The sequence below is a fragment of the Centropristis striata genome, chromosome 21 (assembly GCF_030273125.1).
Source record: "Centropristis striata isolate RG_2023a ecotype Rhode Island chromosome 21, C.striata_1.0, whole genome shotgun sequence".
In the NCBI taxonomy this organism is placed as follows: Eukaryota; Metazoa; Chordata; class Actinopteri; order Perciformes; family Serranidae; genus Centropristis; species Centropristis striata.
Window position 1 is genome coordinate 17,453,410 of NC_081537.1, and position 107,450 is coordinate 17,560,859.

At 37.9% G+C, this 107,450-nt stretch overlaps 9 protein-coding genes across 13 annotated transcripts; 4 read left to right on the forward strand and 5 right to left on the reverse strand.

The window, feature by feature from the left end:
* Positions 1–5,705: 5,705 nt before the first annotated feature.
* ascc1 (activating signal cointegrator 1 complex subunit 1) lies at positions 5,706–25,207 on the reverse strand. Of its 2 annotated transcripts, none has more exons than XM_059324861.1 (10): positions 24,483–25,207; positions 24,254–24,356; positions 24,048–24,145; positions 23,785–23,963; positions 23,542–23,675; positions 22,318–22,437; positions 22,116–22,240; positions 21,454–21,527; positions 18,586–18,720; positions 5,706–6,665 (listed from the first exon to the last, which is right to left on the reverse strand). In XM_059324861.1, the coding sequence occupies exons 1-9, from the start codon at positions 24,595–24,597 to the stop codon at positions 18,604–18,606; spliced, it is 1,065 nt and encodes a 354-aa protein (XP_059180844.1). In that variant the 5' UTR covers positions 24,598–25,207; the 3' UTR covers positions 5,706–6,665; positions 18,586–18,603. The 2 variants fall into 2 exon arrangements, with proteins under 2 accessions (XP_059180844.1, XP_059180845.1); XM_059324862.1 differs by lacking the exon at positions 5,706–6,665 and adding an exon at positions 13,066–13,362.
* On the forward strand, positions 24,869–28,851 carry anapc16 (anaphase promoting complex subunit 16). The gene is made up of 4 exons (XM_059324863.1): positions 24,869–25,024; positions 26,016–26,169; positions 28,060–28,134; positions 28,221–28,851. The coding sequence occupies exons 2-4, from the start codon at positions 26,028–26,030 to the stop codon at positions 28,328–28,330; spliced, it is 327 nt and encodes a 108-aa protein (XP_059180846.1). The 5' UTR covers positions 24,869–25,024; positions 26,016–26,027; the 3' UTR covers positions 28,331–28,851.
* Positions 28,852–30,249: 1,398 nt separating this feature from the next.
* On the forward strand, positions 30,250–32,054 carry ddit4 (DNA-damage-inducible transcript 4). Its single transcript, XM_059324771.1, has 3 exons — positions 30,250–30,386; positions 30,626–30,846; positions 30,946–32,054. The coding sequence occupies exons 2-3, from the start codon at positions 30,663–30,665 to the stop codon at positions 31,443–31,445; spliced, it is 684 nt and encodes a 227-aa protein (XP_059180754.1). The 5' UTR covers positions 30,250–30,386; positions 30,626–30,662; the 3' UTR covers positions 31,446–32,054.
* Positions 32,055–32,781: 727 nt separating this feature from the next.
* On the reverse strand, positions 32,782–39,262 carry dnajb12b (DnaJ heat shock protein family (Hsp40) member B12b). The gene is made up of 9 exons (XM_059325421.1): positions 39,081–39,262; positions 37,220–37,394; positions 36,958–37,103; positions 36,637–36,810; positions 36,480–36,550; positions 35,133–35,242; positions 34,439–34,611; positions 34,144–34,285; positions 32,782–34,050 (listed from the first exon to the last, which is right to left on the reverse strand). Exons 1-8 carry the CDS (start codon positions 39,211–39,213, stop codon positions 34,164–34,166), a joined length of 1,104 nt encoding a protein of 367 aa, XP_059181404.1. The 5' UTR covers positions 39,214–39,262; the 3' UTR covers positions 32,782–34,050; positions 34,144–34,163.
* A 2,875-nt stretch (positions 39,263–42,137) lies between these two features.
* On the forward strand, positions 42,138–49,831 carry scd (stearoyl-CoA desaturase (delta-9-desaturase)). Its single transcript, XM_059324835.1, has 6 exons — positions 42,138–42,296; positions 42,497–42,751; positions 44,043–44,173; positions 44,304–44,509; positions 44,920–45,152; positions 47,630–49,831. Exons 2-6 carry the CDS (start codon positions 42,520–42,522, stop codon positions 47,827–47,829), a joined length of 1,002 nt encoding a protein of 333 aa, XP_059180818.1. The 5' UTR covers positions 42,138–42,296; positions 42,497–42,519; the 3' UTR covers positions 47,830–49,831.
* Positions 49,832–54,786: 4,955 nt separating this feature from the next.
* sec31b (SEC31 homolog B, COPII coat complex component) lies at positions 54,787–74,740 on the reverse strand. Its single transcript, XM_059324590.1, has 25 exons — positions 74,575–74,740; positions 69,290–69,536; positions 68,597–68,792; positions 68,390–68,485; positions 67,732–67,872; positions 65,004–65,146; positions 64,813–64,912; positions 64,560–64,721; positions 63,583–63,735; positions 63,248–63,478; positions 63,023–63,097; positions 62,837–62,929; positions 62,620–62,737; positions 62,343–62,521; positions 62,136–62,262; positions 61,815–61,960; positions 61,251–61,424; positions 60,977–61,129; positions 60,706–60,892; positions 60,021–60,419; positions 59,184–59,242; positions 58,297–58,422; positions 58,094–58,213; positions 57,924–57,995; positions 54,787–56,147 (listed from the first exon to the last, which is right to left on the reverse strand). Exons 2-25 carry the CDS (start codon positions 69,490–69,492, stop codon positions 55,968–55,970), a joined length of 3,633 nt encoding a protein of 1,210 aa, XP_059180573.1. The 5' UTR covers positions 69,493–69,536; positions 74,575–74,740; the 3' UTR covers positions 54,787–55,967.
* A 562-nt stretch (positions 74,741–75,302) lies between these two features.
* ndufb8 (NADH:ubiquinone oxidoreductase subunit B8) lies at positions 75,303–78,939 on the reverse strand. Its single transcript, XM_059324790.1, has 5 exons — positions 78,786–78,939; positions 78,416–78,542; positions 76,808–76,907; positions 76,266–76,421; positions 75,303–75,468 (listed from the first exon to the last, which is right to left on the reverse strand). Exons 1-5 carry the CDS (start codon positions 78,874–78,876, stop codon positions 75,376–75,378), a joined length of 567 nt encoding a protein of 188 aa, XP_059180773.1. The 5' UTR covers positions 78,877–78,939; the 3' UTR covers positions 75,303–75,375.
* A 674-nt stretch (positions 78,940–79,613) lies between these two features.
* gpx9 (glutathione peroxidase 9) lies at positions 79,614–81,711 on the reverse strand. Its single transcript, XM_059325263.1, has 5 exons — positions 81,524–81,711; positions 81,336–81,429; positions 80,360–80,490; positions 80,106–80,236; positions 79,614–80,009 (listed from the first exon to the last, which is right to left on the reverse strand). The coding sequence occupies exons 1-5, from the start codon at positions 81,653–81,655 to the stop codon at positions 79,952–79,954; spliced, it is 546 nt and encodes a 181-aa protein (XP_059181246.1). The 5' UTR covers positions 81,656–81,711; the 3' UTR covers positions 79,614–79,951.
* A 1,280-nt stretch (positions 81,712–82,991) lies between these two features.
* On the forward strand, positions 82,992–86,976 carry fbxl15 (F-box and leucine-rich repeat protein 15). Of its 4 annotated transcripts, none has more exons than XM_059325261.1 (5): positions 82,992–83,182; positions 83,471–83,561; positions 84,673–85,175; positions 85,290–85,515; positions 85,983–86,976. In XM_059325261.1, the coding sequence occupies exons 1-4, from the start codon at positions 83,157–83,159 to the stop codon at positions 85,477–85,479; spliced, it is 810 nt and encodes a 269-aa protein (XP_059181244.1). In that variant the 5' UTR covers positions 82,992–83,156; the 3' UTR covers positions 85,480–85,515; positions 85,983–86,976. The 4 variants fall into 4 exon arrangements, with proteins under 4 accessions (XP_059181244.1, XP_059181242.1, XP_059181245.1 ...); XM_059325259.1 differs by having other exon boundaries at positions 82,993–83,182; positions 83,471–83,630; XM_059325262.1 differs by having other exon boundaries at positions 82,993–83,182; positions 83,474–83,561.
* The last annotated feature ends 20,474 nt before the right edge of the window (positions 86,977–107,450 follow it).

Sequence of the window (107,450 nt, forward strand, 5' to 3'; positions counted from 1 at the left end):
ACAATCGATCTGTTAATCCATGAAATGTCAAAAAAATGCTCTTCAAATCTTGTAATTTGAGTAAATTGAGGTCAGTCAGAGATTCAAACTGTTTGTCATTGGATAAATGAATTTACTGTGCATCTCTAGTGAATAGTCAGGGCTGAACAAAATAAACAAAGCTGTCCATTTGCAGCCCAGAATGAAGTCTGGACGACAAACACTAAGACCCACACAAGGATAAGAAATGTTTGTTCCCTTACACTTGATACTTGCGATTAGGGGAATACACAACCGATGTCTCGCTGTGTGGCTTCCTGAAAGCTCGAGAAGCCTAACTGTGAGCCGACTACATTTTATGTGCAATATGTCAGATCAATGAGCATTGATCAGTGAATACAGACACTGTGCGAAATATCACAGTTACTCAGAAAGAGCTTAGAAAGGTATAGGACAATGTGACAGATTTCCTTTAATTTTGTGTTTTATTCACTCTGACATAGGAAAATCAATTGATAGAAACGTCTCAATCCAACCATTATAAAATAGCAGCCTTAATTAATTAAAAAATATGAGAAAATAAGGCTCCTTGCCAAAAAAAAATGTTTCAGTTAATGAAGCACCCACATATGGTTATTCTCCACTATAGTATTTAATCTAGGGATGTCACGACATACTAGTATAGCCAATAACTGTGATATTTGCAAAAGGAAATATTGGTTTCATGAATACACACATGATAATATTGTGAAAACAGCCTTAAAAAAGAATTCCGTAGTTTCCGTTTGTTATGTATTTGTGGATAGCCTACAGACTCTCTCCATCTGCCTACACTTGTATTTTTTAGTAATTAATTTGCAGAAAACAGAAAAAATCCATAATAAACAAAGTTAAAGATGCATTTGACTGATTGCATTAAAAAAAATTTGCATTTCTATAAAAATCGCGATATATTGTTACCGCGACTTCTGATCAAATCTGATATCGCCTACGATCCTGCGTGATATTTCCATTTTCTGAAGTATTTCTGTCGCACAAACTGCTAATATTGCGTGCATATGTGCACTTCAGAGCGGCAGTCAACTGTGCACAAAATCACCTGAGAAAGCAAAGCATCTCAGGCAGCACGAGATAAGAAACGACTAACACGCCTGTATAATTAGACCAAAAACACAACTCACGTCTCTGAAGCGATTCCAGTGCTTGATCTTACGCCCGTACTGGGAGATGGTTGACAGCCATTGCTCATCTTCCATGAAATTCCCGGCTTTTCCTGCCTCTTTCCTACTTTTCACGTCCACCTGGAGCGAGAAGCTCACCAGCAGGCACAGGCAAGCGACGGTTCTCAACACGACCATGTTGCTCAGGCAGTTTGGTCTGGGATGTATCTCCTGCTGCTGTCCGCTTGCCAAGGATCCTCATACAAGACTGCTGCTGCTGCTGCTGCTGCTTCAACAGACTGAATGGAAATGAGAGAGAGAGCGAGAGAGGAGGAGAGGAGAGGGAGAGGGAGAGGAGGAGAGGGGAGGGAGAAAGAGTTAAAGGAGAGATTAGATCCTGCACTAATCATTTATTTCTGCTTACTTGCTTTCATTACTTCACTGTCTTTTTGTGTGTGTTTGCAAGCAGCCCACACACTTTGAAACAGTCACACTGCAAATGTATCATACAAGTGGAACAGATGTTTATTGTTGATCAATCAGACTTGTATTTATTGTATTAAAATTATTTTTGAGAGAGTGCCAATATGGCTCAATTAGTAACAGAACCAGGCAGAAATGATTCAATGACTCAATTAACAATAGAGCTAGGAGAGATTTCTGCCATGAGGCTATGGGGTTTAAACTGGGCTCAGTGGATTGCTGAGGGTCAATGAAGGACTCCCAACTGGTCTCAGGGCAAATGGGGTTAAAGTCATTTTAAAATGAGCTCCATTATGGTCTTAATTTGTTTAATCTCTTCGCACAGAGAGCATGTGTGAAGAGTAGCTCAGATCAGCAGTGTCTGTAAAGTGTCTTACTATAAAAAAGGGGGACAAGTAAGAACTTTATCAAAAATCTACTTTTTTTTGTTTTGTATTGATTTGTTTTAGGAACTGTGTTTAAACAGCTCCTACCAATTCAATTAGGCCAAGAATCTGGTGATTCAATACAAGTTATGATACTGTAAGCAAGGCGATATATTGTTATTTTAAAAATCTAGTTTAAGGAAACTGTCACACTATAAAGAACACAAACATAGGTAAAAATCTGAGTTAAATATGCAATCAGAACACCTGAGTTTGTATCATCACTGTCTGTTTAATCTCTAACATATTTGCACTTCTTTTTGGGCAATTTGTGTGCTATGAATATTTGCATAGAGACTATTATTTAAAAATTGATACAGTGCTGTATCACAAAACATAATATCACAATATGTAAAAAGAGAACAATATTTTCTTACAACCCTTAATTTGATATGGAAATGTTCCAACAATCTCCATAAATTTGTTTTAAAAGTAGTACTCGTTCCAGTATTTCACCAGTGACATCACAGTTGTGCAAAGTAAAATAATGAAATCCAACACAATTTCTATTTCATCCTTTTATTTGGAGGTTACACAGATCAAGAATATTTCCATTAGAAATGAAATAAATCTAAAATGAAGTTTAGTTTCTCCTGCCTTTTATTAAATTCAGAAAATCCAACATTTCTTGCTATAAAAAAAATATTAAAATCAACTCATATATATATTGTCAGCTGGAGTTCATCAAAGAAGTGATCATTAACAACCATTTAATCCCTCAATTATCTCCAAAAATAAGACCACATTCTGTATTACTTACAGCTGATGGAAAACTAGATGTATTTTGCAGGTCTTGTGCATTTACTAGGGTTGTCATGATACTAAAATTTTAACTCGATACTGATACTCAGGAAAATATTCGATACTTAATACCATTTTCGATACCACAAGGATAAAAACAAAGAACCCACATTTTTACGGAAATATTTTTATTAACAAGAAAAATGCTACATGTAAAATTAACAGAACCACAGGTTAAATATTTATAATAAAAAACAGGTGTGCAAAAAGAAACTGCAACTATGATAACAAGCTTCAGATACTCGATACTTTTGAAAATGAGTATCATATCCGGATACAACGTTTTAGTATCGATACTTTTTTGAGTATCGATACTTTTGACAACCCTAGCATTTACAATTGTAAAATCAAGGTAAGAGGGGCCTATTTGATATCAAAACCTTGAGCAAAGTTTTAATCAATATTCCATGGGTTTGATTGTCTGCACAACACTCATGTGAAAATGGATCTGGGTGACTGGAGAGGTGAAATGTGTGATACATGTTTGAGCTGTTATGTTACTTTTTCTTCAAGAAGACTTTTGCTGTACCTGCACATCATTTTAAGTCTGCTCACATCATTCCTGCTGCTCCCTCAACTCTCCATGCCCTCTATTTCAGCCCCATGAAGATAAACGTAATCCAGCACTCTGCTCAGATTCTTTGGAGTTTAAGGTTACCAATATTGGCCCAGGTGGAGTAGCCAGGGGCAGGATGGAGTTCCTGTGATGCTGATGAGCTGGCCAAACAGACTCACACACTGGCACCAAAACAGTTGATGTGGCAGGTGCAGGCTTTTCCTGAGTGTGCAGAGAGCTCCAGAACTGGGAAGCAAGGGCAGCAGGAGAAATGTCCTGCAGCGCCAGCCAGCTGTGCACATCCACAGCACGAGGTGCCGGACATGATGTGTTAATCAAGAGGTCGTCATCAGTCATGTCGTGATCAGGATGAATGTGCTGTAGATTAATGGTCACGCAGCTGAACTGCGAAGCATTTTTAAAGACTGTGTGCTGCTTTGCATTAGCTTCTAAAGATGGTTTTTGTGAGTCCCAGTGTCTGGTCTCCTGAGGGAAACTCTTCATGTGCAAGAACACCAACAGCAAATGGAAAACATGTTGACGAAAGCGGTGAGTGGTTCATCTCTTAAGATGATACATTTTAGGGATTAGAGGACTCAGAGGACCGGTTTTTAATTGCAGCCAGCTCTTATGAGCTCGCCTCTTCCGCTCCATCAATATCTGAAGTAGTAGCACAGTGACCAGGAACCCCGAAGGACTGGCGATCACAGCAAAGCATTTTTAAACTTACAGTACATTAGGTACAGGCAGAGAGGATTTTTGAGCATGTTCGTGCTTCACTGATCAGATTGAATTCACAGTCAGAGATCAATGTCTACCAGATTAAGATTTCAGCCGTGATGTGGTCCCTCCATCTCTCTAACTGCAGCAGTAACAACCTTATATCACGGTCTAAATGCCCAATTTAGATCATATCTGTTAACTGAGAAATCCCCTGACAAACAGATTCACTTTCCATAATTACTAAGTGGTCATTTGTGCCTCTCAATCTTTCTGACAGTGGTGGAAAAACTGCCAAAAAATAAAGTCCCATTTCAGCACTTTGACAGCCCTTCTGTGGCGTGATGTTTTTGTTGAATGCTGAAATAGTAATTTTGTTTGTTGAAATGACAAGGTGCTCAAATGTACCTGTCGAGAACAGCGAGGAAGACATATTCATCTTACAATATGGATAAAAAGTACCATACAAAGCTGATTTTATTAGCTTCTATCAGAGGATTTGACAATGGCAGGCGTGTCACTCTCTCGTTTACTACTGGTATATTTATTTACGCTGTTTTACGATGGTTATCATGGGCAGTTAAACACACAATATGTAATTTGCTATAACCATAAAAAAAGACCAAGTTTGATGATCACATGCCATCTTTGCAGTTTTTAGTTCAGTTTCTTCCAGTGAGGATTCCTTCAATGTTCATCGTTTTGAGCAATATCTGAATTATCCAGAGGTCTCTTCCTCTCCAAAACAAACAAACCAAGTGATTAAAACTAGTAAAACGCTGAATAAAGCAGATTTTACATTAGAAATCAGTGTTTGTTGGATGCTGTTCTGCAGAAGAAGTAGCCCTGCTGCTAATGTTTGCTCAGCTTGTTTCTCTGATTACTTAAGATCAAGACCACAGATGACAAATATATCATCCAGTTATAAGACATAGTTAAAAATTATCAAGATCTAAAACATGTGTTATAAAAATGTGGCTCAAAAATGGATAAAAAAGTCAATTTAGGACAACCACAATACTGATACAAGCACAAACGACGCCAATGACATGCGACCACATGAAATGGACCATAACCTTGTTTAAAATTACAGATTTTTCTGATTTCAAACTTATTTGAGACATTTGGGACAATGCAAGTACAAAACTAAACAACATATATAACTTAGGACTGTTTTTTCAGACATTTTAATGTGGAAACGTCACTTATTATACCTTTAATCTCTACTACACACAATGTAAAAGTAATTTCTGTAAGCCAACCTACAACAACTTGTTTAAAGTTCATCTCATCCACACTTGCCTGAATATTTAGAAATCTCTATTTGTCATGGGTGTATGAGTGTAATAAGGTGACTTAATATTCTTTATCCCACCTACAAAGCTCTGATTGAACATCTGTTGCTCCAACATCTCTACACCAGACCTCGAATCACTGAATAAATCAGACATGGGCGGATTAAGAGACATCGAGACAAGCAAAGGCCTCATCACCTCTCCCACATAGAAGCAAGACAGTTCTGTGATTGTTTTGTGTCACTTTTTAGAATTGTCTTTATCATTACACTTGTTTTTTTGTCTCTGTTAAGTCATTTTAAGTGTCTTTGTAGTTGCTTTCTGGGTTTCATAATCATTTGGTGTCTATTTGTAGTTGCTTTATGTTTCTTTGGGGTCATTTTGAGTCTCTTACTGGTTGTCTCTTGTACCAAGGTAGACCCGTTCAGTAATCCAGCTGTGAAATCAGAGGCTAGATTGAAAAGCCTGGCTTTATCATCTTCCTTAATCACTAAAACTAGTGTGTACATATTTTCACACAACATCCCCCTAATCTTTAAAAAAAAATGGAAGCAGCTCGATATAGCTAGTTAAACACGTTCTTCTACATATCAGAGTTACGCTGTGGAAGAGTGCCTTTAATTGTAAGAGGATTAACTGATGTCATCAGTTGGCTGTGTTCCTCTCCAGGCTGATGTTGATAAAACGCATCTATCCTGTTCACCAAGCATAGTCAGTTTACACAAAAGGATTTGACGGGAAGAGAAGCCTCATTTGAATAACATCAGACAAGACAGCAAACAGCAAAATTTGAAGAGTTGTTTATCTGTAAATATTTGCTGTCTACATATGTAAACACATCCCTTTTTTCTGTCTTACAAACGGCTCATAAGGCTCCGCCGCTTATCATGCCTGCACATATTCTCACATGATGAAACAACTCCGCCAGGATCGCTTCAGGAATTCCTGGTACACAGCAATTAATTTCTACAGGGCAAGGGTGAATGCTTTACACATTTATTTATTTATTCCTGCCAGATTTAAACAGAATGTTAAAATGTAGCACCTCCTGCCAGCACGAACGAAAACACAACCCAAGCAAATGTTCATTTTCCAACAGATTTTAGCAAAAGGTTCAGCAAAGAGAGTCTGTTGTAAATCCATTCATGTTCGTCATCTGATGTTTCTTTCACAGTGATTTACTGTCAACTGACAGTTTCTTCAACAGCCATCCACTTCCCATCCCGCTGCCTCGGTCATCCATGACCTGCAACACATAGGTAATGATCAGTATTTATACTTTAAAAAGGACCCTAGGGCCGATTATTTTAATCCGCAATGACTGTGTTGGTTATTTTTTTGATTGATAAATGTATTCAGTCCACAAAAGGTCAGAAAATAATGAAAAATGTCCCAGATGAAATCTTTATAATAACTTGTTTTGCATGACCAACAGTCCAAAACCAAAGATCTTTAATTTACAATGATATAAAACTAAATAAAGCAGCAAATCCTCAGATTTCAGAAGCGTAACATAGAAACGTGTTTGCTTGATAAAAAGCTTACTGACTAAATTTTTGTCTATCAACCGCTCGAAATAATCCACTAACTAATGATGTATATTTAAGATATTTTCGGGATATTAAGGCGAAGACAAACACAAAAATACTTAGTAAACATTATTTATGTTAGTGGGTTAGTGTGCTGAAAAACATCACATCACTGCCTTTATATTCTGTTTTGTAATGAACCCTTTTTAGGACTTTTTTTTACCTGTTTGGAAATACACAAAAGGAAAAGCATATAACAGAAGAACAATGATGCCAAAATGCATGTATGAGGCTTCAAATGAAAGGTAACTATCATACCTTCTCGTTTTTGAAAATGTTTTGTTATGTTTTGCATAAAACACAACCGTCACAACTACATCAGTTCAAATGTGAATCAAAGTAGTTTTACTTTTAATTACAATAACTAGGACATGCTCTAAGCCAAAACTATGCAAATCATTACATACATTCTACATCTCGTCAATCACACCTGTAGAAAAAATTTGAGACCTCTTCACCAAAACTTATGGGAGCTACAGAGGTTTTAATTTCTGATGTCACTAGGGTAACTATAGAATAACTTAAAGGGATAGCTTGGATTTTTCTGAAGTGGGGTTGTATGAGGTGCTCATTCATAGTCAGAGAATTAACTTCTTATTTTAGCCACCTAAAAAAAAAAATCTATCTCATTTCAGGTGCTCGCTATATTTAAAATATTTTCACCATTTTACCTTGCTGGGAATGAAGCCATTTTTCAACTGTTTAGTGTTTGTGTTATTGTGTTTTAAAAGGTAATTTTGGATTTAGTAAAGAATCACAATAACACAAACAACTGAGGCAGCAGTTACCCAGAAACTCCCGTTCTGCAAGTAAAATTACTCGTTTTGCCAATGAAGTCTGGTGGCTTTGAAGATAACATCAACAACAGCTTCAGTTCTGAAGAACTTGAGCAGGAAAATATTCTAATTACAATGTACACTTTAACTAATCTACATTTTTTAGGTTGGCTTTTTATGTGACTAAAACTGGTTTTGCTGCTGCTGCTGCCCCCATCCACAGCTTAGCTTCCATACTGGTACTCCTGCCTGCTTCTCCAAACTGGGTTTGTGCGGATCGCAATCTACTGTAATTATTACACTGAAAAATACTGAAAGATATGAACCTCTTACAACCCCTCTTCAAAAAAACTGAACTATCCCTCACCTCATCCCTGGTGAGAAGGTGAGTTTTGAGAAGTTAACTTGTGTAAGTTTCATCTGTATCTGCTGTTATTTTTTAAATGCAACCCAGCGCATTTCGGCATTAAATATTGATGACTCAATAAAACAAATAAATTCTGCTTCTGCATTTCTTCTCCTCCAGCCTGCACTGTTTGTTTGTGGAGCAGTTACTGCCTGTGATCGGTAGTGCCACTATAAAGTGTGCATGAAAAGAAAAAGAAGCCCGAGAGCGAGAGTTCCTGAATAGGAGAACCATCATGAAGTTATTTTGAAAGTTGAGGAGAGAATAAACCACATCGGGAGGCATTTAATAAGTAATCTCGAGTGACTTACAGCTGTAAGTGGAGCTGCTCTAAACGCGTATAGATCTAATTCAATTGGACTCAAACTGGGTCACACAGCTATTAAAAGTGCAAAGTTAGTTGAGAGCAGTCTGACAGCAGTTTGCATTTGCCAGGAAAGTACTGTAGCTGCTGTTTTTGCACTGCAGGCGGCTGCAGCAGGGGTAGAACTGAGTGCAGCACCTTTTTCAATTAAATGCACACAATAGACAGAAGCTGGCTAATATTCTGAACTCTTGACGTGCTCAGTCTCAGTAGATGATTTATATTTAGTCTGCGGCTTATACCGATGGCTATAAATGACAAATCCTCATCAGTTTCACTACTCTACATCGTACCAATAAGAAACAGCATTAAGAGCCGTGTGAAGGGATTTAACACTGCAGCACTTTGCAGTGGATGGATAAAACACTTAAGGAGAAGTCAGGAGGAGGATTTGTTTAACAGTTTATAGCTACAGATACAGAGAGAGTTTACAGAAGTGAATCTTTGCACCTCTGCATATTAAACCTGAATCAATCGTGGCGGTGGAGGCTTAGTATTTAGCAAAAGAGTCAGATATTTCCCACATGAGTTGGTGGAGATCAAAAACAGAGCTGAAAGTAGAGTGAATGTCTCATACTCGTCAGGTGGCCAGACATAAAATGACACCAAATGAATGCTAATGCTGCTCGCTGTCTGCCGTTTGTAGAAATAAGGGACTGTTGGCTAACACATTCTCCATAACAACATTGTACGGTGATAATATGTCAAAGTTGGGTTTACAGCTTGTTCTGCTGCCTCCGAGCAGACAGAAAATCAATTAATGCTGCTTTAATGTCCTGGCTGACTTCATTTGAAATTTAAATACAGACTCTTAGCCTACCTCTACGGTCCTTAAGTTGGCATTGCTATATAAACTGCTTTTAGGTCACTGAGAAGCAACCAAAGATTTTAATAAACAGCGCATCATTTAAGAAATGTATATAATAATAATATTTTAGTTATTTAAAATGAATTCCAGTTTCTCAAATGTGTTGCTTTTCTGTTTCTTTTGGTGGCATAGCTGCTCGGTTATGGCACAGATTATATTTATTCTGTTTATTTAAATTCATTTAAATTTCTATTTTATATATTGTATTATGTATTATTTAACATGATTATTTACTGACTCTTAAAAATGCATTTAATATTTTTTTAATATGATTCATCTGAAAAACAAATAAATTATTAAACGTTAAAAAAATATAAGTAAATACAATATATATTTAAAAATATATATATAAAATAATATTATTATTATTGTTATAAATAAAATATAAAATAAACATTTAAAATAAAACAGTAAATTATTATATATTAATATGAATAATATTATTATTATATTTCCATATATCAATATAAATTGAATCAAATGCTGCTGTAGTGCAGTGCAATATTATACTCAGCATATTCTGGCCAGTAACTCCGGCTAAAAATAAAAAGGGGCTATTGGAACAGAATGCAGCTCGTTTATCGTTTTATCTTGATTATCTTGTTTTCATAAATCAAAACTGTACTTAAAAATTATATTCCATTAATCACCCGGCCGTAGTTGGTCAGACAAAACAAGCAATTTCAAGACCTCACATTACATTCTGGTAAATGGTTATGGTGCATTTCTCAGGATTTTCTAACATTTCATACACCAAACAATTATCAAAACAATGTAATAGAGATGAAGCGACAATGGACATTTTTTTGCAGCCCTGTTTTAAACTCTCCTCGTGCAAATTGTACATAAAGTAAACAGCAGCTCAGAATGACTACCTGCTGTTCAAACACACTCAGCTTTGTGCCTCTCCTCCCTGTGTGAATGCCTCCAGCAGTAAACAGACGCGGACAGCTGCAGGCAGCCTCCAGACTCAGCACTCTGAATGATAAAGAGCTGCTGCAGGGATCACCTGCCTCCTCGCTGGAGACACACATTAGACATTTCAAATACTCTAGCCTTGGCTGTCCGTCAAGGCCGCTCATGCCCATTAGTGACAGCGTGATTAGTGTGACATTCAAATGGATGCGACACCCGGCTGGAGAGTCACATTTAACATGAGAGAACAATCAAAGGAAGGCGTGCTGTCATATTTCACCGCAACAGTATCCAATTTGAAATATTGTTGGCTTTGCCTCGCAGGTTCATTTATAGAACACCTTTGTAACTTCTCGTGGAAAGATGCGTTTGAATGATCAAAACAACCTCTTAAAATAAGCTTAGGATTCAAGCTTGTTAAGGGAGAAACATGACAACAGGAGCATGAGGCTTCTTATGGAAAATGTCATCCAAGTGCCTTCTTACTGTCAAGTTCACCCTTTTCAGTTAATTGGATTTGGATTAAAATAATCTATGAACCTGATCAACATTCGTGCTTTAAGGCACACGTGGGTAGAACTTAACGTGACCTTAAAAAGTAATTAGGCACTTAATCGATTTCATGTGTGTTATTACTCTGAGAATACAAATCAAACCTATCTACTATATTAAAAGGTCACGTCTGTCAAACGCCATCTTTTTTTTTTCCTCGGCAGATGTTAACGTCGGCTCCTCTGAATGAAAGTTAATTTCTAATCACACTATGAGAAATTGCATAGTGCAGTCCTGAATATCAAAACCCAAAATGTGCTTTAAAAAAGTTTGACATTGATCGAGTCAGACCTATTTCAAACAGCCTTTGCATAAATAAAGGCTACTTAGAAAACTGGCATGAAATTAAATATGCAAATTTGGGTAGATGCCTAAACAATATTTGGTTGAGATAACAAAAACTTCACTTAGCAAACATGAATTAATTTTCATTATTGGAAGGTTCAATGAAAGTTTTATGGGCTCATCTTAGTGATTGCTTTGCTTTCACTTCTTTTTAGCTTTTTATTTTTTATATACTTTTTTTAACACAGGGGGGAAAAGCAAATAAATTGGAATAGCTTTTTATTATCAGCTAGTTTAACATCCTAAGGATTGTAGCACATGCCTGCAAAGTCAGTTAAATTGTCTAAAATTTTAATTCAAATGCAGCTCCTGTGCCTCCTTACATCTCCAGAAATAAGGATGCAGATCCTCAGAGGGAAATAGGTCCAGGGTAACACAAACAGACATTGAGGTCTCATTTATCCGGCTTATTGAAAGGGATGTATGCTAGTCTCGAAATCTCAAGGGTCAGGTTGGACGTTCTCACAGCAGGAAGCACAGAGCGGACTAATTAGGGTGAGAGATGTGGCAGGAGCAGGAAAAATGTGTATGTCGGGCAGTGTGCAGGCAAGCTCACCCACACAGTAATGCATAACAACGTGATTTTGCAAACAAATTCCCACGCTATAGATAAATCTGTGGGAATCAAAAAAATATTTCATGTAGCATTTTTGTTACATTTCTGACTTAAATGTGTCCAAATGTATCAATGTGGCCAACCATCAATCATCATTTCGCTAATTTATCAACCACAAATGCCAAACATTTGCTGGCTCAAGACAAAACAAGTGATTTAAATACATCACCTTGCACGTAGCATTGATAAGAAGTACTTAATGTAATAGCACAACATAAAGTAAGTGTAAGTGGCTATAAGTGTGTATAATTTACAGATAATGAATTATAATGTAGTAAAATCACAGCAGTTACAATGGGAAATATATCTTCATAATAGAAGTTTCAATTGACATCAAATATCGTGCAATAAAAATGTCCTCATTTCTACTTACAACTACATTATCATGTGCTATAAACCATTTAATTAACATTTACATGTATTAATAGCTCTGTATTATTTGAACAGATTGTAACTGACTTCTCTGTTGATTGTAACTTGTGGACTGACTTCTCTGTAAAGAATTTGGGTGGTTTTGCTGGGTAAATACAAAAGATGTGACATGTAAGCGTGCTCCTGAGTGCTTTGCCTCCCTTCAGCTCCTCTACAGAACACACTAAAGTTTTATCTACTGAAGCCCGTCTGGTCAGACGAGAATGTAGGAAGACTAGGCTCAACATCAGCAGGATGTTTAATTCATGGAGGCTCATTCAATTTGAGGCTCAAAACCAATGAGTTTAGGTTGCCTTTTTGTCCCTTAGCTTGCTTGTTCACTGAGGTTTTGCAAACAAGATCCATGAGACTAACTTATTAGTATTATGTATTATGTATTATGACAAAAGTTTTTGATTTAAACCAACAATAAATTATGTAAAAGTTCCAAGCAGGGAGAGTATAACTAGCAATTGTTTTCTTCAAGCCAAAAGTGATGCAAGGCACGGGCAGCCAGCTAGTTCACTGTAAGCTAAGGTTAGGCAGCTCGCTGTAACTTAGCTACACAGCATGGATCTGGCATTGGTTGCTTTGTAACATTGCTGATAAAGTCATTTGCAAACTTCAAGTGAGTTAGTATCATTCATGTGATGCATGGACATACTGTATGATATCAACGCAATGCCAGTAAATCACATTCCCTCACTTGTGTGTGCCACATGACTGTTTTGGCTGATGCCTGGATGCTGACAGCGGATCACTGTGGCCACCAGTATCATTAATAATAAGGATTTTCTGAAAATGCATTTAAATGTTACCCATTTCCAAAATCGTTGACATTTTATAGACGAAATCATAGTTAAATACATTTAGAAAATAATCGTTCATTGCAGCCTCGGTTCCACTTTCCTGATCTATGCAACAAAACTCGTATGTGGCTATTTGAATAAACACGCATTCTGAACATCTTGTATTGAAATCTACTGACAAATTAACTGTCGTCAGTGTTTGAGTCTGTCTGCAGATGACGTATGTTCCTTCATGTGTTTTCAGTACAATCATTAGTGAAGACATCTGCCCAGCGCATCCTTAATCATGTCCCTGCCAAGAAACAAGGATGCACATTCTCAGTGAATTCGATTAACTTGCAAATCATTTTCTCTCTCCGTCTCTGTGTGAACAACATTAGTGGAAACTCCCAGAACCCTTACTGTATCTGTTACCTGAGAGTGGCGTTATGCCGGATGTGTACTCCTGACCCACTAACAAGCATGCTCTCAGGAGAGAGCAGATAATTAGGTGCCTTTCCTCTGTCTGAAAAGATACATTTTAAACCCAGACAGGCCCACAGTCAATGCATGGACGGCTCAGCTGGCTGGCTGTTTTTTTCCGATGCATAATTTGCATGTCCCTGTCTAATGGCGTCTGTTGACATAGCTCCAGGAGAACAGGGAAAAAAAAAAAGTCACGCCACTGCTGAAATGGGAGGGTGGACAGCACGGGGATGGCAGAGCTGACAAACAAAAAGCGCCCTCAGTTTCCATCAGTGTAACTTTTGGCCGCTCTGCGCTCAGCCTCCTGCATGCCAAGCAGAGCGCATCGCCAGCTGAGGGGAGGGCTGAAAAAAGCTCTGACGATAGAGAGCAAGTGGCCAGGCTCTGTGTCCGATGTCTGTATTCACCGACACACTCGACAGACGGGAGTGGGAACACGGTTGTGGCTCCGTGTGGAGAGGGCAGTGATAAAAAAGATGACGGGGGAAAAAAAAACAGGACTGGTGTAATAAATCATGTCAGTGACGCATTAACACATTCATGAGGCAGTGAGATGAAAGGAAATATGTAATACTTGGTTATAATAAGTGTGAAACAAAATTCTTTTGGCCACTAAGTTTTGCACATTATTTGTTTTGATAACTATTATTCAGGCTACCTTTGTAAACTTTGTGAAATGTTTCAGTTTGCAGTATGCCAGTAAAAGTCTGAGTTTCTCCAAAAATTGGCTTTAGAACGATGAGAAAAACTTTGATGAACTATTTCAGCTGTCGTGGCTGACAGGTGAGATGGTGCAGCCAGAATCCTTAAATTATTCACAACAACATTAATACTGACTTCCTGTGGGGCCGGACTGAATTTATATGAGGTGTACCGGCCAATAGCCTCACAAGAATAGACAGATGTGGACTCTCGACCGACATCTGCATATAGGTACTGTAGGTTCAGTATGTAGGCAATGGGACAAGATTTTGGTAGAGTTCTGGTTTCCATTTGTAGTCTGATGAGTAGTATTGGCCAATCACATTTGAACAGACTTTGTCTGCATGCAGGTAAATGGCAAAAGAGGTGGAGCGCATTTGCCAAAGTGCAATCAAAACTTTATGATCTTTTTAGAAATGCATTACAACCAGTGGTGGACGAAGTACTCTGATTCTTTGCTGCAAAATGAGTTAATTTGCAAAAACAGATATCTCTGTTTTGATTCCTTTTTGGTGCAGTCCAGGGAATATCAATAAAACTGCCGTTGGGTTGTTATGCCAAGATATCTACACATTTTCATGTTTTCAATCATGCATTTTTTTCAGACACTTAAGGGAAAAACCAATCAAAATGGTGTTGGTTTATTAACTTTAGAATTGGCTTTTATCTGTTTTTGCAAATGAACCTTTCAAATGTAAAGTGTACAAGGTGCACTTTAAAGTATGAAAAGTGAAAGTAATCATTATGCAGAATCTTCCTTTCAAAGTTTTGGATTATTACATTTGTATTAATGTGTTAGCAGCATTTTAGTGTTGTTCCTCGAGGTGGAAGAAATTTTAACTACATTATATATGGCAATAGTGGGGCGGATTAGCTCAATATTGTACAACAATCGTTCACTTTGTGATAAAAGCATGAAATTTGGTAGATGTGTTGGTGAATATGTTTCAAACAAATCTGGATATTGGGCCACCTCAAAAGCTCCCCCTAGTGGCCGTGGCAGGCATTTGTTATACGAATAAATCAATGATGAATAAAAACTGCCCTTTTAATAATACCAACTGGTGATGAATTGTATATTGTTGGAAAGCCTGATTAGTCACCTTTACAACGAGGTACAGCTTGTAAGGATCGTGCATTCGTGGAATGAGCAACGGGGCTAAACGTGTGGGTCGCACCCCCCAAAAATGTGCATCCCCTGTGTAGTGGGGCGGATTAGCTGAACAATCGTTCATTTTGTGATAAAAGCATCAAATTTGGTACACTCATTGCTGAATACATGTTTAATGAATCTGGATATTGGGCCATCGCAAAAAAAATTCTGATGGCTGTGGCGGCCATTTTTAAAAATGGTCATTTAAAAGCGGCCATTTTTAAAAATGGCCGCCGGTGGTTACTGGCGAGGAATGCTTTGCCTACCCTACAGCTGCTGTTTCACGTTTTCAGCACCACAAATATAATTTAGAGACATGTTAAAGTGACAAAAGCTTTATTACAGTCTAATAGAAAAGAACATTAACTTTGTATAACATTTTATTAGGTCTTGATATTCCCATTCACAGGCTACGGCCTCCTCTTGGGCTTGTATTCTTCTGTTGCTCCTTAAAAAGAAAAAATAATTTTCAATATTGTATGACCTGCAACAATAAAAACAAAACACATTAGACAGAGAAAAAAATCATACATTTTAAAAATTCTACTAGGGTTACTTGTAGCAGGTTACTCTTTCTGGCAAAATCCTTGTACTGAGGTGTGTGACTTAGTCAGGCGGCTTAGCCAAATAAAGGGGACACGCCGGACAAGAGCACCACATTTTTTCCACATACTCTCTATCATTATAGGTTTCAATTTTTAGTAGGAGCCCCTTCATCAAGATTGCGGTGATGGCAGCCATATAAAGTCTATGAGAAATGCTATATCTTCCAAGCCACTTAGAAGGTCAATCTTGGTGTCAAAATATACATTTTCTGGGTCCAGGAATCATTTAAAGCTATTGAGAATATCACTAGATGATTATTTGATCAAATAGATATGTTCATTTTCACTCAGACTGGGCAACTCGCTTCAAGTGCTGCAGCAGGGAATCCTGAGTTGAAGCTGTTTGGAATCAATGTTCACAGGAGAGTGTGGATTAGCTGCCATGTACACTGCTCAAAAAAATCAAGGGTACACTTTCATCTCATGTCAGATCTTGATCAACAAATTATTTACAGTGAGTCATCCAGTGATATTCTCAATAGCTTTAACCCAGCTTCTTTGACCCAGAAAATGTATATTTTGACACCAAGATTGACCTTCTAAGTGGCTTGGAAGATATATTGGTTCTCATAAACTTATGGCTTATATGGCTGCCGTCTCCTATCTGTAATCTTGATGAAGTGGCTCCTACCAAAAGTTGAAACCTTTGGTGATAGAGAGCACGTGGAAAAATGTTGGTGCTTTTGTCCGGCGTGTCCCTTTATTCTCAAATCTGGTCCTAAGCCGCCTGACTAACTGTGATGGAGTTATAAAATACATTTAAAAAAAGAACCACATGGGCAAAGGAGACATTACATATAGTGTGTGTGTGTGTGTGTGTGTGTGCCTGTGTGTGTGTGTGTGTGTGTGTGTGTGTGTGCAGAGAGGGATGTCCACATTCCACAGGACATAATTTAACAGTGTCTTATTAAGCTTTCACACCCAACAGCCACTGATACATGTTCCAAGCTAACTAGCTAGCTTAAGTACCTATTTTTGCTATCTTGCTAATTTACTTTTCCGCCAAGGCCCATGATGATTGTTTTTCTCTTTAGCCTTTATGATGTTCATAGCATATTTTATTCATAATTATAACAGGTGAAATAAAATATTGAGACATACCTTGATGGACAGTCCATTGCACTGCTTGTCCCAGGAAGCAAATGCTAGCTAGCTCATTTGCTAGCTAGCTCGATGGCTAGCCCGATTGTGGTGGGGCAAATGATTGCTATGGCCACTAGGGGGCGAATTTGCGATGGCCTAATATACAGATTTGTTTGAAACATATCCACCAACACATCCACCAAATTGTGTGCTTCTATCACAAAATAAACAATTCTTGTGATTTATTGAGCTAATCCGCCCCACAGGGGATGCACATTTTTGGGGGGTGCTACCCACACGTTTAGCCCCGTTGCTCATTCCATGAATGCACGATCCTTACAAGCTGTACCTCGTTGTAAAGGTGACTAATCAGGCTTTCCAACAATATACAATTCATCACCAGTTGGTATTATTAAAAGGGCAGTTTTTATTCATCATTGATTTATTTGTATAACAAATGCCTGCCACGGCCACTAGGGGGCGCTTTTGAGGTGGCCCAATATCCAGATTTGTTTGAAACATATTCACCAACACATCTACCAAATTTCATGCTTTTATCACAAAGTGAACGATTGTTCAGCTAATCCGCCCCACTACAAGGTAATTTAATCTGTAACAATAAATCATATTATGAGTTCATTGTTTGTTTTGTATATAAAATTTTAATCAAAGTAACTTTAGCCGTAACATAAATGTGGGTAAGTAAGTAATATTTGCCTCTAAAAAAGGAGTAGAAACGTATTAAGCAACACATTTAATTTAAATGGAAATACTCAAGTACAAATACCTTAGTACAGTATTTGAGTAAATGTTATTTGTTAACATATTTTTCACAAATGTCACCTAATCTCTGATATTGACCTGGGCCAAGACAAATCTCAAGCCTCTTATCTGACTTTATATCTTCCGCAATCCAATTTCACACACACACAGTCAATCATCTCCTCCTCTAAGAAAACTGGGCTACTGACAAAGAAATATAATTCCCCCGGGACCCATTCCATTGTGAAGCACATATCTTCAGACATGCAAAAAGTAAACACAGGGCAAAAATCATGACAAAAGTAAACAGTGGCGTATTTGATGTAAATTTTTGCGTTTTCATGTTTTCTTTTGGTTGCCTGTTCCATTAAAAATGTATTTTGTGTCATTTACTTTGATGTTCTTAGACTCTGATTCCCTGAAGGGAACCAAATGTCTGGAGACTAAAGTACAAAAACAAGAAATGTGACTACCTAGAGCATTTCAGAGTGATTCTGCATGCATGTTTCATCTTTTGAGTGAGCTTTAGTCTGAGCTTTCAATCATTCTGCACTCTGATCATTTTATTTTTCCCCAAGGGGCTTTAAGAAAAACAAAGAATTTGGTTTTGGTTTTGATACAGGTGGAGCAAGACAAGTGCAATAGAAGGAACCAAAACCTTATGCTGCCACCTACTGGAAGACATTGTCAAGACTGCTTCTATGTTCTGCTAAACTGGAAAATTTCTTCATTAATCATTTCTCACCTCAGAAAATGTTGAAGCTCATGAGAAGCTGGCGCTCCCTGCAGAGGTGTAGTAGCCTGTGCAATCTGTCGAGTATCTCTGGGACAGCAGGACAGTATTCAGCTCAAACTCTCCAAAACGATATTCACCAAATTTCTGTAATGAAAACAGCAAAAGTCTTAAAATAATAACAAAAAAAGTATATGTATATATATTTAACCTATACAGAAAAAATAGACACCAGCTATATTGTATTGAAGTTTTTTTTTATACCACTAATCCCATGTTATATATGTATATTTATGGTTATGGTTTGGTATGTATTTATATCTTTTGAATTTAATTTAATTTTTTCATAGACTGTTCTTCATTCAAATGTATTATTATATATTTTATTGTATTTATTAAATTTTTTGTTGGTATATGGTGTTTTCATTGTATTTATTTATTATTATTTTATTTTTAATTCATTAATTCATATGCACAGGTATGTGGAATTGATTCTAATTTTTTGGGGTGTTTTCTGTCTATCCAACTATATCTGTAAATAAATGCACACACACTTTATTATATAGCTTTTATATCTTATATCTTAATCTGTATTTATATTTTTCCTTTTTCATTCAAACTACTACTATTTTCCCTGTAATTTATATTCACACCTTTTGCTTCCGTTTTTGCTGCTGTGACAAATGAATTTCCCCGTTGTGGGATCAAATAAATGATAATCTAATCTAATATAATATAATCTAAAATAGTACGAAGTACTACGAAGTAAGAAGTCTGATCACTAAATGATTCGCAAAAAACAGCACTGTCTTTAAAAAGTCGACCTTACTTGTTGAAAAAAATGTAAGCTGTCACTCACAAACATGGTGTTACTATGGTTACGGGCGACAGAAAATTTGGAAGGCAACCCTGTGTCATTCTCAGAGAAAAAGAAAATGAAGGATTTTGTTATTCAAACAAAGATCTTCTCTCTCTGGAAGGTGGATTTCAGAGCTTTTTTTAATCTGCAGTGTCAACTTGGTGTCACATTTCAGTTGTCACACACAAAGACACTGCACCTGGAAGATTTTACCGTCACGCTCTGACAAGTGCTGTTGAAGTAAAAAAAAAAATCTATCAGAACTCTCCCCTTTGTGATACACAGGTGAATTTCTGTTCCCTCGGATAACAGGTTTTAATCAATACACTTTTGAGCAATAAATCTTCAGATTTTAGTACCCTACAGTTAAGAATCGTTGTTAAATGTTAATTTTTAAGCCAGCACTGATGAAATTAAAGGTAAAATTTGAAAACAAAGCAAAGGGACATGCATGTGACACATTATTCAAGATTCTTTGACTTTGAGAAGGTTATAATTTCAGTGCAGTTTGTTTGTGCTCTATACATTTTTTTTATTATTATCAAGATAACTATCATAAAAGTCCTGAATGAGGATCTAAATTACTCATAATCATCCCAATTAGTCCAAAGACAAGATATCTAATGCTTAAACTGGGAATTATTTTGTGTAAATACGTACTCTCTGAATTTGATGCATCCTGTCTATTTAACTCAGGCCCTGTTTACACAAAGGGAAAATGCAGATATTTCCATGCAGTTAGGACTCTCATTTACACGAAAACCCCGTTTTTCACAGGAGAAACGGGGTTTTAGGTTCTCACGCTCATTCTATCTAGTTGTTTTGAAAGGAACAGGAAGTCGCTTGTGTTATTTGTTGTTGATTCTTAGGATTCTGATTGGCTTGCATGGTTTTATCCTTCTCCCTATACTGCCGCCCATAGGTTTGGCATACTTATAATGGCGTTCGATGGCATATTTATGCGGGTTGATGTAAATGACAACTTTTTTGAAAACGGAGGTTTTACTATGCTATGTATAAACGTGGCCTCAGGGTTGTATGTTGGCTCACTGGGACACTTAAACAGAGCTGAGCCCTCGTTAATGTTATTTGTAACACCTGTGTTTTTCCTACAGTGAAAAGTAAACTGCAGAAGAATTTAAATACTAAACACGTTTATGATTTGAAACTGGGGCGACCAAAACTGGCTTCTAAGTAGATTAGGTGGGTTAATGTCTAATTACATATCACAGCTGGTCTGGGAACATAATCATTTAATGCCAGTCTGTAATCATAATAACACCATTAAGATCTGCAGGAGTGAGTCAGCCCCAAAATGAACCTGATTATCCCCTGTGCAGGCTCGAGTGGGATCAGAGTGTTCCCCCTGAAAAAACCTAAATCTCTCTATTTTTAAAAACCTATTAATTGGAAAGCTCTCATATCCCAATGGGACTCGAAATGCAATGGAAATGTCAACCACAGCTAAAAAAAACCCCTATATACAGTTTGTTTAACGGCACAGTGTTGCATTGGTTGTTTTTGTATATGTCAATTTCTAAATTTAAAAATTCCATAAGTACTAAAGGAGTGTTTCAGGACTTTTGACTGTCAGTTGTCCGCCTTTTAATCCCTAAAAATGTACTTTCATAAGTGTGCTTTTAAAGAGTTTGTGGCCTGAATTCACTGTTAAGTCACTTCTTAAACTCTATTTATATACAAAAGCATTGTCTAAAATTTTATTTTACTGATATTTTAAATTATTATTTTATTTATTTTAGTTTTTTCTCCTATGTAGCTCATTTTTCTCAATGTTATATAACTTTAAAACATGTTTTACATATATACTTTTTTTTATAATTGAATGTCTACCCTATTTAATATTGTCATTTTCATATTTTTGTCATTTTTTTAAATTATCAATTCCGTTTTATAATCTGGCCTACAAATAAAAACATTCAAATCCTCACATGTAATTTTCATCGGACTGTTTGTAATCTAGCAGCATTCGAGAGGGCAGGCAGGAGTATATTTCCTCTAACCTTTAATATGTTTCTGGCATCAAAAGCCTCTCGTTCACTCATGGCTTGTCTTCCTGGGCCGCCCGTGTCTTCAACTGTAAAAAACACCAGAAAGTAAAAAGATCAGCTGAACAATGTAACACAAAACAAAGAAAACCTCCTGATAAAACAAGCATGTTTACTTTTTCTGCTAAAGTGGGCAGCAGCAAGGTGACTATCAAGGTCATTTAGTTTGTGAAATCTGTTTGCGAAACAGGGACTAAGCTGAAGAAAAAACACTGAATTTTAATCGTCTACATTCTGCCAAACATGGTCAGCAGTGACACGGCCCCTCCCTTGTGCTGTGTTGTTGGTCAGCTCAGTACAAATTTGAGAACTGGGGCTGGACTTTATCCATGGCCAAAATGAATGAAGCCATTGTCAGAGTACTTGGAAAACATGCCACTTGGTGCACGTAAACAGAGCGGTGGCCAAACAGAGAACTGGCTGCCTGATGCAGCTATCTTCAGGAATTAGTTGTTGTAGTTGTTTAGGATTCAGTTTTTTCGTCACTGCAGCTCAGCCCCAAAAGATAATGAGGGGACATTGGCATATAGGTTAAGGGCAAGAGCTACCAATTTGGTCACAACAGGTCAATAACTTTGTTTCTACACCAGCTGCTGGCTTGCTTGCAATGTCTTTACCTGTGGAGTCCTTTCTGAACAGAGTGTTCATCACAGTGCCGTGCAGCTTTACTCGGTCCCACTCTCTGACCATCAGCCCCACTGAGACAAAGTGTTCCACCAGCCGGTCCGCAATCACCTGCAACCTTAAGAGCAGTCATAGAAAATGTCAGCTTTGCACATGTATTTTATTTTTCACAGGATTTGCTACTGCTCCACTTACTTGTCAGATCTGTCTTTTGCATTAACTTTAGCATACAAGACATCAACCATGGCTGGGTCATCATTCATGTACTCTATACCCGTCACCTCCAATGGCAGAGGGTTTCCTTCTGTGATGTCCCTGATTGCAGATAGCAAAAAAGCAGATTGTAGTGATTTGCTGAGGTTTCTAATGTATAATAACCTTGGGTTTATTTATATTATTAATTTTATTGAAATTTGAGCAATAAAAAGGAATACAATGGTGTCTTTGTAATGCTGTGTTGTGTTTTTCTTGTTTTTGTGAAACTGGGTTCACTTGTAATCTTATCGAACCTAATCATAATAATTCAATCTGATTCACTCTAATCTAATCCAACCTTACATAACATCATTATATATTTTAGAATAATGCCGGACCTATTCCATATCTTACTTATCGGGTTCATAATTTGAGACACAATTCTGTAACAACACTGAGAGGAAAAAAAGGTAGAAGCTTGAATATGTGAACATTTCTCAATTGTGCTATGTTATGTGCACACAAGTGAGTGACGTCATACTTGGTCGAGGCAGTTGGCTCTATAAACAATGACGCAACTGCTGGAGACACACGCAGACAGCAGAACACAGGCTGTTTACTAATGTAAGGTAAAAAATATATATATATGTATATATATAAAAACTTCAGTTTCTGTTCTTGCACAGAAAATATAAATTAAAGCAGTTTCAATGATCCACATCTATTTTAGAAAGCTTTCAAGGGCTTGATTCCCCACCTTTATATGCCAAAAACTTGGAACATGGATTTCAAGGACCCATGGAAACCTTGCTTATGGGCAACACATCCAATGAATTAACTGAAACAATGTGAGTGTGTCAACACTTTTCCACTTGCCCAGATTTAAAATGTAAATCTTTAAAAATGACTGACAAATGTACTTTAAAAAAAAAAAAATAGACCACATAGTTTTTTAAAAACAGATGGTAGTTTTTAAGTAAAAGTAAAATTGTATTTGTTGGAGACCATTTTCTGTTGTGGTTTTGGTGCTCTAGTGAGAAGTTGCCGTTTATTTTCCTGAACTATGTTAACAATAAGAAAAATATATAACTCAACCACTCCACCATTTATGCTTTGAAGCAGTAATTCTTGATTTGCTTCCGTTTTTTGTTTAAAATACCCCAGTGCTATTTAGTTACACATTTAAAATCTTGGCATGATAACATAACCTTGTTTGGCCCCTACCTGATGAAGTTTTGACATTCTTGGAGATGTTCACATGCTTTTCTCACTTCTGCGTCATTTAACAGAGCCAGGGTGCCGATTGTCAGGTGAAGCTTTGCCGTGTTCTGAAAGATGCTTCCATCTACTCCATGATCCTGAACAACAAATTGTGAATATATAATTTAGTATATAACATGCTAATCTTGAACAATGCATGGGCCCCGCTGCCACTCATCACTACCATCCATATTTCTACTACAGTACCTGTGCGCACTGCTGCAACACTTCGTCTTTGAAGCTCAGGAATCCTTCTTGAATCTTGGGATCATTCAGAGGAAACGACAGGAAATGTGAGAAAGGTTGCTTCTTCCGGAAACTCTCAACAAGGACCTCAACTCGTGTGACTGCAGACGAGACTGCAGCTTTATGGGAACCTGTGATAACTGTCAGGCAACGGAAGAAAGTTAAGAGAAAATCTGTTCCAGGCTGTGCTCTCTGGCCTGTTTTATGATGCTCTTATTCCTCACCAATCTGTCCTTCCACTCCTTGTTTTGGGATGTTGATAGATGTCTTTGTGTCAAACTCCAGACGTCTGCGGGTCTCTCCTTTTTTCCCAATGATGTATCTGTAGAAAAAAAAACAAATTATACTGCTTAGGAACTAAACGTCTTGTGCTTTTTCAAGGTGGGGGTCATACAGAACAGTCAACGTGTCCATTTTGTAGATAACTCACTTGTACAGAACACTTGGCACATCAATGGCACAGCGGTATCCCTTATCAGTCTGCTCAATGAAGCTGGTATCACAGGTTTCATCTTCTCCTAGGTCTTCACCCTCTAAACCACAGACATGTTGATATTTTATTGGTTTCTTTTTAAAGAAATTGCAACCACAGTGTGACAGAACTGTCAGGGACTTCATATACTACCATTAGCTGTTAACACTGACAGGACTCAGCTTACCCGGTGGTCCCATGTAAGAGAAATCTTCTTCTTCCTCATAATGTTCTTCCTTTATTACATTTCTCCGGTATATTCTTCCATTAATATTGATAAGAGCTGGACGTAAAATGTCCATAGTGTAAACTAGCTAACGTTAGCTAAGTCTACGCCAACCTAACAACTAAAATATATATCCGAATTGCTCGCTGGTAACTTAGCTACACGAAAATAAAGTCTAAATTCGCTTTTGTAGCTTTTTAAACACTTTAGCTAGCTAGTTGCTCAAATGGTAATTATCAGTTGACGTTCACGTTTCAGTTTCCCTGCTTTACGACAAACAGGAGGCTGGTTTAATGTTTAGTAGATCTACAAACGGAAATCGACCGCCGCCATTAACGGACAGACCAGTCGAGCCGTTCCTATTAGTTACAAATCTAGTTCGTTTCAAACGTAAAGCGCTTTCTTTGTCGCAAAGCAGTGACAAGACATCTAAACAAACAACAGGACCAACTGCACGGATTCAAAGTCGATATAGATTTATTATTGTTTCTAGGACATCGACGGTAAGTTCTATTATTCAACAATCGTTAGTTATTGCCATGTTTCGATGTAGTAACATTTATGGTGAACGACCGTTGCCTAGTTTGTTGCCAACAGGAATGGTTAGCTTTCTTGCTAGCCACCTAGCATAGTTGTCGCAGTTTATAACTTGCTAACAGATAAAAGCGAGGAAAGCAAAACGTCTAACTTTAGCTTTCTTGGGCTGGCGTGGCTACATTTAGCGACCTTCTTGATAACTAAAACGCCAGCCATCCCTACTTATCTTTAATAGATCGTCACCCTGCTAAAAATAATCGCCTAACTCATTTTTTCAAGTTTTGCATGAAACACAACATTTTTTTATTGATCATTTCACTCAAAGGGATGTAACAAAGGAAGGCTATTGGCATAGTAAAAACACTGTGTGTAAATTGTGTAACTTAAGAGAAATAAATGACTTAGGCAATTTTTTTGAACATGCCTTTGTGACTTAAGCAAGATATAGCAACACTTTATTTTGAAGGTGTCTACATAAGAGTCACACAAGCCTGTCAGAAACATGACATGACAAGTATCATGAGCATTAATGTTACTTCAAAGTGTCATTAATGTTCATGACACATCCCATGTCATGTTTATGACACGCTCATGTCACTCTTATGTAGACACCTTAGAGTAAAGTGTTACCAATATTAGTGTCAACAATAAAACACTGATAAACTAAACTGATAACTAAACAATCTCCCTCTAGCTCTTCTTTGCTGGGTTCTTATCTGATGCCTATGAATGTGGCAAAGTGTCAAAGAAGTGATGATCTTAAAGGGGTAAAATCACTTGATCTGGTCAACTGAGGATGTAGGCGATTTTACCATAGGTGGCCGGCGTCATGATGAGGAGATGATTTAGGCAAAAAAAACAATTTTTACAAAAAAATGACTTAGGCGATTATTTTAACAGTGTGACGAGATTATAACGGTGGTAATAATGGTGTTTTCTTTTCTGTGTGTTTTAAAGTTTTCTAAGGCAATGGCAGCCTCTTCTTCATCCTCCTCTGCAGGAGGTGTTAGCGGCAGCTCGGTGACTGGCTCCGGATTTAGTGCCTCAGAGCTCATCCCTCCTAGAAAAGTACTGTATACATATCCTAAAGGCGCAGGTGAAATGATGGAAGGTAAGATTAAACACACAGTTAAGGGTATCTGCATTTAACTGTCTCCCTCCACAGGCAGCGGATATGAGAATCATATGATGAGACTATTTTGCAACACAATGTACATTAGTTTTCTTATAAGTCATTTCCACAGAGAAAGCAGAAAAATAAATTACACACTATAAAAAATATAGTTAATTAAAAGTAGTGAGCTGTACAATAAAGACCTTTTTTCCCCTCATTTCCTAAGTTTTCCAATCAACAGATATCGCCTTGCTTCTATCCCCAAAATTCAAAGCTCACAACTAAAACTAAAAATCCAAAACAGTCACAACTTTGAAAACTAGTTGGGGAGGTTAATGATGTAAAGACAGCTGAAGAGGTCATTCTGTAAGCAAGGGCTGTCATAAGAAGTTAAAACTTTGGTCCAAATAAATTAGTCCTAGGCAGTATGTGCCCGTCATGCTATAATTACAATTTTTGTTTTTTCCATTGGAATTTGCAGTTAAGTCTCAGTGCTAAGAAACTGTTCCCTGAATGACACAGAAGCCAAACTGTGAAAACATCTGGCAAGTCTTGCAACTGTTTTGAGGACATTTCCATTTCACTCAAAGCCTTTTTTATGTCTGTCTGGTTCAGCAAAATTATAATTAATTAAAAATATAATCAGTGAGCTGCACAATAAAGACCCTTAACCAATTTCCCAAGTTATTGCAGCCAACAAATATGTCCTTGCTTCTCTTGTACAATATAGCACCAAAATTAAAAGTGTAAAACTCAAAAACCAAAACCGTCACAACTTTGGAAACTAGTCAAGGCAGTTCAGTTCTATAGCACATGTAAAAACAACAGGACCCAAAGTGCTTTGCAGTCAAGGCAGATAGGTAAGGATCTGTCTCAACAGAGATTACATGATTAAAGAAATTAAAGTTGCCTAAAAAGCATAGTAAAAATGGAAACCTGAGACAACTAACAGGATATAAAATCAAGGAAAAATTAACAACTTAAAATCATAGTCAAAGAAATAACATAGGAAGAGAAGAGAAATAAAAAAAGAGGGCAGTAAATAAGTTAAAATTTTATAAACGACTTTAAAACTTTGTTATGCAAATTTGCTAGGACTGGCCAATTATGATTACCACAGCTTAAAGAGGTTTTTCATTAACCAGACGCTGTCATAAAACTTTGTTTATTGTGCAGCATTCCAGTTTTTGAGGAAGATGGAATGCCAGAACAACTTGCTTGCCAGGGTTTTTTCTTTTACAATGTGGCTTTGTTTTTCGTTCAGAAAAGACAGATGTTTTGTTTTTCATCAATGCAGAAGTCTTGTGTAAAAACAACAAGGGGAGCAACCTGGGGCTATGAGTCACATCACATCACAAACTTAAGTCTTCTTGCTTTTGATGGATTTCCCATATATTACTTCTATATCTTAACTCTATATGGATATACTTAATATACATTGTCAACACTTGTCTGAATTAAACATTGGTAAAATGTGGCAATGTCTTTGGTTGTTCACAATTTTCTGCTTTACCCAAAGCCTCAAATTTTTGTTTGTTTTTTGTAAAAGGCCATCTGACTCCTTACTCCTACATCATTGCCTTTCTCGCCCAAAACACTAATTAATGTGATTAGTTTGACTTGTGATAAAAGCATTGAGTGCTGCAGGGTCAAAAACAGCAAACAAATTGATGAATAGGACTGCAGCAATGCTGAAGGTCTTATACTTTTCCTCTTTGTTTATTTTAAAACTCTGAAGGCTGTTGACTGCATAATACTTAGCCTGAACTTCTCTCACTGGAGAAGCTTGAAAGCTCCATATGAACACTTTCTTCTCCTTTTCAACACCAAGGCTATTATGTATTCACCAGTATTAAACTTCTTTACTTTTGTGCTTTCCTTTTCTAGATGGCTCTGACAGGTTTTTATGCGAGTCTGTATTCAGCTACCAAGTTGCCTCCACACTGAAACAGGTTAAACATGGTAAGTCAGTAACTCTAATGTTTCCTTTGGTTGATATATTAAACATGGTACCTTTTTAGTAAAGCTAAATGTTTGTGTTTTTCCAGATCAACAAGTGTCTCGAATGGAGAAACTTGCAAGCTTAGTGGAGGAGCTGGAAGCAGATGAGTGGCGGTACAAACCGATTGAACAGCTTTTGGGATTTACGCCGTCTTAAATAAAGAGACCCAGATGCCTTTGGTTAATAAATGAGCCAAAGAGAAGGACATGGTTTATTTCAGTTCAAAAATTCTATTCCTTCTTTATGGTTTTATTCTATATCATAAGTGTGAAATATTATGTGGAGATACTGAATGTGAGATGTTTTATTTAATCACTTTGACTATTGTATGAGCATGGTTTACTTTTTTTAAAAACATGTTACATTTTACCCACTGTCAACAAAAATAACCTTGTTATATACTTTTAACTGAACAATTCAAACTGTTGTAATAGATTTTCTGCTGCTTTAAGCTAATAAAGGTGTTTTGCCAGTTCAATCTGTTCCTAGAGTCAGTGTTAAGAAAAATAATATCTTTTGTAACCTAATAAATCCCTCAAAGAAGCATTTTGTTTCCACATGGCTGTGCAGTAACTCATTAATCTAAACCTGCTCAGTCTCTCCACATCGCTGCTGGCTCCAACAGCACTTGGAGCAAAACAAAGAGAGCTTGTAAATAAAATCATACTTGGAAATTCTTTGTCCTGTTTGGAGTTTGTTCATTTCTAATATGTTGGTGAATGTTTGAAACTAAATCTATAGTTTTTCTGTCCCTCAAATGAGCTAACTAAGTTTGAAACTCAGTGATGTGATTGTTTCCGTGTCTCTTCTGCGCTGTGTTGACAGCGAGGAAACGTGCTGAATGCGGTGTTTTGCTCAGTGAATGGATGTTTTCAAACAAATGAGGGGTGGGGTCGAACAGAATGTACTGTTCTCTCTGTAAATGCCTAAGGACGGCCCTGAAAATTATAAGACACACCTCCAGCTGCAGCTTCTAGGAGTTCAAAAGTTTGTTTTTCATCCCACTTTCTAGGAATTCGCTTTACAAATTCTTTGCTGAGTTAAAAACAGGTTTTCTGGTTTTCTAAACCACTGAAGCCTATAACTTCAACATTCTTTGTATATGAAAAAAGGAACAAACATTTTTTTCCCCCATCATAACTTTTGGACATCCCACTCAGAACATGCTGTGCTTACACGTGTTTATGTCTTTCACTTCCTCCCTGACTACAGTACAGTACAGTCCGTCCCACTCACGTGTAGTAACACAGCATATATCTGGCTGCTTCCCAAAAACTTTTTTTCTTTCAACAAGCCGCGCGTATGTCACGTACAGGGCAGCTGTGAGACATACTCTGAGCAGCATTTGTCTGCATTGCATGACAACTTTTCTTTTGTCATACAATCAGCTTGTTTTCATCTGATATGCATTAACCTGGGTTCCTGAGTGCTGGAAAGCCTTTTAAAAACAACATCTTGTTAGCATAAAGGGAGAGAAATAATTAAATAGTAGTGAGTCAGCAATCCTGGTGAATTTCTATTGTTCTCCATGTTTTTACTGTTTTCCAATTTGAAGGTAAATGTAGGAAAATGCACCTCTTTTTGAATATAAAATGCATTTTTAAAGCATATTATCAGGTTTCCATTGCTGTATCATGCAGCTGATTGTGTGTTGTTTGCACCTCTTAGTGGCAGATGAAAAATTCTGATGTAATGCTTGAGCAAAACAGGTGACGTAATGTGCACTGCAACACTCTGAGCCCAGCCTGCGTGGACTTTATTCAAAGCTGTCAATACACTAGATGGACATACACTAATGCCATTTACTTATGCCTATGTATAAATTAAACAAAGAAATACAATAAGATCATTGCATGCCCAGGCAAGTCTCTGTATATTTCCACAACACTGGGGTCTGCTATTCATCACCCCAACCCCCCTTCTCCTCCTCCTGTTTGTCTTTCTTCTCTGCTGGCATGTTACCAGGCAAGATACAGCTCCGATGGCGTGCCTCTCTTTTTGATTGGCTGGCTGGCTGTGTGTGGGCGTGGCCTAACGAGCCCCTATATAAACATTGTTGCAGGACAAACCGCAGAGCTCGGCAGCTGCTTTGTGAAAGAGGAAGCATCGGGGATAGAAGTTACCAGATGGTTGTTTTTGCAGACAATAACCAGCTGAATAACCATATTAAACATCGGCAACGGACTTGAACGCCGCTCTTGTTAAAAAAGCTGTAAGTACTACATTATTATGGCTGATATAGCTAGCTTGGTAGCTAATTTTAACAGTTTACTAGCAACCCTTAAACAAAGATGTTTTTCTTGTTAACTTGTCATTCCTCAACAAGCTATATTTAAAATGCCTGTTACTTGTGACTTGTGTTTAATTAATAATTAAGTATATTTTACTTATAACTACGGTCTTTTATCTCGAGTTTGAGTGCTTATCTGTTTTTTGTCTCCTCATAAACAGCTGACCACAGAAGCAGCTGATCCTGTTCAAGACAACCATGCCTGCTGTGTCTGCACCCGCTGATATCTGCAGCTCACCTCCTTCTCCAGTGGACAGCAGTCCTCGGAGGTTGTCCTGGGGCAAACTGGTGCAAAGACTGGCTGATTTCAGCACCTCTGCCAATAGCAGCAGCATTGAGTCGGGGTCCAACAATGGCAGTAGGAGTGATCTCTCAGATTCAGGTAAACAAGGCTGCAAATATGTTTCACATTGAATCAGAGATGAATTGCACTTCACTTTTTATTTATGGTTCCAGTTCTAACTCACTGTCTCCTTAACAGGGTCAGATGTCTCCAGTGACCTGTCTCCTACAAATGAAGACCTGTTTTATGATCCAATGGAGGAGACCATCCTGAAAGAAGTAGTGGACCTGATTGCAGGAAGCCTGAGAGAAGCCAAAGACTCAGACTGCGCCTTACGTTGTACCAAACTGCTCATCCCCGAGAAACTTCTGGAGCACATCGGACAGGAGCTCCTTCACCTGGCAGCTAGCGAGCCCTGCGGTTTAAGAGGTGCTCTTATCGACCTTTGTGTGGAGCAAGGGACCGTCTGTGAGAGCATGGGACAGCTATCTGTGGACCCCTACCTTGTCCCCACCTTTCAGCTGACTCTGGTTTTAAGGCTGGAGTCCGGTGGACTGTGGCCTAAGATCCAAGGACTTTTTAGCACAAAGTCTCCTTCCACTCCGGTGGTGAGACAAGCTATTAAACTTAGCACTGGTTTCCGAGTGATCAAGAAGAAACTGTATTGTTCTGAAGAACTGCTCATTGAAGAATGTTGAGAAATCTAAGGGACTGTCGATATTTTATTGTTTTTAAGACGCCCAGTTAAGCTCACAGAAGGGCCTTATTACTATAACTACATGTAAATGATGCCTTCTGGAGTGTAAGGAGGGACATTGTCATGATGTAGACTATTGTTCCCAATGTAAGGGAGTTTATGGTACCTGGAGCAGGTGTTGCTTTTGCAATTACAATGTTTAACCAACATGATTAATGTGGTAAATAGGCATTTGGCGAAAGCTCATACCTCAGTTTCTATTGAAACGTACAACGGCAGCTAGCTATGTGATTCATTGAAGACCATTGTGTTTTTTTTTTCCTTTTTTATACATGGCAATTAATTGTAATGCACACCCAGTGATGAATTGTATACCAAGCAAACCATTAGGGACCCTAGTGACTGCTTGAATTCAAGAGCAAAGGCTTACCAGCACTTGCATTGTGCAGTTTATGTGCAAGCTGTGGTTAAGATTTCCAATGTAACTTGATCTTGTATCCATGTAGACCTTTCCTGCTTTTCTCTTTATTTATTTGACATTCAAATACTCATAACAATGCACTGTTTTTGTACTTTCATGACTGCAAATAAATTATTTTTTGTAACAATTCTTATCTGTTCTGTCGTATTTCATGAAACCTGTCAGATTTAAGTGATACCCTTGCAGATTTGTATCCAGATTCAAGTTTGTTTGTTTTTTGGAAAATGTAGTTTCTGTATGCAGTGTTCCTACAGGTGCTGGAAATCTTTAAAACACTTTAATTTGTTTCAAGGATTACAGATATTTTGGAATTTGAATAAAGTGTTTAGAAAAGCTTTAGACATTTTAAAACATGAAATTTAAAAAAATGAATGGAAAAGCTTGAAATTGACTTTGGAAAAAAGTGTGCTCCATTCTATTAATTGTACACACCATACAGTATATGAAGCGGTTTGCTTATTCTTTGACAAACTGTTATTTTGTATTGGGAATAATGCTAAGCTATATCTTGATACAAGTCAGCTAAAAGGTACACTATAGGCCACATCCTGCACAACAGTGACGCAGTTTCAAAAATGAACAAATGTTGCATTTCTCGCAAGTTAAAATTAGAAAGCAGAGGCGCAACATCTGACAAAACAGCTGAGTACATTTTGCGGTGAAAGAATGTGACGCTGTGGTTCCTGCCAGGCACATGCTGCACGTCGCCCAAAAAGTGAACGTGCACAAAGCCAGGTTTCCTGTTCCCACATTGAGCCAGCCGGCCGGCAGATTTTATGTGCTGAATGTGCTGAATAAGCTTTTGTCTCTGTGCTTGTTCTGGTTTGAGTGATGAGTCACGTACAACACGTTTTAAGCATTCATATTTATTGTCATCTGGGAGTAAAAACATGGTGGAAAAGGTGCGCAATATCTCTGTAGTTTCTTACTCTGATAATCCATTCTTCAAATAAATAATACAAAACGTAAATAGCATACTATAAACATAAAAGGTGTGACGAAAATTGCTTTTTTCCAACAGCTGATGTTCATCAGAGACATGGCGCTGAAAAACTACAACCTGTTAACGTTCCACTTTGTGGTTAGGCACATCTCTCGTTCTCTTGGCTTTTATTGTGAAAGTACAGCATGTATTTCTATCCTTACTACAATTAAAAGAGGCAAAGTGTAAAGGGACATTTCCTAATTGTTATCTCACACACACACGCACAGCAGAAGAAGACAGGTGTTCAAGTGTCCGACAAACCCGAGACATGAGTGTATATTCATCAGAGGTTTCACATTATTTCCTGCATAGTTTCAGAATGTGCATTTGTGTAAAATGAAAGAGGAAGCGTTCAGTGTGGTATCTAATAAAATCCTACATAAATAACATCTGTACAGCCAGTGTTGGGAAGGTTACTTTTTTAATATACTATAGATTTACTACTTACCTTATTAAAAAATAAAATTATTTGAATCACTTTATCACAGTAATGCAACTTCTTATATTATATTTTCGAGCAAGTGTTTTAAATTGGGAAATGATGGCTTTGCTGACCTGCGTTGTCCGGAAATATGCCAAAAGAAGGCATTCGTGCACGGATGAAAGGTGCAAAGCAACAGTTCCTTACCAAAAATAAGATATTCTGATTTAAAACCTTTGTAATCACCATCGTTTGGATTAGTAAATGTGTTTGTTTTTTTCAGTAACTGTGACAGATAATAATTATTTTTTAAATTAATTTCTAAATTTTCACTGTCACATGTAACTTGTTCCTCCCCAACACTGTGTACGACTATCTCTAACTGCACTACGATCTGGTTTCATACTGCATTCTTGCAAAAACCATGAAGTGACCCCCACTGGCTTCATGGCTTTCATTCCAAACTGGGGCTTGGAAGTTTTCCAAACCCATATCTTGTCAGTAGGACAAGCTATTTTAAGTATTTTTTTGTTCCATGTCAAAACATATTAACCTTATATTTTAATTTCACATACTTGAATTCCATGGAAATGGCTTCAACTGCTTTGTGTGGTCAATTTGATGCAGATTGGTGCTGTTTGTGTTGCTTGTTGAGTCATCTTTAGTCTCCAGATTGTTAAAGCTTATCTATTTACAGCCAATAATCTTTTGTGTGGATTCTGGAAGACAAGAAGAAAATTTTCAGTTTGGGAAAGAAGACAAAACATGCAGGTATTCACGAAAACAGGTGTAAAAAAATGAAAAGAACTTGCTTTTAATAACGAAAGCAGCATCAAGCATGTAATGAAGCTGTGATCTCGGACAGCTTGGCGCAGCTTGGTGTTCGAGCCCTCTGTGCTCTTTGGTACAGATCAGTGTCTCCAAAATAGCGAGCTCTGTAAAGCATGCCTTCCTCTGCAGGAAACAATTCATGAAAGATATATGAGCAGTGATAAAAATCTGAATATGTCTTTAATCACTTTCCCAGAGCTGATAATGGAATAAAAACAATCATTATTCATGATTAAATAAATAAATAAGCACAGTTTGTTATCTTTGCCAACATACTTTGTTGTTTCTCCTTCCAGCAATTGTTGCGCAGGCTGGAAATGTAATCATCCTCCACCGTTCGCTCCACGTTCTTCAAATTCAGTCCAGTGACCTCCCTGGAGAAATGCTCCCCTACGTAATATGGCACCTTCAGGTTCTCAGTCAGCCTCTTCTGTGTGTAACCTGCTGACCTGCGTGGAGACAGAACAAAGTGTGGGAGCAATAGCACATAACCAAACTCAAGCAAAAGGATGACGGCTCCGGCACCGTCTGTCTCTGTTAACATGGCTCAAGGTTGATAACAGCTTCTGAAACACAAAGGCAGACAACATGGAGACAGGCCAGACTGATGGAGCCAGCAAACACAGAAGAGGTCTGTGATTATTTGGAATTAACTGAGGCGGCATCAAGATGTTCTTTCTAAATCAAACAAGACAAATGAAAGGTCAATACAATGGAGCTGTCTTAGGAAGTTAAATAACTGCAATTACTGTGTATTTACATGACAGTAAATAGACTTTTTGGCCCGTTATTCTATAAATCAGTGACATTTCAGACTCCATTATTTGCTCTCTGGCTTGTGCAAAAATAGCAAGAAAATATAAGAATTATGAAATACACAATCATTTGTCTAAGTCTTTGGGAATTTTGCAGAACAACAGTTTTCAACATCCTTCTTTGGCAGGAGGTCAGCAGAGGGGATCACACTCACGGCCTGAAGCTGAGGCTGTAGAGGGGGCTGTTGACCATGATCTGACTGAGCGCTGACACAATAACCAGGATGAGGATAGGCATGACCTGCACGAAGAGAGCCAGACCTCCCTGCAAAGAAAACATGTGTCAGAAATTCACAGCTGCATAAAACACATTTAGTCCTTGTGCCTCAACAGACATTTTATACCTTTTAATGTTGAATTTTGAATCATTAAATCATTACATTTTTGGCTGTGTTAATGCTTATGGCATACATTTTAGTACGTTTTTTCTCGCCCCCGAATTTTGAAGGTCAACTTCAGCTCCTTTAATAAGACATTCAGACCCTTAAGGACAAGAATATCCTCATTAAAAGCCTTCAAAAAACAACATTTTTCATCTCACAGCCATTAAAGAGTAGCAGATTAAAATGATGTCGTTGCTAATCACTGACGTATCCCGGACATGATCCAAACAAGCTGGCATTTAAAGGGTTAAAGTTCCTAAAAATGACTGAATATTTGGTAGTTATGATAAAAAATAAACTGGAAAATATTATTAATGTTAACATTATTTATTATTAACAGTATTTTTATTGCCATTATAGAAAGGGGAGATTTTTTGTCATCTAAGGAATTGTTTTTGTTTTTGTTAACCTGACACTGCACATAAAATTAAAATGCATCAACATCAACATTATGTAAACAAACTAGCACAAGGGTTAACATTCTGCAAATAATCACATTTTTGGTAGTTATGGACAGGACTCAAGTTGGTTTAACTCAAATTTAACTCAGTGAAAGTATTAAAATAATACAAATATATAGTTTTAACCCTCCTCTTATGTTGCGGGTCAAAGTGACCCATTTCAAAGTTTAAAAATCGAACAAAAAAAAACAAATTCAAAATGTAAAGTAAAATAAAAAAAATAAAAATCATAGTTATGTAAAACTATTGTGTTTTATATGTAGGTCTTTCCAGTGTACATAAAAAAGTTTTAACAGCATTTTTTTTTTTTTTTTTAGTTAATTATCCTCATTGAACCATGATCTGTGAGCGGCACCATTGCACTAAATATTGATTGAAATGGTTAGTAACCATAAATGGGAAATATAAATTAGGATTTTTTAGTTTCTGACATTTTTGGATGATTAAACACGCCCTGGGTTATTGCTTTGTCGTCTAAGGATATCAGGTGAGGCACAAGGGTTAAAGATCTTTGAAAGACAACTTAATACTGCTGATTGCTCCATTTTAAAAAAACTAAAAATGAAAGATGATTCAATGTCTCCCCCTGTTGTTCAACAGTAACATTACATTATTCGCACATCTGTAGTTGATTTTAATAAAATCAAACTGAACTCACGTCCCGCTGCCGCTCTCTTCTCTCTCGCCTTGGGTAACGCATCCGCCCATTCGTGTACACATTAGCATTACCTGTATCAATGCAGCACAGTGAAAATCAAATGAAAACACTGTATCTCACAAGCTTGGCATGAAAAACACAAAACAATAACACTGACTTGACGGATAACCTCCTCCAAAGAACATGTTAAAGAGGTCTTCAGGGGAGATATCTGGCTCAAAGTTTCCATTGTCTGGGCCATGTTCTGAGGGGTGCCTCCTCTCTTCGCCACACTGGTCGTACTGCCTTCTTTTGTTAGAATTACTCAGGACAGCATACGCATTCCCGATAGCTGTGGGAAATGAAACATTATTGCCTGAAATGATGTTTCAGCTTCACAAAAAAAGGGCTAAAAAACACCTTCTGCAGCCATGATTAGAGCCTCTTAATAGGCTTTCTGCAAGAGACAGACATGACAGAGTGATGAATGAGGCTTTACCTTTAAACGCCTCTGTAGCACCTGGAGCGTGATTCTTGTCTGGATGGAATTTCAAAGCAAGTTTTCGATATGATCTTTTGAGTTCATCCTCAGAGGCATCTGCCTGGACCCCAAGGATTTCATAGAAGTCTTTACATTGTTTTATCCTGTGTAGAAAACACATGATTATCAGTGTCAGGTGTCATATCAAGGCATAAAATGTCAGCCTTGTCAAAAACAAAAACATAATTATCTACCAGATATACATGATCATTAGACTGACCTCCTCACAGCCTCTAGCTGATCTGCTGTGTAGGATTTTGAAGTGTCTGATGGCTTCTCTTCAGGTCTGGTATCACCGTTGGTCTGCCGCTGTCGGGGCCCCGAGACCCCACTGAAGTCTGAGTGAACGCCTGGTCTCGGTGTAAATCCATTCTTTGCAATAAGCTCCAGCAGTACTAAAAAAGATGTGATGACAAATTAAAAGATATTTAACATCAGAGCGCAAAATTAGACAGGTCCTGCAGCAGCTGTCACAGCTAGGATAACCACAGCCTCATGAACCTTCACAACCATAAACTGGAGACCTAGAGCATTCAAAAGATGTATAGCTTTCCTAAGTATATTGACAATAAGGGGATTTCTCAGCAGTTTAGTGAACAGAAGTGCTCGTCCTCCAATCGTAGAAAATACAGAAAAAAAGTTTTTGAAACCAGATCCACACCGTATTATCTGCATAGATACACTACTGTTCACAAGTTTGGGCTTGCTTAGAAATGTCCTTATTTTTGAAAGAACAGCACAATTTTTAAAAAATAAAATAACATTAAATTGATCAGACATACAGTCCAGACATTGTTAATGTGGTACATGATCATTTAATACATACTATTAAAGCTGGAAACAGTTGATTTTCTAATGAAATATCTATTATATATTGTCAGCAACTATGACTCCTGTGTTCCAGTGGCACATTTTGTTAATCCACGTGTATAGTGTTGAAAGGCTCATTGATCATTAAAACACCTGAGCATTATGTTAGCACAGCTGAAATTTTTAAAATATATTATTTATTCATTGAGGTTCGTAGTACTACATACAACAACCTATTTACCATGCTAAAATGTATTTTTATGTACAGTATTTGTGAAATACAAAATACTCTCAGGAAAAAAACAAAATATATAAAAAAACAAATGCCAAATAGCAGCCATGTAAGTATTTTATGTATATAAGGTGTACATAATGTATGTATGTATGTCTATTTTTATTCTTTATTGTTTTATATCCATATGTCTATGTGTCTATACCTTGAGCTGCTGTGGCGACTAAATTCCCCCACTGCGGGATAAATAAGCATTATCTTATATTATCTCTTTTCCATGTTTTTCCAAAGGTCGATTGATGTAATATCCTGGAGAGGTTTTTTTTTTTAAACAATTTTATACATTCTCTGATATACATATAAAAAAGCCTTTTTCAGCACCAAATGTGTTCAGCAAATGGTATCAACCCCAAAAAAGCTGCAATAACTTAACTTATATATTATAGTATATTCTAACTTATTATAAGGGCATAAATGGACTTCAGAAAGCCAAACACTAATGTCTGACACCTTATTGTGTCTATTTTATTGATTAATTATGTACTTTTTATTAGATATTTATGACCAGAACAACTTGACACACAGTGCTGACATTAATCTTCAAATCGCCAGATTTCAGATGATTTGCACTGCCCACAACCCCCAATTCTTCATAAAAGGGGCAGAATTATAAGGGTTTTCTGGGGTTTTTCCACTGATTTTTTACGCCCCTCTCCCATCTCAGCCCTGCAGTTAACAGACTTTATAGGCTTAGCTATCTAACGTAGCCAAATGGAAAAACAGCTGATTTACACATCACGGACACGCTCAGCACATCTGTTTCATGCTAAGCAAGAGTACCGTTACATGACATGTCATAAACTCCCAGCTACATTAAGAGTTTACAGCATTAAGACAAGGTAAAGCCAGCTAGCTTGTGAGCTATCACAGGCCGCGGCGGGGCTCATCCGGGATGCAGGTGATGCTGCTGCAGGTGATGATGCTGCGAACCTCCCCGGCTGAGGCGCCCTCTTACTCGGGCTCGGCCATCTTGACTCACCCTTCGCTTTCTCTGTCGGGAAGAGTCTCTGCGCCTTCTCCAGGAACCTCTGCGCCTTCTCCGGCTGCTCGTTGCTTAGCGCCGCAGTCGCAATGTCAATGCAGCGCTCCGCTTCGTCCCTGTTTACTTCCATTGCAGCGGGCTAACTGGACCAGAAGTAAATACAGGCGCCTGCTGATGACATCATGTGGATGCTGCATGGCAGTCATTTGACATCAATTAAAAAAATAAATAAATAAATTGAAATAAATGTGTCAATTTGCAACCCTGTGCTAATTGTTCATATATATTTTTTTATTATTTGGCTTCAACAGACGTAATGAAAATAAAATAAAATAATAAGTCATTATTATCCTAAACCACAATATTTTAGTAAAATCCCAGATCCACAAAAACAAATTTAATAAACCCTAATTAATTGTATTTGTAAATGACACTAAACAATATGATATACGATGTATAATGAAAATAATATATAAATAATATATAATGAAAACTATGAAAACTATCCCCCAAAATATCAAGACAATTAATTTTTGGACCTCCTTGAATGTGTTTCAATGAATGAAATATCTCCTGGCATTCTATTGTACAGATTTATTTATTTTATTTTTATTTCATTTCATTTTATCTATTTTATTTATTTATTTATTTGTTTTTGTTTTGTTTTATTTTTATTATATTTATAGTGACTTATTAAAATCACTTATGTATCTTCAAGATCAGAATCAGAAATACTTTAATTATCCCTGGGGGGGGGGGGGGGGGGGAACTGCTCTTTGTTACAGTTGTTGCTGTATAAGGATAGAAGGAAGCACTTCTGTAAACAAATACAGGTTTAAAAAAAAAAAAAAAAAAAAAAAAAAAAAAAGTAAAAAGCAAATGCCAGTCTTATGAAAATAGAGATATGTACAAATAGAAATCTAGAATGTAGAATAATTTGGAGTAAATTCAAATAGAGATATGTACAATAGAATAAAACAGAAATATGAAAATGTAGATATGTAGATATGTACAAATATATATATGAAACAACAGTGTAACAAATTGAAATATTGCACATGGTTCATATAGAAATTCCGGATTACACAGATAAATATTTATTATATAAATAAAGTTATAAAGCTATGAGTTGTGAAGTTGTCAATCATATAGTCATGGCTGCTGATGGTTGAAATAGTCTATTGAGTCAGGGTGTCTGACACTTGTTGAAAAGTTTGATGGCCACAAGTAGGAATGACTTCCTGTAGCACTCTGTGGTACATCTGTACATCTGGGTGGAATCAGTCTGGTACTGAGAGTATCCTGCACCTGAGTAGCACATCATGAGAGGGTGGGAGACACTGCCCAAGGTGACCCATACTTTAGACAGCATCCTCCTCTCTGACACCACCAGCAGAGAGTAAGTATTCAATCGTCATGAAATAAGGAATGGAATAATAAATTAATTAATTACATTTTTAAAAGTGGCTGTTGTATTTCAAGACCTGACATTTAAAGAATCATTAAGCCCAGTTTGCACTCTATGAACACAAGTGTCTGCTCTCTGTGCTGCATTATTTTTCCTCTAGATGGAGACAAACGCTTGTCTTTCGATGTAGGTCATGAAGGTGAAAACTCACTCTTTTTTATTTGGATCCTGCAACATATATTTGTAACTGTCTACTCACTTCAACATCAATTCAATGTCTTTTTATCCTGAACATGTTTTCATTTTATATTATTATTTAGTTTCAAGCTTTAGATGCATATTGGTAGTTCAGTGATGATGAATTAATATCACATTCAGAATTCTACCCAGCTGTGAGTTTGTAGAGACAAAAATGTTGCCTTTTTGTATTTTCTAAATTTGATATTCCTATAAAATATTCGACTTGCTAAATAACACGTAAAATAACATATTATGTATACAATAAACTCTAAAAGTATGCTATCATTATTATTATTATTATTATTAATATTATTAATATTATTATTATTGTGCTATTATTTACAACCTTTGTGATCTTGCAGGACTGATTTTGGAGCATCTTTGACTGAAATTTTCAGTTTTGTGAAGCCTTTTGAATGAAGAGCCTTGTTGTCCTTTGTCATTTCTTCCCCTCCATCTTGTACCACTGGGCCTTCTGTTGTTGATGTTGTAATTTGTGTCTTTGTGTGTTATATTCTTGAATGTTTATATTATCAGAAGCACAATCATATTTTTTTTCTGTTACCTTGGTGTTTATGCATATTTTCTATTCTCATTTTTCTTTTCTTTTTTTAAATTCCATTGTTTATTGCTCTTGAAAGATGCTATATAAATAAACCTATTGCAACAACAACAATAATAATAATAATAATAATAATAATAATGGTAATGATGATAATAATTATTATAATACTTTGAAAAATAATATGAAAATAAATAAACATAATAATGATAATAATAACAATTATAATTATAGTTATAATTATTGTTATGATGATGATTATTATTATTATCATTATTATTATCATTATTGTGCAAATTAGATATTGATATATATTCTAACCAAGAATATAAAATATAAAATAAAATAATATAAAATAATAATAAAATATAAATACATATATGAAAATAGTATAGTATATAGTATAGTAATATTAAGGAGATGACTATAAATTATAATAAATTAAAGGTGTGAGGTTTATAATGTTTATTATCTATAAAAGACGTTTTATCTTTTTTTTCTTTTTTGGGGGGGGGGGGGGGGGGGGGGTAAGGATGACGTGACAGAACAAGCATCCGTGTATTTCCCCTGTGTGTAGGTGGGCGGGGGGTCCTCTGCCAATGGGATTACTGTATAGTAACTTGTTTTTTAACACCATGCTCCCATTCTCATAGTGGCCTTTTTTTTTTAATCCACGCGCGAGTGGAAATATGTGTGCGGTTAATTCAATACATGTCTAGACAGTAGCGGCTGCTCTCCAGAGGAGGTAAATATACATCTGGCAGGAGAATGAATAAAAGGTGAACAGCAGATAAACCGGCAGCCAATCAGAGCCCGAGCTTGAGGCGGCATCTGCGCGCTGATTGGTCAGTCGCACCTCGAACTCCAGCTCTTATTGATGCGTTCGCTGCGGAGCCAACGATCACTCTCCCTTTCTGGGTTACTGTAGTTTGGGGTGAAACACGCCAGCTTCACCTCCGTTTAACAGCCTGACTCTCCTTTCTACCCCCCTGCCTGTCTTTCGGTGAGTTTTTATCATCTTCCTTTTATTTGTTCTACAGGTTTAATATTAGCAGCAAATGCCGTGTGTCAGCTAGCAGCCAGCATCATCACTACCATCCTCTTCCTCACCAGCAGCTATATATATGTTTATATTTTTGACTGCGTGTCGTTAGCTCATTACAAAAACACAAAAATTACAGATTTCTCTCGGCGTTTTTTCAGAGCATCACCAAACCACAGCCACGATGACGGAGGCGGAGGCGTTGGAGAAGAAGCAGCACAAGTCGAGCAACGGAAATGTTCTTCCAGAGCCCACCACAGAAGACGTGTTTGATCACACATACAAAGAGAAAGAAGGCCCCAAACCTCCCATGATCATCGTATGGAGAAATGTCGTTATGATGACACTATTACATATAGGTGCCGTGTACAGCTTGTTCCTCATCCCTTCAGCATCTTCTTCGACCTTGCTTTGGTGTAAGTAAAAACCTGTTACAGTATTTCTGCACACGCTGGGTATTTTTTTGTGAGTATATCTTTGTTGGTGAAATACATACATTTTTTGTTACCCAGCTGTTATGTCACCAGCCGCTGCTGCTGCATGCAATAAGGTGGCTGCATGTGCATGCTCCTCCCAGTATCCTCATGCTCTGGGATTATAGATCAGGGCATATATCACCACAGATTTAATGCCACAGCAGCAAGTATTTAAAACCTGCAAACTGTACAGTGTGTGCTTGTCAGAGGCCAACTATCCTGGTGTTTTAAAAAAAAATTAAGTAACAATATTGTAGGGCAAATTAAGGGCAGTTACACAACATGCTGCTTTGTTACTTAACATTTTCTTTGGGATGTGTATGTATCATGAAGCAAAACCTGCAGAGGCTGCACTTACAATTAGATTTTCCAGCCTCATACATGCAATCATCAAATGGACATATCCATCCAGTCATCATCTAATGTGATGTAATTACGCTTCTCAGAGGTTAACACAGTCTCATGTAACATGCCTTGCTTTCTTCATGGGCACTTCAGCTCTTGCTAATCAAGTAGGCGAGCACAAACCAGTTCAGTCCAGGGCTGCAACTAATGGTTGATTTCATTATTGATTAATCTGCTGGTTATTTTCTCCATTAATTGATTGTTTGGCCTATAAAAATTTCAGAATGTAGTGCCCTAAGACCAAACAAAGACCAAGGTTTTGTCTTTAAATGTTGTTTCGTCTGTCCAAAACTCCAAGATTTTAAATGTCAGATGATATTAAACAGAGAAAGCAGAAAATCTCCATATTTTGAGGGGCTGAAAACAGTATTTTCTGCCAAATATTGCATGAAAAATTACTTTAACCATTATTGAATTATCAAAAAGGTTGGTGATTATTTTCTGTCAACAAATTGTTGCAGCATTAGTTCAGATTTTCAGACATATATTGTGCAGGAAAGCTCATTTAAATGTAATGTGGAGATCTTCTTGGAACAGATACAGAAATATGTTGCTTTTGATAACAAGAAAGGGCCTTGAAAGCTACATTGTGGTGAACAAATGATAATGTACATTAATCATTTCAGCTATAAGACTTTTCACTCTTTAGAAGGTTGATATCCTCTTCAGTTACACAGATATAATAATGTCATGACATTGATGACTAATTGGCAATACTTGCAGGATCTTCCTCCTATCACTAACAGTTTAAGTGCACAGAATCATAAGATGCATAAACATTGCAAAGTGCAATATTACTAATTTGTTTTTTCTTTTCTCCCCACAGCCGTACTTTGTTTTCTAATAAGTGCTTTAGGAGTTACTGCAGGAGCTCATCGCCTGTGGAGTCACAGATCCTACAAGGCCACATTACCTCTAAAGATCTTTCTTGGTGTTGCTAACTCCATGGCTTTTCAGGTACTGACAAAAAACTGACAGATGTGCAGTCAGACAGACACACACTGTGATAATAGCAGTTTTCATTACTGTGTAAGTACCATGTTGTGTCTGCAGTGTGTGTAATCTCTGTCTTTACTTGAATCCACAGAATGATATCTTTGAGTGGGCTCGAGACCACAGGGTTCACCACAAATATTCAGAGACAGATGCTGACCCTCACAACGCCTGCCGGGGCTTTTTCTTTGCTCACATTGGCTGGCTGTTGGTACGCAAGCACCCTGACGTCATCGAGAAAGGACGTAGGCTGGAGCTCAGTGACCTGAGGGCCGACAAAGTTGTAATGTTCCAAAGGAAGTAAGTGACACTTTGCACTTTTAATACATAAAAAAGATGCACTGTACTCCTTTGGCAGGTAGTGTGGACAGTAAACAAGTAGAATTGTTTCATAATTTTATTTTCTGATATGCCAAATACAGATATATAGCAAAGAAAGAGAGATTTAGGTCTTACACCAGTAAGGTTTACCCACTCGTTGCCGCTGAGTCGTGTCTGTAGTCATTCAGGTTTAACAAGGTGATAATTACAAGCATGTTCTATTGTGCATGTTAAGATTTACTTAAGGTTGGCTTCAGTGAAAGCTGTCACATGGAGAAAAGTGGTAGATTGAACAATCCCACGTCTGACAAGCAGAACAATTGTGTGTTTGCTGTTCATGTCGTCCTGAGTAAACAGCTCCATTCATTTCTGTTCCGTCTCTTCAACAGGTATTACAAGCTGTCTGTGCTGCTCATGTGCTTCTTCGTCCCCATGTTCGTGCCTTGGTACCTGTGGGGGGAGTCTCTGTGGGTGGCCTACTTCATCCCCGCTCTGCTGAGGTACACCTTGGTGCTGAACGCCACCTGGCTGGTCAACAGTGCCGCTCACATGTGGGGAAACCGTCCCTATGACAAGAACATCAACCCCAGGGAGAACAAGTTTGTCACGTTCAGCGCTATAGGTATGAAAACACTTAACATGTACTGAACATGAGTACTGACAGGGTAACAAAAGAAAAGATAAGTGATCACTCAGAGTTGCTGCACCTGTTGCCTACACTTGGCTTCACGGCAGGTTTAATGTGTTTAACAGAGCAATATAACATTTTGGGGTCACCCAGAAAATGTTTGTATAGTTTTCCATGAAAATAAACAGTTTTATTCATGAAATGAGTTACAACATGAATCGAAAATATAGTAAAGACATTGACAAGGGTAGAAATAATAGTTTTAACCTGTACAAATCTCCAACTTTACCTCCAGATAGTCATTTAGCCTGGGAAAGGATACTTTTACTGCTTCTCAAATCAGCACAAAACAGTTTTCAGCTGTGCTAATATAATGCTCAGGTGTTTAATGATCAATGAGCCTTTCAACTCTATAAACGTGGATTAACACAACGTGCCACTGGAACACAGGAGTGATGGTTGCTGACAATATATAAGAGATATTTCATAAGAAAATCAGCTGTTTTCAGCTTTAATAGTCATTTACCACATTAACAATGTCTATTATTTAAATTTTTTAAAAGTAGCTTTTCTTTCAAAACTAAGGACATTTCTAAGTGGCCACAAACTTTTGAGCGTGTATGGTGGCATTTATAGTGTATGTCAATAAATAAACATAAGCTGGTTTGATTTATTTTCACCCATTTTATTTTCACCCAGGCTGTCCACCTCTACTTACCACTATACAGGCACATGGATCCACCAATAGTAGCAGTAACAATGAATATTGAATATAAAACTGGATGCTCTAAGATGGCACTCACTTTATTCCAATAAAAGTCAAAATCATTCAAAATCACTTTATTTATCCCAGAGGAGAAATTCAGTTAGTCTATTAGCTGTAGTAGTGGTTCACGCAGTGTTTTTTAGGCACAGCCAACTAGGGCTAGTTAAAATTAGTAATCAGTATCCTTACTGTAGTAGTGGGCCAATCACACAATGCATTAAATCAGTCAATGATTGGCTAGGAGCAAAACCATAGAAATAGTTAGTTGGATCTGGGTACAGAGAGGATTGAATGCAGGAATCGTTTCACTGGAGAAGTTTTAATCCAAAATGGTAGCAGGCTAATTCAATCAATACCTTAAAGGGTATCAAGTACTGATACCCAGCTTTATTCTTAACTTCAACCACTGGCTCCTCTTAGTTTTTTCCTTTGTTACGATTGTGTATGGAAGAAAGATTTTTGGACCTGTTGGCGTAACATGATCCTACAACAATACAACAAAAAAACATCACCTCATAGCCCATCACTGGTTGTGAAAAGCAAAAAAGAAAAATAGTAAAAGAGGTAAATAAAAAATCAATTGAAATGAGCTTCAACCGTCAAAACCACAGGCAGGAGCAGCATCAACTCCATTTCAAATACAGTCAATTATCAAAATTTGACCATAAGGCTTTAGTGGCCTATCTGATAGCCATGTAGCTTATCTTTGTGTCCTTTTTCAGGGCTTGAAACCAATGATCTGTGGAGCTTTACGAATCAAGACTCAATAGTCTTACAAATGCCTTGTGTGTACTGTAAAAGAGATAACTTTAATTTAGTGTCATGAGCCAAAATATAGAATAAATAGTTACTATAGCTATATTTCTGAGATCTGTCAGGTAGTTTAAAAGATAACTAAGTTGCTATGCAGAAAATCAGGGATTGGACCCAAATGCAGACAGCAGAATGATTTCAGTGATTGTTACAGACAGAATGTCAAACAGAACACAGGAAGTGGACGGGTATATGTGGAGATGAGGAAATGCGATGCAGGGGAGGAGGTGGGTGGGGTTGAATAGGGGAGTGAGGACAGGTGTGTGGATGCCTGGGGCAGTCAGGTGATGGGGGAAGGAGGGAAAGTCTGGCTGGAAAATGGCACTGGTTTGATTCGGAGGACTATAAAAATGTGTCGAGAGGAGGGACGGAGAGACAAAGTGTGACAAATCTTTAGCAGATTTAATCAGCATGACCTAGAAGGAAAATCATTTACAATCACAGAAGTTATTGCTTTTGTTGTCACTTATTAATCACTGTAAACAAGCCCTAAGTCCTATTTTCTCGTAAACATTCTTCAGTATTTAGTAGAGCCTGACCTATATGACCTATTTTAAGCATTATTTTAAAGGAGAATGAGGGTTCTTGTATATTTTATTTAAGGCATCTTATTTTGACAGTCTTTTAAATTCTGTGGTCGGCAACACAAAGCCAAATAACTTTATATTATGAATCGTGTAAAAATACTTTCAGTAGCTTAAAATGAGACGTTAGCGCAGCACATGAGACTCTGGCGGGACAGATTAGAGTCTGGCGGCCCGCTAGAGTCTAATTAATGGGAAACCCTGCCTTTGATAGGCCAATATCGGCCAATAATATCTGTCAACCGATATATCTGTCTGGCTCTAGTATGTAGCATGATTTGTTCACAGCTGTTTCTTTTACCTTACAGGTGAGGGATTCCACAACTACCACCACACGTTCCCCTTTGACTATGCAACCAGCGAGTTTGGCTGCAAGTTGAACATTACCACTTGTTTCATCGACGTCATGTGCTTCTTGGGCCTGGCCAAAGACTGCAAGAGGGTGTCCCACGAGACGGTCCTCGCCCGATTACAGCGCACCGGAGACGGAAGCCACCGGAGTGGCTAAGATCGACGAACTGTGATCCGAACAACCGAAGAGAAGAAGCTCCACAGTCCTTTGACAGCTATACATTCGTCATCCTCTGAGGATAAGCGTCATCGTCATGAGGGCCTTGACCACATTTTGCTTGTTTTTGTGGTTTTTGTAGCTGTAACTTAACAAATTGTTCAAGATGGATAAAAACAAAAACATTTGCTAAGCTCTTGGCCTCGGGTTCTATTGTTCAGTCAGGCCAAGGCCTCGCAAAGATGTTTTAGATTTGAAGTAGATGCATTTTCAACTTCATTCAGTTTTTGCCACTTTGGTGTGCATCCTTCGTGCAAGGTCAGTCATGTAGCCGATCATTTTTATGTAAGTATTACTCAATTATTAATCAAAATAGACAAGAAGTGGAGCACTGGAAGTACGGGGTAACAACGTTTCAACTGATTGGAGACTGTTGTCTTTATTGTGGTTTACAGCAAGTTTTTACAGTTCTGATATACACAAAATCAACTTTTTGAGCGCTTTAAGATCTGAAAAAAAAAAGGGATAAGAGTTTGAATTATGTTTTAAAAAATAAAGTTGCTGGCTTAAGTGAAATACAGCAGATGATGGAAGAGAGAGGGAACCCAGACCTTTTTTCTTAAAACCTGACTGCATTGTGTTGCAGCAGTTTTCTTCTATAGGAAACCAAATGTGTAGAAAAGTCAAACATTAACATTCTGTATTTAGTCTGTGTAGTAATTTGATCCAGTTTTCTCAAGAAAACACACTCATTTATCATTAAAGTAAAACTGCCGTTCAATATAAACAGTCGATGATAAATGTAACTTTAACTTAGAACCATGCAACTTTTTTGTGTGTTTTTAATGATGACATCATAGTGCCAAGCGCGTGCCAATATGTCGACATATTTATATCCATGTTAATGGTCCATGAGAGCACACTTGAGTCGATATTACTTCTTCACTCAACATCATTGTGGAGGTTTTTAAACATTGTGGCATCAGTGGCTTTGCTCCCTCTTTTATCCAACATGTCCCTCTTTTTCTGCAGCAGAGATCTCATTGGCAGCAGCCGGTCATGTGACAGTTCTGGTGTTGCAAAACAACATGGCACCCATGCATGATGATATACTGTAGTAGGTGTTGTAGTGAGGTGTTTTCTCGGTGACTCTAAAGGCAGAGCTGTGTCTATTTTTGTAACGTACTGTGGAAGCTGCATCGCTTTTGGATCATCAGAACTGTTGCAGTGGTGATTTCTGAGACGGGGTCTGGTTTCCCTTTGATGTCCCACAAAGCTGATTGTCATTGCTAAATTTCCGGTGCATCAATGTTTATGCTCATCTTTAATTCTGGTGTGCGGAATGCCTATTTATGTATTTATTTTGTTGACTTGAAAAAAAACAAGAAAACTCTAAACCAAACCAGTTTTCTTCACTCAAAAGATTTGGCGGTAAAATATTGCAAATTTGAGCTCCTGTTTATTTCACTCCCGAGAGTCAGGATCCAACCTAATGCCTTATGACTTGCATCCATTCCTGATCTTCGAAAAAAGGCTCAAAACAAATCTGACCAAGGTCCATGTTTACAGTCTGAAGCACCAGGTGGAGCATTGTTTTTATTCTTTAATTTCGGCTAAATGGTAGCATGATGACATCAAGGTGCTGGAAATGCAAACAGAGCATAGAGGTTCATATTCAAAAAAGCTGGTACAAATCAAAACGCCTGGTGCAAATGTTCAATCATTGGATTTTACTTGCAAAATATGTTGTGCCAACGAGTTTCAACCCATGACAGTAAGAAAACCTCCAGACAAAGGTGCTGTAATGAGGACTGTTTGAGCATTTACCAAAACCAGTCAAGCATTGCCAACAACTCCTTCTGCCCAGAGCACCAAAATCAACAGTTTCCTAAAGATGATGAGGAATAAAAGGTTGTCAGTCTGAATGATAACATCAAATCTCAACTGTATTCTATTCTGAAATAAAAAATCTCAATATTTTCAATACACGTAATTCCATTAACAGCTGTCGCTCTTCTTTTTTTCTGTTTTTATTCATTGTGTCTCTGATATAAATCTGCACTGCACAATCTTTGAGTTTTCTGACAAATTGTACAGTTAAACCCCTCAAAAGATATGCCAGATGGTGATTATTTATTTTAGTAATTCCACTAGAAGGCTTTGTTTACACACAACCAAAGCCTTCGAACACATTTCTGACATCAGTTTTTTTTTTTTATATTAGCTGTCAATGCAGCTTCCAAATCACTTCATCATATCTGATATTCAACTCACATAAAATATGATAGGATATAACAAAGTATCAGTTTTACTTTTGATACCTAACATATCCTGCTGATAATTGTGGAGCTATTTCTTCCAGTAAAATAAAAAAAATCCTGTATTTCAGTATAATGAGAAACTTTATCGAAATAACTTAATATCACAAGATAATTCTTTTCAAAAGATAGTGAATCATTATTATGAAATAAGTCTGTTGTGCTATCGAGAATATTTTGAGAAATATTTAACATTATTTTGAGATATTAACTCATGGGATATTAAATCATTTAGAGAAAGTTCGTCCTTATTTTGAGGTTCTTATTTTTCATTTTGAGATATTAACTTATTTAATAATATGAATTTCAAGATATAAACTTGTTAAAATAATAGTCATATTGCGAAATTACCCCTTATGTAATATTAGTAATTTTAAGATATTAACTAACTATTTTATAATAGTAATTCTAATATAATATTATATAATAATGGTAATTTTGGGATACTAATTCTATTGAGAAATATTTCATCATAATACAGCGTAGATACAATAAGTGATGAAATGTAACTAAATATATTCACTAATGTACTTAAGGATGGTGTGTATATATATATATATATATATATATATATATATATATATAGTTTTATATTCATCACATCACAGAAATGGGCTTCAGTGTGATAATACTAAGTAATTCACTTTTATGAAAGCAAAGCCTATTAATAATGGTAAGTGAGTAGTAGTAGTAGGAGTACTTTTACATACTTACAAGTAAATAGCTTGAATGCTTCTCTCAAACTGCTTTCTGTGTGAGGATTGAAATGATAGCAGTCTGCAGTTTTCTGGTATTAATCCAACTGGGACTTGTTGAGGGATTTTCTGTTCTCTGGCTGGTTTTTTGGCATTCTGTGGTAAGGAACTCAACACTACTGCTGACATAAGTGTGCTAGTCAAATATATCCCAACTATTTAATACTGCAGCTCTCGCCTGCAGATGAATAAAGTGCTCTCAGGATGTGTTAAAGGGTTTACACAGGGCAGAGAAGAATGTAGGACCAGTGTGCTGACCAGAGACCAGTTTATATTACATCACACTCCTTCAGGCTGACGACTGTTCAGTTTGTGCATGTCTTGAAATGTTGTATTTTGGTATGGTATACTAAGAATACTTTGTTATATTGTTTTTGTTTTAGTACCTACAGTAGAAAACCTACTCAGATCCTTTGCTTTAGTAAAAGTAGAACTGATAAAATGTAAATATACTCCATTAAAAGATGAAGTCCTGTGTTCAAATCACTACTTAAGTAAAAGTATTGCATAAAGCAATAAAAAATGCAATGCATAAAGTATTTTTTATGCAGAAAGGCTCTTTTAAAAGTGGTATATTATTATAGAGTACAGAATATTATAGAATATACTTAAGTAAATGTGTTTAGTTATATTTCATACATGTAGTCTTGCAATGCTACTGTGTACTACTCTTAAAAGTGCAAAAGTATATGCATCAAAATATACTTAAAGTACTCACTACTTATTATTGATGCAGTAATGTGTTCATTATTTCAATGTTGCAGCTCATAATACATCGTAATTTAGTTGATTACACACTTCCTCCAACATCACTCCCCCACCCGCCACCTCAGATCTTCCGATGCCGACCTTGTGACCTTTTATCACCAGGACCAAGCATGCACCATTGGCCACAGAGCCATTTCCACTGCTGCCCTCTGGAACTCCCTCCCTACACATGTCCGCAATTCAGACTAACTCCACGCCTTCAAAAATCAACTCAAAACCCACCTTTTCAAGACAGCTTACAAGACCTGACTCCCACTGCCAAACCTGAACTCATAAACTCTCATTTCTGTTTTAGTTCTCTGTATTTTGTATCTTTTTGTTTCAAGTATTGTGTAAAGCGACTTTGAGTACCTCTAGCCAAATAAATCTACACTTCTAAAATACGTCTTTAACGATGCAGCTCCCTACAAATAAGTATTAATGTAATCCAATTTTCCGCCATTCTTTGCAAAACTGATTGAGCTCTTACAGGTTGCATTGGGATTGTGAGTGAACAGCTTTTTTCAAATCCAGCTGCAAAATCTCAAATGGCTTGAGAACCAGACTCTTGACTGTGTTACTCCAGGGAATTAACCATCAACAAGATAAATGTTTCCACACACTACCATTGTGCCAGTGTCGAGTTGACCACACTGAACAGTTGGCGAGATTTCATTGGTGGAAAGTTTTTTTCCTTCCCTTACATTATGAAATGACTCCACTACAAGTAAAAACTCCTGCATTCAAAACTAACTTAAGTAAAAGTACAAAAGTACCAGCATCAAAATGTAGTTAAAGTATTAAAGAAAAAGTACTGGACAAAATGGACTCACTCAGATTGTTATATGTATATTCCCATGGTTCATTCAACTACTTAATATACTGTTATGAGGTTTTATTTAGATACAAATAAGTGTAATCACTTTAAATGTATCATTTTTTTAAATGTTAAATCTCGACCTGAAAAATAACTAAAGCTTGCATCTACACATAGTGGAGAAAAAAGTACAATATTTGCTTCAAAATGTAGTGGAGTAGAAGTATAAAGTAGCATAAAATGCAAGTACTTGAGTGTCACATCTTAATAAAGTCCTGTAGTATATTAATACTCAGCATGTTGCAGCTTTATTAAGCCCCAGCTTCCGATAAAGGGAGAGCCCAGCATGACTCAGAAAGCTGCTGTGGTGTGATGTGAGGTGAAGTTGCATTACATATCAGCAGCATCACCCCAGACTGACAAGGCGGGAGGTTACTAAGGTTCAAACCCCCAAAAAACATTTACGCCACGCAGCTCACAGCGTGTGACTGGAACCGACCAATCAACAGCGAGGTCCTGACTTCATGATCCTCCTGCACCAATGGCTGTAGGAGGATCACAGAGGGCGCGTGATCCACCTGTGCCAGCTTGCAAACTGTCAATGACACATCACACCCTCAGGATTTTACAAGTGAATGAAACGAGATATGCGTTGTGAAACGCTCTTGGTCGGAAATGCACATTTCGATGCATTCAAGTGCTTTCTGAGAAAATGGGGAAATATAGTAGCGGCTGAAATTGCTCACCTGTGTGGGTGAGGATACAGAAAAGCACCATAAGTACTGATAGTAGTCTTTTGTGTTGTAGTTGGACTGAAAAGAGGAAACACATGCAGGGGAAGTTAACGAGAGAGCCATCTACTGTTCAACATGGGAATTACTCAATTACTCAGAACATTATGTCCTGAACAACCTGTGGTGGAATACTCAGATCTTTTACTTAGTAAGTCGTCACACTGTTAAAATAATCGCCTAAGTATTTTTTTGTCATAATTGTTTTTTTTGTTTTTTTTTGCCTAAATCATCTCCTCATCATGACGCCGGCCACCTATGGTGAAATCGCCTACATCCTCAGTTGAGCCGATCAAGTGATTTTACCCCTTTAAGATCATCACTTCTTTGACAATGTGCCACATTCATAGGCATCAGATAAGAACCCAGCAAAGAAGAGCTAGAGGGAGATTGTTTAGTTATCAGTTTAGTTTATCAGTGTTTTATTGTTGACACTAATATTGGTAACACTTTACTCTAAGGTGTCTACATAAGAGTGACATGAGCGTGTCATAAACATGACATGGGATGTGTCATGAACATTAATGACACTTTGAAGTAACATTAATGCTCATGATACTTGTCATGTCATGTTTCTGACAGGCTTGTGTGACTCTTATGTAGACACCTTCAAAATAAAGTGTTACCATATCTTGCTTAAGTCACAAAGGCATGTTCAAAAAATTCATCAGTCATTTATTTCTCTTAAGTTACATACTTTACACACAGTGTTATTACTATGGCAATAACCATCCTTTGATACATCCTTTTTGAGTGCAATGATCAATAAATGTCATATGTTACACTTTTGGTGAAGTTTTTTGTGCTTCCTGCGAAACTTGGAAAAATTAGTTAGGCGATTATTTTAACAGGGTGACGAAGTAAGAGTACTAATAATACAGTGTGAAAACTTTTTTAGTAGTAGTTACTTAAAAGTGTATGAAATATATCAAAATATACATAAAAGAACCAAAAGTAAAAGTATCATCATGCTGAAGGCCCATTTTTGAATTATATATATATATATATATTATCTGATTATATTTAGTGATGCATTCCATTTTAGAGGAAAAAGTTATACTTTTTATTCCACTACATTTAGCTGACAGCTTTAATTACTTTTAGGGTCAAGATTTAACATCAACAACTTGATCAATTTAAAATGATAATTGTAAATTAAGCCACATTACAGTCCATTAAGTAGTTAAAATGAGCCCTAACTTGAGACAACTAAAATACTGCTTACATAAATCCATCAATAATCCAATCATTTATGTGGAATATATTCAACAATCTGAGTGGGGTCATTCTGCATAATGAGTTCTTTTACGTTTGATACTTTAAGTACATCATGCAGGACTTTTACTTGTAGTGGAGTAATTTCATAGTGTGGTGTTAGTACTTTTGTGTACACTGTAAAATTTGGAGGAGTTTAAGTATAAAGGAAATGGAAAATACTCAAGTCCCTTGATTGAGTAAATGTACTGAGCTGCTTTCAACCACTGCTTATTAGATAGTAGAGAAATTAGTTAGAAATGATTAAAGTCTCAAAAGCTTTGAAGTGAAGTTTTATTTGAAAAAGATACCGAAATGAGTAAAGTAAGCAACATGGATTGTATAAATATCTGTGCAACCAAAATGAGCACACTGAGGCACTTTCCTGCCTTCTGCTGCCATGATATACCAAACTAATCCAGCTTTATGTCCAGCTACAAACCTCAGAGTATCAGAATTGTTTTGTCAATTCATGTAAGTTGGTATCAATATTTGATCTAATCTAAAACAAATAAGATTTAGAAAAAGTAAGACTTAGCCTGGGCAGAATGATGAGAAAAAAAGCATCTTTAACATAAATTGACGTAATGTTAATGAGCTGCCATGCACACTGAAGCCAGTCGGGGTAAAAAGAGAGAAAAAAAAAATCAGTCGTACACACAAGCCATCAGGGAATAACAGTGCTAATAGGGTTCAGTTAACACAAAATGGAGAATAAAATAAAATAGCAACTTGACAATGAACGCATGGCATTCTTGAGCAGTGCTTTGGCCCAAAAGCCCCAAATGGCACAATCGACTGGACACAATCTGTTACAGCAGGTGAAGAGAACAATCAGTATTTTTGTTACAGTGTTTGCTTAACGCTTGTTGTGAAATTATATAAAAAAGAACATGAGCTTCGGTGTTTTCTCCCTCATACAAACTACACCGACAGGATAGAAAGTAAGTGCCACCCAAATTTTATTCTCAACATTTTCGCTCCTTCTTTGGATGTAGGAGATGCGAATCCCAGATGTTTTGTTCCTGCAGTTAGAGCACTGCATGTATTCATACGGAAAATATGATTAGCAGAAAATATGCACAGGTGTAGAGTGTAATAATGTGGACTATGAAAATGCAACTACTTGTACAAACACCGCCTTGATTCAAACTTTGTATATTACATCAACCGCTGAATTTACACAGAATCACAACTTTCAGAATACATTCATTTTATCGTAAAATTACCACAGCAACATCGACAAATCTCTACAAAAATCCACCTCACTGCCCAAATCAGTCTCCAGGAAGGAGGGAAGGAATATGTATATGGAGTGATGAAGACCACAATCTGCAATATCATCTTCTAATTTCTTCTTATCAAAGCACATCATCAGGTCAAAAAGAAATAAATACATATACAACAATATGGTAACACTGAAGTCTGGTTGGTGGTCGTGGCCCTCCTGGGGGGGTTAGACGCCCAGCTTGTTGGCGATGGTCATGACCACTTTGAGGATGGGCATGAAGGCGGAGATCTCGCTGAAGTTGCTGCTGCTCACCACCTGGGTGTGGACCTCCAGGCCCCGCTGGTAGTTCTGGCTCGCCACACAGCGGCTGATCTCGTGGAGCCCGTTCAGGATGTTGTGAGAGAGCTAAGAGACGTAGATATCACGTGTTACTATGTGATGCCTGATATTAACCCATAAGAACCCAGACCTATTTATCCTTAAAGGAAAATTATGGGGGATATACCACAAACCAAGTGGACCACATAGAACACTTTTTAAAAAAAATGCTACCCCTAAATGTCAAAGATCTGTGATGTGACATATATGTCACATTACGGTATTTATTTTTATGATATTTCTTATTATAATATAAATACCTTTCCTTTACCTTTCCAGCTTACAGAAACACAAATTTGCCTTTTTTCTCTGCATCTCCGCAACATATATTAAAATTGTGACATTAAAAGTGCTGTAAAACAACAAATTATTTTTCAGATTTGTTTTTAAGTAACAAAATAATAATAAATCAATAATAAATAAAAACAAATAACAAACTCTAACAGGGTTAAATGCAACACAGGGCACCCTATTAACGGATTAGAATTGTTAAATGGGTTTAAACTTAGCCTAGTAACAAAAAATAAGCTTTTTGAAATTAGGTACTTTTTTTTTTAGATTTCTGTTTCCAGTCACACCCACATGTTGAGTATGTGTCGCTAAGGGATTTAATGAGTTAATGTGAAACATAAAGCTGAATATGGGAGATTCTAGAAGATTTAAAGTGTTTGTTACACCTGTGTCACCGTGGTTTCTTATGGGTAAAAGGCATAGTTCAGATCGTTTGGGGTACTAAAAATGTTCACTCCAATAAAATAATTTTCAGTTCAAAGTGTATGAAACATTTAGAATATTTTCACTGCTTTACCTTGCTGTCAGACAGCCCCTGTTTAGGTTTACACAGGAAAATTAAAAAGTTATTTATGCTCTCTTGAAAGCTGCCAGACTCCATTGACAAAAACAGTAATTTTACCTTGCAGAAGACAGGAGTTGCTGGTCTACCACTGCCTGCATCCGTTAATTGATTTGTATTACTGAGTGAGTTTGTTGTAATTTGTCAAGCAAAAAATATCAAGCATTTATTTGTTCCAGCTATTCAGATGTGAGGACTTGCTGCTTTCCTTAGTTATAAGTCAATGTTAATTGACAGTATTTTGTTTTTGGATAATTGATACAACAATATAAAATCATTTGATAATGTCAACCCAGGCTCTAGGAACTTGTGATGTGGCATTTTAATGATTGCATAAATGTTTTAATCAAAAATGGCAAATGATGAGAATAGTCGCCAGTTTCCGCCCTGATACTGTTCTAAGTATGAGTGTAAAAGTGACTGTAGTGTGTTAAAGGTTTCACCAAGTTAAACAATAACACAAACAAACTAGGTAGTAGTAGTAGACCAGCAACTCTCGTACCGAAAGGTAAAATTACTGGTTTGTCAAAGGAGTCCAGTGGCTCTAAAGAAAGTAGTAAATGGCATCAGTTCTCTGTCTGGTGTCAAGGTTAAGCAATAACATATTCTAAATGTACTGTACACACATTTTAGAGTTGCTAAAATATTTTTTTGCTGCTGCTCCTGTCCTTCTGTGCTCGTACTCCTATGAACTACTGTAGTAATACAGTGACTATGGAAAAGTAACTCATACAACCCCAAGTTAAAAAAGATCTAAAACTAAACCTTTAAGCTGTTAAAACATTAGCTGATCACTTCATTCATGAGTTAATGAGGTGTCAATTAAGGGGAACGTGAAGTTCTTTTCTTTATGATTTTGAACAGTAGGAGAATCATAACTTAAATTTCTAACTATAGAACAAAAAAACTGCCATTTCTTGATGAACTTGTATGCATGTAATAATTCTTACCGATTGCTCTCTTAGCTTGTCATACAGATATCCCAAACGTTTGGCTGCATCATCAAGTTTCCTTTTTGTTTGCTGAAAAGAAAATATTTGCAGTTATTTTATATCTGCCCAAAATAACCATTTTTTCCTTTAATGAATACAAGCTTTATTACACACACAGTGAGACTTACAGGGTCTCTAGCTGCGAGCTGGCAGCGCTGCACCAGGCTGTCAAAGGTGGATTTGAGAACCATGTGTTCCGCGGGGATTTCTTTCTGCTCCACCCTCTCTGCCGGCAGCTGCTGGAGAAGCTGGGGAAAAACACAAATAAAACAAGGTGTTGACATGTTTTCTGTGTGCAAGTTCAGATTACAGTCTCTTGTCAGACACTAACCTGCACGCTGGGCTCCTGGGGGGCTCCAGGAGGGACTTGGGCATGGTCGTGGGGCTGAGGGGCCTCCACAGGGAATCCCATCACAGGGGCAGTGATGGGGGCTGGTGGAGTGTAGTTATCAGGGACCTGCGAACACACAACAGTAAAACACATCCAGCAGTGAGAGGAAGGTTGGAAAACAATGAAATTGAATAAGATTTAAAACATAATTTATTGGGGTTTTTCGGCCACAGGAACTCCACAGCAAGCTGACTAGATGTCCAACTTGATTTTTGTCTGAACGTGGAGCAGAATTATTTGAATATGTTTGCTGAAAACACCCGCTTATTGCTGCTGGAAATCAGGTCAATGAGTGCAGAGTGATAATTCTCTGAGGGTTTGACACGCTGCATGACCCCTTTCAAATTACATGTCATCACTTAATTCATCGTTATTAATCAAAAATGTCTCAGTGCAGCTTTAAGAAAGAACAGTACATTAAATTGAACTGGGCTAAGCACTGTAGTACATATACTATGTATTTTAGAGCAATGGTACATGCAATTAACTCTTTAATAGAATTTCAAGTTAGTGGCACTGTTGTATATATTATTGTCATAAAAAAATCAGCAAAGGGATGGCTAAGAAGAGACATAGACTAAGCATTGCCCACTAGTGTCACTGTGTCTTTTCTGGAATTCTTTGGTTCATCCCGTTATTCTAGTTTTTCAGGGAAAGATCCGATAGAAATGTATTTCTTGTGAAGTTGATCTGATGAACAACTGTCACGTAACCAGAAGGACATATAGACACAGACTCCTTTGATTTTAGTTAGATTTTTAAGAACTGAGCCTACAGACTGGACAAAATTGATCTAAAAGACTATACTGATATAAATGCATAAATACCTTCTTCTTCCTGGGTCCACCTCTAACTGCTGGTGGGTCATTCCAGCCTTCTTGGGGTCCTAAATCAGAAGATGAGTGGAAATTATAATGACAAGTAGCATTTTTACTTGATCGCACTCAAGCAGTCAAAGCCTGTTTGAGCTAAGGTTAGTCAATGTGGCAAAAACATGTCATTAAGCCAAATATTTCAGCAGTTTATGCATAAAACAAAACAGCAAATATGGGATGCATTTTCAGGCAGCATCCTCATAAAAACCCAACAGTAACAACATCCCAGTGCTGGATAATTAAAGGCATGTTATACATATATATATTTGAGCGCAAACAAAATGTATCCACTATTAACATGTGAATGTGTATGTTATTTATATCAGGACTGATGCTATGGGGTGTAATATAAAACCTAAAGTATATTGATTTAAGCCTGGAAACTTTGGGTTTTCCATGTTTAGGCTGAAAAATAAATGAAGTTACTACATTTCCCTCTAGCATATAGCAGCACACACAAACACCACCAGAAAAACACTGAGTGACCAGAAAAATATAGAAACTCTGTACAATGGAGTGCAGTCTAATAAAAAAGTAATGCAGAGATTTGTGTTGTACAGATGTTGTTTTTTTTGTGGTCACTCAAGTGTACGTTTCAATGCAGCCTTATTTCATATGTAGTTCCCTAGCTCTGTCACCTTGAGGTTCACTCAGGGAATTCAGCCAGGGAAAAAATCCTGCAAGTCAAATAATAATCCATTTGAACAGGATACAACAAACATCAGCGACAGATTCCTGCAAACATCTGTGATGTGTAGATCTGTCTCAAAAAATCAAAGTGACAGCTACCTGTAGGAGGAGGAGCAACAGCAGGGGCAGAGAAGGGCTTTACAGCAGGAGCTCCAGGGCCTCCCTGTGGGTACCCTGATCCGGGTGGCGAATAGGGACCAGATGCCATGGGGGGAGCGGGCCCCTGGTTGTGGAGACCCCCTGGGTACATGGGGACTGGGGCTCCGGGTTGGGAGCTGGGTGGCAAGGGGCCTGAGGGTAAAGAGGTAGAAGGCATGAAACTTGTCGGTGGCACCCCCGGGCTGGGCATGGGGGGCAGGCCTCCGGGGGTCGATGACGAAGGCGGGAGTGAGGGTCCTGATAAGTTAGCAGCTGGCATAGAAGGACCTGGAGGAGGGAAGCCTGAGGGTCCGCCAATGGGCATAGGCTGAGGCTGGAATGGCTGATGAGGAAGGAAACCTGGAAAAAGACAAATTCGATTTTTTTTTAAATTTGGGCTGTAATAAATTTAATTGTTATCATTCAAAGCTTATATTGAGGTTTTTGAATGCTTTGAATGTCTGTCGTCATATGTTATGATGTCATCACCCTCCAAAAAATCCTCTAACAAAATCCTCAACATGAATAAAGTGAAACATTGTATTAAATGAGAGAGTTTATTTTATTTAACCAACTTTCTTTAAAAATGTAATTTATAGTGGTGTAAGGTTGCTGCTTAATGTTAAACAAATAGTCAGAGTCAAACCTGGAGCCGGAGCAGCATGTTGGGGGTAGGGAGGCCTCAAGGCAGGGCGGGTCGCGCTGGGCGGCAGTACATGAGAAGGCGGCGGCAGGCCGGGCCCGGTGTTGGTTACAGCTTGTGGAGTAAAAAACGACGGCATAGGAGGCTGCTGCTGGGTGGCCTGGGAAGGAGCAGTGGGCTGGTACTGACTCTAAAGTTGGGAGAAACAATATGCTTTAGACAAAACTTCAAAAATATATGATTTCATGCTTTTGTATTGCTAATAGATTTATACCATTATTTGTGCTTTTGGTGCAGAAGCCTGAGCAGCAGGAGTGGGCTTGGCTGTGGACACATTGACTCTATTGAAGGAGTTTGGAGGCTGCCGTCCAACCGCAGCCTCTTCCTGAGCGTGTAACAGCCTGTCTCTCAGCATCTTGATCCCAGCCTGAGAAAACATTGTGCAAACACATTAAAAAAAAAGTATAAAAAAAAAAAAAATCACAATCGAAACAGAGCAAAACAATGAGTGTTGTGTTTTGACATGTGGTTGCTCTTAAGCCTCTTACTTGATCTGAGTTCTCAGGCAGGTAGGTCATGGCAGTGGCCAGACTGCCTTCCGCAGCCAGTATGCCAGCGTAGCAGGTCAGCTTCTCGGCCAGGATGGCGCTCTGGACAGCCACCTCGCTGTTACGGAGCCGTTCGATTGACTTACGCAGCATCATTACTTTTTCAACCAGATCCTGAAAAACACACAGGGACACAAGGAAAGACACATATCACTGTGACAGCTGCATTCTTAAGTGCTTTTACCTTCAGGCTACAATGGTGCATTTTATATATCTCTCATAAAAACTCTTGTAAAAGTTTTTCTTAAATTTTGCATGTCAGTACAGGCACATCACATGAGTGGGATCGTAATAGTAGACATGTGACATCAATTATTAATAAAAAATCCTCCTAGGTTACTTTTTAATTCTACTTGATTCAGATGTTGTTGCACATCAAAATAAGACACTGCAATTATTTTACATATTTGATCTGGGCTCCCACTCATATTCCTTGTGCAACAGCTCAGTCTAACCAGCATTTTGTTCATGCAAAGCCCAACATAACCTTTAGTATGATTATACCTCTAGGCCAAGAGGGGAGGAGCAGTCTCTATGCAAGGCCCAGCACTCCACAAGCTTCTCAATGTTCCCAGAGCAGATGTAACACAGACAGGCCTGCAGGCAGCGCTTCTCTGTCCTCTCATGCTCCAACCGGCCTCCCAGAGTATCTACCGAGAGAAATTACAGAATAAGACAATGTAAAAGAAAGGGGGAGCGATGAGAACAAATAGAAATGCTCTACAGCAAGTAAAACCAGTAAAACTCCTGAAATGGTACAGATCCCTTGAAAGCATGACAAGTCTCAGCATGATCAGTGTGCTGCTACACTTGTTAGCAGCTTACCGCACAGACGGGCGAAATCTTCAGGGTGAGCGTAAGTCAGCAGAGCAGCGAGAGCTTCCTTCCAGTTGTCCAACTCGCAGCTTTGCACTATGTCTCTCCAGTTCTGGGTCACCACTGATGATATGAGCTACAGTTGTGGACAGATTAAATTAGAATTTCTCTTTTTGCTGCAGCAACTGCAACACAATGAATGAAGCATACTCTTACCATAGAAACGCTGTTCTTTTGGTTGCTTAAGTATTTTTGCTGCGTTTTCTTCAGCAGCTCCTCTCCTCCGCTGATGGACAGCAGGATGGCTTCAGCATAACGGCCATCATTCAGACACAGATCCACAGCCCCCTCAAAGTTACCAACCAGCAGCGCCTGGCTTATCAAACCATCAGTATCTTCAAAAGAACGACAAGGTCATTAACCATCAACACAAACAGAGATGATATGTGCTTTGATCACATAATGTATTGTTTGTGCTGATGAGAGATTTTACCACATGTTACAGGGATCTGGAAGTTGGAGTTTTCCTTTGGGGTTTGACTAAAGAAGTCTGCCGGTGAAACAGAACCAGAGGTTCGTGCATCACCGACTGCACTTGCTACATCAGACCTCTGGAAATACAACAAAGAATATTTTCAATGAAACAAGGGCTGAAAAACATAGCGTTAAAATAACAATTTTCTTTAAATGTTGTGTGCAGACTTGCTGACCTCAGTGGTGAGCCGCTGCATCTTTTCTGCCAGGTCTTTAGCATCAACTCCATGTCCATTGTGCTGAAAACTCTTCCCCAAGCATTTTGAAATCTGAAGAAACAAAACATTTTTACAGGATGATTCAATGGTTTAATCATCATCAGATATCAGGTAATAGTTCCGTTTAAAAATGAGGCAGAATACCTTTTTCTCCAGTTCATCTTTGCTGAAACCCAAAAGCCGTAGGAATTTAACTCGGGCTTCATCCTCAAAGTTTACCTACAAACAGATGAAGTGAATTAAAAATAAATTCTTAAATATTGTCATTGCTGGGCCTGATAATGACAAAAAAAAGCTTATTCATCCATTTTGATTTCATGGGAAGTTTAATACTCTGTGTCTTAATATGAGGAGGACTTGAAGACCCACCAGAAGGAACTTCCATATGTCCTGCTCAGCGTCTGACTTGGCGTTCTGAATCTTGGCCTGGCAGTAGTTGTTGAAGGACCCTGACTGCAGCGCTGCCTGCAGCTCCCTGGAGCGCTGGAGGAACTCTGTCTCTGTGGTAACCTGGCTCATAAACACTTGCCTGGGGACAGGCTGGGGGCTCTGCACCGGAGGCAACTTGGGATTCTCAAAGGTTATCAGCTTTCCACCGAACTGAGAACAAAACACACAAAATACAAATCAGTCATAGAGGAAAATAACACTAATTTCAATGCCTTATTCGTCATTGCTTTAAAATATTTAAATGTGGCACTTACAGCGAAAGAAGCCCCCACTGGCCTGCGCACCCACTTAGGTGGCTTCTTCAGAGGGGGAATTATGGTCTCCTGCACTGCAGGCTGAGGAACTTGCAGGGGGGGCAGCACCTGCCCCGTACCAAAGGGATCCATTGAATCAAATGAGGAGGATATCTGTTAAATAAAATGTTACCCATTAAAAGACAAGCACAACACATTGGGGTAGAGCTAAGAGCTGTAAACAACTGCTGGTTTTCTTAGTTTGCTGTAATAGAAAATTGGGAAAGCTGGTTTGGGTTATTGCTGTTCATAAAACCAAATACATTTGAATATGTCAACTTGTGCTTTGGGAAACTATGATGAACATTTGTAATGATTTACAATAAGCTACTACATTGAGAAAATAATCAGCAGCTCAATAAATAATCAAAACCAACGATAATTGCAGCTAATAGTCTCTAAAATTTTAGGCCAGTCATTTAACTATATTTCAAATTATTCAATGTTGTATTGTTCATTAGTTGATGTCAATCCATTCCCACTAGCACCATCTTGTGGACAAACAATGTAGCACAGCATGCAGCCTTTGGGATTAAATGCATCACTTTAAGAGCAGCTACACAGCAAGAGGGTCGCCGGTTCGACTCCGGCCTGCGGCTCTTCTGTGTGGAGTTTACATGTTCTCCCCGTGTCAGCGTGGGTTCTAACCGGGTTCTCCGGCTTCCTCCCACAGTCCAAAAACATGCACTTAGGTTTAATTGGTGACTCTAAATTGCCCGTAGGTGTGAATGAGAGTGTGATGATTGTCTGTCTCTGTGTGTCAGCCCCGCGATAGTCAGGCGACCTGTCTAGGGTGAACCCCGCCTCTCCCCATATGTCAAAAATAGAACCGGGAATAGAACTAATAGAAATAGAACTGGGACCGGCTCTAGCCCCCCGCGACCGGAGTGCGGATAAGCAGTAAAGGATAATGAATGAACTTTAAGAGCAGCTGACACCTTATCAGCTGTGCTTTGCTGCTGTGCCTGCAAGCTCCCTCCCATCACAGAGTAAACAGTGATTCTCCCATCAAATGAGGCAGTTGAAAGCAGGGCTGGATTCCTGGGGCACCACTGGACATCAAAACACCACTGGTTTGTTGTTGGAAGCTCGTAAATGACCTAAAATGAAGAAAATGACACATGAGGATCAGTGGCATCATTGTAAAGTCACAGTAATGAGGCAAGAGAAGCAGCAATTAATGCCATATACCTCTCCAGTGTTTGGATTCCAGCAGAGGATCCTGTTGTCTTTAGCACTGCTCAGTAAGAGCTCAGAGTCCGCCTGGCTCCAGGATATGGACAGAATTCCCCTATAAAAAAAAGCACCAATATAAGGAACATATAAAATATTCTGCAACATAACAAAAAAACTGACATGATCACAAACTGTTCAAGCCTCACCTTGTGTGGTTCTCAAGGACTTTAAGGGGCGATGTGGCAAAACGGAGGTCCCACATCTGGATGACTGGCAGTCGGTCATCTTCAGAGGCCAGCACCAACTGAGTGGCCACCTCAGGGTGCCAGAGCATTCCTGAACAGTGCATCTGAAATCACATAACAGATGAAATTCAGGATGGCAAAATATTTCTGAAATCTCAACATTACAAATATAGAGGCAGAACACAGATGCTGCGAATCACAACCATGGAAAAAATAGGGAAAACTGGTTTGCAATTAACAATTTAAATTTAACTTGTCACTCGTGCTGATTGATGGGGCTCAGCATGCCACAGCAGAGACCCAAATACAGGTACATCTCAAAAAATTATAATATCATGAAAAAGTTCAATATTTTTTGTTAATCATTTCAGAAAGTGAAACTCATATGTTAAATAGATTCATTACGCGTTGAGCAAAATTTTTCAAGCTTGTTTTTCTTGTCATTTTGATGATTCTGGCTTAGAGATGATGAAAATCCAAAAGTCAGTGTCTCAGAAATTTAGAATATTGTGAAAGAGTTCAATATGTGAGTCCACAGTCAGTGGTGGTTTGGGGGCATGTCATCTGCTGGTGTTGGTCCACTGTGATTTCTAAAGTCCACAGTCAACGCAGCCATCTAGCAGGACATTTTAGAGCACTTCATGCTTCCACAAGCTCTTTGGAGAGGCTGATTCCATTTTCCAGCAGGACTTGGCACCTGCCCACACTGGCAAAGGTACCAAAAGCTGGTTCAATGACCATGGTGTTACTGGGCTGGAAACCTACTCGGCTAACCTGAACCCCATAGAGAATCCATAGACTATTGTCAAGAGGAAGGTGAGAGACACCAGACGCAGATGACCTGAAGGCTGCTATGAAAGCAACATGCTGCCGTAGGCTGATCTCCTTCATGCCACGCCATATTAATGCAGTAATTCATGCAAAAGGAGGCCTAACCAAGTACTGAGTGTATAGAAATTAACATACTTTTCAGAAGCATGACATTTGTGTTTAAAATATCCTTTTTCTTTATTGATCTTATGTAATATTCTTATTTTCTGAGACATTGATTTTTGTGTTTTCATTATCTGTAAGTCATAATCATCAAAATTACAAGAAATACAGGCTTGAAATATTTTACTCTATGTGTAACGAATTTATATAATATACGAGTTTCACTTTCTGAAATAATTGACAAAAAATATTGAAGTTTTTCAAAATATTCTATTTTTTTGAGGTGTACCAGTACACAGTAGGGTGCAGAATATAGAGATTATATTTGTAACATCATATTTCTGATAGTGAGTAAGTTAAAGCTGCCTTATCACTGTAGGGACAACCAATCATTGATCATCCCTTCAATCAATAATTAGGGCCTCGGGGCAATCGCACCGTCTTACAACTTGAAGAGGTGCAGGACAAATTATATATCAAAACGAGTGGTTTGATCGGGATCGGTGTGCTATTACTTTTCTCTACAGAATACGAATTTTGCCCAACTGCCCAAAATTTTGCATTGAAATGAATGGGACGGCCGACAAAAAATGAGCGAAAAAGAACAATAATTGGAGATTTTTAAACGTCTACTTCTCCGGCATAATTTCACCTAGAGACTCCATTTAAACTTTAAACAGTAGACACAAATCTTGTGCATCGGTGTATTAATCCACGTTTCGATAGGTCATATAGTTTTTTATCAATTCCTGTTCAATGACCATGAACATTTTTGGAGAAATTCTGAGATTATAATGGGTGTGTATTGCACGGAATGTTCGTGTCACAGTGTGTGACATCATCGCCAGAGTGTAGAGGGAGAGAATAAATTGTCAAAAAATACATTTGAAAACTGCGCTCCAGGCCGCAAATTCCACTCTACAGAAATAATTTATACATAGAAACGTAGGAAAATTTGTCTTCTCCTTCACAATCCTCTGGTAAAGCTGTCAGAGTTATAGTTTGGGCGTAGGACGCATAGATGCTCCACCAACACGCACCAACAGCCACACTGGCTCCCATATTAAAATTGGAGATAAAAAGGGAGATGTAACAGTTTTTTTAGATCGCTCTAACAAAGCTATTTTTTCAGACGTTCAGGAAGAACTCAGGACGCTCACAGTGAAGTCGGATCAATGATAGGTATTATGGTTTTGCCAAAAATGCTTTCTGTTCGAGGCCAGAAAATCTGTCCACCTCTGGCTGCTGTCACTCTTCCGGGACATTGGCAGGTGTCAGTTAATTCTGTTGATTGCTTTGATCTGATTGCCTTTGATCTTTGATGTGATTACAGTTCCAGATACACACACACGCACTCGCACACTCCTCACACATGCATAAACATGCTTCAAACACACACGCACGCACGCGCGCGCGCGCACACACACACACAGGTAACTTTATGTAATTTTAATCTCTCACTCTCACTCTCTCTCACACACACACACACACACACACACACACACACACACACACACACACACACACACACACACACACACACACACACACACACACACACACACACACACACACACACATTCTTTGAGGTTAAAGGGCATAGTTATAAATCTCTGAAGAATCTCATCATAGTGTACACACACCGGCAGTAGCCCCCGTGGCCCTTTCAGAATTTTCCCAGAGGAAATTTTCTAGTTCATTATGCAATCCATTTGCCTACCTTGGACTTTCTGTATTTTGTACTGAAGTCACCCACCCTGTTACTGTGGTCACTGATCTTTATGATGGGCTCGTTCTTTCTTAGATCCCACACGACTGCTTTCCCGCTTGGGTTGGCAGAGGCCAGGATGTGCTGAACCTGCCTGTTCCAGGACACAACACTGATGTCTTCGGCAGGCTGAAACAAAAGACAAAGGCTGATACTGTAAAAACAAACCAGACTGCGAGTCTGACACAAACAGATATTCAAATGATAATATAACAAGGCCTGTGCCATGTAAACACTGTGGTCATTAATTCAAATTACCCTGAAGAGAAAGCTGCCAATAGTGATGCAGGATCAAAATATTCAGTAGAAGTCAAATGTTTTTTTGAAGAATGGCCTGCTTGGGACATGATGATTTTATAGAGAAAATGCCTTTGTGACAGGAAACAATTAACCCCATTATCTAAGGAAAGTTACACAAGACTACACATGAAATGGAAACCATAAAGAAACCTTTCTTGTGGCTTTCAGTTTTAACTCACAAACATGAAACCACAGAGGTAACAAAAAAAGAAGAAAGCTGACATTGTGGTTTTTTATTTTTGTTTTCTGACTCAAACAGTAAATAGGTCAGGATCAAAACAAGAAGTAAACTCCTCTCTGATGTGTCGACTTCGTTAGATCTCTGATCCCTCAATCACGCACCCACCTGCGTCTTTGCTCCTGGTGTCATTGGGCTGCAAAAGTTGTTCAGATCCCAGATATAAATCTCTGAATCATTTGCTCCTGAAGCGAGGAGATTACTCTAGGAGAGGAAACATTGAGACTGATTAATAATGTGTGCTACGGCACCATGAGAGAAGTGTCTTTCTGTATATCTGTGGGGATGTAGAACATTTTGACTGAAGACATTTACCTGAAAAGGGTTGAAATCGAGTGCTCGGACGGGTCCTGTATGTTTATCAGACTGTCCCACTATTGCTTCTGCTCCGGAGTTCATTATGACCTCTGGGTTATATACAGTTAATGTGCCATTTTCGCTGCCACCAACCAGTCTCCCTCCTGTACCATCTTCTCCCATTCCAAAATTCACCCATACGATACTGTGCAACCTGTGGATTATGAAAGGATAGTGAGTGATTTGCTACGAAAGGCATACTCAAAGTTAAAGCTGAAGGAAACTTGGTGTTTCGGTAAACTGTAAATTGTTGCAAAAGTTATATGTTTATCTGACAATCACACTGCCTTTTGAGCCAAAATCAACCATTATTTAGAGACGAAATCAGATGGGACAAGAATTTAGTCTGAATTTGGAACAAGCCATGATTATGGAAAATTTGGCAATTGTTTGTTTGAAGCAACCACTTGGGATAGGATTTTTCAAACTACACAGCACTGAGAGGTTAGGATAAGGATTTGTGGCTAATGTGTCAAGATCAAGGTATAATTTTCACATTCATTTAACATTTGCTTCCTGAGTAGAAAAACATTTCCTTCACTGCAGAGTTTGAAACATGCAGATCTGAGGGGTGTGTTGAATTTACTTGTTAATAGAGGATACTTATGTAGTATCTTGTATCTTATTGTGTATCACCCGACTATAAATTACCTGTTTGAGGTGGGTAATGACCCCTTGAGCTGCATGTCCAGTGATGGGTCAGCGAAATCCACCTCAAATATCTCTAGGGCAGCTGTGGTATTGAAAGAGGCATCAAGCTGTTGTGCTGATGTTCCTAAGGCCAGGTGGATGGGATGGTGTTCTGCAGGACTCCACGCCTGGTGGGCAGTCCTCTGGATCTCCTTCAGCCTCATATTACTCTACAAGTTTCAAGTCCTGGACAGGCGAATGGACTCCACTGCATCACAAATAATAAATGTTTTAGTAGCTTACAAATTGTTGTTGATTAACAATACATTGTGAAGTACCTTACAAATATGCACATGCTACTAATGCACTTTCCAACCAGTGTCCAAGCAGTGGGGTTGCAACCAGTAAACGCAAAGTCAAATTCAAGCACTTCAAAGTGTATGTTTAAGCTTTTCCAGCATTTTACATCTGTGGTAAATTACACACACACACACACACATATACAGTCATGTGAAAAAATTAGGACACCCTATGAAAGAAGTGGGTTTTTTTCACATATTTGGACATATGGATATTTAATATCAATTTCAACAATACTGAGAGATTCAAGTAATACAACTAAACAATTTTAACTGAATAAATTATTTTTTAAAACCTTCTGTAAAATATAATTTAAAAAAAAATGAAATTTCTGGTGAGGAATAAATTAGGACACCCCCACATTTATTCCCACTTAAAATGGCTAAAATCACACACATGTGTATCACATTAGGTGCACATGATTAGAACATCGTTACTCAGCATTTTGAAGGAGGCTTGCCCTATTTAAACCTCAGATATTTAGTTTGGTGTGCTCCTGACTGTTGAAGTGAGAGTGAAGACCATGGTGAGATCAAAAGAGCTGTCTGAGGCCTTCAGAAAGAAGATTGTAGCAGCTAGTGAGTCTGGTAAGCGATTTAAAATGATCTCAAAAGAATTTGACATCAGCCATTCCACTGTCCGGAAAATAATCTATAAGTGGGGGACATTCAAAACAACTGCCAACATGCCCAGGTCTGGCTGTCCAAGCAAGTTCACCTGGAGAGCAGACCGCAAGATGATGAAATTAGTCACCAAAGACCCTAAAATGTCATTATGGGACCTACAGCAGGCTCTTGCTACTGTTGATGTGAAAGTGCATGCCTCTACAATCAGAGAGAGACTACACAAGTTTAACTTTCATCGGAGGTGTGCAACGAGGAAACCATTGCTCTCTAAGAAAAACATAAAGGCCAGAATAAAGTTTGCCAGCGAGAACATAGACAAAGACCAGGACTTCTGGAATAATATTCTTTGGACAGATGAGTCCAAAATTGAATTATTTGGACACCAGAAAAGAGGACATGTTTGGCGTAAACCAAATACAGCATTCCAGGAAAAGAACCTCATCCCAACTGTGAAGCATGGAGGTGGAAGTGTCATGGTTTGGGGGTGCTTTGCTGCAGCAGGACCTGGCCAGCTCACCGTCATAGAATCCACCATGAATTCTACCGTGTATCAGAGAGTGCTTGAGGAACATGTGAGACCATCTGTAAAAAAAATTAACGCTGAAGAGGAACTGGACCCTGCAACATGACAATGATCCAAAACATACCAGTAAATCCACCAGGGACTGGCTGAAAAAAGAAATGGAGAGTCCTGGAATGGCCGAGCCAAAGCCCAGATCTTAATCCCATTGAGATGCTGTGGGGTGACATGAAACGGGCTGTACATGCAAGAAACCCCTCAAACATCTCACAGCTGAAAGAATTTGTTGAAGAGTGGGGCAAACTTTCCTCAGACCGATGTCAGAGACTGGTAGAAGCTACAAGAAGTGTCTCACTGAAGTTATTTCAGCCAAAGGGGGTAATACTAGCTATTAGGGGGTAGGGTGTCCTAACTTTTTCCTCAGTTAAAATATGCATTTTTGTTGTTATCTTTTGTTTAATGAGTAAATCAAGGTTATTTTTTGTTGTTTAGCTGCAATTAAATCACATTCTTTCCCAGAGATAAATAAAAACAAGATTAGACATCGGTATGTGAACATTTCTTAATAAAGAACTGAATATTTAATGGGGTGTCCTAATTTTTTCACATGACTGTACATATATATATATATACATACATACATACATACATACATACATACATACAGGTGCTGGTCATATAATTAGAATATCATGAAAAAGTTGATTTATTTCAGTAATTCCACTCAAAAAGTGAAACTTGTATACTGTATACATTCATTCCACAAAGACTGATATATTTCAAGTGTTTATTTCTTTTAATTTTGATTATTATAACTGAAACTAATGAAAATCCCAAATTCAGTATCTCAGAAAATTAGAATATTGTGAAAAGGTTCAATATTGAAGACCCCTGGTGCCACACTCTAATCAGAAAATTAACTCTACACAATCATGGGGAAGACTGCTGACTGGACAGTTGTCCAAAAGACGACCATTGACACCTTGCACAAGGAGGGCAAGACACAAAAGGTGATTGCTAAAGATGCTGGCTGTTCACAGCTCTGTGTCCAAGCACATTAATAGAGAGGCGAAGGGAAGGAAAAGATGTTGTAGAAAAAAGTGTACCAGCAATAGGGATAACTGCACCCTGGAGAGGATTGTGAAGCAAAACCCATTCAAAAATGTGGGGGAGATTCACAAAGAGTGGACTGCAGCTGGAGTCAGTGCTTCAAGAACCACCACGCACAGACGTATGAAGACATGGGTTTCAGCTGTCTCATCCCTTGTGTCAAGCCACTCTTGAACAAGAGACAGCGTCAGAAGCGTCACGTCTGGGTTTAAGAAAAAAAGGACTGGACTGCTGCTGAGTGGTCCAAAGTTATGTTCTCTGATGAAAGTAAATTTTGGATTTCCTTTGGAAATCAAGGTCCCAGAGTCTGGAGGAAGAGAGGAGAGGCACAGAATCCATGTTACTTGAGGTCCAGTGTAAAGTTTCCACAGTCAGTGATGGTTTGGGGCCATGTCATCTGCTGGTGTTGGTCCACTGTGTTTTCTGAGGTCCAAAGTCAACGCAGCCGTCTACCAGGAAGTTTTAGAGCACTTCATGCTTCCTGCTGCTGACCAACTTTATGGAGATGCAGATTTCATTTTCCAACAGGACTTGGCACCTGCACACAGTGCCAAAGCTACCAGTAGCTGGTTTAAGTATCATAGTATCCCTGTGCTTAATTTGCCAGTAAACTCGCCTGACCTTAACCCCATAGAAAATCTATGGGGTATTGTGAAGAGGAAGATGCGATACGCCAGACCCAACAATGCAGAAGAGCTGAAGGCCACTATCAGAGCAACCTGGGCTCTCATAACACCTGAGCAGTGCCACAGACTGATTCACTCCATGCCACGCTGCATTGCTGCAGTAATTCAGGCAAAAGGAGCCCCAACTAAGTATTGAGTGCTGTACATGCTCATACTTTTCATTTTCATACTTTTCAGTTGGCCAACATTTCTAAAAATCCTTTTTTTGTATTGGTCTTAAGTAATTTTCTAATTTTCAGAGATACTGAATTTGGGATTTTCATTAGTTTCAGTTATAATAATCAAAATTAAAAGAAATAAACACTTTAAATATACCAGTCTGTGTGGAATGAATGTATACAGTATACAAGTTTCACTTTTTGAATGGAATTACAGAAATAAATCAACTTTTTCATGATATTCTAATTATATGACCAGCACCTGTATGTATATATGTATATATATATATATATATATATATATATATATATATCTTATCTCCATTAAATGTTAATTTACCATAAACCAAAATTATGTTTTGTGAGGCATTCTACATAAGGGTGACAAATGAAAGGAAAACACAAAAAAGCTTCATATTTCAAAATTTGTCACTGTAAGTAACTGTCATCCTATATAACCTAACATTCAAGCAGCTTCCAGCATTTAATTCAAAATCCAAGTACCTTTCAAACATTGAAACCCCACCTGAAAATTCAAGTGTTTTAAGTAGCTCCAACACCAGTAAGAGCCCACATTTATATGCATTTACCAGTTCAGACTAGTATCCTAATCCTACATTAGGCCATTGGTATTTCATTCAGTTACCGTTACATATAGTAGTAGCACGAAATACATGCAGTGATTGAATAGCAGTATTATGCTTTTTATTTACTCATCTTGGCACAAGATTGTGATTACTGTATGCATTGATGTGGAACTGATTTTTAAATGGACTTTTAAAAAAAAAATACAATACTTGGCAATGTGCAATAATTGGTGCAATAAATTGTTGTTCAACGTGCAAAACATTTATGAACACTGCATAGCATCATATCTGCTTCTGGCAAATTGAATTGAAGACTGTGCACCTTCCCTCCCTTTCTTACCTATGTTTACATTATATCGTATCTATATTTTTCTTTACATTTACTTGCCTATGTATGTTTATGTTTATATTGTATATTTTATTTATTGTCGCACTGCTTATTGGAGCCAGCTCTCAAATCTTATTGTGCATGTGTATAGTGACAATAAAGGCATTCTATCATTTCAATCTGGACTCATTCCACAAGAAAACAGCAAATGTATGCATCAATTACTATTTTTTACGTGCGCCCACAATTTTTAAGGAGCTCGATTTTATATTCGTTTAAGGCAGAAGGTAAACGTACAAACACATCTCTTAATTTTCTGCACTGTTCTAACTGAGCTCCAACAGGGTGCCACCCTTATGGACAGATTTCCTCCGACTACTTCCTGGAACGGCTTGCTAACCTTAACTTACATTAAGCCATACGGATAACTTCCAACAGTATTGCACAATGTTCAGACTATCATACAGATATAATAGATCAGCTACATCATAGTGAATTCAGTGTCATTGTCTGTGAATTTATCTACATTAAATGGTCACCGAAACACTTGAAAATGAATTCAACGTAAGATAACCTTACATGTAGTTAGCTAACTGATGTTAGCATTTCCAAACATGTTCCATACACCAATCGTTAGCCGCCCTTAGTACTAGTTAATAACATTGACCACAGGATACGTGATTGCCATCATTACCTATCACTCCAGCAGTTTAATTGGATCAGTTTATATCTCATCCACGCCAGAGTAAGAAGTCTTGTGAGCTTACAGGTTAACGTTGTCTTGTCTATGGTGCCAGAGCATAACCGAAGCCCATGTTGTTTCAAGCTAACAGTTTAACAGCCACCACCCTGGTTACCATATTTCAACAGAAATACAAAACATGTTCAAACCCAGAGAAAATTGATAGATATGGTTTTGAGAGTAACTTACGTCAACTGTCTTTATTACAGCCTGACTGTCCTCATCCACATCAAAGTGGAAAAGCTAGCTACTTATCAGTCAAGCTAGCAGCTTAGCCACAGGCAGATTCCGATCAAAGTACTTTGCCGTGTTGTCACTGAGCTACGGGAGCCGACACAGACATTTCTCAAAGTGGCCTAAGTTAACCCCGATGTCTCGGTTGACCCAATGAAAAATGTATTTTGTATATCGTCACCCTGTTAAAATAATCGCCGAACTCATTTTTTCAAGTTTTGCAGGAAACACAATAAACTTTACCAATAGTGTAACATGACATTTATTGATCATTTCACTCAAAAAGGATGTAACAAAGGATGGCTATTGGCATAGTAAAAACATTGTGTAAATTACGTAATTTGAGAGAAATAAATGACTTAGGCAATTTTTTTGAACATGCCTTTGTGACGTAAGCAAGATATGGTAACACTTTATTTTGAAGGTGTCTACATAAGAGTCACACAAGCCTGTCAGAACCATGACAAGTATCATGAGCATTAATGTTACTTCAAAGTGTCATTAATGTTCATGACACATCCCATGTCATGTTTATGACACGCTCATGTCACTCTGACGATATATCCCGATTTCAAAACGAGAAATTCAAGGATCACGTCACGTCAGTCAAATTCAAATCACTTAATGTGCCAACTATTTGGTTAACATTTCTTCTGTACACAAAAAAACAGCAACACAGTGAGTAATTTAGGTGTTCACGGAACTCTTTATTCTTGACAGAAATATTTATACACAAGTGGAATCAGATTTTAGTAACTAGATTTTATAGTTTTTGACTTCTTCTGGTTCCTTTTCTGGATCTCCTCCTCTCTCCAAGTACAGATTGTTGTAGGGAAGCTGTTTCTTTCCCTGGAAGAGAGGCAAAAGTATGCCTTATTGAAAATGTGCAAAGCCAAAAACCATGAAAACATAAACTTCAATAACGCACACACGCACGCACGCGCGCACACACACACAATGTTCCATGGAAATATGTTCTGAAAATTTATAAAAATGTGTTGTTGTGTTCAGTATTTAGTTTTCAGATGGGGCCTTAGCGATGTCTGTCTAACTTTCTAATCCTCAAGTCTGAGCAGAACTTTGCCATGCTGTGTCCAATCTGCTGATTGATTGCAGATTATGTTTTCTTTTACAGTCAAATATGTTTTGACATGTCCAGCAGTCAGCCCACTCTGACACCAAATACTACAGCATAATAAAGCACATTACGGTGTATCATATGGTGTACTACCCTTATCTGCACAATATCATAACACACGTTTCTGCACACCTTTAAAAAGGTCAATACCTCTACAAACACTGAGAAGAACATTAATTTATTTGTAGTTATGGATTACAGTAAGTAAGTAAAACGAAAACAAGTTGAGTCTGAGACAGTTAACAAAAATATGCAAATTTATATAATTACATAAAGATAAAGATTTAATATATTTAAAGCATATCAAATCCATAGGTATTTACTGTATACGTTATATGATAGCATAGATTATGCAGGTGAAACATCAAGGGGTGAGTAAATAAGAGGAGAAAAACTCATAATTCAAGGGCCAGAATCATCTCTTATTTAAAACTACTGATCAATAATTCCACATACACTTCATACAACATGTACTACAAAAAAAATCCTCGCATTCGTCTGTACTTACAATAGGTTGGTAATTTGGATACATCTCCCCAAGGCAGAGGAAAACAAACAAGACACCGACCATAGTGCAAAAGATATTCCGTCTTGTTTTATAGTCAGTTGGGGTGGGAGATGTATCGACATTGTTTCTGATATACATGTCAAAATCCCAATGCATCTAAACAAAGAAAGAGAAATTCATCCATCAATTAAAGGGCAATCTCATACTGTAATAACCAATTTTGCTGTTATATAAGTGAACTGGTGATTGTATGGAGAGACTGCATTATGTGGAGAATGTGGTGCATTTGTACAATCAAGCTGATCAAGTATGGCATTAGTTTTGATAAGTGAAACATCAGAATGAGCAATAAGAAAGTGATTTCATGTTGAATATCATGTAAATTTGGTGGAACCAGCCCATGTCCTGTAATTCCTTGCAATTTATGGCCTGACACATAGTAAGCTCATATGTCTATCCAGTATGTTGGCTGCGCAAATGTACCTGATATCACAAGAATAAATCATTTTAAATATCAGTCAATAAAGTCGTCAGTATCTTACCGGCTCTCCCCAGTTCCTCCTCAGGTCAGGGTGGTCCCACTCGTACCAGGGATCTCTCTCATGCTGAGATTTGTTCGGTAACTTTGGATAATCACCAAAACTAGAAAAACACAACAACGGCAATTAGTTGACCATCACATTCACACATTTAATGACTTTGTTACTGGCGATTGATCTGGTAGACAGATAGATACTTTATTGTCCTTTTCAGGAAATTTGTTTTCTCAATCAATGTACCTGATACCTGAACCTTTTTCCAAAGTCAAATTTAAGCAATTTCCAAGAATTTTCATGATTTTCTGGAAACTTGCAGCTGAGGTAAAATATACATTTCTAAGCAGTACATAGTTCATGGATGAGAGCATGACCTGCATAAGTTAAAGCAATAATTCACACATTAATTTCTATCAACTTCAGCATTGTACATGTTTTTCATAATAGTGTTTTTTCCCTCATTTACTACTATGCTAATATAAGTAATTGTATAATCACTGCAGGTTGGTGCTGCATAGTATTGCGTCTGTTGCTGTGTTGTTTTCTTTTCCCCATATTAAGGTGTCTGTCACATGTTGTTATTAAAGTAATATGTGTGATAACACAATATGATTGATTGTTTGGCGTCGTCATCACATTACCCGTTTTTGTGCTATAAACAACCAATATTGTGTTTCGTGACAGCATTTCACAGAATGGTGACACGCACAAAAAAAAAATCAAAATGTAGACAACACAGTTTAATGTTTCAAAATGTGTTACCTGTCTAACTTTCAAGCAAGTTTCATGCACTATATTCAAAATCCAAACATTTTGAGTGTTTTTGAGTTCTCCTTTAGCACTCTGAATGTATGAGCTGAGCATTACTTCACAATACTTTGGAAATAACAATGTTTAAACTACTTTTTATGGCAGGCTCTTTCAAAATCGTCACACTGTTAAAATAATCGCCTAAGTCATTTTGTGTCAAAATTGGCTTTTTTGCCTAAGTCATCTCCCCATGACGCCGACCACCTATGGTAAAATTGTCTACATCCTCAGTTGATCAGATCATGTGATTTTACCCCTTTAAGATAATGGCCTATGTCAAGTGTGTGACTTAAGCGTATTTATTATGCCTAAATCAAAATAAAATGTGACTTACGAAATTTTTTTGAACATGCCTTTGTGACTTAAGCAAGATATGGTAACACTTTATTTTGAAGGTGTCTACATAAGAGTTACATGAGCGTGTCATAAACATGACATGGGATGTGTCACATTAATGACACTTTGAAGTAACATTGATGCTCATGATACTTGTCATGTCATGATTCTGACAGGCTTGTGTGACTCTTATGTAGAAACCTTCAAAATAAAGTGTTACCATATCTTGCTTAAGTCACAAAGGCATGTTCAAAAAATTGCCTAAGTAATTTATTTCTCTTAAGTTACGTAATTTACACACAGTGTTATTACTATGCCAATAGCCATCCTTTATTACATCCTTTTCGAGTGAAATGATCAATAAATGTCATATGTTACACTTTTGGTGAAGTTTTTTTGTTTCCTGCAAAACTTGAAAAAAATTACATAAGCGATTATTTTAACATGCTCTTTCAAAATAAAGCTCACCCGTCGCCTTCGTCGGGAATTGGTTCATAGTCCTCAACCCTCATATTGAACTTCTTTGCAGCAGCAGCTCTTTCCTCGGGGGTCATCGGGAATGGGCCAGGTAGATGATCCTTTGATCCACCCGAGGCTGAAACACATTTGCATATGCGAATAAAAGCAAGGCACAATGGAATAATAATAATAATAATATTAATAAACGCTACAAGGTATTTTAAATAATCCTCATTCAGTAGCGATAACATTAGCCTCTCAGCTAGCGTGAGCTAACATTAGCATGTCAAGGTTACGTACATTCCAGGCTTTAAACTTTTAAACTCTGACACTTAACTGAAGAGAAATGAATCTGATCGTAAGCTTTAACGCAACTGACCTGCCCTATATCCTGACAAATGGGCTGAAATGCCAAAAACTTTCCTTTTACAGAGGGCCTGGGCTAGCCGTCCGAAGCTAACAACAGCCATGTTTACTGGCTGCTGCCGTCTGAGAGACTAAGAAGTACGCATGCGCAAGACTGAAAGTATGGGTCGGCATAAGAACCAATTTCAATCCATAGGAAATGTCCAATTATAGGCTAAAGTATTTCGTCACCCTCTTAAAATAATCGCCTAACTCATTATTTCAAGTTTTGCAGGAAACAAAAAAAACTCCACAAAAAGTGTAACATATAACATTTATTGATCATTTCACTCAAAAAGGATGTAACAAAGGATGGCTATTGGCATAGTAATAACACTGTGTGTAAATTATGTAACTTAAGAGAAATAAATGACTTATGCAATTTTTTGAGCATGTCTTTGTGACTTAAGCAAATTATGGTAACACTTTATTTTGAAGGTGTCTACATAAGAGTCACACAAGCCTGTCAGAAACATGACATGACAAGTATCATGAGCATTAATGTTACTTCAAAGTGTCATTAATGATACAAAACACGGGAGACACATGTAGCAAAAATACAAGGGATAAAACCAAGCTAATAATGGTCATAATAACATTTGTTATGTTGTTAAGATGTTAAAACCATCAGCATATTATGCATAATATAAAATAAATACAAAATAATCAAAATTATGGTACTTAAGGTGAAATTAATTAAAAATAAAATGGCAAAATATGTTTTGAGGTTGTTTTACTGTATATTTGATGGGGGTTAGGGCAAATTTTGGTTGCATAACAAAAGAAGGCTGCTTTTGGTATATTGAGCAAGCCTGCACTATACGATCAAAGGGAATTATGTACAACATACTCAGATAAGCATTGGGAGTGTAGTGGGAGTGACAACAAAAACAACTACAATAAAATGTATTTTCTAGTATTCATTTTTATTTATTTTAAAGTATTAGACACCATCACATTCGAAAAAAATGTGAAAGTGACGTCAAAAGTCCTCCAGTGGCTGAAGGGAACTTGTCCTCAGAGTGAATGCACTGAAGCCCCGAGGCCCGTTCCTCTTCCCATCAGATCCAGCTCAGGTGCACAAGTGCATTTACTGGGGGATCGTCACTCTGCCACCGGTGACAAATTGAAGAAAATCCATCAGAGAAGTTCTGCTATGTCCTTCTCCACATTCTCAATGGGGCAATGAAGTTCATACCTGCAGTAAAGGGAAAACATTAGAGCCACTATTATAGTTACCGCCGTCTGACCTAATGAAGAGCTGATTTTTGCATTCTATGGTCTATAACTTCACCTTCTGAAGGGCATGCCATCGGCAGTAATTAGAAACTTCTCAAAATTCCACCGGATGTCATTGACTTTGATTGGGGACCAGTAGAATTTCTTCATATCTCCAATAACAGGGTTCACAAATGGCAAAGATTCCTGTGGGAAACAAGAAATGGCAGTGTATCTGTGTTTTTCAGGGTAAAACAGCTGCATCACTTTACTTCTATATTGTGGCGAAAAATGTCATCTGTTAATCTTATACATTGTAAAACACCCTACCTTCAGATAGGTGAAAAGAGGCTCTTCATTTATTCCATTCACCTCAACCTTTCCAAAAACAGGAAATCTTGGCACAAACCCGCCACCAGGTCTCACATACTTAAGGACGTTGAGGGTTTCATGATTCACTTCTGAAAAAAATAAGTACAAAGATTTATTAGTAAATCTAAAGACCAAAATATGTGTCATCAAAACTTCATCTTCAAATAGCCTGACAAATGTATGAACATTCAGTGGCAGTTCAGTGGCAGAAGAAGTATTCAGATCATTTAATAATACAAAAGAACCAATATATGAATATAAAGTACTTATTCTGCAGAATAACACATTTATCTGTTGCTGATTTTTACATTAATCAACTTACAATGTATGAATGTATAAGGAGAATTATACTGGTTTAAGGTGGAGCTATAGTTGTAACTATTTATGTGCAGTTTGGTAGTTCCTCTGCCAGGTATCAAGTCTGATGTCACATGGTAGATCTGAGAGGTCGTAAGATCATTCATGGAAAAAAAAAGTTCTGTAATACAAATTTATTTTTCATTTCCAGCCTTTGGACTGGATCTACTTGGCTTTGAACAGTTATTTAAATTAAAATATCTCAGAAATTCAGAGTGGAAATCCCTCTTTGACATTTTAAATGAAAAATGGAACCCAGCAAGACATTGGTTTTTTTGTAAGGGGTTATAAGCCAAAATGTTTTGAAACGACTGGTTTAATCTTTAACAATGTATTGGGTTTTATAACCTTATCATCCATTACATGTACAATCTTATTTGATAAGAAACTAGTAAAATATAGCAGGAAATTAAATGCAATGTTGTGGAGGAAATGTATAAAGTAGCATAAAATGGAAATAACATACTTCTATAAAATAACAAGGTACTGTATTTGAGTAAATATAGTGCAACACAGTTAATATAGAGTACAGTTTTCTGTTATTTCTGTCACATTTCAAAAGCTTAAGTATACCCACCGGGTGACTGAAGACCGAATTGGTTGCTGGGGAATCCTAGGACGGTGAAGTTGAGGTCGCCAAACATTTCCATCAGTGCATTCAGTCGGTGGTACTTAGGGAACAGGACACAAAATCAAACGCCTTCAATAAAAGATGACTGCACGGGTTATGTGATCTGATTGTAATCAATCAAAGTAGAATATTACCTCCTCTATTGTTGACCCTCAGAAGGTGGCAACGTTGATGATGAGAAGCACTTTACCCCTGAAGTTACTGAGCGGAACCAGCTGTCCATCCAGGGTCTCAACAGAGAAATCATAGATTGATTTATTCGCCATGCTTGTACTTTAGCTTGTATATGGGATTGTAGTCAGTCAAGAGTGAGTATTCACCCGGCTATCCTGTTGGCTCATCTCATTCACTGAAACATAACTCATGGGTCAGCAATTGTTCAGCATGACTGACTTCATTGTTCTCCTGGGCAGAGGTGAGCTGGCAGGATGGCCGTTTGTTCAGCACACGTGTCCCAGGGAGAAAAAAAAAGAAGAGGGTAATGTGGTGACAGCTAATTGGCAATTGGGAAATTAAATATTAAAAATAAACATTTGAGGGTGACAGATTTTGGCTTTGTCTTTTCCATTTTTAGAACCAGAGCTGCAGAAATAAGTCAACTAATCGATTAGTCGACTAGTCCTATTTGATAATCACTTAATCATTAAAATCATTTTTCCTGCAAAAAAGGTAGAAAATCCTGTTTTCAGCCTCTCAAATATGCAAAGTCTGTGCATTTATCTCTCTTTAAAAAAAAAAAAATCATATTATAGTCAATATCTGGGTTTAAACTCACAAAACAAGTCATTTAAAGACATGGGACGGACATTTTTCACTTTTTCCATGATCACTATTTCCTGACATTTTAAAGATCCATAGATTAATCAGTAAAAATACAAAAATCTGACAGAATAAATAATGCAACAACAACAACAACAACAACAACAAAAATCGTTAGTTGCACCCCTATTTAGAAATGATACTTATGGATGGAAGTTTAAAATTAAGAGAAAACCGTGGAATTCTTACATTAATTATCTAAATGTTTTGCTTGTGAGGACAGGTATACAAGATTTATGTTGTTTTGTCATTAAGGGATTTTTAAAAATCAACATGAAACCAAACAATGCTGGTAAATCCATGCTTATAAGACAATAGGGACTATATAAACGATTTGAAATAGATATTAATCGTTATAGCAAATATGTAAATTGCTTTAACATGATCATTGACGTAAACCCGGAAAATTATAACCGCAGCGTTCACTGCTCCTCGTAAACGCAATAATTCTCGATTGCATTCGGTTCCAAGCATAGACAGTACAAACAAGTCACTTAAATACGACCTCTTTGCGATTTAAGGCATATATTTAATAGTAAAAAAACAACAAATATACTCCCTTAAAGGGTGTTGATTCTTGTTGTTTTAGTTGACAAGTCCCGTGGCGCATAATTGTGCTACTTTGTAGTTTACCAACACAACGGAATTATAAATAATAGTCTGCAAAGCATCTATAAAAGTATGTACGTATGTGGTTATCACTTTAACTATAAAAGATAAGCTTTTGTTTTCCTTAAAATCCAAATTTGGTAGAATTTTTAACGTTGTTTCATAATTCATTTGCTGTTCGGAATTCAATTTATTTTTTCCGACAATCCCTGAAAGCAGCATTAGGTTTGGGTTACACCTCAAACGATTTGCAAGATGCTAAATGAAAATACGATATTTTGGCATCAATGTGAAGAACGACACGTCCTTGAAAGCTCTGTATAACATATCTGACTCAGAATGGGTGAAGAGGCTAAGATGCGAACGTAAGTGCCTTTTAAAAAGGGAGTTTTGCGTTTAAACAGCAGCTGGACTGGTGGCCCCGGCATGCTAGCGTCTCGGCTAACAGCGATAGCAACAACAACCATGTCACCGAGGGAGCTGGCTGCTGACTTTAATTATATTAAACGTCGTTTGTGGCTATATTATACTAATGACATGACTCCTCCTTTATAAAGCGCCTGCTTACATGTGTGTTTGTTACAAATGTGTTTGTTTTCGTTGAGAGGCAGTGTCAAAGTCCAGCTGTAAAAACCAGCGTTGTATTTCTCCAGCAGATGTCTGTTGGACTTGCCCTGGGAAGATGTACTTGTTCCACATATTCTGTGCCATTTGCCGCTGCAGCATCTTGTCAGCCTGCAGAGGGTGAGCAAGCATTTCCACAGCCTCATCCAGGTGTATCTTGCCAACTGCAGGACTTTTGATCTGTCCTCGGTAAGTCCTGATGACTGAAACTTTTAATAGCCATTTATCGTCACCCTGTTAATAATCGAATTACTCATTTTTCAAGTTTTGCAGGAAACACAAAAAACTTCACCAGAAGTGTAACATACGACATTTATTGATCAGTTCACTCAAAAAAGGATGTAACAAAGGATGGCTATTGCCATAGTAATAACACTGTGTGTAAATTATGTAACTTAAGAGAAATAAATGACTTAGGCAATTTTTTGAACATGCCTTTGTGACTTAAGCAAGATATGGTAACACTTTATTTTGAAGGTGTCTACATAAGAGTCACACAAGCCTGTCAGAAACATGACATGACAAGTATCATGAGCATTAATGTTACTTCAAAGTGTCATTAATGATCATGACACATCCCATGTCATGTTTATGACACGCTCATGTCACTCTTATGTAGACACCTTCAAAATAAAGTGTTACCATATCTTGCTTAAGTCACAAAGGCATGTTCAAAAAAATTCGTAAGTCACATTTTATTTTGATTTAGGCATAATAAATCCGCTTAAGTCACACACTTGACATCTGCGATGACAGAGTTGGCGATGTTAGTCGCTATGTCCATCAACAATGATGGGATGTAAATAATATAAATTAAAGCACGTGTGAACTGCTGATAATATGGAGAAAAACTAACAGCTAACACTTCAATATCTGGCTTATAGCTGCTTTAATTTAACGGTGATGTGTCTGGTGTTACATCACCTGGTGCTTACAAGCACCTTGACCCACCCTCCTGTCTTCTTATGGCTTCTGCTGAGGTCTCTGTCCATCCACAGCGTCTTAAGGCTGGTGATATCCCGAATATGTTCCCCAGACCGTAACATGAAAGATTGAGATCTGTGGACGTTGGGTCACAATTTTTCAGTCTCAGTTCAGAATGGTTATACTGCTAAACACAATAAATCCCAAAATATTGCAGTATATTTACCCCTGTATCAGGGAAAAATCGTATGTGATGAGAGCTTCTGGCCATATCGCCCACCGCTACAATCTGCTCTGATATTTCCAGATTGGACCATCAGTTCCCAAGGAAGCATTTTGCTCGATGTTAAAGGACAACAAAGTTCTCCACAGCCTGTCTCTTCAGAGCTGTTCGGACTGGGTGACAGACAAGGAGCTGCTGCCAGTTATCGGCCAGAACCAGCACCTGCAGAGAGTAGACATGAGCGGGTGTGTTTGGCTGACCCGCCACTCCCTGGTGGCAGTGTCCTTGAGCTGCATGCACCTCCAGCACCTTGGCCTGGCGCACTGCGAGTGGGTGGACAGCCTGTCCCTGCGCAGCCTGGCTGACCACTGCGGGGGGCTGCAGTCGATCGACCTCACCGCCTGCCGCCAGCTCAAGGACGACGCCATCTGCTACCTGGCCAAGAAGTGTTTGAAGTTGAGGTCTCTATCTTTGGCAGTCAACGCCAACGTCACTGATGAGTCGGTGGAGGAGGTGGCCAAGAACTGCAGGGGCCTGGAGCAGCTGGACCTGACAGGTTGCCTGCGAGTCAGGAACCAGTCGATCAGGTACATGTTATCTTACTTTCAAGTGTAATCCAGTTAAATTTGTGTTCACACTTTCACATGCGCCACCTCACTTGTGTACTCATCCATAAGATCCTCTGCATGCTGTCCTCACAGGACTCTGGCAGAGTACTGCCCGAAGCTGCAGGGCCTGAAGGTGAATCACTGTCACAATGTGACAGAGTCCAGTCTGGATCCTCTACGGAAACGCAACGTAGTGATAGATGTTGAACCGCCTTTACAGAGGGCTCTGGTGCTTCTTCAGGACGTGCTGGGGTTTGCTCCCTTTATCAATCTCCAGATATAATCAAAGGGCCATTATCTGTCAAACATGTGCACACAGGTACGTTATATGAGCTGTATATCAGCTGTATGAGCTTCTGACATGTTTATGTCCAAATGTCTGTCAAATACTCACACAGGGCTACAAATGTGAATTTATTACTAGTCTATTTTCAGTAGTTGCTGGTGGTTGTGGCTGCAACTAGCGATTATTTTCATTGTTTATCAATCTGTGTCGATTTCTTGATTAATGAATTTGTTGTCTGGTCTATAAAATGCCAGAAAATGGTGAAAAATGTCAATCAGTGTTTCCCAAAACCCAAGAAGATGTTTTGTTTTGCCCACAACTCAAAGATATTCAGTTTACTGTCACAGAGGAGAAAGGAAACCCGAAAGTTTTCACATTTAAGATTCTGGAATTAGAGAATTTCAACTTTCTTTAAATAGTTGATAGCTAATTGATAATATTTGTAGCTCTACTGGTGGTGATAGTCGGTTGTAATCAACATTTCCTTTCCTTTGTTGCAGGTGTCGTCATAAATGCAGAGTTTGTCAGCTGCATCACATGTGCACGTGAGTTACTATAAGAAACATCAGGACAATCCAAGAACACCTGGATGTTTTACACAAGTTAAAAAAAAATGTGGACAAAAAAACCTCACTTGAATGTGATAAAAGATGCATATTTAAAATGGAATTTAAATAAGTTTTTTCATTTGAAAATGACTGAAGAAAGCCATGTACTTGTTAGAATTGCTGCCTCATGTCCTAATTATGTCACTGCACTATTTGTTAGTCATTGAGTGTTGTAAAAATGTGGCTTTTTCGAAAAACAATTCTAGTACAGTGTATCGTTTTGTATGTTTTTAAACAAAGGACATATTTTACTCTGTGCGTATGACATTTTCATAAACGTTTCACTTATGTTTCATTTAGAAACATTAAAAAATGTTTGAGTTTAATTAAACATTTCATTTTGCATGTATGTGCCGGTTTAAAGGATCAATTCACCCAAAATCACATGAAAACATCTTCTCACTAATGCTTTTATTTGCTATTTTATTTCCGCTACTGAGACTTCTGCTGCCACCGCAACACGATGAAGGTGAACGCAGTCTTTTAGTGGTGCTGACCCTGTGTCTTCCAGAAACAAAGTCATGGCTCCTCCTCAGGATTATGCACAGACCTCACTGTCGACAGTTTTTTAACTAGTCAAAATGAAAACTGTTGACCAGCTTTGTTGCTCACAGTGATACAAACTATCTGCATGGTTTATACCACCAGAGATTAATGGGAAAATGTGTATTAATGTTCTTGTGACATGGGTGAAACTACCCTTTAATTAATATTGTTAATAATTAAGGCATACTAGTACATGTTTGAAATAAGTATAGCAATTTTATTATGACTGTTTCCCATTAAACCCTTGAAATGAGTTTTGTAAAAAGTACCGTTGTTGAAATACTGTTGTCCTAATACAGTATATGAAATAATGTAAGACATTAAATTGAAAAAAATCCCATCAGGAGTTTCTGTTGTCACTTCTCACTTCATAAAAAGGCTGTGATGTTATGTAATGATGCACAATCTAACTTTTCTCTCCTAATGCTGATTCCAATACTTCAATTCAGGATATTTGAAAGTACAGGTCGGACACCGGTCTCTTTTTTTTCCTTCCCCAAGTAGTTTTTAATTGAAGGTTACATGAGGGAAGAGATTTCCGTGGTGCTCAAAACATTACCCACCAAAACTGATTTTATATAACTTGTAGCAAAAGTTATATTGATAAGGAAACACTTCACCCCCAAAATGACTGTTTGATCAGTTACTACTCACCCCATGTTACCTTGATTTCTTCTGCCTCCATGGTAAATGAGGAATCCAAATAATTAGAAAATCTTTTGATAAGTTTAATTATATAGGGGGCCGCATTTAAAAAAAAAAAGTTGTATCAAAACATCCAATTTTAAACTTGCACGTGTATAAACAAAGCTTGCCAGGTCACTTTAAATATTAAGGTTTTAGCGAAGAAATCATTGTCAATGTCTTAACTATATTTACCATTCATTTTGTAACTGATTTCATGAATAAAACAGTTTGTTCTCATGGAAAACACATTTTCTGGGTGACCCCAAACTTTTGAGCGCTAGTGTATAAAAATGCACATGACCCAGGCCAACGTCTTATTTCAACTTTTTAATCAATGAAGAAAGAATAAATAGACCCACATCTGTAACCTCCTCTGAATAACAGGATGCACGTCTTATTATTCCATTGATTGTCAAGCACGAAAGGATACTGTCAAAGCCTTGCAGTGGTGGAGGTAAATATGGGCTTCACCTCTTTAATGCACAGCTGTGTTGTGTCTCAAAGTGACACAAGGTGGCAGCAGTCAGTCAGGATCTGTGTGTGAATTCTGTTTGAAATGCTGCATGACTTCTAAACTCTTCAGGAAAAGAGATAATTTGCAATGTTAAATATGTCAGAACACTGTCAGGTGTATTTAAAAAGGCCAGGGATCCTTTTTCCTCGAAGATCTAGAGAAAAAGTCTGATGTTCAGCAGATTGTGAAGATAAACAGCTTTACGATCTTGTTAACACTTGATGCAGTGAATGCACAATAAGAATTAATGCTTCCCCTTGTTGCTATGTGTTAAAAATCCCTCTCACAGTTTCCTCTTGTGGTCCGATTGGCAGACTATATTGTAACTTGCCTCTGTGACAGCACAACAGGTCTATTTTCCACTTGATGGCATGGTTTACCCCATCTGCTGCGTGCTGTCCACAAAGCTGAATTTGCACCAACAGAGAGTTGTGTTTGGAGGGCTTCAGGGATCGACCAGCATCCTTCTGTTTGCTGTGCTGATCATCATATTGTACCGCTGTGCCTCCGAGGAGACATCACAGTGTCATTAGTTATAAAGTAAATCTTGAAATTTCAATCCGTAAAGCAACTCACGCTGCAGATCATGCAGTAGATCCATATTTACAGAATTTTACCAGTTTTTTCCACACAGTTTGAGGAAGAATTTAAGTCAGTTTCATGACTTTTTTCCTCACTATGCAAGAAAGACATTGTCCTTGTTTCAAATAGCATTGAAAGGACATTTAAATGAAGATACACCTACTGAAATACAAAATAACTTCTCTCATCTGTTTAATAATTAGTATAAATAACATCTTCAGTGTTCAGTGGCCTGTCCCTGTTGCTGCTCAGCAGTCAGTGGGTTAAAAACGTCTCAGACTCCATTCATCATGTAGGACCTCAATTAGCATTGATCTGCAGGGGGGGAAAGAAACATAGCTGCGTTATTATATACCATGGAGCAATTTCTGTTCCAGTGATTGAGTGTATGGGGGGATTTCTCAAACATAGCCGGCATAACATATTTTGTCTTCCTGTCAATAATCTGGCACTTGTCTAAATTATTGATCAATAGCAACTGATCATTTTATACCAAGGCACAACAATGAAGTTGGTCCATTTTATTCAGTATGCAGTTTTAGCCCCTGGCAGTTTATAATATATTAAAGCAAAGAATAAATCTAAGTTTAATCTCCGGCTGCTGTTAAAGTCCTTTATGACAGAGTAACTTGCTGATGCTGTTCAGAGGCTTGTGAGGCTCATTCATGTGTGTTGTGGCGGCTGGTTCACATAACAAGAGCACTGCAATCCTTCTGAAAACATGTCTTTTTTTTCATGGCAAACATTTTGAGTCAAAGTACAAGAAAGCACAGGTGTAACTAATAACATTTACTGTTTTACTTCAAGTGTGCAAGAGTCTGTGTGAATGTTGTTGGGGTGGGGAAAGGCGTTGGATCCTATATTTAATTTTATAAAAAGCAAGGCCCTCCCCAGCATTATTAATAATCTATATAAAACATATATTTATTAACACTTTAAATAGGCAGTTCTGGTTTGTTTTGCCAAACAAATGATTCCAGCTGTTTGCTGTTTTGATTAAAGTAGCTGGTAAGGGTTACTACAGCCACAGCTTTGTTCCTGTTACAACCCTGGTTCCAAATAAGTTTTCTTAAATATAAATAAAATAGAATGGGATACTCTGAAATTGTGTGATATTATTATAAACTGTACAAAGATGATAAAATAGCTAACCTCTAAAAACCCACCTGCTTGGGAATGGGTAGGGGTAAGGGTAGACCAAGGTTACACCATTTTTTTAAAACTGATGTAATTTAATTTGTGTCTTAGCCACATGCTAAACATGCACAACTGTAGCCACTAGAAGTTGTTGTATTATATAAAATCTATGAAGTTTTAGTGTCCCATCTTCTTTGGAATCAGAGTTGTAGGTTTACTCTAGCACAATATGCAGAATATTTTGGTCTTTTTTCCATTAAAGTAACTATAAGCAACTTTCATTTTGTGTTGTTTTTTGCGCCCCCCTGCGGACAAAAGAGGTAGTGAAACCATGCCTTTTAAAATGCAGTGCGCTCCCGTAAAACACGGTGTTTAACACACACTGTTTGCATTAAGATTAACCTTTCGCTACATGTTGTCGGGGTTGATCGCTCTGGAAAAATCTGAACATAAGCTATTCTGGTCTGCATATCATAAATTGTTCGATGAAATTTTGTCTGAAAATCAACCGTTAGGAAGACTTAAACAGAAGCTAAATTTCTTTCTCATTGTCTTGTTTGCTTATATAGGTCATATAGTGGCATAATTGTTTCACTTGTTAAAAACTCCTTGTACTTGCTTTAATATTAACACAACATTATGGCAATTTAGTGTTTCTAAAGCTTTTTTCTACTTTCTCTACTAGCTGATGACCTTATATCTACAGGTCAACCACCATTTGTCTTCTGTCACAAAGCATCGCAGTAAAACAAGACTTGAATGTTAATTTTACCTCAGACAACCTTTAAATAAAACACATTTTATATATACCAAGAACATACATTTGGGAACAATTTTAATGTTACATTAACCAACTGAATAATAAAGAATGATCTATTTGTTTCCCTAGTTATTTATATGAGAGCAAAATGTTATTTTTGTTATAAAAAAAAAACAAATCCTGCTCAAGAAAATAATCAGAAATTGGTTTAGGCCATTTTTTTCAGCTTCCTGTTAATTAAATGAGGTTCATATAAGGTGGAGAGAGAATTACTGTGGCTGTTCAGATGGGCCCAAAACTGTGTCAGAGATTTTGTTCATTTTCATATTTTTAATTAACAGACTTTTCCTTTCGTCTTCCATCACTGAATGAGTCTTTATTTGATGTAGTTTATCTCCTCCAACCATTCATATACAACCTTATTGGATCCTGCGAATTAGGGATCCATCCTTTGGCCACCAGAGAAGCATAACTAATGACAACATTAAAGTGGCTTTGTGAGCGTGGCCATCAAAATGTCGATCAACCAAGCAAGAAATAATGTTGGATTTTAACACCGGCATGAATAAACATGTATTTTGAAAATCTGGTGAGCTATACTGTAAGGGTCTCAATTTAGGAAGATTCTGATGATCAAACTAGCTCTTCAGGGTTCATATGTGTGTCATGGATGGGAGGCTTTAATGAAAAAAAAGGACTATTATGTGGAGATTCAGGCTGAGCACAGTTGTGTTTCCTGAGTAGAATGAATGAAGGTGCCACACAAGACGTCTTCAGGATGCCGTCTAATTGAAGCGACATTTGAAGCTTTCCTCGGACTCAGAACTGTCAGAGCCATTAGCATCTTCCTAATTACTGCACTCCTAAAACCTCAGCCTGGACAGGAAACACACGGTCAGCTAGCTCTGGCCCCGCGAGTTACTCACATAGTTTATGAATGAACAGAGCATCATGGCATCATGTGACTCACAACTATTCAAAGCTCGGGTGAAGAATGTGTTGGCCCAGTTCTTTTTTTTGTGTTTGTTTTACTAAATCCTGCTGTCCTTGTTGTGGCTGTTTGTCAGATGGCAATCCCCCTTTGCTACAGTGCTGAAACAACAAGTTAATCAGTTAATTAGAACAATATTTATCATCAATTTTGTCAATTTATTTATCATTTAAGTAATTTGTTAAGCAAAAAATATCAAACATGTATTGGTTCCAACACCTTAGATGTGATAAGCTGCTTTTCTTCATTATAAGTTGTTGTTTATTGAATATTTTGTCTTTTGACCGTTAGAGACTAGACAAAACTAAATATTCTAATTGTCACATTGTGCTCTGTGAACTTGTGATGGAGCATTTTATTGTTTACATAATAAACATATTGATCAAATATAGCAAATAATGAGAATAATCATCAGTTGCATCTCTAATATTGTAAATATGAGTGTTTTAAAGGGTTACTTTAGATTCACTAAAGCCACACAATTGGAAAAACAACCAACTATTGCAAAGTAAAATTTTCTGTGATCGTAATATTTAAGTTTACAGTAAAGTAAAGTGATACGAATATTCTACATATAACAACATATCAACTTAAACTGATATTGATTTTTTGTTAACTGATATTGTGGCTAAAATACGTTTTGTAGCAGTACAATGCTTAGCTTCTGTTTGCTTCTCTGAACTGGGAGTATGCTGACAGCCATCTACTGTAGATAATACAGTGACTGGATAATACCTTATACAACCCTGCTTAAAAAAAAATCTAAACTATCCCCTAATGTTCAAAAAGCACATTTTATTCCTGTCTGAAAATACCTGTCTTCACCCTCATACTGGGTCATCTGTGCTCTCAACATCTCTGCACCTTCATTGCAGCCAGGGAATGACTGGAACTGCACTTTCTACATTATTTGGATACAAACATTGACAATGCATGCGCGTGCCGGTTGCAAAAACTACCCGGACCGCCAATAAGAATACTGTTATTTGTGAGAAAAGTAACTGGCAAAAAAAGTCTTTCTCACTGGACTATTTCTTTATTTTACTATTGAAATGCTGTTTTGATATTATAACAACTTGTCACTGGGGTACAGGAAAGTATAAAAATGTATATGTTAATGAATCAAATAATAATGTAATATATATATGAAGACTTTTATTAGTACCTTTTTGGTTTTGGCAGCCCACTGCACATCACGACATGTTCAAAACAGATTAAATGGATTGAACATTTTAATACTTTAACTGTATTTATATAGCACCTAGACCTGCTTTATAATAAAAAAAAGACATGGAAATCTCACTATTTACAATGTGGGACCTTTAAAGATTCACTTTTTATTTACAAGTCAAATTATGTTGCTTTAAAAAGCTTCCACTTCTTCAGCCTTTAAACTTGCTATTGACGCAGTGACCTTCCTCCTGTCAGTCTCCTCCTCCGACCTCAAGCCTCCTGACGCGCAGGCTCGGTTCCAGCACAATCCTGAGCACCCAGAGGCCACATTTTTGCAGCTATACGCTCAATTTGCCTGCAATATAAACACACTGATTTACCTAATAGAGAATATGTATACAATAAGCATGACGAGGATTCGTCCTGGCAGGAGCATTTTGCCCTCAGTGATCTGGGCCGCTAAATTGTAAGTAACTGTGTTGAACTTGTGTCCTCCAGCCAGCAGAGATCAGAGTTCAGCGTTCTGTCGTAATCACAGATCACATCTTGTTATGCTTGGTGGACACTGAAAGATGCTGGAGGCTGCCTCATCATTTACTTTGCATGAAGATTAAGATCTGGTTTAAGACAAAGAAAGGCAACTCTGAAATTCACTGCACAGTGGGTAGAGGTTTGCATCATGCTCCTTACTTGTACAATTTAAATATAGACTATTAATGTTTGTGGATGTAGTGAATATGATCCTTTGTAGTGGGACATAGTCCACATGTTTGAAACAGATTGTCACCTGAACTTGTGAAATAATCTGAACCAATAGTTGCTTCCTTTGTCTCATTTCTTCCGTGCTGCCTCATTTCGATACAAAGGAAGCTCCTGTTGTTTGACAAATGGAGAACAAACAGCAAAATATGTGTTTAGTACATGTCTCTGCCCGTAGATTAATGACATTAACGAAGTTTCCATTAGCACAGCGATCGGGGGAGACAGAGGCGTCCATGCGTAAATCCACATGACTGAATCACTGATAAGAGAAAATGAAACACATCTCTATGGGCCAAGAGGGGCCAGGAAATGCCACTCCAAATTAGCCTGCGGCCCAATTTGTTGTTACTTCATTAACCGACCAGCATCTATAGAGCAGGGGAGGGAAGTTGTGACCCGTCTTTTGCCTAAAAATGTCCTTCTCTGTGCAGAAAGGCAGCAGAGGAGAGGAGTTTCATCTATAAGCTGGAGCATGTCAGTGTGCAAGCAAGGAGAGTTTTACTCAGCTCAGCTCAAACATGTGAAAGCTAAATTATCATATTTTTGGTCCCAACCTGATGACGTGTTGCATGAGCTCAATGGTGATATTTTCTCTGAGTAATCCATTGTTTCAGGGCTTATTCAGTAGTTATCAGATGACCTTAAGTTTTCATATCTCTGAGTATTTTACAGTGAGAGTCCTTGGAGTGTTGAGTTTCAGATCGCAGAAGATAAAATGGTGTGTTGCTGCTTCCAAAAGCATTTTTAAATCATACCATAAAGGGCTAAAATAACTAAAATACAAATTCTGAAAGGAGCTGAAATAGTGGTTATGATGGAAATTTAAGTTTAAAAGAAAGAGATGAAGTAGTAGTGTGCAGTAGTTGGCATGTAAATGATAGAAGTAGTTGGACTGTTATTTAAAGTGTAAGTTAATTACTTAACTTACTTAGTTAAACAAAGGCTTTTACACTTTGTTTTAAACTGTGTTTCTAAGTGAATTGCCAAGACAATGTTGCCATATGTCACACCAGAAGGTCAAAGGTCCCTTCGCACAGTTTTTACATCCTCACTCTCGCTAGTCATATTAGAGGCCATGTTGGTGCAACTGTAGATATCACTGTGAGCAGAATCCAACACATCTTCTTCCACAATGGACCGTTATATTACACTTCATCCAACAAAGCAAGTTATAGAGTGTTGGTGCACCGTAACCAAAAGAATTACCATGTCCTGCATTGATGATTTATTCTCTTGTCTTTGTCAGGGATGCATTATGATGCATTAGCATTTATTCTACAAAAGATATGTGGACAAATGTGTCCCAGACCACCTCAGCATGTGGTTTGTGTGATCGGATCACAATTTGTCTTGGTGGTCGTTTACACTCTATTTACTTGCTGTACACTTGTGATCTAATTGCCAGAGATGCATCCTAAATAGTGTCAACAGATCAATGAGACAATTGAATCTCTTGTGTGATGCTACCCACTCTTACTGTAATACAAAACAATGATGTCTTAAAAAAAGCATGACACTTCAACTATGATTACAGAAACACAAAAAGCAGTGGAAAGTGGAAAAAATAAAATAAAATAAAAATGAAATCATTAATAATATGAGAATGTTTCAGCTGTCTGTAGACCATTACTGAGATAGACATTTTCCTGGTATTTGTGAACAGTTAATGAACATTAATGGGAAAGCACATACTGATGCCATTTTTTTCAAAACCATAAACAATCCCTTATAGACAAGGCAATAAGTCATCTACAACAAAATACCCAATGTCCTCCACATTGCCAGATTCAGCACATACAAGTTAGCTGATTTTAATCCGAAACATTAAGCTTGTGTTGCTTTACTAAAAATTGAGGAAACAGTTTTTATTAGGAATGTTAAAATTTAAGTGAAACTGGATGCTTTGGCTTTGGAATGAATGCATCATATACCTAAACAAAGGCCCAGCATGTATGTATATGTATATGTGATATTTTATGTTGACACCCACGGAGAAAGGAAGCTCAGAGTGTTCTCAACAACACCCTGGGAAATATATATTTATATTAATAAAATACTACTATTCAAGCTAAAATAAATGAAAAACTTAAACTGTGGAGTTGGATAACTGCTGTAAAGTGGCAGAACATCAGGCCTGAAGTGGATCAGTGGAGGTTCAGGTGTAGCTGAGGGGCCTTTTCTGCTCTTATCTGCTGATGGAACTGGCTGTCTAGGATGGCTAGTTTCTTATCTTCCATGGCCCACTAATATCCACAGGGGACCAACACTGTTTGGCACCCTGAAATCCTTTTTTTCTACACCGGATGGGAACTCAGCCTGGGTGGATCACGGGGGGCTTGAGACATGGATGCCATATGGCCTCTTTTTATTCTCTGTGGAGTTCAGGCCTTTGGGATGCCCAACATCTAAATGTACACAAGAGATTTTGACAATATGCGATGTGACAAAGGCATTTTGGCAGTTTATGTTGTTGTTTGTGGTTACTGGCACATCGCTGGGATTCATTTGCATTTTTCAGGACTAAACCTGTGACTGTATCTGTGGATGCAAATGTATCAAACTGGGCTAATTTAGATTCAAATTGAATAGAATCAGTGTTTGTTTCCAGTGACTTCTGTAACCTTTTAAATCTGGTAGTCTTGTTAAGTTCAAGTACAATAAATGATGACCACAGTTATTAATTATATTATCAGATTAATAATAATATAATACTAATTATTATATATATATATATTATAATAATAATAATAATAATATAATATATTAATAGAAACCATTCAAGCATCATAAAACACTTTTCAAAGGGAATTTAATAATCTGTTTTGAGAGTGATGTGATCTTTATTCCACAGCTAAGAGGTGCTGTGATCATACAGCACATATATGTTGAAATATTAGGGAGCAATAACAGACAAACAACATGAGATATCTAGGAGAAATCACTCTTACTTAGACTGAAATGTGATAAGAAAATCACAAATTAAAATTACTAAAGTGTATCAGATTAAAGATTTCACCCTAAATAGCGATTTAAAACAACCCAAGAGCTGTAAAAAAGCATAGAAATGAATCATAATATAATGTTAAACAATAACTTTATCAGATAAAATACTAAAATATCCCTAAACATCAGCAGCTATCATCTTTAAATTTTATTGGAGGTTAAATTTGGGGCTTGGGTAAGGTCACAGCTCTCAGGATTGATTGACAGGGCTATTTTTAAAAATGAGGGTGCACTACTGTATGTGGCCAGCTGAGGACATGCTTTCCCCAGACTGGGAAAAAGGGAACATATAGCTTTATCTACCCTCACCTATAAACTGTAATCCAGCAACCAGATTAGATTCAACTTTATTGTCATTGCACATAGTAACAACATGCAGTTTAGTATCTACACAGCCAAGAGTACATTTGCATATAGAGAAATAAAAGAGATAGTACATAACATACACACACACACACACACACACACACACACGCACACACTCACACACACGCACACACACACACACACACACACACACACACTCACAAACAAAGCAATATGCAAATTCCACTCTATACAATAATAATATAACTATAATATGTGTGAGCAGAAACCAGAACAAACTATATATAGTAGAAATAGTCTGGTTATGTTATAACCGCAAGTAGGTATGTAGTGTGTGTGTGTGTAAAAGAGGTCAATATACAGTTGAAAACAGTCACAGTTTATTACAATTAGTTATATATTAAATATTAATAAGCACCTATTGTTAAATGTGGATCTTTCAAATGATAATTTCAACCTTTACAACCTATAGATTTGACTCTGTAGACTACTAGAGGTTGTTTTTGTGATCAGTTATGTATTAATGCTTCTATATGGAAGGTGAAGCACCATTACAGTCATAGATGCAACCTAAATAAATACCACAGTCAAAACAAACAACACATTTTAGTGATACCCAAGAATGTCATGAACATTATAGACACAAACTAACAGCATTCAGACACAAAGAAGTTAGATAATGCTGCTAATTTCCTTCATCAACCATGATGATATCCAAAGAAATAGCCAATAGGGTATATATAACATACATGTACACTACTGCTCAAAAGTTTGGGGTCACCCAGAAAATGTCTGTTGTTTTCCATGAAAACAAACAAAATGACAAAATACAAAAATATGGCAAGGACATTGACATAATAAGGGTATAAATAATAATTTTAACTCGTACAAATCTCAAACTTTACCACTCAACTAGCCTGAGGAAGGATCAATTTATTGCTTCTCAAATCAGCACAAAACAGTTTTAAGCTGTGCTAACATAATGCTCAGGTGTTTTAATGATCAATGAGCCTTTCAACACTATAAATGTGGATTAACACCATGTACCACTGGAACACAGGAGTGATGGTTGCTGACAATATATAATAGATATTTCATAAGAAAATAATTTCCAGCTTCAAGTCATTTACCACATTAACAATGTCTAGACTGTATGTTAGTTTAATTTGAAAAAGTTGTGCTTTTCTTGAAAATACAAGGACATTTCTAAGTGAGCCCTTTTGAGCGGTAGTGCATATAAGAAGCATAGAGAAGTACCTGTATGTACGTATAATATTAATTATAATATTCTGAACAAGTAAAGAAGGAAGGAGAGCACATTAAAACATAGCTGATAAAGACAATTAACCACAAATATTTATAGTAAAACACTTATTTTTTCTCAAGCAGCTTTGACCAGCAGATAGTATTTAGTGTTTTTGCATAATGTAATCTTGCTGTCCAAAGCTGCAGCTGCACCATATCAAGTTAAGAAGAGAGCAATTCTTATAAAAAACAGTGCCTGTTGTGGTTTCCATTGACTTTCATTCTGTTAGCGGCTGTACAGCTAACAAGAGGCACTTATCATCTGTAGTTAGATCAAAAGAGGAGCTGTCATTAGGTAATAGCAGACACTGAGGGATGGCTCTCTCTGTAATATTAGATATACTTGAGGCAAGGATTTGAAATATTTTTCGAGGAGTTTTTGTGAGATAATTGCCACTAAGTTCATCAGTATAGACGAGGGCTTTGGAACGCTGACCCCACAAGCAACTTTTCCCACGCAGGTGTAACCCACAGTGAGCTGAACCCACCGCAGCACAATATGTTTACGACGGAGGGACCTCCATCGAACTTTCTTTATGAACTAGATTGAGGACAATTTTCCTGCTGAAAGGTGGTCTACCTGGAAGGCCGGGGCTCCCTGCCAGCTGCATGTCATTTCTATCAAATGTGGCCGGGGTCTGTCAATTAAGAAAACACAGGGCAATCTGTGGCTGCTGAAAGAGATCCCCTTGGCCTGCTCCCAGGCTGAGAGACGGCCTTTTGTTCCCAGGCATGTCTCACATACTTTCAGAGCCCAGATAAGCTCAGGCTTCATGAAGCCCTGCTTTATATTTGCCCACTGTAATGTCTCTGTGGGGTCAGGGAATATGGGGAAGCACTGTCGGAGAAAAGGTAATATCCCCCCTCCCACACACACATTATGGGGTCAGGAATAGAAGCCACAGGTTAGGTGGTCCTGAGGCCTGGCTGGGGGACTTTTTCGCTGAATGATCCCCACCTCCTGTGTGCCCACCCTTGAGCCTTTTCTCCCTCTTTCATACCTGTAAACTGCAAAACTAGCAGGCAGCTTTAGCCGTTTCCTGATATGAGCGGGTGTGCTCTATTCCTGGAGCTGCCAGTGTGTGTGGGGGGAAGGGAGTTTGTTTTAGTACCAGCAGGACCACCCACAGACAAGTAAACAGGTACATCAAGGTGGGTTGAAATTCAAGTAGAAGGGGGGAAGGGGAGGTTTGAGGCTGACAGGTAGGGGGATCAGAGGGGACGGGGACCTCTCGATGACTCGATGGCGACGTGGTTTATCATAAAAAATGTCTTGTAAGAGAACGAGGCTAAAAAGGCAAATACCAGGCATTCCTTTCACAAGCTACTCTTACCTGTGTCAGATGTATTTCAGACTGTAGAGAACAAATGTGTGAGTTTATAAGGTCAGACAATTTTATAATAGCTTGCTCTTGTTTGATATATTTGAATACATCTAATCTCTTTCAATCACACTTCAACAAGATATCAAGTGATGCAAAATTTCTGTGTTATGTGTAAATTATGTTGTTGTTTTAGTTCTGAAGCAGTTGTTTGCTTTATTATTTCCATTTTTGCTAAATTAGATAAGAGGAAGACAGGTTTAATGGTCTGATTAGTTTGTAAAAAGTGAGATTTACATGTCTTTTTTGGATTTAGGTGGTTTATGAATACTGTGAAAGTATCAAAACGCTCAATCCACTGAGACATGCACACAGTCCGTATTCAGAAACTGCACCTTTAAATGAACCGTCATGACCAGGACTTCTGTTATAAAATATGGGTAAAAATGCCACTATGGTACCGTTGCAGTCATTCCCTGGCTGCAATGATGCAGAAAACCTGGAATTGCCGACCAATCAGAGCACACTGGGCTTTTTTCAGGAGTGGGGACTCAAAGAGACAGGTGTTAAACGCAGCGTTTCAGACAGAGGGTGAATACAGACTGTATTCAGACAGACACTAGACGGAGAAAAATAAAGCATTTTAGCATGTCAACCCAAAGTAGAAACCTGAAATACAAATATGAACCTGAAAATGAGCACAATATGTCCCCTTTAATGTCCAGTTTATGCCAGGCCTTTTCACCAAAACATCATTTCCGATCTCGCTAATGCTCCCTAAGGCTGAATGGGAGAAGATTTCTACTGCTTTGTTCCAAAAACTTTTGGTAAGCCTTCCCTGATGAACAGATTTGGAGTTAAACCAACACATGTTGGTGTAATGTTGAGGTGTCTACATACATCTTGCTACGTAATATATGACTCTATTATCTTTTTTTATTCCTTGCAGTTGCAGATGAAATGTTAAATGTGTAATGGTTATTTGCATTTATACTTCCTTTTCTTTTAAATCTTATGGTGGCTGACTCAGTCATTTCCGTTATTGTCAGCAAATTGGCCGTGCAGGAGTGAGGTATTTAACGTCCAGTCTGGGTGTGGTTCCATTAGATAGCTTTAAGACCATGCTGAGTGCTCTTGAAAATTACTTTTTTGGCAACTTCCTACTGTAGGATGCACAGTCTCCCAGCAAGCCACCAAGGCTTTGTCAAGACCGCGCTGGTTTAAGCTTGCAGCTTTTCAAGCCTCCCATTATGCCTGACTCAGTCGGGCAGAAAGCAAAAGAGCCTTTTCTGCAGTCATGTGGGCATACTGGCATTATACACAGTTCAGTATTAGATATTTGTGAGTCATATAAACAGAAGGGAGGGCACTGAGGCTTCTTGAAGAAAAAAAACTTTATAATTGGGGAGTTATATAAGTGTCTAAATCCTCCTCCAGGGATTTAATTTTTCTACCATTGTGTGTTTTGAAAAGCAGGAAGACCTCACAGCAGAGGTGACAAATCCTCTGACATAGAAATCACTGCGGCACAGTTTAAGGACTGTAAATTAAGTCTTTGAGTCTTCAGGTGAGGTGTAGTTAACTGCCTCCTACTGTGATTCTTTATTTAAGATTTTGCAGTATTTAAATATAGCCAGTCAAATACATATGCTGCTGGATTTGTGGAAGGAAAGAAAGAAATGTGTATGTTTTAAGTGAAAGCAGGAACTACTTTCTTAAAATCTTCTCCAAAATTATCCAAGAATGAAAAAACAAACAGAAACTTACTGGAGGAACAGAAAAATGGTTATATTCCAATACAGTGTGTTTGCTATTTAGCTCGTTGGCTGTTTGAATGGAGAGAACTGCTTCAAACCACCTCTTCTCCTGAAATCGTCCCACTTTCTGAGTCTTCTTTTAGACATTCAGGTCTATTTAGCCTCATGCACCCTTGTGTAGATTTGTTATGGTTCTCTTCTTCCTTCTGTAGCTTCCCCCAATTATAAACTGTATAGATTTCCCCATGGTGAGTCCCTGTCCTCTCCTCACATCTACAGCGTGTGCATGTGTGTGTGTGTATCTGTGAGCTGCTTGTGTGTGTATGTGTGTGCATGCATGTGTGGCTCCCTGTTGGCCCAGATGCTGGGGTGTGTACAGTGTGTAAATCTGGGGCTAGTGGGGTCGCTCAGGCATGACCTGGACTATGTCGGGCCTTGTCTTCTGAGTGCCTCCAGCAGTGTTCCCCTCCTCAGCTCCGACCAGCCAGCCTCACAAACAAGGATTTAGGTCATTTTTGCCCCCCCCCTGCATCACCCCGTAGCTGGGAGTCACTGCCTCTGATGATCTGTGGATGTGGAGTTTAAGACGTGTTGTTTGCACCAAAATAAATATTTATTTCTATACCAGAGCCTGTGAACACACTGATTGCACTTTTTTATACCATGTAAATATGTAAGTAAATATCCTGTGCATGGTCATCTTTAAATTTGTTATTTAAGGATTGCAAAATGGTTGCTGATGTAGGACTTTTTGGGGAACCTAAGCAGGATATTACACATGTACTGTAACACAAATCAACATAGTCACTACATTTTAGTTTTTTGTGACCATATTTGGGTGAGAGTTTGAAGCTGGGGAGGAGGAACAGCTAATGCTAGTGCTAGCTAGCATGATCAGCAAGGTGCATTTGTAGTCCATGTTAACTGTGATATTAATCTAGATACTAATTGGCGAGTGAAAAACATACTTAAAAGAAAATATACTTACCAGTACTGCTGACTCCTTGGGGCATCTTTTAACACAATGCTGAACAAGACTTCTTTTTGTAACCAGTTGAGTCACCCCCTGCTGGCCATTAGAAACAATGCAGGTTTAAGGCACTTCCACATTGGCTTCACTTTACAGGCAAGTAAATAACATTCTTGTCATACAGAATCTTTAAAAAAATGCTACCAGGGTTTTGTGGAATCACTCAGTATTGCATTCTTTGATTGTATGCTGTAATACCTCTTTTTGTAGCTGTAAATCTTTGATGAACAGCTGACATTTCTCCTTATTAGTCCTTATGATAGACAAAGTCAGTCCAGCTTTCACAAATGATAAGGAAAAGAGACAACATGTTTCATATGCTTTTCCTGATCCTGCTGTGGTGCAGTTTGCACTGCAGTCACAGAATCCATCCTCCATCAGTGACAGGTAACAGAATAAAAAAGTTCCTGCTTTTAATCACCTATGTGCTGCTCGTTGAGTCAACTCAAGTGTTTCTTATGATGTGTTTGAAGAATAGGCTTTCTTTGAGGGTTTTAGGTTTAGTCTTAAAATTAAATTGTTGTAAAACCACAGTTGATGGGATTAGGGAAGGCGAATATCTGATTTGAATGCTTGCAAACGTTATTTCTTATTTACCTAGCCTTTTTATTTGCTTACAAGCGCTCCCTCACTTCTACAAATACCACCACACCATTGCACTTAAGGGAGTGCAAAGGCCTGTCCTAGAACAGGCGTACCAGTACATTTACATGGTGCCTCTGAAATCAGATTATGTATGGGTTCAATTGACTTAATGGATTTGAAGAGACTAGATCCTATTAATGAATAGGCTGCCCTACGGCACTGCCCCAGCCAATAGCAAGCTAATCTGGCATGCAAATTAAATCCTGCCTCAATATGCCTGCCTGTTTAATGCGATCCATTACACAGTTTCACTTATTTATATATACTATTATAAAAAGAATAGGCTTATAAACAAACTGAGGGAGGGGTATGTTCTACAAATGGTGCTGTGCTGGCTTGTTTCCCTGTGCAGTGGCCCCGGGGCCGGTGGAGGGAGCAGTGATATTCACTGCCAGTCCTTGACAGTGGGGCTGCCTGCGCTGTAAAAAATATGGAATTACCCTCACAGCTATCTTAAAAGGGAACTATTATAATCATTTTTACATTCATACTTGTATTTTTAGTTTCTACTAGAACATTTTCCATGCTTTAATGTTCAAAAAACACTTTATTTTTCAGTTTGTCCTTTGCTGCTGAATCAATATTCAAACTCTTTCTGAAATGCTGCGTTGTAGCACTGGACACGCCACTCAGCCTTGCAAATAACAATAAACAATAGACACCTCAATTCCAATTCCGGTGCAATAATTATCTAAGCCCAAATACAACCTATTTGCACCATGCACTGATATGCACTGCCATTGACTACTGTCCTCACTTTCACAGAGACATATGTATATTTTACTCATTTTAGAACCACAGTATACTGTGTGAGTGATATGTGTATTATGGGAGGACTGAATGCATACTAAAGCTGTCTGTTTTGTTTCATATTTTTATTAAACTGCACTGACCAGACGCAGCACCCCAAATATCTTTGTATCGTGTACAATAACAATAAAGCTTTCAATTCTATTTCTCTTTGTTCCCCAGTGGTCACTTGTGGTATTGCAGCAAAACATCTCCCTGTGGCCCAAAAAGCATTTTCCAAACACCACAATAGTGTCTGTAAAACTGTTAACAGGACATCTTGAACTGCAAACAAGGTCAATTATGACTCTTTCTTTTACACATTTTTGATCAATGAAAATATTTTTTCGTAAAACTTTCCTTGCACTGAGAAAAGCTATTTAAAAATCTGTGACATCCTCTCAATGTAAAGTCTTTGGGCCAAGCAAAAGTAGAAGTAAACTAAGGGACTAAGGGACTTGCAATTGTCATTGGACTAAATATTTGTCATGTTTGGGTCTGGTATCAAGTTGTTACATCACATCCATGGTTTGTAATTGCAGCCTGGGGAATGGCTTTAATGCCAGTATAGTGGCACTTACTATCAGGAAACATCACTAATAAAAAATTCGAAAACCAAAAGCTTCAAAATCTAACATGTTACTGTAGGAATGTGATATGATAAAGGGAAAAAAACACATCAGCAAACAAGATTAAAGGTTTCTTTGATGTTAGCATGTAGTTATGTGCCAGTGGAATGACACAGTAACACAACCAAGATTACCAACCAAGGTTTAGGCTGTAGTTACATATAGCAGTGTATGCAATATAAACATGGGGTAACCAGCCTAAAGCTGATGACTCTCGAGCTGAGAGTAGGAAAAACTATGGAAACAGAGTGTTCAGCATGATGGGGAATCTGAGGTAGATTACTTTTACATACTTTTACTGCATGAAATGACTCTTTGGCCATGTTTGATATGAACATTGTAACATAGATACTCACATTTATATTAGATAAGATAATGAAAAGCATAATATGTCCCCTTTTAACTGTAAGTGATCAGCCCACCTTTTAGAAATCACTTCATTTAATTTCACCCAAAAGTGTAAAGTTTTTCCTTCAAATGTATATTCTTTTATGATATAATTTTCTTTTACACTGCAGCACATAAGCTCTTCTTTAGTGAGGTTATATAATGCATCATGAGAATATGCTGAGATTTGATCTGTTTCCGATTTAAAACATTTCATTTCCTCCACTTCGTTTTCACTACAGATTCACTGCTTTCATCCCGCCGTGCTGCTGGGAGATAAATGATTTGTAGGCCGAGTGCGGAGTGTATTCAAAGTCATAACCTGGCACATGATCACGCTGAAGGCTGAGCGGGACGTCTGCTGAGGAACTCCGGCGCTTGCAGCCTCTTCGGTCCTGCCAGGCTCTTCATGCCTGGTTACCTTAGAGCCTGCTTTGTTAGTGTCTGAGGGAATGGGGGTCAGGGAGAGGCCAGATTTCAACTGACCCCTCCTGAAATATTACAGCCAGGTTTACTTATGTCTCCAGCAGGGGAAAGAGCCGGGAAGCCCTGAGAGGAATCCGACGAGAGTTAGTGAGAATATTGTCGGAATCTGATGAGGGTTTTCCCACTGATGAGGTTAAATCATTGCTCTTCCAGTATAATTTCAGTCAATCCCCTGCTTTTTTGTGTCGTGCTTCATGTTCCCTTGCAGGCTGTAGTCTCATGTAGTACCGGTCTTACTGAGGATCAAAGTCTGATTCAATCTGGTTCAACCACTCTCAGAGCATACTTCAGCACAACTGGCTTTTTGAGCAAAATTGAATAAGACGTGAATTGAATATTTTCTGTTTATCTGACACGGGTTCCCTGACAAATATAAATAAATAAAGCCTTCCCAATGCAGGTATGCTTGAGTGTGTGCACCTCATTTCAAGCACAATTAACTTGAAATGGAGTGCTGCAGGATCAATAGTCCCCATTTGATCCAGGGGGGGTCTGTCACTCCATGGAAATGGCACACATATGGTAATACAGCCAGCTTAACAACAACTTAGAGGATTTACTGTTGCCGTTTTCAGGCCAACATGAATAACAAACAGTGGGCCACTCTTGGGAGCCATCTTCTTTTATCTCGGCTTCAATTAATCTTAAAGAGAGATACCATTTAAAGCTAATGAACAGGGGGGAACACTAATGCACATTGATACCAAGAGGTGAAAACATCAGAATAAGATTGTCTGTAATATTCAGAGGCTTGGGGAGGGGAATCATGTTGCAGAATTTGTCGCTATAGGCAGCCTGGCTTGCCTCAGAACACAACATAAAAAGATAAATGAACACTGAATGACCCTGACGTAGCCCTGTTCCTTCATCATATAAATAACAAAAAGCAGAGCGAATAAAGCAGACTGTGCCGGGGCCAATTCCCCAACGGGTGCTTATATGAAATTCAACTTTCAGGCGTTCTCCCTGCTCAGAATGTGGCATTTATTTGCAGGACTCTGTTTCAATTTAAAGGGAATGGCAGCTGAAGGAGGCACAGGGGACAGTGTCTCATCACCGCCACTTACCACTCTTATAGGCCTGCTGCCGGGGAGGAAAACCTCAGCAGGCAGCTCCACTTAAACAGTGAAGACCTCCACCAGTCAATGTAATGTGCAAGGCTCTGATAGCCTCATATTCTCAATCCTGTTTGAGTGTGTGGGTGTTTGTTTCATTGCACATATGTGTGTGTTTGTAGCAAAGTGTTGCACACTACACTGAAAGGTTTGTTCTGTGGAACACATGTTTTTGTTACGCTTGATATGTTTCAGGTTTTTCATACGACAACTATGAAAAATTAGACAACAAAAAGGTTTCACCTTGTTTGGGATCATTTTCTTGGATCACGATCATTGTGTAAAGATTGCATTGAATAAAAAAATAAATGTAACAAATGTTTAATCTTATTACAATTGCACAGCCCTTTGCATTTGCATCCTATAACAGTTTATGCAGCATTTTGCCAGCCCTTAAAGGAACAGTTTGACATTTGGGGAAATACGCTTATTTGCTTTGATGCCGCAAGTTAGGCCAGGAGATCAATACCACTCTCATACCTGTCGGTTGAATAAAAGGCTACAGCCTGCAGGGGGTTAGCTTAGCTTAGAACAAAGACTGGGAGCAGCAGGAAACAGACAGCTAGCCACTGTCTCAGCAACAAAACCTGCCCTCAGGCACATTTAAAGCTAAAAGCTAAAAAATAAAGTGTTATATCTTGTTACCAAGAGGCAACCTCTGGGTCTGAAAAGTTGAGCCAATGACTTAAGCCTGCATTCTTTCAAATGGCCAGCAGGGGTCGACTCTACTGGTTGAAAAAAGAAGTCAGATTGGATTGAAGTATTTGAGAAAAAGTACTACTACTACTACTACTTCTAACTTGTATTTTTACTTGTATTTTTACAAGTAAACATTCTCATAAAGAGTTGATGGTCTCAATCACTAGTTTGAAATCTTCAATACAGCATGCTTTTAATCTTGTTAATTATGGTCCCAATTAGAGTAAAATAGACGATAAAGCAGGGTATGCTTTAAGGGCTACCTTGTTATTGACAGCTTGCTACCACGGCAAAATGTCTGCTTTCGTCTCAGAACTTTGGTCCTGTCACAGTATGGTTTTTGTTCATAAAAGTTGCACTAAAAGATACTCTAAGGAGTCGGCTGTTCATTTTAGATAATTGTTGCATGTTGTTAACGAAGCTTGCTGGCTAGCACTAGCATTAGTTTGTAACTCAACATAACGTAACATAAGTTAATGTAATGGTCGCTCCATTTGTGCACTCCTCTCTAGCCCCACCACTTTTGTCCAAATATGGTAACTTCTGGCAGCAAAATAACAAGATGATGCCAAAATGCCAAAATTGTAGCCCAAAACACATCTGACATCACGATGGCTACGTCCACTTCTCTTATGCAGTTTATGGTTGTAACATCTGGACCGAGCCAAGCTAACTGTTTCCCCTTGTTCTCATTTTTTATGCAAAGCTAAGCTA

Coding starts and splice junctions, on each gene's coding strand:
- scd (XM_059324835.1), top strand. CDS start 42,520: ATGACGGAGGCGGAGGCGTTGGAGAAGAAGCAGCACAAGTCGAGCAAC. Junction 44,174..44,303: donor CTAACTCCATGGCTTTTCAG/GTACTGACAAAA, acceptor TTGAATCCACAG/AATGATATCTTTGAGTGGGC. Junction 44,510..44,919: donor GTTGTAATGTTCCAAAGGAA/GTAAGTGACACT, acceptor TCTCTTCAACAG/GTATTACAAGCTGTCTGTGC.
- ddit4 (XM_059324771.1), top strand. CDS start 30,663: ATGCCTGCTGTGTCTGCACCCGCTGATATCTGCAGCTCACCTCCTTCT. Junction 30,847..30,945: donor GAGTGATCTCTCAGATTCAG/GTAAACAAGGCT, acceptor TCTCCTTAACAG/GGTCAGATGTCTCCAGTGAC.
- dnajb12b (XM_059325421.1), bottom strand. CDS start 39,213: ATGGAAGTAAACAGGGACGAAGCGGAGCGCTGCATTGACATTGCGACT. Junction 37,104..37,219: donor CAGCTAGAGGCTGTGAGGAG/GTCAGTCTAATG, acceptor TTTTCTACACAG/GATAAAACAATGTAAAGACT. Junction 34,286..34,438: donor CTGGAAGGAGAAACAACAAA/GTATGTTGGCAA, acceptor TGTTTCCTGCAG/AGGAAGGCATGCTTTACAGA.
- sec31b (XM_059324590.1), bottom strand. CDS start 69,492: ATGAGGCTGAAGGAGATCCAGAGGACTGCCCACCAGGCGTGGAGTCCT. Junction 60,420..60,705: donor ACATGCTGCTCCGGCTCCAG/GTTTGACTCTGA, acceptor GTCTTTTTCCAG/GTTTCCTTCCTCATCAGCCA. Junction 58,423..59,183: donor GTGGACCCAGGAAGAAGAAG/GTATTTATGCAT, acceptor GTGTGTTCGCAG/GTCCCTGATAACTACACTCC.
- ndufb8 (XM_059324790.1), bottom strand. CDS start 78,876: ATGGCTGTTGTTAGCTTCGGACGGCTAGCCCAGGCCCTCTGTAAAAGG. Junction 76,908..78,415: donor ATTCCCGACGAAGGCGACGG/GTGAGCTTTATT, acceptor GTGTTTTTCTAG/TTTTGGTGATTATCCAAAGT. Junction 76,422..76,807: donor GGAGGAACTGGGGAGAGCCG/GTAAGATACTGA, acceptor TTCTTTGTTTAG/ATGCATTGGGATTTTGACAT.
- fbxl15 (XM_059325259.1), top strand. CDS start 83,157: ATGGGTGAAGAGGCTAAGATGCGAAC. Junction 83,183..83,470: donor GAAGAGGCTAAGATGCGAAC/GTAAGTGCCTTT, acceptor GTATTTCTCCAG/CAGATGTCTGTTGGACTTGC. Junction 85,176..85,289: donor GTCAGGAACCAGTCGATCAG/GTACATGTTATC, acceptor CTGTCCTCACAG/GACTCTGGCAGAGTACTGCC.
- anapc16 (XM_059324863.1), top strand. CDS start 26,028: ATGGCAGCCTCTTCTTCATCCTCCTCTGCAGGAGGTGTTAGCGGCAGC. Junction 26,170..28,059: donor CGCAGGTGAAATGATGGAAG/GTAAGATTAAAC, acceptor TTCCTTTTCTAG/ATGGCTCTGACAGGTTTTTA. Junction 28,135..28,220: donor ACTGAAACAGGTTAAACATG/GTAAGTCAGTAA, acceptor GTGTTTTTCCAG/ATCAACAAGTGTCTCGAATG.
- ascc1 (XM_059324861.1), bottom strand. CDS start 24,597: ATGGACATTTTACGTCCAGCTCTTATCAATATTAATGGAAGAATATAC. Junction 24,146..24,253: donor GTGCCAAGTGTTCTGTACAA/GTGAGTTATCTA, acceptor TTTTTTCTACAG/ATACATCATTGGGAAAAAAG. Junction 22,438..23,541: donor GAATGTCAAAACTTCATCAG/GTAGGGGCCAAA, acceptor ATCTGCAATCAG/GGACATCACAGAAGGAAACC.